Below are 137,500 nucleotides of genomic sequence, written 5' to 3'. Positions count from 1 at the left end.
CTCATTCAACTATCTGCCTTTGCCAGAAACTCAATCCACCAGATTTCTTGCAAAATCCGACCCAGTGTCACACAATGTAAAATGCAGCATAGAGGCTGGCAGAGACTGCCAGTCGTCTTGGCGATCGTGTTGTTTGTTTACAGTAATTACACTAATGACTCGAAAATGTAATGATTTATTGATGTTAAAATGCGACTTGTTAAATATCACTGCTCTCAGCACTGTGAAAGGTTGAAGTTCTGTGGAGGTTTCCCTTCAACAGGAGCTATATGTAATGTCATTCCTACTGTCATGCATATAATCAGTCTGTGACGGGCATGACAGATATGATAATAACTAATAATGGACCAATGAGAGGGTCCCTGTGGCTGGTTGGCTGTCAGCCGTAGAAGTGATATAAAAGGCAGGCAGGAAGCAAGGTGGGCGGCAGGAGAGGCATGAGCTGAAGTCTGACTCAGCCACTGGTTGTATGGAGAGTTGGGGGGTGCTAGCACTGCTCCTGTCATCACCCAGTGTCCATGTGACAAATAGACAAGCAGCCAGTCATGTGGGGAAGGAAAATCCTTCCATGTGATCTTGGGGAAACTCAAAACCGCTATTTGACTGTGACTGTTGTATTGAGCAAGATCGAACACGCTGGTGGGAGAGTCATCATCATCATTGTCATTGTCGTCGTCATTGTTGTCGTCATCACCATCATCAGTTATAGTATTAGTAGTAGCAGAGGTCATAGTAGAAGTAGTAGTAGTGGATTTGTGTTGGTTTTATTTCTTAGTTTTTATGCATTGTCTATAAACTTTTCCTTTTTTAATCAGGCCTTTTTCCTTTTCCCTTTCCTGTGTTGCTTTTAATGACCTTTGCTGTTGGTTAATTTGATCTGTTTTTATGCACCTGTTTTTTACTCTGTAGCACTGTGAGATTTACTTGTAATGAAAAGTGCATTACAAATTAAATGTATTATAAAGATTCTTCAAGCCTCTTGCCTGAGAATATGTGTGTATGTATCTATGTTTTGTATAAACATGGATTCCAGTTGTCTGTTTAAATTGGAGGGAGGGTTCCTTAACTGGTTTGGCAACATTGTCTGACTGACTGCAACCTGACCATTGGCAAACAACTTGTAATTTTTTGCTGTCATAATTCTTGGAGACGGCCAGGCGCGAACACCTCCGAATTCTTATCACTTGTAGTTGGGAATACAAGCCTCTGTCTTGACTTAACACCTATTTGACAATTCTCAGTGGAATCTGAGAACCCCAAACACAAGGCACTTAGCGTGACTGAGGGTAAGACTCAGCAACATGGCTGGGAGATGGGGGTCGCTGGAGTGACTGCTGGGAGGATTGTACAGAACGAGGGGATGGGGGCACAGGGGAGGCGAATTTAAGGGCATTCAGCAGGAATCGTGCCCCAGTACTGCCAAGTCGCATCAGCAATACTGCCACAGCATCATCATCAGAGCTGTGTGCATGTGTGTGTGTGTGTGTGTGTGTGTGTGTGCGCGCGATGGGGGAGGGAGTTTCATACAGTAAGTGGGACAAATTAGGGTTATCTCTATCACCGCAATGGAAAATATTCACCACCTAGTCATTCTGAGTCACTGAATCTTTTGTCCTCGATGCAGGGAATCAGATTATTTGCCGGTTGCAAAACTAAATATTTTATCACACCCCGGTCTCGCACCTCTGAAATGGGGGCAGGTCGCTCTGCTGCTGTGAGGCGGTGAAAAGGAGGACATTGTTTTTATCTGGGTGTGGAAGATCTCCCTCGGCGGTCGTGTAGCGGGAGTTTTACAGTGCCTTGATCTGCACTAAAAGTTTGACGCGGGCTGAGATCCATGTCTGGTACAAGAGATGTAGGAAGAAAAACAGACAGGAGGAAAGGACAGGTGTCTTTAGAGAAGTACAGAATAGTGGGAGGGATGGAGGGGAAGGGATCAACGATGCTACACCAAGGAATATGAGTCAGCGGGAGTGCAGATGGGCATATTAATTGACGCACATCCTCCCCTTCTCTCCATTCTCCATTCTCCCTATCTATCTATCTATCTATCTATCTATCTATCTATCTATCTATCTATCTATCTATCTCACATTCTCTCTTTCTCTGGTTCTCCCTCCCCCTCCTCCTTGCTTCTGCTGCGAATTGATGGGAGCGTGTCCCGGCTCTCAGTAATAAGAGAACTTATATTCATCTCCCACCCATCGATTTGCTGTGGCGGGGGGGCCTGCACGCTTGTCGCAGTCAATCTGTTCTCCCGTTCATTTGACTTCTGACGGAGGGAGACGGGCCCACTGCAGCTGGAAGGGCCAGTCATACTTTAACTGCTGGAAGTATAGACGATTACCCAGCAATGCAACCTGCTATAATGTGAGCCTGTGCCAGTGCATGTGTAGTATAAATTTCTTCTATATTTTATGGTTCATAAATTGCGTTTTAGTGCCACTTCACAGCAACTTCACAGGCATATAAAATGACGTTACACTGTAAAAACATGCTAATTTTAGAATTGACCTGTAAAATAAATGTTTTCTCATGCATTTCTTGTAGTAATCATGAGGTATGATAGATGTACGAACATGAAATCACCCTCTTTGTTCTAATATATAATATGTTCTCATATTTTTGCAGGTCTGCTGGGCAGTGAGCGTTTCAGTGGCTCTTCCCAGAACTACAGCACCCTGCTGCTGGAAGAGGAGGCCGGGCTGCTGTACGTGGGCGGCAGGGGAGCTGTGTACGCGCTCGACACCTCCAACATCTCCACCCCTGGAAACCTCTCGGTGAGTGCCAAGATGCTGCAAGCTTCTTTCACAGTCCGCCACGTAATTGCTCCTGTTGCAAATGAACCAGCGAACCACATTTCATAAGTTTTCTCCTATTCTCCAAGTATTAAAGGAGGACAAACTAATAATAGCCTTAAGCAGATTGAGCAAATCCCATTGTGTTCCTCCAATTTTGTGGATATCGGATTAAATGCACCAGGCATTTATTCAAGGGTTACTGAATAGAGTCAGAACTCAATGACGTGTTTTAGAGCGCAGCCAGAAAATTAAGATGGAAGTGTACTGTCCTCTTGCTCTCCCTCCCTCTCTCTCTTTTTTACTCTGTCTTTCTCTTACTCTCCTCTCTCTTTCTGTCTCTCACACACATAAACACACTTGTTTCTCTGTCTCTCTCTGTCTCTCTCTCTCTCTCTCTCTCTCTCTCTCTGTATCTACCTCCTTTTCCCCTCTTTGTTTGGCTAACTGATGGTCATTACTTCCCCACATTGTTTGCAGATTGATTGGGAAGCTTCCCCTGAACAGAAGAAGCAGTGTCTGAATAAAGGCAAAGACAATCAGGTACAACGCTGCAGCACTGTTTGCACACACACTCAATTTGCCCCGTCTTCTTTTTAGAACACTCATAGTCTTTATTTAAGATTGTTGTGTTCATTACATTTATTTATTAAGTATTGGAAAATGACAATAAAATAGTTCTGCTTTGTGATGTGCAAATTACTTATAATGACAACACAGTGTATAATCTTTTCACTCAATTCTTTTTCCTCTTTCCCTATTACCCAGAAAAATGAAGCTGCAGTTTGAGCGTTGAAACCTTAATTACAGGGGCAGAAATTGCCCCCATTCATTGAATAATTGCATAAAATAGCCTATGTGTCTGAAGTAAATAGGTTGGCCTATGTTCTTTCCTTGCTTATTTTAGGGCTAGAAATACTCTGTTTTGTTCCCTGTTCTCTGCAGACAGAGTGTTACAATCACATCCGCTTCCTGCAGCGGTACAATGAGACTCACCTGTATGTCTGCGGAACAAACGCCTTCAGGCCGCTCTGTGCTTACATAGTAAGAGCTCATTTGTTTTAATTTCAGTAACCATGTATTCAAATTACAGTTCAAGCTAATGAAGTTGAACTGAACTGACCTGAACTGAACTGGACTGGACTGGACTGATTAATTGACTGTTATCCCTCTCTCTGTAAGGATGCAGAGCGGTTCAGCTTCTCATCAGGCTTCGAGGAGGGCAGAGACAGGTGTCCGTATGACCCAGCCAAGGGATACACTGGCCTCCTTGTGGGTAAGGAACCCCAATTTGCATTTAGTCTATCCTTCATCCAGTGGTGCAGTCAAAGCAATATGCAGGCACAGGGAATATGCTCAAGTCTCTCCAGGGGCTGTTTGAGGGGAACTCAGGGCGACAACATCTCTCTTGTTAACATTAAATATGTATGCAATAGAAAACTGAGGAGTGAAATTCTCCCAACATACCCTTAGTTCAATTTGAACAAATTGATCATTTAGCATGCTGGGATCTCATTACCATGTATAAATACTACGACCATGTTGGGTCTCACTTTACTCATCCAACTGCTTTCATTTACATCTGATTCAAACTCAGATTGCCAAGTTTTTCCTTTTCTTCTTCTATCCTCCACTGACACATCGTCTGTTTATTAGATGGCGAGATGTTCACGGCCTCTCAGTACGAGTTCCGCAGCTCTCCAGATGTACGCAGGAACTTCCCCTTCCCCACACTCAGGACGGAGGAGGCCCCCACTAGGTGGCTTCTGGGTAGATATAACACATGACAAAAAGAAGAAAATATGAATGAATTTTCTGCTCTTGTGTTTTGACTCCCTGCAAAATACCTAAATACAGACAGTGCTTTGCATGTTATCACTTAAACTACTCAGTGGACTAAACCTCACTGACATTTTGATCCCATCATATATTTTGCTGTCATACAAAAATAGGTCTATTGACGCTCAAAATCTCTCATGCAATAGTTGAAATCCCATCTCAAAATATAAATTCTATTAAAAAAATGCACTGCAGCTCAAAGTGGCTTAGTTGTGGCCATTCAATTATACTTAAAAGCTCCATCTAGTATCTGGTTTCCTAGGAGACACTTCCTGGGCTGCTAATAGGTCTGTGTGTGTGTGTCAATGTGCATGTGCGTGTGTGTGTGTGTGTGTGTGTGTGTGTGTGTGTGTACAGAGGCAGACTTTGTGGGCTCTGTGCTGCTGAAGGAGAGCATCAACAGCTCCATCGGTGACGATGACAAGATCTACTTCTTCTTTACGGAGAGGAGCCAGGAGCAGATGGCCTACCCCAGCCAGACTAAGGTGTCCAGAGTCGCCCGTGTCTGCAAGGTCAGAGACAGAGACGCTCACACAGGATCAAACCAAAATCATATTAATAGTTTTAGCGGGTCCGCCAGGTTTGGAAAGTACGCTCAAACAGGGCCAAACCAATATAAGTTTAATGGGTTTATACTGCCTGCAAGGTCACAGACGGAAGTAGGGAGGAAAGTTGCTGATTATTGGAGTTACCTAAATGGCTGGATTATCAAGGTTTTAGGACAGTGATACAGAGCCAAACCATTATTGCATAAATGGATTTCTGCTGGTTCTCTGTTCTTCATTTCTCCTTTTAGAGTAATTTCATTGCTGAATGAACTAGCGGTTGGCTGTGTCATTGTGGGTGTCTCCAGTCTTGGTTTCTTTACTGAGGGGCTTTCTGCCATGCCACTGTTGCCAGGCAAACTAGAAGAAGCCCACCAACCCCCACCTCCAATGGCAAACCCCCCTTCTCTCTTTCTTCCCATCTCTCCCTCTTCCACTCCTGCTCCTCCTCCTCTCTTTCCCTCTCACCTCATTTCACTCGCGATCAGCGTCTCCCATCCAGACAGCATGCCCCGCAACCATTCCTGGAGAGCCAGAAGGCTGTTTTCTCTCTCCCTCTCTCCTTCTTCTGTCTTTTTTGTGCATGATGGTGCAATCACCATTACAGTACTCTGTTGTGCTGACATCACCGTTACATTATACGCTCGCAGTCTATCTTCTCTTGATTCTCTCTGAGTCAAGAAGAAGTCATTTTCTGGAAATAAGGTCTGGCCTGTCTGTGCCTTTCTCTAATACAGTGGAGTGGAGTTGTTGGAGAAGTATACAGTGCAATAACTCAGTGTGAAGTAGGCCACAGCAGCACATGCAGATGTCACTCTGGTCCCCAGCTCAGCCCCGTGGCAGCCAGACACCATGGTGGCTGGAGACAGATCCACAGACGGTGAAGGAACTGGCAGTAGCCTCTGGCCAGAAACCACTGGAGATGTGTCATTTTTTAGCCTAACTAGTTGTCCTCTGTTTGTCCACTTCTCAGCCAAACAGCATCTACTTCCCCTACAGTTATGACCCATATTCACAGAGTAGTGTGCAAGTTACAGGAAAATAAGGTCTTTCCAGCAAAGTAAAAAAACAGAAATCAATACCATTCTGAGAAAATATACACTACCAGTCAAAAGTTTGGACACACCTGATTGAATGTTCTATGTTTTTCATTATCTTAAAGCCATTTTGATCTAAAGGCTTATGCTTAAATGTTTGAAATTTGTTTTTTAGACAAATATAAATAGTGAAGTTGGTGCCTGTGTATGAAAGGGCAGCTACTTTAGAGTTTAGATTTGTTTAACACTTTTTTGGTCACTGCATAATCCCATTTGTGTTATTTCATAGTTTTGATGTCTTTACTATTCTAGTAGTCAAGCTATCTGCAGACCTTCAAAGTCTTCTTTGCTCTGATGATGTCTTAAGGCTGAAAGCTCAGCAATAAAGCCCTGTGTATTGCAAGGCAGTGTGCATAGAATTTTTCTGTTCTATTTAGTAATGTCTTTACTATTCTAAAATGTGAAAAATAGTAAAAAATAAAGTCGAAACTTTTGACTGGTCGTGTACATTTGTAATCGCTGACTAGAGTTCATAATCTGCCCATCTTTTATAGATATGGCCATTCTCCTGCACCTGTGTCTGTGTGTCTGTAGCAAGGGTGAATGGCTGTATAGTTTGTGCTGTGCTCTGCTGTTTCTACAGACACTATACTTGTCTGGCAGCAAACTGGCTCAAACAGGTCAGGCCTAGGCTAGTCTCCATCATCTGGGAGATTCCATGGGTTAATTTCCCCATAGGCAAATCCTCTATGCTGGGATTCTTGACTCTTGTTCCCTTAGGGTAACGACATGACAGCATGGTGACCCCGAGTGTGTTTTGATTGACATGAAGTGTGATCTGTCTCCACTGCTATTTAGCTCACTCCTCAATGATAGCCTGAAATCCATCTGTATAAGAGTTGTTGGTGTTATTTTTTATTTTTTTATTCTTTGCCTCCCCAAGCTTTTTGCCAACTCTCTCTGGGTGTTTTGTTCTGCAAAAAGATGAAAACTTCAAGAGCTGATGTGCCTGTAGACTCATTCCCTTTCTTGTTATTGTCTTTATCTTTATCTTATACCAAACAAAAGAGTTGTTATTATTGATGGAACTGTACTTTCCAGATGCAGGCATTTTTGCTTTAGATATTTATGTGTGTTTTGTTGATTAAAACTACTTTGTCTTGTGCGTGGGAGGCTGAGGTGAGGTGGAGAACATACAGAGCTTTTTGATGAATGACAGATGTCCCTGAAAGACATAAACGAAGAGCGATGAGGCGCTGTAATTCAGACAAACAAGAAGAAAAGTAGTCTCAGACTCTTTTTCTCTCTCCTAAATGAGGTGTGCTAAATCACTCTTTTCGGCAGAGGTTGCATGCAGCCTTGCCTCCCAGCGCTACCGAAATGCAATTAGAGCAAATGTGCTAAAGTGGGCACACTCTGAGCCAGTATACTAACGGTGAGCTCCACTCGCATAAAACTCTATCTCCTAACTCCCTCTTTCTTTCTTTATATTTATGTGTACTCTATGATTTGATGCCTATATATAGATCTGTGTGCATTGGTGTGTGTATCTTTGTATTTGTGCATGCGTCCATTCTGCAATTACCATCTATACATAGATGTGTGTCCAGTGGTGTGTATATGAATATCAGAGTGTGTGTGTATATCTGCCAGAGTATATCAGCATTACGTGAGGGACTTTGCTTATCCGTCCACCCTCCATCCATCCATCCATCCATCCATCCATCCATCCATCCATTGTTCCCTGTCTCCTCTGTCCTCAGGGTGACTGGGGAGGCCAGAGAACCCTGCAGAGGAAGTGGACCTCCTTCCTCAAGGCCAGGATGGTGTGTTCTGTCCCGGACTACGAGCTCCACCTCAATATCCTGCGCAGTGTGTTCGTCCTGCAGGGGCACGACGCACACAGCAGCATCTTCTATGGCGTTTTTGGCCTGGAATGGTAAGAGATGACATGGAATTTTGCCTCTACTACTAGACAGGGTGCTTGACTTTAAATGTTGCACTTATTTTATATTACACTCACATTTTAGGCATTTCACTGACACTCTTAGGAGTTCAGTGTCTTTCTCTTGGGAGACATTGACTGTTGTGGAAATCAAACCTGCGACCTTCCAGTTACAGGACAGTCTTTCTAACCAGTAGAGCACCCTGTTAGTGTTGCTCTGCTGTTAAACACCATTGTTCCCCTATCACGGCTCTTTTGGAGACAGCTATTGAGCCAAACAGTGTTCTAGTGGGTCCTCCAGTGTCTAAGTTTAGTCTGATATGATTTTAATTGCACTTCTGGGAGACCAACATCATGATGATATCATGGTCATACATGATATGATTACATTGCGAATGTGCATTCTCTTATCTTAAGATGAACGCGGATCAGTTTCACTGAGAGGTTGAATGAAATAGTTAACTTAGTTAGCAGACGAGAACTAGCCGAGTTGCAGTCGGGGCTGAAGTGACAATGTCGGAGGACGATGGCTGCCAGAAGAATAGCTGGCAGCGACGACAGTGTGTGTTTATGCTGATATGCAGAGTCATGCTGCATAAAACTGTCCCAAGGGTATTTAGATTCAGATGGAGAGGATAGCAGTGCAATGGACCAGTACTACTATCGCTCTCTGTCTCCTTCTCCATTTCTCATCGCCACACTTCCTTTTTATGGATATTTGATCTCAACTTAATTCTGTCTGTCCCCTCACTGCATCATCTGTCTAATTTCTTTCTTTCTTTCTTTCTTTCTTTCTTTCTTTCTTTCTTTCTTTCTTTCTTTCTTTCTTTCTTTCTTTCTTTCTGCCTTTCTTCTCTCTGTCTTGTCTTGTCACACTGTACACTGGTTTCATAAAAAATGTGCACCTGTATGACTAGTAGCCATCACTATGTGTTAGACTGAAGTGTGTGAGAATGAGTAAGCCCTTGAGCAACGCTGCTTGCGAGTTTTGAGGACAGATTCTGGTTTCAGTTCGATCTCATTTTTCTCACTTGAATGGTTTTGAAGACTGAGGTGGGCACACAATGGCCTTAAGTATGTGACTCAGACATTTTCCCCCGTTACTAATCTCACCTTCAGGGTTTAGGATTAAGGGTCACCTGGTTCCCACCTCCCAACTCATGCTGTCGTTATTCAGTTGGACAAAACCTTTCTTTCATAGGCGCTCCACCAAAACCACAAGATGGGTTATTTTATTTATGACTCACAGATAATGGACCTTTCACTACAGAACTTTGAAAAACAAACCATTTCCTCCTGAGTGGCTGACAGGAGTTGCTACCTGAATGCAGGTAACTAGAGATAAGGAGAGAGAATTGCACAACTGTCAGTGACGCCACTCCCAAATTCCATTCAAGACAAATTGATAAGATCCAAGAGGAAAAGATGAGTGTCAAAGCCAAAACGCCACTCCTTCACACCTGCAGTTTTCAGTGAATAACTTACAGACAGTCTCTTAGCTTATTTACTTTTTACCTGTCAGCGGGCACTCATGATGTGTGATGTGTTTGAAATCCGATCTGGGGAGCAGTTGCTCGCCAGATAACATCAACCTCTCTGTGTTTGTACAATGCCGAATTATTAATCCTGCATTCGTCTTCTGTGTGTCTTGGGGGTGGCGGTGGGGGGATTGTCTTTCAGGAAGAATATCAAAGCGTCTGCTATCTGCCAGTACTCCTTCTCAGACGTACAGAAGGCGTTCGAGGGGCCGTACATGGAGGTCCAGGACTCAAAGTGGAGGGAATATACAGGGAAAGTACCAGAGCCGAGACCTGGATCTGTAAGAATCTTTCCCCCTACGATCATGTATTACCTGCTGTGTATCATATTACGGTTTCTCCTTTCACGCTCTTTTCCTCTCTTTCTACCTATATGAGGAACACTGCGATCATATCTCTCTCTCTCTCTCTCCAGTGTATAACAGATATGCATAGGTCCCAGGGCATCAACTCATCTCGAGACCTCCCAGACAATGTCCTCACCTTCGCCAGGAGGCACCCGCTAATGGCCAGCCAGGTCCACCCAATAGGGGCGCGCCCACTCATGTTCAAGAGGAGCATCAACTACGTCAAAATAGCGGTGCACAAGGCGCCGGCACTGGATGGGAAAATTTACACTGTACTGTTTTTGGGAACTGGTGAGTTTGGGGTATATCTTATCATGTTACTACAGTACAGTCAGTACAGTTTATTGAGCAATTAGTCAATCAGTCAGTCAGTCAATCACTTGAACAATGCATTTTAGTTTGCTTTCACAAAAAATAAGCTCTATTCCATACTCATATTGCCGTTCATCATTAATCAAGTCTCTTGGCGTAACACATTATGTTATATCTTTTCCAACAGATGATGGCTGGCTGCACAGAGCAGTAGAGATTGATGGGGAAATGCATATCATAGAGGAGCTGCAACTGTTTGATAAACCCCAGCCCATAGAGAGCATGGTCATATCCTCGGCTCTGGTATGAGTTCATCTAATGCAGACAATCATGGGCTGTTGACAGAAGATTTTCATTTATCAATCCCTGTCAGTTAATGATAACAATTTTGAAATATTTCACTGATTAAAATTGTACAAAATGCATATATACATGTAAGTTAAGTGTGTTTGGGGGAAAGTTAATCTGTTCTCAGCAGTCAAGGGCAATTTCTCCCTGGAGCAGTTAGAACAAATTAATTAGAACCACCAGGTGATGTATGATAATGATAATGAATGACAATTAATCAAAAAAGAATATTACAATGTAATACAATGCAGATTTTAATTTGTCTTGCACAGTCAGCAGCTCATAGGCATTTACATGCAAACAGTATAACATGCAAATACAGTACAAACAGATTGATCATGTGTCTTTTTGTCCGACAGCGGAGAGTGTATGTGGGCTCCCACTCTGGAGTTGTGCAGGTACCGATGTCAGCCTGTGAGAGGTACACCTCCTGTTATGACTGCGTATTCTCCAGGGACCCGTTCTGTGGTTGGGACGGGAAGGTGTGTGTGGACGTTTCCTCACGTCCACAGAGGTGAGGGGACAGTTACTGGAAATGTTACTGCAACACACTCCTGCATGTACACTGACACAGGTACACACAAGGGCACATTCTTATAAGCAAGCAGATACACAGGGAGGCTCACGGTGCATGTAAAGTGGAGAAAGGCATTCTTTCACACACACTCACACACACACATATGTACATGCAGCACACGAGGGGGTGGGGTTGCCAGGGTTTTGTGTTTTTGTGGTACAGGACCTTTTTGGATTTATAAATCTTTCTTTCTACAGGGCCAAACACAAACTGGGCATATTCAGTTATACATCTAGCTTTCCCTTCAAACAACATTTCTATGAAAGCAGGTGTAAAACCATGTAATTGACACGCCTTTTCATCTCAGCTCTGTTCATCTCAGCAGGGCCTAACCCCACTATGGTTTGGTTTGAATCTCCATTGATTAGCCAAAGAACAGCAGGATTAGAAAACACGCTTCTCTTGCAGCTTGAATCAGCATCCAAGGCTAGAGAGAAAACATGGAAACAGATGGGACTGAGAGTTTTATTGTTATTCTTCTCTCAATTGCTTACTTACTTACTGAGATCTTAATTTAATCATGCAAGCTATTCAAATTAAATGCTGTGCAAAACCTTTCCATGATATACAGTAAACAGGCCTTGACAGTGGAGAGGCACATACATGAACAAATACATACACACACACACACACTCACACACGCCGAGTTGTGCTCACAGTGGGGCTGGGGACTATTTGTGCCTCAGTTCATTCACTCTGCATGAGTGAGTAGCAGACATCTTAATCTCCATTACTGCAGCAGACACATCAGCCTCTCTTGTGGATTTGTTTTGTGGTTTGGAGGCAGCATCACTTTCAGAGAAAGCAGCAAAAGTAATAGGATGTTAAATGCATAATGGAACAGAATACACGTCCTTGATTAATGTTGCACAATATCAGTTCAAAAAATCAATTAAAGTGTTAAATTACTTTTGTATCCTATTGTTTACTAAAAGGAGAGTGGACAGTCCTCTCCAGTGTCTTTTTGAACCTTTTGACAGAAATCTGAAACACATTTATTTCAGGTCAAACCTAACCCAGGATATACTGAGAGGGAGCCGGGGCTGTGAGAACAGCACAGGAAACGGTATGTGTTAAAACACACACACACACACACACACACACACACACACACACACACACACACACACACACACACACACACAAACTTACAAGTTCGCATGCATTATGCAACATGTATCCTCTTTATTTTAGGGAAAATTTGAGAGAAATCATCGCTATACTGTACCTCCTGTCCGTCCACCATGTTAAATTTGAGCCATCCCTCACTCACACACACACACACACACACACAGACACACACACACACATACACACACACACACACACACACACACACACACACACACACACACAACGCTCCAGAGAGATTATGACATTAAAATATTCCGTCACTCAGCTCTTCTTAGCTCTGCTTGGAAACTCAACCATTTAAAGGCTATTAAGGGATTTCAGTAGGTATACTTTCCTTACCCGTCCCCCTGTGTACATATTTTAATCAGCTCCTCTCTTGCTGGAGGTCAGGCGGTCATGCTGGCTGCATTGCAGGGCTCGCTACATTTACAGAGGCTTATGAATTGTGATGAGAAGCGATGTTGAAAGGTTTGGCGGTACAGGTTGCTCACCTCCACTTTAAAAATGTAACCTTGGTGACCTGACATCTCTTTCTATATTCATCTCTGTCCCCCTGCATTTCTCTTGTTCCATCCCTCTCCCTCCCCTTTTTTATCTCTATCTCTTTTCATTTATTCATCACTTCTTTTTTAATCTCTCCTTCCCATTTGATACATCTTTACGTTGAATCTGTCTCTTCACCTCTCTCTCCATCTCTTCCCCAGTGGTTCACCGCAGGCGTTCTGTGATGTCGGGCGACGATGTGCTTCTCCAGTGTGAACTGCGCTCCAACCTCGCTACTCCGCGCTGGACGCTAAATGGCCGAGAACTCCAGGGCTACGGCCTCAATTCGGGCTACCGCGTTGGCACAGATGGGCTCCTCATCATCGGGGCGCGTCCCCAGCAGAGCGGATTGTATCGTTGCTTCGCTGTGGAGAACGCCGTCTGGGTCCCGGTTCATCTGTACACAGTCAGGGTCCACACAGACCTGTCCTTCCCTGTGGAGCCCACAGCCACAACTAACCCCACCACAGTTTTCAGCCCAATCGTCTTCTCCACCAGCAGCCCCACTGAGCAGCCGCTGCCCTCGCCCCCTGCCCCGCTGCCTCCGGGGCCAGAGTTCCAGACCTACCGGCACATGGAGGCCATGTACATCTCCCTGGTGGCTGTCTTGGGAGGGCTGTGTCTGGTGTTGACTGTGGTACTGCTCTACGTGAGCTTCTGCACCAGACGGGCCTCTCGGGACCGCAAGTTCTCCCAGCAGGGGCTGCAGATCCTGGGGGCCTCCGAGAGAAAGAGGAGCTCCCATTTTGAACTGAAGACCATCTCCAGCCATTGCAACGGCCGTCAGGGTCGCAGGTCCACCTCGGTGCCCAACATCGATGACATGGACGGCTTCCTCCAGATAGTTCCAGGGGAGGGCCAGATGTCACCCAGTAAGACGCCACCGCCAGCCCCTCCCCTCCCCTTGCCGCCCCCGCTGCCCAACATGGACTACGCCAACGGGTTGTCGGCCACTCTGCCCAGCGTACTGCGGAAGATGAACGGGAACAGCTACGTGCTGCTGAGGCAGGCCGATCCCGAAGGCACCTCGCCGCTCTACCACTCCTTCACCGAGGAGCTCAACAGGATCCTGGAAAAGAGGAAACACACACAGCTGGACCTCCAGCCTGATGAGAGCTCTATCTAGGACCCCCTCTCACTCCCTCTCTCACAGTTATTTATTTTTACCCCAACGGTGACCCATAGTAGTGGGGAGGACTAACTGTTGTATTAAAAGCTGCTGTTATTTACCCAGTGTCAAGAGTACCTGTGGGTTGTGTCCTAACCTGATCTGAAGTGTGCAGCCTCCTGTGATTCCCATGACAAACAGCCCATGAATTTCACTAAATGATGGACAACGCCAATCACAGATCACCATTCGCAAAGAGGAGCTGTGGAAAATTTGGACACCTACTGTACTATTACATTTAGACATTTCGTAATCACCTTAGGTAGAGAGCTTAATGGTCCTACCTGTGTAGAGTCCCTGGAAGCTGGTGAAAGAGGGTTTTCAGATGACACAGAAAAGGTACAATATGGGACATGGGCAAGAGACTAAGTCGGCCTAAACAGAGTCTAGGAGGCGATCACGTATTTTTGAGGCTGGAAGTTTTCACAGAGTTTGTTAGTGCCACACAATATGAGCCCTATAGGGAGATTAAGAAGTCAGTTCTGTTACAGTGCATAATGAGCACAGGTGGTTAGACAAATCATTCATTTCAAACTTCATTTAAACCACTCTTTCCTCATTTTCCTTTGTTCTCATGTAAATAGCAATAATAACATCACTGTTGCAGCTGTTAGTAGCAATGTGTTGTGCCAATGCCAATGGACATAATTGTAGCAAACCCAAAATGGAGTGGGATTTTTTTTCCTAGCCTCTTTCTGTTGTTAGCATCTGTGTGAGAAAAGAGGAACAACGGTATTAAAGACACAAAGGTTTAGCTCAATAGTCTACTGAAGACCATTAAAGGAGCAGTCGGTTTGCGGTCAGATTGATTGTATTCACTGGAGACCACAGAGTAGCTTTGGGGCCCGTGTGGATGAGAGGGAACCACAACGCACGCTAGAAAACAAAGGTAAGAGGGATACTGAAAAGAAAATGTCTACTCGTTGTTTTGTATTCATACTCCCCAATACACTTGATTTGATTGGCTGCTGGGAATAACTGTCCAGCCACACATTGTCTTTGTCAGAATGAGGCTGAGCCCTGTTTTGGGATGGACATGCAACATTAACTTGAGGGTTTTGCTCTCTCAGGGCAAATCACTCATTCACAATTCAACAAAATCATTTCAAAGAGCCTGTCCCCTTGCAGTTCAAAACTGTGGATCCTTTCAAAATGATGAAGATTTTCATCCTAATTTTCAAAAACACGATGAAAGGCAGACTCAGACTCAGACTCATTGATTCAGTCCTAAGTTTATGTTTGTGCTGTGCTGGGTGTCCTTTGCTGTGAGAGGCTGCTGGTGGCAACTTGCCAAATCAGGGTAGAGGACCTTCACATTGAAAAACCTGCGTCACTGTTACCCAGCCCACAATGCACCGGATGTTTACCTGACATTAGTGCAATGCTAAAACAACATGAACTGCAGGTGGAGGACATGCTAAATTGCCATGGCAAGGCAAACAGTGCTATAATTAAATAGTAAATATATAACTTTGAGGGAACTGACTGTGATATATCTCAGAGACGTTTGTAAACCCGTCATGGCCAGTGTTAAATAAAGATCTGTCTTCCCAGTAAAGTGTTGAATCAGCAGCAGCCCTCCCTAGCGACTCGCAGCATGCAGGCCATGTATCTGTCAGAGCGTCGCTGACAGTAACAGCGGTACTTGGCTCGACTCCACCAAGTGCAGACGGGGGCTTGTCGTCTGTTTGCATGTCTGAGGACACAGAACCAGATAGAAAACAATTGACCTGTGTGTCCTGGTTAGCCATGCAGGGAGCTGATGATGATACAACAGGGGAGGCTGGCAGGAGCTCTCCCTTCCCTTCCTCTTCTCGTCTGCCTTTTCAGTACTCCCACCCTCTTTCCCCTTCCCTCACTCCTCCTGATCCTCATCTTCATTCCCTCCCTCCCTCTCCCTGTCCCTGCTGCTGCCTCTTTCATTTCCTTGTCCCATCACCTCTGCTCGGCAGTATCATCTATTACTCTCTCCACTCACATTCTCACTCTCTCTCAAGGACCCTGCTGAGTTTACAAACTGCCATGATGGCCCCTAATCAATTAGAGCAAGCTTTCAGAGAGCCCTTGACCTTGTGTTCGTGAAGGGCCTGGAGAAACAATGAGGTTTTATCCAATGATTCAACATTATAGCAGCAACAGAGCTAAATACAGTTCTCACATTTCTAGCTGATGAGAAAATGTATGCTCTATGACAGGTATTTCATTACACATGCCATTTCCTGGAGGAGCCAGACAGTGTAATTAAATTTAAAAGCCCCTGGATTATTTTGTATTTGTAATGCTCAAAAAGAAAAAGTTCAAAAAGAAGGTTTTCTGATGAAGATGACAATTAATCTTGGATTGGCACAATTTTGTGATTCATGAGAGCATTTTGCAGATGAAAATGTATTTAATCTAAGTCAAAGTTTTAACAAACTCTTTCAATAAGGAGTGCCAGTGCTCATCAGAGGTGAAACAAGACTTGTTTAGCTTGCAGAGAAGAGGTGCTGGTCCACAGAGAGATATATGTGCTTGAAAAGATGATTCATATCTTAAAGGGAGTCTCAATCATCTTTTCAAGCAGCTTTAAAAAACTTTTTTCATTGCATCACATATATTGCAAGTTTCAAAGTGTCAAATGAGTTCAACATCTTACTGCTCTTAACCATGTATTGTTGTTTGATCTCTTTGCATAGATATGAAAGGGCCCAGATCAAGTTGATGAAACATTTGTGGACAATCGATAACATGATGAAAGCTTCATCTGAGTCAGTGACGACTGCTTCACTCTCACTGAAGGACAATCTGTTTACAATGGACACTGGAATTGGACACTGTTATGTATATTGTACTATGGACTTTGGGTAAAATGGCTAACATGTTGGCTACCTGCCCTTCATCTTATTTCTGTACACAAACCCATGGTGAAGCACTTGTTTTCGCAACTTACACAACGCTACTCACATACTGGTGCACCAATATGCAAGACGTAGTCTGTGTTGATAAACTATCTAGAGGTTGGCCAAAGAAACTGCTGTTAAAGAAAGCTCACAATTTGCACTATTCCTACCTGAGTACTTTGTTAAAAAAGCTTGTAACATACCCTTGTTAACTATGACACTTTCCATAAAGTTGGCTGTGTATTGTATTATTATTTTTTGATGTAGATAATGAGCTCATCTGTGTGGTCTACTCAGTATGCGACTGGCTGCAGTGACATCCATAATTCTTGTAATATATTTAAGACACCTGAGCTTTTGATGGAAATGACCTATTTATATTAGATGCCATGTGTTATATTTATTTCCATTCATTTCATTTCCAGTCTTTTGTGCATATGAAATCCATTTTGCATTCAATTCAGCTTGGGAAATAATTTTCTGTGTCAACAGCCCTGAGGGAATGTCAGGAAATTACATGCAAAACATGTTCATACTGAATCCTATTCTCTAGGCACCATGATACTCAGTTGTTTTTGGCTTGTGGCAAGTGGCAAGGAAGGCCACTGTTCTCCACTGGGACTGCATCCCAAAATATCAGGAGTCATTCACATATATGATTCTGACAGACGAGGGGTGCAACACAGGCTTATGCTGTTGGGGGGTAAAAAAAAAGAGACCATTTTCAGTGCAGCGTCCAAGGCAGTAACTTAGCAACAGCAATCTTTATTTAGAGCCTTTAATGTCCTAGTGCGGGTCAAGCTCTGCCAGTTCCCATTGGGGAGCGCGGGTGTGATGTGAGCACAGTCAGGCTCTGATGCCCATAATTGGTGTTAAAGATAAATTAGCTATGAAAATGCTGAAGGCAGGCATTATCTAATCAATACAAATAACAGAATTGTATTTAGAAAATATTTTCACATCAAGGAATGATGTTGTTTATGGCTCTCCAGGCTTTTCTTCAGATCAGGCAAAACAGTTTCTTAAGGCAGCAATGTCCCTATTTTCTTAACCTGCATTCTTGAGTGTATAATTTTACTCACATATGGAAGTAGAAGTTTACAAATCATTCAAACTAATTGCACAAAAGCTCCATGCCACTTTTCTTGGCTATGCAAAAAAGAACTGCAGTCCATATATAATTTGAGGGGAGAAGGCATCCCCACTGTTAAAACAAATGCAACTCCTCCTTCATAACTACAAATATTTGCGAAGGAGTGAGCAAAACCAACAGCAGCATCCCACTGCAGACAGAGCACAGTTCCACTGTCCTGCACTCCCCCATCCTCTCACACTCATCCCCATCCTCTGCAGTCATCTCACGCTCTCACCCATTCTACACCATTTTCAGAAAGAGGGCCTAACCATTTCCTGCGGCTAGAGTTATGTGCCAGCGGACTGGTAGCCATCAATCAACAGAAACTAGGAATCTGTCCTAGGGCACCTTTCACATCACGTCCATGCAAGACTGAACGTATCTGTATTCGTCTGGTGACTAGCAAATCGGTTGTACGTATCTGTACTGTGGTTTGGGAGACACACTGGGGTCATTGGAGGGGGGAAGAGGGTCAGACGGCGTGCCTCTCGCTGTCAAAAATGATGAATTTAGGGTGAGAATTGCAGAGGAAGCAACGAGTTGTTCTGCCACCATCCACGTTGTTAAATTTAAACAAATCACCCATTGGAGTTTATATGTTTTTTCCCCCGCACAGCCAACAGAGAGGACGGCCCCGTGCTGAAGGTTAAGAGTTGTCCCTCAAGCTACCAGGCAGCCATCTGTCATGATCATTTAAGCTTTGGATCATTTAAGTTGTGCAGCGAAGACGACTTCAATCTCTATCAGTGTTAAACTGTAAAACCATGTACTTCTCCCATGTCATACAAATAAAAAAAGGTACGTATCTGCTGTCTGTCTTGTCTGTTAAGTATAACTGCAGTATCAGTCAAACTTAATGATGTCAACAGCACCACTGGAAACATGGACAGTCAGTTTTGCTCTCTTGATCTCCCGCTGCCAAGCCCCGAAACTCAAAAGGAATTCTAAATTTAGAGAAACCGATGACAGCATATGAATCAAGAATATTTCTCAATTTTTTTATTTTATACAAAGTTCCAACTGCTGGGGAGAGCGGCACTTAATACATGAATGATCTAATAACCTTGAGATGAAAAACAGTTATCTGCATTTTAGTATGCCAACTGACAAGCCTCTGGTGTAATCATGTAAAGTCTATTCAAATGTGGCATTCAGAGCCGGTATAGTATGCATTGTTCTGCATGGCTCAGTGGAACCAGACAAGTGGCTTTGCTGCCACCGCCAGACAGAAGGGCGTGGTGATGAAAAACAGTATTCAGTCTCTAGCGGGGTCCCAAGCAAAAACACATTAGTAAATGGTTGAAAATACTAGAACTAGCTGAGCTGTTCCTTCGCAGACACTTCACCAGCTTCAAACATGAGTGACATTTCATTCAAGATCAACAGAAATCAAGCGCTCCTGTGTGGGAATATCCAAAGTGTGTTCGACTTTGATTTTGCCCAGGTCTAGTCCTTATTCAGCCTGTTTGTGTGGCCTGATGGGGCCTATGGAGGGGGGCCGGTTGGTGAAGGGGTGCCACTGGCCCTGGATACTGGGGCTCTCTGTGTGGAAGGGCTTGCGGATGCGGATGATGTCCAGGCCGGACTGATTGGTCAGCTTGTTCACAAGCTCTGAAATCTGCTGAGATGTTTTGCTTGTGACAATCTCTTCCCTCACGTTGCTGTTTACTGCAGGGAAGGAAAAGGGAGATCAGGAGGTATCAGCGAGTTGAGAGGGGACATAGCGGAAACATTTCATACACTTCAAAATGTAACAAAGTCAACAAGAATAACTGATTTCAGTTGACACTATGACTAAGTCATGTGAAATCCCCCATGGCATTTCATTTCTACCAAAACCAAATAGAGGCCTCATGAAATCCTGTATTACAGTGCCCCCTACCTGAGTAGTGACAACAAAACGCCTATGATTCATTAGTATTCACTTCATTTTTCATTGTTAGTTTCTGATCAAGCAATATAATTTTGTCATAATTTTCACCTAAAAAGGTTGATTATAACCCTAGACCTAACCTTAAACTCACTGGAGACCTCATGCCTATGATTGATTGATTGTGAATTTTCAAAGATATAGCATGTCAAAGTATACCCTCTGTTCTGATAATACAGTATGTTTCAAATGTAGGTATACCTTTTAAAAAAATAAATAAGTTATAATAATAATAATAAATTTTTGTTTTTACGTAAATAATTCCACATTCAACAGTCTGTAAATAATAGGTGTACCTATATAAATGTATACCTACCTTTGAAACACCCAGTATAATGAGCATAGAAATGTAGAGTTAGTCAGATGTGTTATGAAGACACCAAGCCGTGAACACTTACAGTATTCTGCAACTATTTTGGGAATCCTGCAGGCCTGGGGAGACACATACACTACAGTCCCAGGGTTTTTCTTGGCATAATCCACCACTCCCTCTTCAATAAAGTCCCTGAAAAAAGAAAAACAAGAGGTTGCAGTCACTGGGTGTTGCTGGGTTTGTAGGCAATACGTTTTTTTTTTGTTTTTTTTTAATGATTTGGTGCAGCAGTGTGGATTTGGTGTTTGGCTCCTATTTTGATATCTATATAACGATATACCTGATTGTGATACTGTGCTTTTTCTCAATATTGAGACTTAACCTATTTGTGGCAGTCAGTAAAATTGTATGTTACCTTTTTGATATGATTGTCATATCATATGCTTTTAGCAACAAGGGCATGTTTCCTGTAGCGGCACGGGAAGCATCCTACAGCAGCAGTAGCACAGCATCCAAAGGCAGTAGGACATCCAAACAGCATCCAAACTATATACAGTAGCATACAAACACAGCGTGCAGCGTGGTCTTACCTGACTCCTAACGAGCTCTGTGCGTTTTTGGAGAAGATGATGGAGATGCGCTTCAGCTGGCAGACATACCGACCAACCCCGTTCTGGAGAACACTTTGAAGGAAGCGGCTTGGCGTCCCTCTGGCAGTCATTTTTCAATCGCCTGCTAACTGTTATCAAGTAATTCATATATTGTTAATGTCGTTGGATAAAAATAAATCCGTTAGTGAGGTTAAAGGACAGCAAAATGCATAGAGGACGACTTGACGGGCATGTACTACACGTGGTCCGACAAGAATAAATTCCGGAGTCAAACATGACGGTGATTCAACACAGTTTAAAAAAAAATATGATGAAACTCAGCTTCGTCAATCAGCAATAAAATATTTAATATCACACATTTAAGTTAATATAACACGCAATGAACGCTTGGAAAATGTTTTGTTCATGTGATATAAAAATGTGCAATGCGGTACCTTTCACGGGTTGGTTCACACGGACTTGTTTTGAAAACGCACCTAAAGCCCGGGCCAGACGCAGCATGGAGGAAAATGTGAGGACAGAGAAGATAGAGAGTAAGCTGAAGTTTATGCGATTTTCTTCGTTGACGTTAATTTATTTCGAATGGCGGTTTGGAGAGACAAATCCGAGCTTGTGTTCCTGTGGTTAATTTATCGAAAATAACTGTTCCTGCTTTACTAGGTATCCTTTGACCTCTTAGTGTGTCCCCCAAATATAGGTTGTGGTATGCAGTATTTTTGTAACTAACCCAGCTATGCACGGCTATATGTTGTAACTTATTTGCATAGGCAGATGTTTATTCATAATCTCGTGTCTGTTGCAGGTTAAACGTCTTAAACAGGTAACCAATGAGGAGGAGCTTGCTGCTGAAGGGCACCACCTGTCTCTTGCAGGTGGCAGCCCGAGGCTCCCCAAGGTTTCTCCACCGAAGACATGTTTCATCCCTCTGTGTGAGGCTCCTAACCCAGAGGCTCACTCACAGGTCGGCTGCGGCTCCATGTTTCCTACACGGACGACTATGGGGTACATACTTGCCACTTAGTGTGGCCAGGATGTACAAAAAGGACGCCAAGTCTACTTTAGACTTCCCTACAAGCCCCGTCACAGTCACAGACATCAAACAGTATCTACGCTCCAAAGACGTTTTATTCCACGACGGTTACAGCTGCCTGCAAGCCCCGAGTATCTTTACAGACTCGGGTTCTAGGAAAGAAGGCTTCTCTATGTTCATTGACAAAACCACCGGCCAGTTCCTGTGCAAAGACACGCTGGTGGAGGGCAGCTGGGAGGACCTCCAGGACTGTCTGGAGGTGTTGCAGAAGGCGGGTCAGGACTTCCTCAGCCCTGATGTGCTGCTGGGATATCCGGAAAGCCTGGAGGAGCAGGAGGAGAGGGAGAGGGAGCTGAGTGAGGTGCAGAGGATCTGGTCCAGCTCTGTGCCTCTCTCTGACCTCCCTGAGGAGGAGGCTCAGCTGATTAAAACCATGTTTCAGGTCCGTGAATGAGTTAGAGATGGACGTGTGGGTGTATCTGAGTAGACATGAGTGATTGAAATTTGTCTTGTTGTTTCAAATTGTTATACATATGTGAATACCTCAAGCATCTTCCCTACAGCATGATAATGAAGTGTATCTATGCCTTGTTTCAGATCACAAAGGTCTCTAATGCCACCCTCAAGCGGTTTGGGGTGAGGGTCTTTAAGCCCACCAAGAGCCTGGTTGTCCCCTGGTTTGGAGGACCTGCCTCCAGCTTGAAAGGGGTCAAGCTACTATCTGCCCAAACTACTGAGACTGGAAAAGTAGCTTATACTGAAGCCATAGTCCCCAAGTTTAACTCCTACTACAACCTGTTTGGCCTGCCCCTGGTGGGCCGTATGGACTCTGAGGTGGTGCTGACGGGTCAGGAGCTGGACACCCTGGCTGTGAGCCAGGCCACGGGGCTCCCTAGCGTTGCTCTTCCTCGCGGGGTGAGCTGCCTTCCACCGATACTGCTGCCCTACCTGGAGCAGTTCAAGCGGGTGACTCTGTGGCTGGGAGACGACATGCGCTCCTGGGAGGCGTCGAAGATCTTTTCTCGCAAGCTGGGGCTGAAGCGCTGCTACCTGGTACGACCGGGCGAGGACCGGCCGTGTCCGGTGGAGGCGCTGGCCCAAGGAATGAACTTAAGCCGCATCATCAAAGCCTCCATTCCAGCGGCCCATAAGTCCATAGTGTCCTTCAGGCAGCTCCGAGAGGATGTGTACGGGGAGCTGGTCAACACGGAGCAGGTGGCCGGAGTGAAGTGGAACGGTTTCAGGAGCTCAACAGGATCCTGAAAGGCCACCGAAAGGGGGAGCTGACGGTCTTCACAGGTATAGGAAGTCATGACGTTTAAAGCATAGAACATAAACAATAAGATGTTCACATATTCAGCATGCCATAGCTTTATTTTGATTAACTAAAATATCCCAAAAACGAATACTTTGGGGGTTTGGAGCATTGTAGTGTGTAGGCAGACTGGCTGTGTACCACATACTCTTTTTGTTTTGGGTTTGAATATGACTTTCATCACTCTACAGTGTGTACTATCAAATAAAGCAGAAATGTCACAAAATAATTAAAAATATGTATGCATTTAGTGTTCTACTCCACAGAAAACAATAGTAACTTACCATGTATATGTGTGTATATTTTTTAAACTTTGTTCGCCAGGTCCTACTGGCAGTGGGAAGACCACCTTTATCAGCGAGCTGGCCCTGGACCTTTGCATGCAGGGCGTCAACACGTTATGGGGCAGCTTTGAGATCAACAACGTGCGTCTGGCTAAGATCATGCTGACCCAGTTTGCCATGCAGAGGCTGGAGGAGAACTTGGAGCAGTACGATTTCTGGGCCGACAAGTTTGAGGAGCTGCCACTCTACTTTATGACTTTCCATGGGCAGCAGAACATCAAGTAAGTCTCATGAATGTCTCAATAATCCAGCTAGTAGTGCCTTCATTGTATGAATGCAACCCCCTGTCCTATTAATCACACCCAGCATTTTGTAATTCTGGATATAAGCAAAGTGTCTCAGGCTAGAACAGAACATTAAGTCATTCAACTGGATTTCCTTAACAGCAGTAGATGGAAGTGGCAGCAGTAGTGAGCTGTAAGAATATGCCAGTGTTTTCTTTAAATTCTTTGATACTGTGCCTCATTTAAACTCCTGGTATGAATTATTTGAAAGTTGTGCTATATCGATGTGCAATCAGAAATTATTGGGACAGTGAGATAGATTCAATCCTTTTGCTGCTGACTCACCTGCAGTGTAATATGGATTTCACATCAAAAAATATTAATGCAAGCCAAGAAGAGCATTTTATTATGGATTGATCTCCACTTTAAACCACATTAAAGCAATGACAACACCAAAAAGACCAAATGTAGCTCATTGTCTCCACACTTGTGTGTTTGAATAGTGGATATGTATATTAGCATGGTCTACTCCGTCTGACTCTTCCTCCAACCTTTTCTGTAGGACAGTGCTTGACACTATGCAGCATGCTGTCTACCTCTATGATATCAACCATGTCATCATCGACAACCTGCAGTTCATGATGGGCCAGGAAAACCTCACTGTAGACAAGTGAGTAAGAGCTACACCTTTGATTATGACAAATGAGAACGTAAACATTCAATTGTTATCCTTAATCTGTGTGTCAATCTGAATAATACTGATACCGAAGGCAGCTCTAGCTCATTTCTTCACTCTATATTGTTTGTTTGATATGACTTTTCCACAGTGTCTGGTTTGTGATAACAATAAAAATTTAATTTGAATCCCTGACAGATGACAGATGGAAATTAATGTCAGTTTTATTGGGCGCATTACTTTTAGTGTGCAATATCCGTGACAAATACACAAATAAATTATGTTTCATATGATCCAGGTTTGCCGTCCAGGACCACATCATCGCGGCATTCAGGAAGTTTGCCACCAACAGCAGCTGCCACGTCACCCTGATCATTCACCCCAGGAAAGAGGAGGATGACAGAGAACTGCAAACAGCATCCATCTTTGGATCTGCGAAGGTGAGATAAGGAAATCTGGTTGAAGGACACTTTCTATTTACAGCAGGTATTGCATATGTATAGTTTTCAGTTCAGTCAACATGGTGTGGAAACTGAAGGGCACAGAGCATTCATTATCAAATATTTCATCATGAATTATGTGCGAACTGTTAGTAATCAATTTTGAATAAAATCCACTTACTGGATTACTTAAATTTAAAATGATTTGACCCCAATCCTGGTTCACACTCCTATTAATTGTAACAAAGGCTAGAAAGTGACAAACTGCTCTTTTGGCCTACCTTCAATTGCAAATGGCAGATTGCCAGACCGGACCTGAACAAATTCACAGCTTCATAGTTGAAAAGCTCACTTAGTATAATTAGTGCGTGTACTTTATTCCGCAACCATGCACTCATGTAATGAATTGAGGATATAATAAAAATAGGTGTCCTGACCCTCTTCACAAAGCTGCAGGTGTTTGACCTAACTAAGATAAATCTTGACCTTTAACCCCCTCCAGGCCAGCCAGGAGGCAGACAACGTCCTCATTCTGCAGGAGAAGAAGCTGGTCACCTGTCCCGGCCGCAGGTCCCTGCAGGTGACCAAGAACCGCTTTGACGGAGACGTGGGCATCTTCCCTCTGGATTTCCTCAAGGCCTCGCTCACCTTCTCGGCTCCCGTCAAGGGCAAGCTCAAGCTGAGGAAGGTCAGCAAGCCAGAAAACGAGGAGGTCAAGGAGGACAAGGTGGCAGTGAAGAAGGAAGAGGCGACTGTTAAGAAAGAGAAAGCAGAGAAAGCAGCCAAAACAACAAAGACTCCACGAGCTGTTAAGACTCCTGCAGCAGGAAAGGAAACCATGGCAAAGTGATGATGTGGAACATTCATGGACACAAGGGTGCATTTTCTGTGTTGATGGTGATCAGAGGTCAGTTTTACCATTTTCATAATAATATTTGAGGGTTAGAAAAGGGGAAGGAAAGCTGATCCCAAGTCAACTTTGCCCTGGAGCCATCAATAATGCTCGTTATATATTATAACATGATACTGTGTGATAATTCTGACATGATGTTTTTTGATATAAAGTCAGAAGGTTTATGTTAATAATACAAGTTTGACTAAAAACTGGAGTTGTATGTTATAATGTGGTAAGGCGTATATATATATATATATATATATGTATATATAAATGTATATGATGGAATATGATATGAAATGACAGCGCTGATAGTCATTCACAATGAAGCATATAGTTAGACCCAAAAAGTTAGAGGTTATTAAAGATTGATTTCATTATGGAATGGAATATGGAAGGAAACCAGAATGTGGAAAGAGACATCTGAAGTGTTAGTAGTTGGTTAAAGTTGAATGGTGTAAATGATGTTGGACTTTTTTACAGTTTCTAAAGCTTTTGTATACAGCCATCACTGTATGTTAAGACTGAATTCTCCGGTGAATTGTTGATGAAATTTAACTTGTTCTTCAATTTGAAAGAATACTGTGATATCAAAAGCTAGTTTTTATACTAGTGTTCAGTATTTCATGGTAAAACACTACTGTTTTGTCTGTGTGTGTCTGCTTGTCAGGATGATATAAGCGCTTACATAGTGTCATAATGTGCTCTCTACTGATTTTTTGTTTTACAGTGATGATTATCATGAATGAAATGCTTGTTTTTGTTAAATAAAATGCTTGTGATAAAGCTTTTCGGCTGCGTTTTCACTTTTGGCCGATAGGGGGCGTTTGTGTCTTACAGATGACAGTTTAGGTCATTCTAGATAAAGGGTGATGGGGCATTAACCTACACAGCAAGTGTCACCGACCCTATTTACACCTGGCATTAAAATCTGACTGTAGACATGTATTTAATTAAGCTTTGTATTTAGACTTCAACATTGACTATTTTAACATTATAAAAAAAATCTATTGTAACTATTGCCTTGGATGTCAGAGTGATTTATAAGTGTAATTAAAGAAAGCATGATAGTGCACAGTCATGCGCAGGAGCTGGCAGAATACCTGTATAGCTGAACAGCTTGCTATATTTGTTCTGCACCTTAGGAAAAACTGCCAACAGTGCAGTTGCTGTACCTCTGTATTGGCAGACATCAATCTGAGCCTCAGGACTGATAACCGTTCATATAAATCTTTCAGTGGGAGTGATTATTTGCATGAGCATCAAAGATCTTCGGCCTCCTTTTTTTTTTTTTTATCTTTCAGGGTTGAGTGTTGGCTCTAATTATAGAAGAAACTGACGTGCCTTTGAACACTGATGAAAAAAGGGGGTCACATTACCCATTACTTGGGTGTTGGGCGGGTGGTAAATAGATGAGGCTTCTATAGGTTTTCTCTCACCTGCCTAATGCTTTCTCCTTATTGGCAGAAGGAGCCATCTCCAGTGTCAGATTGCACAATGAATTATTTAGAGTGAGTGAGTTTTAATAAAAACAAAGTGTGTTGCACAGCTATCTATATACTGCATATGAATATTTCATGGGTAAAAATCCAAGTGTTTCACCTCCACTGGTGCGGGGTTACATGTAGCATCAGCTGCTTTCAGAGTTGACAAAATGTGCATTATAAATTGCTGCAAGATGTATTGATGGTGGAAGCATTGTCCTATTTCCTCACAGTCGCTGCATGTCAGTGAAGCCAAATAAAATTCAGATTCACAAACGGTACGGTTCAGAGTGGGAATATGAGGCTGTCTATGTGTTTTATATTGGGGCCTCATTGATGTTTTTCAACCCTGGCATCCATTTTGAGAAAATCTTGTCTCACCCAGGGAATCAGACTCATTAAAAAATTAAACATCCTAGGACTCTGGAAGACTCATTAAAACATTCTAGGACTCTTGTCATGACCCATCAGAAACAAGCCCACCCCAGGCTTTTAATCGTAACATATGAACATTACATGCCACCCAGATGATAGAGGTAGAGATGCCATTATGATTTTAGTTTCTGAAGTACTGTGTCATATTGTTCCACCCTCCTTTAGTTCACAGAGTGGGGCCTCTCTGTCTCTCTCTGAGATCCTTACTGGCATCATCTTTGATGGAGCGGGCCAGGGACGCTCCTGGCACCGGGCTCAGTTTATATACACATGGCATGCGGACTCCTGAGCGCCTTGGCTAGCTGGAGCTGTAAAATATTGTTCTAAGTTGTGGGAATAATCCCTCGGCAAAAAAAAAAACAATACACTGTTGTCTTTTACCGTACACAGTGAGACGCATGTTGTGTTTGGGGTGAGAAGGAAGGAAAACAGGCTGTAGGAGGTTGTGATGGAGAGGTTTCGTGTGTGTGTGTGTGTGTGTGTGTGTGTTTATGCACGTAAAACACTTTGGATGAGATGGCAGGAGGGAGACAATTTCTGGGAAGATGTGGTGATAGCTGGGTTTACGTTCTATCATTTTCCTCTCATTTCTGAGGCTTACTGTAACACTCTGTTTTCGTGTGAATGTTTTACTGCTGTGTAAGTACACACTGCTTTCCATAATGACTACAGGCTGTGTGCTGGATGGGTCTGGGTGTCCTCTTGACTGTGTGGGTGTGGGATATGGCTGCTGAGGCCAGTGAATGGGGCTCTTTGTGTTTTAAGGCGTTCCTGCACCCAGATGATGGCAGCTCCGTCGCTTGCCAGCTCCTCAGACGGGGGAAAAACACACAAAAACTTGAATGAATATGACGCATATGCATGCAATCACGTGTGCTCGCACTTTTACACAGTATTTTCTCAAATCTTTACAATCTCAGCATCCAGTGATATATGGCATTACTGTTTACTTCATTCAACAAAGCTTTCAAAGATCATACGTCAAATTTTCATTTCTTTTGCGCCGAGTAAACAGAGAACAACAGGTGGTGAATGAAGTGGCCTACTTTGAACATGTAACTAGATTAAATATTGAAATGGCTTTGTTCTTCAAAGTGCAGCACTGGAGGTCTGATTGTTCCCTTTTGTTTTCAATGGTTAGCGCTGATCAGAGCTTCGCATGCTTATTGAAATAGCTGCCATCTGGAGAGGGGAGGAGATGAAACAACTTGAGTTACACAGCTCTTTATCATGAAGGAAACAAACTGTGAAGAAACCAAAGGAATTCCACTTCATCAGAGCGGGGATATGAGAGGTGAAGGGAAATGAGGCAGAAAAAAATATGTTTTTATTGAACTCTGCCACTGATAAACCCCTGTCTTATGCAGAATTTGACCAAACATTCATACTGAAAACATTATGATCAGATGTCATATATTGTATGTATCTAAAACATATTAGAAATAAGTTTAGTCATGACTCCATAAACTGGAAAAAGCATCTCAACAATCAATGAACAACGAACTGGAGGCCCCGGCTACTCCTGATAGTACTGCTGATGGGATGCATGGATACATGACATGCATGCATAGCTCTCCGCCCCATTAGCTGCCCTTCACTAAAGCAACTATTTGACCAAATCTGGAGGCAATTTCAGGACCTTCAATCAAAGTCAATCAGCGAGGGGCTTTGGCACAGCAAAGGGACTTTGCTCAAAGTCCAAGAGGGGATCGTATTCACAGTATTCTCAGCTCTTCTCTCTTGGACGTTGAGAGAAAATAGTATTGTATCGACTGGAGTAAAGCCGGTTCAGAAAACATGATTAGCATTGTTTTTTTTTATATTTCTCCTTTCTGGAAGAACTAGGCACAAAGAAGGAACCTACAGTGGAAAGGTTTCTTGGACACAAACGCAGCCTTTCTTTTGAAGCACAACAACAGCTGCTTGTGCACTTTGTAGTTGCTTGAATGGAAGCTTTATACACAGTCTGAACTGTAGGGAATTGTTCTCTTTGTCTTTGTATTTGATCCTGCAAACAAATTCACTCTCTGAATGATTTCTGATCATGTCTTCAATTCAATTCAATTCAATTCAGTTGTAACGTGAATATTTCAATGAGACATAGGCTGATGTCTTGTGGTGAATAATGCACAACAGCCTAGTCATGTTGCTTTGGTTGTGTTGTACATTCTCAACTTATCTTTACTTCCATAGATATTTTCCTCTTGGTTGATTTGCTCTGTCATGTTTTTTTTAATAGTACACAGGCATTTACATATTTTTTGTGATGAACAGACTTGGGTCCAATAGTCTTTTCGCAGAAAATTCTCTCCATTTGTTTGAGCATGCTTGGTGTTCCAGATGGGTGGGGTTAACTGTGTAAGGGCAGTTCAGATGCCAGGTATGTTGTCACTCACAGTAAAGTATACTTAACTGAATTTCAAATACAGTCTTGTGACTATCTAAACTTTCTGGTCCTGCTTGGCAAACCCCACCCATCTGGCACTTCTAGGAGCTTAAAACAAACAGTGAGAATGCCATTTGACCCAGGTCTGATGTTAGAATAGAGAGCATGAGAGAACTTGTTGAGGAGTATATTGAGAGCATGGAGTAAGTTGAGTAGTACATTGCATTTGTCTGCGTCTGTCACATGACGATTTCCCTTTTCAATGACAACAAAATAACTTCCAAGATGGGAAACTGGGATAGCTTTGGACCCGGCATTCAGAACAATAAAGTTCCTAAAAATACCAAGGAAACATGGCACACTTCTGACATTAGAGACAATGAGGCTACTGATCATGAATGTTCATAAATAATGAACCATCTTTAATCATCATAACTAGTGATGAGACTTTAAGCACCATTCCCACAATAACAATAGCACTGAGTGGGAGGACGTGCATGTCTTGTTCCTCTGTGCGTGCCGACAGACCGTGCAGATGTGACTCAAGCTGCTTTCAGACAGACCAGAGGCTATTTCAGACTCCCAGCTGATTCAAGATGCCCCACCGTCCCCTGAATGTCAGGACGCAAGGGGGCTTCACTTCACTCTGCCTCACCAACTCACGTGCACTCTGCACGTTTGACCCACATTACCCTACCCAATGTCTGCCGCTGCGTATATTAATAACCAAATCCTCCCCTCTGTGTTCCCAGACCAAAGGAAAGGCTCGTGTTTCAGCTCATTATGTGAACTCGATGTTTCTGTTTAAGGGCTGAGTGTGATGATGAGGAGACAAGTTACTGGAAGGAACTGTAGAATGTTCCTGAATTGAGGGTCTCCATTGACATAAGACATTTACACTGCCAGTCAAAAGTTTGGACACACCTGATTGAATGTACTATGTTTTTCATGATCTTAAAGCCATTTTGATCTAAAGGCTTATGTTTCAATGCTTGAAATGTGTTTCTTAGACAAATATAAATAGTGAAGATGCCTGTGTATGAATGTATGAATTTCTTTCGATTTCGTTTTGATTTGAACAGTTTTTTGGTCACTGCATAATTCCATTTATGTTATTTCATAGTTCTGATGTCTTTATTGTTATTCTAAAATGTGAAAAATAGTAAAAAATAAAGAAACTTTTTACTGGTTTGCCTCAGTCAAAGTAAATTTAGCAGCTTTGAACTGTGAGGACCTTGATTCACAGAGGAGGACGGCTCAGTGAACTCAACATGAGCTGGACCCCTCTGAGGACGCCCGCAGTGCTTTGCCTCTCTCTTCCCCTGGCTGGCAGGTAGAGAGGTTCACCTACAGTCATCTAAAGGTCATCTGGCACGTGTTGCTTTTGGACTGCTCTCTCGCTGCGGTCACACAGAGTCTCATCCCAGTTACAGCATCCTCGCCGGTCCCATTACTTTCTGGTATGTGTGTATCCAGGACCTTGGCCCTCCTGATGCTCGGGCTCTTGGAGGACACGCTCGCGTCTCAAATGCTGAGCTGTCGTGTGACATTAGCGATGGGCCTTCAGTGGAGCCGTCCACCCCCGCTGACAGACCCGCACTGTAAACACCTGCTGTCTCGGTGTGCCTGACTGGCCACGCTTTTGCCTTTTGAACATGACAGGGAAAGCTTTTTGAGAGACAGCGCTGGGCCCGGGGCTTATGTAACGCCCAGATCTGGCCAAAGAGAATGCTGAGGGGCTTAATCTGCCCTGGCACCGTCGGTGTGGATGCTGTTCAAGGGCCCCGGGGGGACTGGAGAGGGAGTGAGAGCGTCCTCTCTTACTTAGCAGCTCTGTTTTTTTCAGCGTGCCGGAAAAAATAGGGGAGGTTAAAGGGATTCTATGGTAAAGGGGCAGGTGGGTTGACAATAAGAGGATAATTAGAGTGGTAGGAGATGAGAGCGTTAGGGGATGAGGGTGCTGGTAGAGACAGTAGAGGCTGCGGTGGAGGGAATAAATGAGTACTGGAAACTGTTAAGTGGGGCTTTTAGAAGGAGCCACCTCTGTAAGGCTTTTAGACGAGTGGAGGGCCTCATTCCTCTGAGGAGAGCGGTCAGAATTAGCGTCCTACACACTGGAGGAGTGAGGCTCTTGGCAGGGCTTCAGCACCTCACACCAGACTTCTTTAATTCAGAGAGAGAGAGAGAGAGAGAGAGAGAGAGAGAGAGGGAGAAAGAGAGAGAGAGAGCTATGCTCAGCCAACCAGGAATATTCCAAGGCCAGTCCAAAGAAAATGCCCATTCACTCTCAAATTAGCCGTCTGCATGGCCACCTTCAAAGGAGGCCCCTCTCTACCTAATCTTCTCAGACTAAGTGTGCACACACTGACCGTCTGCTTCATAAAAGCCTGTGTGCAGCAAACCAGAGCCAATGATCGCTCAGTGCAGCAGTTAATTGAAGCATTATCGGCATAAGCTTGGACGCATAAGCTGATTACCTAACGGTGCAGCATCCTTCATAAAGATACATACAAAATATACCAGCATGCAATTTATAAATGCTGAAAATGGGCAATTTCAAGGCCGCTATATGCCATCAATTAAGATACTATGCAAATACTAGCCAGATGTGGATAGAAGAGAATTGAGTGCTTGCACAGAAAAAAAAAAGTGTCGTACTGAATATTCAACTCAAATGCTGCATGAAACAATCGCATATTTTAATTCTGCTCCTCAATTTAAAAAAAAAATGGCCAAAATTTGATAATGGGATCAAAGTAAGTGGACTATTCTCTAAATGACAAAGCAATTCCCTTGGCACTCTGATACCCAGATTAGCTGGCTCAGGGAGTCTTTGGCTGCTGGCTGCTCAAGTCTCTAGCCAATCATAACAAAAGAAATTTTGTTTTGAATTCCTGCAGAAAATAAACATACAGAGCTAATATGGCATCATGCCAAAAATGTTAACGTTCATATCAAGTGACATGTTCTGTTCAGACCTGAAGCTGCATAAATAATTTTACAAAGAAATAAATAACACATAATGCACATGCATAACAACTGAGGCTCAAAGCTTAGTGACAGACAAAAGAAGGGACAAATGTGTAGAATGTTTCTGATTGCTTTGCTGTTACAAAACATATGGAAATCTGATTCATAATCGACTTGTCCTGATTAAGAAAAGCATTAACACCATATGCCCCAGTCACTTGTAGGACAAACTGTTTAATGTGAGTGACATAATGACAATACTCTGGGTGATGACTCAATGGTAATACTGCCTATAGTTCCACACCAGCTGCTGTCCATCACATTTCTCATAGGGAAAATAAATAGGGAAAAACACCTATCAGACATTGTAATTTTCTGCACTCACTCCCATGCTGTGTTATTTTTCAGAGACAGAGCATGTACATTTTCAAATATAGGAACCAAACCATTTTAAACACCGCACTCTAGTTCTGTCTTATGCAAAGTTTTGGAATTGTTTGCTCTCCTTGAAGGCATTCATGTGACACATCAGACAAGCAGCTAGATTATCTATCTGCTCCTACATATGCATATATAGAAAACAGTCTGTCTATTGTCAGGCTAGTTGCATGACGCCTTCAAACCTCTGAACAGGAAATGTAGATGGTGAACGAAACCTTACAGTCATAACATGCCTTTGTTGAGTTGTTTACTCGGAGCGATCTGATCATAGCATTCCTCTACTTTATCAGTTAAAGTCTTTCGGTAATAAATTGAAGGAGCGTCATAAATGTGTGTTTGTAATACCTTTGTGGCTGCGTTTTTCAAAGACGCAGGCCGCACCTCGTCTGGAAAGACAGGACCCATAATTCCTCGTGCACCATATGCTCCTGATCACTTTCACAGACGAGACGGGCAGCAAGGCCACAGGAAACTCCACGGTCCACAGGACACAGCATCCCAGCACACTGATGCAACACACTGTTCAATCCATAGAGAATGAAGGTTATCTTAGATATAGAGCACAGGCCAAGGCTACTGGTCTGTGTAACAAGCAGAGATTAATGGAAGGTAAACCCACAGCAACTCACTTTACCCACCTTTTGATTTATAAAAGCGACTTTACCCTCCTTAACATTCACTTATTCATATGAATTTATAGCATACTGTATATCAATCTCTGTAGTATCAGACTCCACAAAAATAGATCTTTTTATGATATAAAACACAAGTAAATACAGTTATCAAAATGTTTATGAGTTATGAAAGTACTTTTTTTATTTAAATTTACACTGAATGCACAAGATATTAGCGGCACTTACTTTTTTCATGAAGTACAGGGGATGTAGATAAAGAGAAGCAGACAAGTTAGAGAATGTGATGAGATGGGGATTGTACAGCAGGGGCTGCAACTCAATATCAGATGCCCCTAATATTTAGTGCATTCAGTGTATCTTATTTGTTCATCTTATGGTGATTATTGACTGGTGTTCATAGTGTTGCCACCTTTGTATTTAACCACCGCATCACTGGTCACAAGTGTTGTGACCGGACACAAACAATTGAGCCTGGTATGCAGGTCAGAGAGCATGGAGCACATGATATGAGGTTTTGTTTGAGCTCCTGACACTGTGAGCAGCAGATCAAGGTGAACAGGCAGGCTGTGTGGGTTCAGGTGCCAGCAGGTCATTCCCCTTACTCCCCTGACTTGTCATTTATGCATTCTGTTTTTGTTATACCATTTTCCTCCTTGTTGAGCATTGTTTTCATTTAGCTTCATCATTTGTGTTCTTGATTTTGTCTGTGCATTTCCTTGTTTCTTTTGAGGTGAATTGTTTTAGAAGTCCTTTTTTTAGCTCGCCGGCGCTGAATCTGAAATGTTTTCTATTGTTTCAGTGTTTCATCATTTTTATAACCACAAATAACTGCATTAAAAAAAAAAACGCTGAGAGAAGAGCACTGCTGGATAAATAATGGGAAAGGTCAATAATGTGATGAAACAAGTGAGATGTACAAGCAGAGGGAAGTTGGTGTGTGTTTTTCAACAAATATATATCATGTAAAATCAAATGTCAAATGCAAAATAATGGGAAATTAGAAAGAAAGGGTTAGAAGAAAGTACACAAATACAATTCATGGAGTCCTGGTAAAACTTCAAACATGCCTTTCCCTGGCTTCCTCTGCACATGGGAGGGCCTCATATTGTCAAAATGGAAAGCGCTGCAGTTTCAGGTTCAGGAAATGGATTCTCAAATTACTTAGCAGAGATGGAGGGGCCATTTCTGAGTGAAATGAGTTGCACCCTCATTGACCAATTACTTTTCACCAATTATCTCCATCCGGTATGTTTATGAATAAAATGATCTCATGGTGGACACAGAGGAGGTCATTATCAGTCAACACAACATAATTGCAGCCGGGCTGGCTTTGGGCAATGATAGGCATCTTGGGCATGCGCTCCCTGGCTGAGCTGGGAGCGCAGAGCAGCGGGAACACAATGTCTCCATGCTCCAGTGGCAAAGAGCGGATTCAGTGGTTTGGTTAGGGGAGTCATTATCAGCAGACACACTGCATTCAACCCACACACAATTATCAATTACTATAACAACTCTTCTCAAATTCTCTGGCGGCCAGATAAGTATGGGACAATTTCCCCCCCCATTCCCACCGGGCCTGATTGCTGGAGCCTCACCCGCTTCACATAGCGGCCCATTTGTAAATCCAATTTCCTTGCAAATGGATTTCAGCTCTTTTGAAATAAAGGACAATTTAAGAAATCTGTAATGCACACACAAAGTGAATGAGCAGACCTAAGCAAACTGGGAATGGTGTGTGTGTGTATGCTTCTGTATGTGTGCGTGCGTGTGTGTGCGTGTGTGTGTGTGTGTGTGAGTGAGAGTGAGTGAGAGAGAGGGAGGGGGGCGGCACAGAGAGAAACACAGAGAGAGAGAGAGAGAGAGAGAGAGAAAAAAAACACAAGTATGCTCATTTTTGTGTGTTGCGTGTTTGTGTGCATGCAGGAACTGGGATGTTTCAAACGTATGCAATGCAATTTTAATAATAATAATAATAGGCCTAACAGTTATAATTTAATTTATTCATTCATTCATTTTCTCATTTAGTCACTCAATCATCAAATTTCCTGCAATGACTTAAAATTAACCTGGAAAGAGGAAAGATCTTTCATAATTCAGTGAGTAATGTATATAATAACGTGGACCTACTTTTGAAACATGTATGTACAGCAGCCTATATATGTGTGTATGTGGAATTGGCATGGGGATGGAAAGGGAGGGTCACACAGAGTTTAACTCTAAAAATGGCAGTGTATAGCAAGGAAAAGACAAGATGGAGGGATGGGAGGGGTTTGTAATCACTATTATGCTTCTTAATCTCATTTTCTTGTCTATATGTGAAATGACATTCACAGTAGAGAATGAACTTGACTCTGCCCGGGACTGTTCCACTGAGTATAGCCTTGTTTTACTCCACTGATGCATAAAGGCTCGTCTGAGAGGGTTGAGGTTAGTCAGGTATGACCTCCTTTTACATATTTAGAGTACAGAGCAGAGAACCGGTTGTGCTGGAACAGGCTGGGAATCTAGGCTACTTTACAATCTACAAACCATTTTCGGCCTCTGTAATCCCTTCACCATTCAACCACATCGGTTCAATCGGTTTATTCAGCCTCATCGGCATACTGCAGTATTGGACATCACTATAATATTCCTGTAATATTCCTGTGGGGATTTATAATGTGTCTGTCAGTTTATAGTGACCTTATCATACTTTATGGGTTTTTTTTTTTTATCACCTATTGTCTCTCTATGATGAATAGCCTCTAGTGAATAGTTTTGCTGTGATATATTTGTATAGTGTCCTTCTAAAATTAACTATCATAGGATTATCATAGTTCTCATTGGGCTCAGTATCCTGTAGGCTCAGGACAGCCTGTAGTCAAATGTGGGCTGCTACTACTGTTTGTAAAGTAATGGAGATATGGATAGATAGATAGAGATAGGGAGAGAGAGAGAGAGCGAAAGAGAGAGAGAGAGAGAGAGAGAGAGAGAGAGAGAGAGAGAGAGAGAGAGAGAGAGAGAGAGAGAGAGAGAGAGAGAGAGAGAGAGAGAGAGAGAGAGAGGGCAGAGGCGCAACGGGCAGCCCGTCAAGCTGCGTCAGTCAGTAAGAACAATGCCGGAAGTTTATTTCAAGTAAGTTTCAAAATACAGGCATTAAATTTGTCACTCCATTACATATTGGGGTGTAGAGAACAACAATTTATGCATGGAGTGAAACAGGGCATTTCATTGCTGGTTTATAGAGGCCAATACAGGCTTGTTCTGACTGACTCGACACCAGGTGCTGGAGCTCCCACTCTAAGTCTTATTAAAGAGTAAATGTGCCACAGCTAGCTATAGGTTAAAGTGGACTTTCTCAAAACAGTAGTAGGCTACATCCTTATAGGTTATGTGATATATTTTGTGATTTAGTCTTTACTTGTGTATTTTTGCCAGCCCTGTATAAATGACATCTTGCATCAACCTCTCTAACTTTGAATAGGATGTTAAAGCATTTTTTTTAAAAGCATAACAACAACAACAACAACAACAACAAGTGTATTTTCATTAAATACAGTCTCCTCCACAAATATATTGAAAATTTTCACTTTGGTACTTGTATTACTCAAAAAGAAAGAAAAGAAAGGATCAGAAATGAAAAACCTTGTTGCAACTTGTTCGTCAATAGGGATTTTATTTTGAAAGTTGTAAGCGGAAGTTATTTTGTTATTCTGCCTGACTTGACTCTGGTCTGCAAAACACGCAGCAGAGCAGCTCCAGCGGCCGTCCAGCAGCTCTCAGCACAACAACAAACGCGCCTTCCGTGGCAGGACGAGAAGCGACGGACCGAAAGAAAGAAATTAATGCAAATGTAGGCTATATTCGTGTCGCCGGAGACCTTCGGAAAACCAGAAGTTGTGGGTGAGAAGATTTAAAGAGGGCGGAGGAACCTTCGTCTCCACATTTCCAGCGTGCAACATCTTTTTTGAACAGACTTTACAGAGCAGCTGTCTGACTGTCCACTCCACCGTGCATGGTAGGCTTACAGTAACTAACTATGACAATGTAAAGAGTGTATTAAAGGAGTTTTATCGGTATTACAGCTATAGTCGTACACGTATGTTCTGCTACTGCTTAGAAGTTGATAGCTGCCAGTAAGTAAGGTTATAAAAACAACAACATTTGGCACTCTTGTCGCGTCCTCCACAGGTGTGTGAAGGTTATAATCATTCCTGAGGGTTTTCTGAGTTGGTGTGGTTGCTCTTGTTCTCTTTAACCCCATCAGCTGCTCTGTAATTAAGGAGAAAGTTAGCATATTTGTATCAGAAGGTTGTAATGTTGTTTTTCCCTCCTATTGATTACAGTTTGAGTGGAGCAATAGTTTAAGTATCCCACATTCATGAGAAAACGCTTTAACAAGGTGAAATCCCATCCAGAGGCCCCTGAAGTCTATTTTCCCCTCTGATTTTCGCCAAAGCCACAGTTCCCTTTTATCCCTGTGTGCATCAGACATGACGACATGACAGGTGAGTGGGTTTAGACATAACAAAGTGCTCCAGTGCCTCCTACAGTATATCCAGACTCATTTCCTGTTGAGACTTTAGCTTCAGTCCAGATCATCATTCAGCCATTTTCCTTATCATGGGCCCTCAGCATCCTCAGTGTGCCTCCATTGTGTCAAAACAATCTCACTACTTTTATCTTATCGGTGATCTTGGAGGACTGCGGGCCTGTATAATTTATGCTTATACCGGGCTTTGCCAACCCTCTGTTGTTGGGATGCATGTCAGACCTCATGCTGTCTGCTGTCCCTATTGTGCCTATTGTAGGTGTGTGTGTATGTGTGTGTGTGTGAGAGAGAGAGGGAGAGAGAGAAGGGGGTGGGGTGTTACCTGCAGCTTATCATAGTTAGTAAACTAGCAATCCGTTAGGTTACTGTAGGACAAATGTATTGCTTTCTAAGAAGTTGTCTGCACTATCCAGGTATTCCACATGTTTAACACTTTCCCTTTGTATTCATGCCTAATTTGCCAACTCTTCACTTTTTGGCTTTGTGTCTATAACAGCTTTTGGCTTGACACAGACACATTTTTTTTTTAACAGCATTACTGCATTGCCAGCTACGTTGTGTGACCAGAATTCCACAGCTGTTGTTTTACCAACAGAAAAAAACAAGACTATAATTCAACATTTGCGCACAAAAAGTGTGCTTGTTGGCAAGTTAGATTGCTAGTCAGTGGGATTTATGGTGTGTGTGTGTGTGTGTGTGTGTGTGTGTGTGTGTCTGTAGCCCGAAGCAGCACATTGGTTCTGCTCTGGACTCAAATTCCCAGGAGTCCTCTTTTATGTAATTAGTTTAAAGAAGCATCTTCTCATCTATTTTTACATACCGCTGCTATCCTGCTACCTCTGTAAACAAAGACCAAACGCTTGGGAAAAATGCTAATATTTTTTCAAGTGATTCTTTTTTTCCATTTTCCGTGACAAAACAAGAACAAACAAAATCAACAGCGCAGCAACTCTCCCAGATCCGGCCCTCTATCCCGCAGGATGTTAATATTCTAATTTCTCTGATTACACAGCGAGGTCAGATGCTTAGCTAAGCAAACTTGCAGGGGCAGAATGTGGAGCCTTGACAGTAGGAGGCCACAGTTTATTTGCATTGATGATTTCTCAAGTGATTCCCAAGCGCATGGCGAGCTTCCCTCAAAAGTTTTCCAGAGGACTGCTGTGTCAGCATGTCAGGGTGTTAGCGTCTTCATAACTCTTATCAGCATGTTTAGGACGACGTCTGGCCGAGGCGATGGATGTGTGATCCAACAATCACATGTCCCCCGTGGTTTATGCCTTGGACATGAATAACGCCACTCTGCATGCTAAATGTATGATCTCTCCCCCCTCTTTTACCGTCAGCTAGCTATCTATCTATCTTTCCCGACTCTCTTCCTCTCTCTAATGTATTCCCTCCTGTGTTTCTTCATCAGCATTATAGCTTACTGCTGTTCATGCACTTTCATGCTTGTGCTTCAGCCTGCTTTGTTTGTTTATGTATGAGCCAGCGGGTGTGAGATGAGGGTGTACTCTCAGACCGCCCTCCCTCCCTCCACACACACACACACACACACACACACACACACACACACACACACACACACACACACACACACACACACCCACCTATGGCAGTATTCATCAACAGAGGAAACCGTGTGCCCTGTATGCGTCTAATTTATGGTGGCAACGACACCCCTGGCCTCAAGGATTAAAGGCAGCTACAGGCATCACAAGATTTATTGAAGTAGCGCCATACCTTTTCATGTGATAATTAGGTCGGTTTAAGTAAGCCACGCTTTACGAAGTGCAGGTCTTTAAGAAATTGACAGCCTTGAGTTATGTGCCGGCAAATAGTTGTGAGCGTGGGGTAGAGAGCACTGTTTATGATTGGAAAGTATATGCGAGTGTGTGCAAGTGTGTGCCTGTATGCGTTTGTATGTGCTTATCTGTGTGTCGTATCCGTATGTACTGCATGTGCACACATATACATGGATTTTTCTTCATCTTTTGGAGGAACTCATCTTGTTTGTGTTCCAGCTGGACTCCATGGGATGAGGGAGAGAGGTAGGAGGTTACATGTGTATTAGTCTAAAAGGCCCTGTTTCATAGTAGATAATTTGTTTTCTGTAAGTGATACCTCTCTGTCGTGCCGCTGTGAATTTTGCCCTTGAGACGTTTAAACTGAAGGCCAAGTTGTTCCATTTTTCATATGAGGCCAGGAAAACCGTTTTGTTGAAGAACACATAAAAGGAGAGAAACTTGAGGAGAGAAGACAACAATGTGAGCATAGTGGGAGGTGTCTTGCTAACAGGCAACGTGGAGACTGTTTTGTTGTATTTTTAGAGATTTGCTGAGGGCCAATCTTGTGAAATGAAATGCTGGTAGTGTATTCTGTGGGTTGCTTTGTTTATGTATTGTCCTATTGTGTTGAATCCACCCTCCTGTTCCTGGTTGCTTACTGTAATTAGTGATGTTACGCAGCTTCCCATTCACTTCACCATGGTACTTAAAACAGTTTCAAATAACAAGCCTGTGTGGTCTGGGTTCTCGCACAATGAGCCGGGACCCAAGATGGACCGCAGTCTCGCTTCTGTTGAGTCTCCACATGACAAAAGTGGGAATACATCGAGTTTAAGACCTAAATCCTTCATTTAGGTCCTTGGCTGAAATGTTTTTAAAAATGATTCTGCTTTAGGAGAAACTTTGTGTGTTTTTCCTTGGTTTGCGGACTGAGAGGAATGAGGATGAACGGGGAATTTTATATCAGGGTGGAGTGATCGGCACATTCTGGTGGCGCTGGTTGTTAAGGATCTGCTGTGGCACCTCCAGTTGTCACAACAAACGGACTAAGACTCCTGGTACATGCTCAGTTCACAACACATAGGATATGTTCACAAAACAGAGAAGAAAAGTAAGCGTTCTGTGTTTAAGACATTGACCTTCCTCGTCTACCTAACAGGAGTCAAATAGTATTTTCAAACAATATGCTGTTGTTAATTTTAACCTGATTGGAGTACCAGGTAGGTGGGGTTTACTGCCACATGACAGTTCAGAGCAGATCAGTTAAGTCAATCACAGATTTTACCAATTTGACTTGCAAATATTTCCTTGTGGCTGACTAAACTTTGTGCTGCTCATTCTCTTGTCCTATGTGGGACAACCCCATAACATTTTTACAAATACTCTAACCCAGGTCTGCTGGGTAGCTTACATGTGTCTCTAAATAACATTGGGGTGATTTGAGGTAATATAAACAGGGATGGGATCTGCCTTGTCAACACAAATTGATGAATGAATTTACCAAACCATAACGTCAACTATAAATTACATGTAATGTAATATGTGTCATTTGGTGCATGTTTTTATCCAAAGTATCTTAAGGCTCAGTCATGCTGCATGCAGAAACGGAAGCAATGGAGTGCGCGTGGTCAAAACAACGTAATTTGCGGTCAAAACGACTGGGTGCGTTGGCTGCATTTTGGAGTTGCACACAAGGTTACACCCCACCTGAAATTTGCAACAACATGGATGGCACCGCAGTTACATAAACATGCCTCCATCCAGGATTGGCTGAATGAAGAGGAATTGGAACCAGTGTCCGATTTGTGGTGGGGGTTTTTCTTTTTGGGGGTTGTGGATTTTCCTACAGCGCCCAAAAAACAGTACTGGGGATTTTGGCCACACAGTGATCATAAGGAGCAATACTGAGTTACTACTGAGCTACACAGGACCAGCATAGTTCCCCTTTCCTAGAGAGTCTTTCTCACTCCTCGACCTGCATTGCAGACACAGGGCCAGGGACAGTTTCTCCTCCCCAGGCTAGGGTTGGTATTGTTAGCTTCATAGCCGGCACCAGGCTTTGTGAACAGCTGGACTGCACAGCTGTGTGAGGGCACCGGGACACGGGGGCCGAGGTTACAGACACCCTGGATCCCTGAGCCTGGGAAAAGGTCACGACTCCTCTCTCTATGTCTAATTAGGAGCTGAATATCTGACCTGAAGCGGGTTCTGTCTGTGATCATGGATATGTGCTCTCACTCACTTGCAGAATATAGCGGATTGAAAGAGTATTTAGAAGATTTAGTGACAGATGCATGGCACACACACACACACAGACACAGACACAGACACAGACACACACACACACATACACACACACACACACGCACAGACACGTTTACTTGCTTAAGGTCGTCTATCTTGTTCAGTGATGACTTCCTTTTCTGCTTTAGTGCTGAGAGAGTACATAGAGAGCTTAGTGACACACACACACACACACACACACACACACACACACACACACACCCAGGCCTCCCACTCGGCCCTCTGTAGTGGAACTTCATGTGATTTTCGCTTCGCCACAATTTTTAGGTGTTAAGCAGGGGGCCATTAATCTGTAGACAGGATCATCTCTTACTTCCCAAATTGCCATACTTTGTCACCTCCTTTCCTGGCTGCTTGACTAATGGCCCCATTTCAATGCAAATGGCCCATGGTACTAACAAGACACTGTATCCATATTTTAAAACTATCCTCCCAGTGCCACTCCATATTCATATACCTCTTCCCAAACTGTGGCCACAAGTTCTTTTTAGAAAACCCACTGGAAGCATATGCAGAGTATAGTGGTATAGAGGGTATAGTGGTTATGACCCCTGCCTGTGGAAACGTATATAATCTAAAAGTTGAGTTTGGATCAAGTCCCACCAGAACCTTCTCTCTGATTTTCCCCTGTGTTTCCCCTGTGCAGATTCTGTACAGTCCCACAGCACAATCATGGTGATGACATATAAACCTAATTAGTTATTAATTTATTTGAATCTGGTCTCAGCTCTATGGCTCCCTAGTTGATCATATTACATACATACATAGAAATATTGCTTAAACAATGTGTTTTATTATCAAATGCTATGTATGAGTATGTGTTGTCTTATGTTCATCAGCTATATACGTACATCATTGTATCACAGTAGTCCATAAAAACTAATATACAACAAACCCAGAAGTAAGTTCTCGCATCGTGTGATGTTGAAACTCATTTGCATATGAAGATGATTATGGGAGATTAAAATTGCACCTTAAGTGTAGATTTATAGTTCAAATTACATTTTAGCAATGATATGTTAACTTTGTTTTATTAATTAAATACTGCTCAATAAAGAACAGAGTTTATGTCTCCAGAATTACTTTTACTAAATTGTGATCTGGCTCTTAAAGACCACGGCACCGTGGAGAAAATACTAAGGGGAATCAATTGCTCACTGTCCTTAAAACATTCAAGGTTGTTGTACATCTGAACATGAAGGAAAGAGGAAATTATACTACCTAGCTCTTTTCTATTCTACGGAAAGCTATTTCAAAATGTACTGTGTTCACCCCTTGAATACTGATGACTGCCAAATGATAAAGAACTCTTTCCCCTGTAAACTTCTAATATACAGTTTAGAGAAGTACAGATAGGACCACAAGCTCTCTCGTATCTCCTTTACTCAATCAGTGCTCCACCACAGTAACCACATTACAATTTTTTATCTTGCACAAATGTTGGCCCTCTTTCCTCAGAATTGACCTAACCCGCTGCATCCTTCCCACAACCACTTTGAGAACGGGCCCCAAGGACCGGCTGCAGCCGTGATTAGATTTACAGTTTCGTAAACAGCCCTGATAAGATGCCAGAACGGGTGGACTTTGCTGCCTTTCGCATCCTCCGTGTCACCAGCCTCCATCGCCCGGTAACTGAAAAAAAAAAGTGTCCTTGGGGAGGGAAAAAAAACCAACAACTTCTCATCCAGGATAACTTTGAAGGTGGAGAGAGAAGTCATTGAAGCACTCGCACTGCATTATTGATTTCAGTTAGCCAGGACCTCAAGCCGCACGCTGACACTTAGCCGTGTGTGTTTTTTTTTTTTCTCAGAGTGAGAAAATATCCCTCTCAGTGATGGTGGAAAGTAAAGAGAAGTACAGTGTAGCTGGTAGGATTATATGGGCTCAGGCCTCAGGGCTGGTTGGAGGGTGTGGATAGAAGTTTGTTATCTTGGCCGGGTGCCTTAACGTACCTTCTAGTCTAAGCTTTTTTTGTCTTATGTTCCTAAACCAAAAGTAAAAGTCCTTTCAGTATGACATTTTGCACGCCATGCACGTAGTTTGTTGCATCATCTGTTGTCAGTTGTGGATGATTAAGTGCTCTAAAATAGTAAAAATAAAAGTGCTACAGGATGAAAAACGGCATGTCCTGTTCTCATGAGCAGCTGTGATTGGCGGTGGTAGTTAGTGTGATTATGACATTCACAGCTGCTGTGGGAAGGCCCATATGTGCTGATGTACTGTACAGGCCTGGAATCGCTCTTTCTGACTCTTACTTCTGTCCTCTCTTCCAGTCTCGTTCCTTCATCTTCTTCCCCTCACACTCTTTTCTCCCCTCTGGTCACCTCTCATTTCTCCTCTCCCCTTACTCTTCAACTGCCTCAACTGCTTCGTATCTTGCCCTAGGGATCCATCTGACACCATCTGACTGCAGTGTAGCCTGTAGTCTACCTCAGGAACACAAAAAACAGGAAAAAAGAAGAAAAAAGTCCACCCATATAAAATTAATTGGGGTTATATACCCCAAAAACTGAAATCCTAAAAAAAAAACCCTCACATCCCTACACCCCATTTAGCCTCAGCAACCAAGAAAACAGAGTTCAAATATTTTACACCAACCCCCCCTCCCCCTTCTTCCACTCATCTTTTCTTCTCTGTTTCAGTCTCCCCTTCTCACTCTCACCCCTGAAATAAGTGATATTGCACTTTTTTTTGGTTTTGTTTTTAGCTTAACATTCCTCCATAGGAGTTTGTCACCGGTCAAACAACAAAATTGGCCAGTTTCTTACTTCCATTTTGAAAATCATGACCCAGGGTAATATCATTTCATGCTGTGTCCTGGTTCTAATTTTGCAAGAGGTAATTTGACCTCTTTGCCGTTATTGAAATTGAGAACTGGGATATCAGTCCTGAATGCCAGTGCTGACAGCAGATCCCCAGGACAGCTAGTGTTATAGGTCGACTACTCCTGAAATTCTGTGGAGGGCAAATTGAAAAATGATTTACCAATCTTAAAATATCGCTTCTTAGTCCTTTCCCCTTTTCCTCTTCCTTTAGTTTCCCTGCAGTTAGAGGTATTTAGCTGGACTTATGTAAGTGGGACGACCCCTCCCTAAGGTTGTTTGTTTGGTTATTTTTAAATACATTTCTCATCCCTCTCTGTGTGATTTCTGGCCTGATTAGCCTCCTGCCGAGAGGCTGCAAGATAGACGACACACAAACACGCTCTCTGTTAAACACATATGCTCATATGGAGAAATAATTATATCTTACACACACACAAGGTACAAATAAGCAACGTCCATACAGTCATACATGCACACACACATTTCAGTGTGAACAAAAAGAAACGTTGGTCATTTGTAAGAGACTGAATTGCACACTGTACAATTAGCAGTTAGTTGGTGATGAGTACTCTCCATCAAACGCTCCCAACAATGACTGTATTGAACTTAAGGTTTTGGCTTTGAATGGCGAAGTAGAAAGCGTGGTGGGAGGCAGGCGGAGGGTGAGGTGAAGAGGTGGCAGGGGGGGGGAGAGGGTGCGGATCAGAAGCTACGTGGGTGGTGGGCTGCACGGGGGGCAGCGGACGCGTCACAGCGTTGCATAAGGGCTTACGCTGGCAGAGGGGAAGTGGATCTGAAGTAATTAGTCTGGAGAGCTGTCGGTCCTGCCTGCACGCTTTGAGAGGGAGAGAGATGTAGAGCCCTAAGAGTATTCAAACAGCAAAGAAGGTCCACACTCAACATAACATCTAGGTTGGCCTGCTGCTGGCCTTTTCTGTTTTTCTTTTATCCTTTGTTTTTTGTTTTTTTAGTAGGTACATACATAAGTACATACATGCATAAGCAAGCAATCAGACCTTCCCATGCATGCTTCCATATATCCTATAAATAAAGCTAGAATAAGACAAGTAATCTAGATCACTTGTCACTTTACATGACCATATAGATCTCACTATAAGAGACAAACCAGTCTTTTCTCAGCATTTTCTCAGGTACTTTGTAAGTACAGGTTCTGTGCCTTTTCCTCTTATCAGTTTAATACAGTTTAATACATAAGTCAGAGTATACCTACTAATCACCAAAATATATGTTTCACTCCAAACTTTTATCTATTTATCAAAACATTAGTTACATTTACATTGAGTACTTGATAATTCAAAATATCCTCTATAATGCTACAGTTTTGCATGAAAAGGGCTTTGGATACATTAAAGCTTACAACACATGCCATGGTGAGTTTTGCTTTCCTGCTAAGCTTTTTTTTTTCATGGTGGACATCTCAATTTAGAACAAAGTTGTTTATATAGTAATGTGACTGCACACCGTCTCCTCATTTACAACGGGACCACTGCTTCTTCCCTCCTTGTCTCCTCTAATCTCTCTGTCCTCCCTGTATCTCCTGCAACAGGGAGGCGAGCCAAACATTCCTCTCCTTGATCCCTACGTCTGGTCGTGTTTCCTCTTCATCCTCAATCCCTTGCTACTTGGGGTACAGTGGAAATGAACAGAGTTTTCCCTCCAGTAGGGTTTTAAGACGGGGGAATGCTTGAGGTTTGGCCTGACTGATTCTAAATGAGGATGTCTGAGAAAATAAACACAGATTTTGGGCTGTTTATGATGGAACGCGATGCTTTCCATGTGGGCCATCCTCTCTCTGTCCAAACAAGGCAGACATGCCAGTGTTCTCAGCAGATTTGCTTCCCACCCTGTGCTCATTTCATGAATGGCATCCTTTCAAATAAACAGCGGTGCGATTCTCAGGTTTTGGGCATAAAACTCCCCTTCTAATGAGAGAATGATTACTGCTTTTCCTGCATTCATGCTGTTTTTGTCAAAATGAATGACACATTTTCAATTGTTCCAAATAGTATGGTGTGCATAGCAGAGTACAGTAGCGTCAACATGTCTGTTTACATGACATCCACAACCCTACCGCTGCTACATCACTTCCCTATTTTCCTTCTCAATGGCCTTTGGTCAGGGTGTGGTGGTCCCTCCGTCACTTAGTGGGCTGTGTTACTCTTCTGAAACCTTTAGCACAAGGCTGTAGAATAATAAACTTGACTGCTGTGGGGTGGCAGTGTTTGGACACGGAGGAAGTGGGCCACCACCCTGTTCGTTAATAGCCCAATTGTGTGTGTGCGCATGCGTGCATGTATTTACAAGTGCATGTGTGTGTTCCTCTATTACCCTGATCATCCCAACAGGTCACTTGATTTATTTTATGCATCTCAGTCAGTAAGTTAAGTGAGTAAGTTCCTGACTAGCGCAGAAGTGGTCACTAACTGCACCTATATCGGTGTAAACATACTGTATGCTGTGTTGAAATGTGGAGTGATGGTCTACTGTCCATAGATTTTAGACTGTTCGCTTTGTACTATATAATATATGTCCTGTTGTCCTTGTTCCATGTGTTTCAGTATGTGCTGTGAAACTTCAAGTTGTCAAAACAGTATGTGTCTGCAGAATTGTCTCCAAAAATATTCCTGTATTGTATAATTTATCATACTTGGTGATTAAATGATTCCGATTTTGATTAATGACCTACAGCTATTTAGGGATTGTTGAGGTAGACTTAAATCATGCCTGCTTGTTTATTTTGCCTAAAAGTATGGGCTGTATCTTAGTTTTCTCCATGGGGTACTGAGAGCTGAGGCGACATAATCTAACTCCCAGGGTTCTGTTTCCTATTTTTTTGCTCAGATTTAGAGGGAGATTGCTGGCTCTCCTGCCGACAGATTAAGGCTTAATCTGTGTTCTCTTTTTTCTTTCATCTGTCAATCACCGGTGTCAGATTTGAGAAGATATTAACTGTCTTTGGACTGGTATCGGAGACAGAATGTGCTCTGAATGTCCTCCAGCACACGCGCACACACATACAGACACGCCACAGACACACAGGGGCTTATGCAAAAATGTTATAGACTAGCTACTGCATGATATTCAGCCATTTGATGTCCATGATGTTAACACAAAATGGGAACAGTTAATTCTAATGTTTAAGACTGATAAAGCCCTAGAAGGGGCGGCTGCATATCTTGCAATGTGTTCCTTTACCTTCCCTCTCCCTCTTCCCTCTCACTTGTAACACAACACACCAGCACCAGGATTCACAGGATTTTATCATGATAGTGTGCAGCAACTTCACGCAGTTCCATCTTCATACCAGAATACCTACGTTAATTGGAGAAGATCGTATGCTGATGACTTGCACTGAATTCAATTGCTTTTTGGGAAGGAAAAAAAGACACAATTTTCCACCCTACACCAATACAAGGACTTGTCAGATGCACCTCAGTTCCCCTTTCTCTCTTATCTATTTGTCATACTCTATACCCTGAGGTTTCATAGTCCATTAAATGGTTGACAGTAGCGTTTTATGTTCAGAGGCTTGGGAGCGATGCTAGCAATCTATGTTCTGTCAGGGACAGCAGAGAATCTTCTTTGCAATTTCCACTGTGACTGATCAGCTCTATTCATTTGGCACATACCGAGGCCGTGTGAAATGAATGTGAAAGAGCGAGGGCAAGATAGAGACAAGGCAAGAGGGAACAGATTTTATTTGTGGAACGGAGAGATGATAAAGAGATAGATAAAGAAAGCATTTAAATTTAGCCTCTCTTTACACTAAAAGGGCAGTTGGTCAACTGATTGTGCTTAACCAATCACCATCTAAATCAGAAGAGCTTCCTTTTATTATATAAAGTGTTTACTTGTATATTATCTGCTTTGAAGAGCCATGAAAGCGGTTCAAGTATAGTTCAAAGACATTTTCTGAATACCGTAAACAAAATCCATTCAGATCAGCTCTTTCTCTAAATATACAGCCGTAGCCTGCTACTGGAGATGGTCAAGTAACTTGTCTTCTTTACTCCTCCACTTCATTGATTGTGGATTGATTTGCAGGTCAGTAAACAGGTCACAGTGAGGTTCAGTGGTATTGAAGGCTGTCTTTGAAGGTGCCTGTTCAGCATATGAATAATGTAATGAAATGGTAATCACAGTCCACCCTCCTCCACTCTATTTTCACTCCTCCTCCCATCCCTCCTCTAGTCTTCTTATCTTGTTTCTCTCTCTCTCTCTCTCTCTCTCTCTCTCTCTCTCTCTCTCTCTCTCTCTCTCTCTCTCTCTCTCTCTCTCTCTCTCTCACCCCTGGTCTTCCTTTCCGGGACAATAATGAAGATTATCTCCATCGATCCAGAAGAGCAGGTGAGGGGAGTGGCACTCCTTAGCACCTGTCTATGATCTGTGGGCCAATTGTCAGCCTTTAAGACAAACGCCTATTGAGGTATTGCATTACAGGGCTTATACCTTATCCCCAGTATCTCAATTCTACAGTGCAACCATGTACAATACAATATGGTTTGGCACTAGCAGAGTGCGACGTTTATGAAGCCAGCTTATAAAAGCCATCTGGATTGAGCAGCGTTATGTGTGGGTAGCCGCAGTCTCCTCAGCACTTCCATCTGTTTGCAACATATAGTTTGCTCAGTTTAAGTAAAGCCAGCATTACATGACAAACAGTTACAGCAACCCCACAGGCTGTTGGTAATGTAATGTTAGATTTAGCAAACATCCCTGATCCTGCAGATAAACCAGGATGCACATTATACAGCTAGCTACTTCCTACACTCTCCTACACACTGTAATAATTTCAGCTTTGGCTCCGACCACAATTCACCACAGTATAACCATGAGTCCCAACCCACAGACTTCCATTCCAGCACTGCCTTCAGTGCAAGCACAGTCTGGTGTGGGAGGCCCCCACAATTTAATTCAATTTTCGAATGTTCCCACATACTTGAAATGGTTTTATTCTCAGGCTAAAAAAAGAGACAAAAGTCAGATGTGACTCTATGCTTTTAATTATTGTCCAAGATGACAAAATGTAATTTTGAGTCCAAAAAGAAGCTAGCATTAGCTATTGTTATTGCAGAGACACAACGTCACACCTGTCTGTTAGTCTCTATGTATTTGTGTGAATATATACAACCCATGTATTCAGCGGAAATCTGACACTTCAGTGCAACACTGCTGTTTAAATTCCAGTTCTTGGGTTCTGCAGATATGTATGTAATTGAGTTAGCCCTTCTCATGGGGAGGGATGGATTGCGCCCTGAAAAATGAGGCTGGAAAGGGGAGAGTTAAGTATGCCTGAAGAATTTGAGTTGAGGTTTTAGGGCAGTGGCTTAATTTGCATACAGTTGATGCTTTCTGCAAGTTTTTCCAGTTAACACAGGAGTGTGGCACGTGGTGCAGTCTAAAAACACCTGACATGATATTGTTTGCAATGCCAGTGCACTTAAAATTTATATTTTATATGATTTTGTTTTTCTTGCTCTTTAATGCCAATATACCAGTTTAGTGAACTGAAGATGGAGCGTGTGCTTCTTTCCAGATGGTGGCAGTATGTTTCTCACCTCTTGTCTTTGTGGATATCAAGGCACAAGCTGATCCAAGAACTGTCTGGTTTTATTGATGCTTGATTTGTTTCATTACTGCAACAGTAACGAATGCAGTTTTTCACTTGGAAACTCTGTTTGTTGGACTTCTTCTTGTCTTCTTGAGCTTAACCCTCATATGACCCTTAAACACACAAAAGCTTACGGAGAAAACCAGTTTTGCGGAGAGATGAAAGGTTAAGTACTTCATTCACTCGGGGATGTTTTTTTTCTGCAAACTGGGCGCTAGGTTCAGTGTACTCTCATGTTGACATGGAAAATCCCCTCGGCCTCAACCTTCTTCCTTGTGAAGGTCTTGCCATCATGACTCAGATTTTCCTCTTTCTCATTGGTTCTATAAACACACTTGTCACATTTCAGGTTTTCCAACTCTCCACAGTGGTACTAGTTTCACTGTTGCCTTCTGCTGATTCAACAACATGCATTTTTGCTTTTTGTCTCTTTAGTCTGGAAGAATACAGAGACAGGGAGAGAGAGAAGACCCGCTCCCCAATGTGAGTTCCTGGGATGCTCTGCCGACCCGCACCCCTTGCTTTTCTCAGGCCTCCAGAAGCTGAAGACAGGGTGTCAGTGACAGGTAAGCCGAGCCCAGTGGACCAAATGTGGTTTTGATTAGAACAAATGAGAACTCTGCACATTTTGACTGTTCCTGATATGTGAAACAGAGAGCCAGAGCTTTCTGGAAGGACCTTGCATCTTTTTATCTGACCTTGAAGTTTGATTTTATGGAAACGGTCTCAGATTACTGCAGGAATCATCTCTCACAAAGTTGCCATTGAGTCGCACAGCTGCTTTGAATTGTGTTTACTCCCTGATAACCGAAACCAAGCATTTTTTTTTTTCAAGAGTCATTTCTGAGTGAGACAAACTTGTGTCAAAGTTAGGAATGGGCTGCAGCATACCACACACATAGCAGTTATGTCCTACTAAGTGTGGATGTTAACACATTCCTGCTGCGTGGGGTGGCTGCTGTGTGGGAGTTAGCAACAGATCTTAATCATGGATGTTTTTTTTTTGCTGTAATTCCAGAGCTGGAGGCGTAACCCTAATCTCTCTGGCACATTATACAGTAAATCAGAGTGTGTGGCTAAGTCGGGTCTGTGCCAACTCAATACAGCCAGCCCATCTCTGTGGATTTATTACTGGACTTACTAGGAGTAGCTATTTCAATCTACAAAGGTCTCTCTCCCCCTTTCATTTCTGCCTGAGAAAAATGAACCACCCTGTGCCAAGTATTAAACCTCTGTGCTAGTTTTATTTCGGAGGTGTACGCGGATCGCCTTGTGCCATGATGGCTTACTGGGAAGAGATCGGTCCAAAGGGCCGGCTGGTCGAAGCCAGTTTTAGCTGCAGTGCCCAGTGGGAGCGATGTCCCCACGCAGAGGCAGCACGGACACTGATGGATGGCCTAGCTTTCTGTCGATTGCCGGTCCCAGACGTTAGCCGTTGTTATGAAAATATAGAAGGAAGCAGGCTGACGGGGCCACACTGAGATGGCAGCTCTGCCTATGATAGATGACCACTCGCTGGGCGTCCGCTATAGCTAGATAAACTAGAATTATGGCTTCTAAATGACCACTTTCAAGACAAATATATATGTTTAATAGAGATTGTCCCATAGACAGCACTCCCAAATGTTTTGTGTATCTCTCTAGGATAATAAGCCTGAGACTGAGGACAAACCAAAAACCACCAAACCAATGTACCCACCATTACAGGAAAGCCACACTGGAATTATTTGTTTTAACTGGCATTTTACTTTGATTTCCCTCATGGCTTTCCCTTGGCTGTCCTGTAGAGCAGCAGAGAGGGAAGGAGGCCACAGAGTGGTTACTTTACTCTGCTGTTTTGCCCTGTAAATCAACCAGGCTCTTCTAAAGGGGCTGAGTCATGTTAGGCCCCCCTCCTGCTCATAAAGAGGTTGTGTTAATGGTGGCAGTCAGGGGGTGATTTGCAGCCTGCCTCTTTATCCCAGTGCTGGTGGCCTTGGGGTGGCTGATTGATGGTGTTTGTCGTCCAGCCTCGGACACTCGCTGAGAGAGGTTTTTTTTCTTTGGCTGCGGTGGGATGGGACTTTACTTTTGTTACATTTGGTGTTCTCCAGACCCTCACCATTGAGACATGCCCAAGCATGACCTTGAACTCCCACTCCCAAACTCATTTTACCTCCCCTCCCCACTCTTCCACCTCGCTGCCTGAAGGACAAACTCGGTGCTAACCAGCATGACCCAGTTATAGGACCTGGGAAAGAGAGAGACAGAAGCAGGGAGAGAGGGAGACGGAGAGAGAAAGAGAGAGGGAGAGATTTTGTGTTTGTGTGTGTGTGTGTGGTGGTGGCGGCAGGGCATAGCCTACTTCTCGTACCCTACTTTACCCCTCTCGTCATTAGGCAGCTGTGTAGCTGAGCCCTGATTGCACCATTTCTTCCTGTTTTTTTTTTCTTTTTCTTTCAATGATTGTGGCCAGATGGTGGATTACAGGTCAAGGCAAAGGCTGGTTGCTGCCACTGTCACAGGAGAATACTTTTCTGGAAGCTGACCTGCTGGAAACAGCGGCTGGCTAGCTGGGATTGTAGAGACTGTGACTGTGTGTGTTTGGATAGACAGATCAATGACCCAAAATATCCTTGCATAAGACTAGAAGGAAAATGCAGCAGAGGATGTATTAAGAGGTTAATGGGGTTCAAGACTCAAAGTATGACCAGGGCACAATTTAGTTTTTAGGAAAAATGTGAGGAAAACATACATTTATCCATAGAGATGTAAGAAGTTAAGCCCCCACAATTGTATCTGCCCATTATACCCCCTTGTTGAATTTGAACAAACATACAGTGTCATGTTTTGCGCTTTGAAAACCATTAAATTCTCACTACATGTACAGTTTGTCGTACACCCAGCTCTATCTCTCGTCATGTCGTACTTATGATCCTCCCTTGGCTTTGCTTTCAAGGAAAAGCAATGCTGATCTATGATAAGTTCACCCCTTAATTCACCGTGAAGCTTATAAGGCTCTGTAATCAGCTCTCTTTCTTCGGGAAGTTGGTGTGTGCGCGTGACTGCGTGTTTAGATCAAGGGATGAGAAGTGGGACCGCACTGTCTGCTGAGGCTTCATTAAGCTGCTGTTACATACTCTGTCTGATTATAGTTTTCCCTCTCCAGACTCCAGTCTCAAGCTCCCACTTTTTCCAGGCTGTTCCACTCGTACACTTCCACTAAAATGAAAGGGAAATTAGCTTAAGCTGTAAGATGAATCTCGACACCTCCCGAATTTCTTATTCTTTTCACTCACATCTTCTTTAGTGTGTATCTTTTATGCACTTGGATGAAGACTCAGACAGACGAAGTGGCTGAAATCAAGAAAGTGCCTCTGTTGCAAGAGGAACTCTAGCCTTTTTAAAGTAAGACGATATCCTCATGCAATCCCAGTTTCTTTCACTCTCCGTACCTCTCTGCATGAACTGGGCATGGACAGCAGAATGGTCTTTCACTGACAGCTAGCCTCTCCCTGGCTTTCTGTTTCTGTCTCTTTTCTCCCCTTTTTTTTTTTTACAGCTTGACAAAGGCAATAGAAGACTTTGCCGAGTGTAGTTTCTTTGGTCAAAGGAAATGGTAGAGGAGGAGAGAGCAGTGAAAGGAGAGTGGAGCAGGGAGAGAGGAGATGTATCTGTCAGAGAGAGAGGGAAGGCTGTGCTGATTGTGGTGTGTGTGTGTGTGTGTGGGGAGGGGGGGTGGCCAGGAGAGAGGAGAGGAAAGGAAGGGGAGGGGACTGTGCTCCCATTCACATTGGCGGCATTTGGCTTGAAAATGAGCTGCGTTTTTTTTGGGTAGAAGTTTCCCTCAGGAGGGCTGGTCAGAGACAGAGCCAAGCGTCGAGGAGAACGGGAACATACTGAGTGTCTGTCTTGGCTAAACCTGGGACCCCGAAGGAGCCGAGACTGGATAATAAGGAGGAGCTGGCCAGACACAGGCGTAGCTATGCAGGGCTCAACCTGGGGTAAGAAACTCAGAGGGATAAAGTCTGGGGCTCTGGGGATGAGGAACGTTGGAGAAAAGGGAAGTTGACTTTATTGCTTTGAGAGTTAACTGTGACAGAACATCCAAGGCAAGTGCAAACATAGGTGTTATCCATTTCTGTTTATTCAATGTTTGAATTACATGTTCACCACAAAAGACTTATTTGCTTAATGAAAATGTGTGAATAAATTGTCGTTACGGGACTATAGCCTTTATGTCATGCATTGTGCGAGTGTATTGCATGTTAATGTGCAAAAATAGCAGAAATGCCATAGTTGGGAGTTTTGTTTCCATCAGTCGGTTAAAAAACAGAAAGGTAAAGCATCTCAGTAGGAAGCGACATGTTCCAGTCCTCTTCCATAGATCACACTGGGGGGGCTCTTTTCACTCACTGCTCACTGAAACAAAACAAAGACAGTGACAAGCTGGGGAAAGTTTCAGAGAGTGAGAGTGAGAGAGAGAGAGAGAGAGAGAGACAGAGAGAGACTCTTTCAGTGTAGTGTAATCATTGACTATGTCCTGCCTTCTGGGCATCATTTAATCCAGCCTCTAGGCCTTAATGAGAAATACCTATTTATTTAACCATTTCCTTTGTATATGGGTTGCCACTTGTGTACTTGTACTTTGTCCATCATATACCACTTTATAATCAAAGTGGCGTATTCTACACCATGCAACATGTGGTGTACAATCAGTTATTTGCATGTTGGCAGCCTTAGCATTTGGCATGATGACAGTAGTGTCTGTCAGGTCTGTTTAGCAGAATAGGTCTCTGCCCATGGAAAGGTAGGTTGTCTGTGTAACCAAAATAGCTTTGCCACACTTTCCCTTTATGTTCCACTTTCCACATGTCGGTGTCGGGCAGTAGAAACGGAGAGAGAGTGGGGGAAGAGTAAGGAGATGGGAGGAAGGAGGAGGGGGAGAGAGAGTGGGATTCAGAAGATTGGGCAGGGAGAGATGGAGAGTGGAGGAGGGGATTTCCAAACTCGCTTGTTCCCAGTTGCTCATGCAGACGTTCCCCGCTGAAAAGTGAGACACCCTCTCCTTCTTTTCTTCCTCCGTCTCTGTATATGTCTCTCTCCCCCTCTCTCTCCATCTCCCCTGAGTCAGAGGTGGCATTGCTCTCAGCGCTGCAGACTCAAATGAGGGCCAGCATAACAGAGCTTTCCTTTTTTACCAGTCCTGACACATCACCTGGTGTGGGTAGTATTTTTAGACTCTAACCCCAGTGGCTGTGGATGTGTGTTTATGGTGTGGTACTAACAAAGAGGGATTTAGTTCAAGCTCTCTCAGTTTGTCTCAAAGCACGTTTGTGTGACGTTGCAGTCTTATAGCGCTGGGTCAGTAAAATGTGTATACTGTATCTTTGTATTTGTGTGTGTTTGTGTGTGCAGGGGTGTGTATGTATATGCAAATGTATGGGGGTGTGTAGGAGGGTGGGTGGGGGTATGCATGCACATTAGGAATAAGATAACTTATGTAAATGCAAAGGCTTTCATACTGTTTTACTGTTTGTTTCTCTGCTCGTAATACTTTGGGTGCAGTCAGAAGCAAAGTTGCATGCCAGTGTATTTCATGGTCATTTAAGTATCTAGACCTACAGAAGGGCTGTGTGTGTATGTGTGTGTGTGTGTGTGTGTAAGCCTGATGAATACACTGCTGTAATTGGAGTGACCTGACTGTCAGTCTATGAACTCGGCCATCTGAGCAGGGTGGTTAGGAGCAGAATATAGACTTTGTTTCACATTTCATATCCAGTGTGCTCTGATGATCTAGTAGACTGAAATCTCAGCAAGAAATGAAATATGTATTGATCTCAGCATATGGACTTCTCATCTCTATTATGTCTCCCATTTCACCACAGAACAAAATCTATCAAAAGCATTCCTATCAAAATGGAAGAAAGTCTATCAAAAGCTCAGTAAAACATATACTACAATATAAAAAATATCATTAAAACATACATTCTACAAAAATGTGCCATGGTCTGTAATAAACAAAAACAACAAACACAAATGTACAACATATCTGATGTGGAGGCCTATCGTTCGTAGGGTTTCGATCTGTGCAGCTTTATGCAAAAGGATCTAGTTTTTACAGTTGCAGCAATTGTAGATTCCCCCAATGCTTTTTCTCTTGTATGTTCTAATATCTATACGAGTAATTCTATAAATTATCAATGCTGAGAGCCAGGGGATAAAATCCTGAAGGCCGAAGGTCGCAGCAGATCCCCAGAGCAGGTAATGTTGCAGGTTGACTGCTCTTGAGCCTCTGTGGGGGAGGGTGCCAGCTGAAAAGCGAAAATGTTCTACTAAGAAATGAAATATTGCTTTAACTCTCCTCTCCCCAGCCGTGCCATGTGATTGATGAGACATCAGAAAAACAATGGCTTTGAGTCTCCCTGTCCAACAGTGAATGCCAACACTGGTGTTGGGAGTAAATCCACTGACCAGCGGCCTTTCTGTCCGTGTTTAGGCTAAACGCTCATTAGCTTCTGTGCCCGCACATTCCTCCAGCCGGAGGAGTGACTGACCGACTCCGTCTGGCTGCTGCTACACCGAGGGGCATTAAAACCTTCAAGGGCTTTCCCAGACAAAAACAGTCTGCTCACAGAATGCTTTCGCTCACAGCCGCAGTCAGCTGAGACTGCAGAAGTTACAGCCTAATTCAGTTTTAATTTTAGATTACATTATTTGCACATTTGTTATAGATAGGTGTGGTAAAAAACAGATTTTTGATCAAATGGCTATTATTGAATTGTAATTGTATTTTCTTTTTTGGATTTTACTTGCATATCACACTGTAGGAATATTATCTGCCCCACTCCACATAGTGGGCATGGATCATTTCACCAAATACCCTTGCAGTCATTGGTTGCTAATACCCATTTATCTTATACCAGGCCAACCCGGAGCGTATGGGAGATTGTCAGAGCTATAGAAAGGTTGGCTCTCATGTTCTCCATTGGAGTCCAAAGGCTTTAAGATGCTAAGGAGGTGTCCTGCCCTCTCTGTCAGCCCTCTGACCCACACCCCCCCACCTCCACTTTCTTCCAATGGTTGAGGCCCCAATCACCATGACAACAACGGGAAACGGGGACTGCACATACACCAAGGGAGCTTTAAAAAACTGTTTGAGACCCCTCTGCTTTCCCTAGTTAAGTCCCTGCATAGTTTCAGTCATCTTGAGTCCAGAGGGATTAGAGCTTATTCACTTATCTGGAAGTTAGAGGGCAACAACTGGACTCCCCCTGACCAATAACAGAGACTTGAGGAATGCATCTGAAAGGGCAGGACTTCCAAACACTCTGTTAGTGAGAAGGTGTAGGTTGAGATTCACAGAAACTCTTGAATTTATGTGGAAATTTGGGATGAAGAATTCTGATCTGCCACAAAAACCCCATAACTTGAATCCAAAGTTTGTATAGTTCTTTAGGAGCTCAAACCTATTTTTTATGTAAGAAACTATGAATGTTTACATGCAATCCCTAACAAATTACATTTTGAGTATGCAAAGTTTTGTAACAAGGCTTTCTATGTTGAGATGGATCACAAGCTTCCTTGAACCTTGTATGTTTCTAGTTTGATATAGGGTTGAAAATATGTGATAAAAAATTAACCAAGGGCTCTTAGCTTAGTGTAATAAACATTATCATGGATTAATTACCTTTTCTCAGTGCCTAGAGAAATCACTTAAGATTCATCCTACCGGCTCTGTTCATCTGGATTGTGATTAATTCTGCCTGTCAAGGTTGACTTTTGCTTCATTCAGCCGTACTGACCCGTATTTCAAACTCCATTTCAAACTACAATAATTGAACGAGTTGAGAAGACAGAGAATTTCATGTCTTAATGTCAGTCTATGCCACAACACAGTGAGAAAATCTAACTGATATAATATTCTCAGTGTTGTGTTTGACTTTGTCATTAGGAGCTCAAGGTAGCTAGATTCTCTGAAGTCGGTGCAGGAATACACCAGAGTGTTTTGTTGCGCTGAATTATTTAATTCTGTAGTTAAAACTCTACTACCTTTATGACAGAAAGCATACTGTTTAAAAAAAGTAACACCATAAAAGTAACACCATATAGAAAGAGACAGATTACTGTCCAGTTAAACTTTATAATTGCTTGATGCAATATAGATTATGACCAAAATGTCCTTTTGTATGTGATAGAATACATGTCAATTTCTTTTGCTTGTGTTTTCACACCGTTTAGAGCATATCATATTAACATATTGTAGTACCAGATTTTTCTGTCTTTGTGGGTTATTATGAGTCTATAAGTAGGGATCAGACTGATTTTGAGTGTGCTAATTAAAGTCTGGTAATCACCGCTACATCTCAGTAGTAGCCTAGTAGGCTGTCAGTCCACTTGGCACGTTGGCAAATGACTTGGCATGGCCGCTGTCCTACTGGTGCCAGGCTGGTGGAGACTCGTAATGAGGCTGGCCAGCAGGCCCACTACCGGCCATTCTTTCACTTTATTCATCACCTTCGATAGTGGACAGCCCATTTCCCCCAAGTTTTCTATCTTTATTGTGACAACAGGACGGTTGACAGGGTTACAAAGTAGGTGAAATGCACAAAAGGGAAAGTCCTAGTTGGATTTGATCCCACACAGCAGGGTTGCACCAACAAAACTGCAAATTTGCATTGCCTATACTGCATTATTGATCCTGTGTACACCTAGTAGGAATTGCAGACTTGGAACGCTTTGCCTGACTCCTTCACTCATATAACTTTGAGACTTGCTAGAGAATCTGAAACTCTCAGAAACAGGACACACCCGTCACTCGGATATCCTCATGTTCTGTGACTCACCATGATGATGCATTTAAGCACTGCTGGCTCTAATGTCCTGTTGTTGTCAGCACACCGTGACCTCATCATCATGCGTCCTGTTTGCCATTGTTCTCCACTCAACACTGAACAATTCACCATCCATGGGACAAATAGATGATATCATAGTCTGTTTATGGCTAACTATAGGATACTATTATGGTTTTGTGGATTCCTGTGTGTGTGTGTGTGTGTGTGTGTGAGTGAGTTCTTGTGCCATCTACATTGCTATATTATACATTTTCTCACAGCTATACATTTGTTTATTGTTAAATTTAGTCAGCAACATTTTAATGGTAGCTGTTACAGTATTACACCAGTGAGAGGTGAACCTGGCCCTTTTCTGTGTGTTTCTCTTTTGAGGTATTTTCCACAGTTGTTAACTTAATGGTTACTCCTGAGGCTGATTAGATGTATGGAGACAGTAGCCTTTGTTGCTGTCAGGAAAAAAGCCAGCATGTCAGGAGCCATTTTACATCTCTCAGATGAAAAGAGACCCTTTGCTTCTGCTGCCTCATGCCTTGCAAGCAGAAAGCCTCAAGCCCAGTTTGTGCTGCTTGAATGGGCTCAATGAATGGCCTGTCCTCGTTCACTCTGTGTGTGGGCTGTGCTGGTCTTGTAGGATATCGGTATGCTTCAATCTACTGTATGTCATCTCTGTTTTGCCTCTTGTTATTGAGTCTTGGGCTTGGAAAATTCCTGGAAAGCACCCTCTGGTGGAGATTGTAATACCACCTATCAAAAGTCTTATCAAGAGTGAACCTGACCTTGCCAGCATCAGGAAGCATAACATGCCATTTCTAGCAATATTTTTACTCGCTAGACATGATGAAAATGAAATAAATGTACATGTTTTTTAACATGTGTTAAACATAGTCTTTCTGACACTGTTTTTTCCTTTTCTCTGTCAGAGCGAGTGGCCCCACTGAGCTGCCGCCATGGCCCTGGTTCAGGCTCTGCCCGTGTCTGCTGAGCACCACAACCCAGGCCTCGGTGGAGGAGCCCGCGGGCGACACCCCTCTGGCCCTCGCTCTCCCGCCGCCACCACAACGTCCTCCTCTCTGGACCCCATGGGCTCCGTTAGCAGCCTCATCGCCACCCGCCCCAGTGCCTACCAGGACCACCACTCTGGCGTTGAACTGGGAGCCAGGATCCGACGGCCCACACAAGGCACCACCTGCCTGGGCTCCGATTCACCCCTGGACCCCCTCCTGCAGAGCCACACTCCAGTCAAGAGGCAGACCACCGCAACCTCCAGCAGGACCATGGAGAAGGAGAGTGGGAATGGAAACTATACCTATCTGAATGAGGACTATGTAGGTGACTGGAATGACAACCATGTGACACCTACCAGCCCAGGGAGTGATGCAGACGAGACTAAAGAAGCATTGGGGTTGAATGGAAACATGGGAGGACCCCCTCCCAAACTGGTCCCTGTGTCAGGGAAACTTGAGAAGGTGAGTCTTTGAATCAATTATTTCAAATTTAGTGTAATTAAATGTGTGTTAAACAAATACCCCAGGAACTTAAAACGGTGAATATGACTTTAAATATGACCTTTCCATTTTGAGTGAATCATCATTTTTAGCTGTGGGGCACAATTAGCCGGCCAGTGCGACCTAGTAAATCATTCTGTCATTGTCATTTTGAAGTGACATCAACTCTCTGGCACATTAATGCTTTGAGTGAACATGAATCAAATCGTCTGTCACATCTACTTGTTGAATATCCATGACTTCCTGCCTCTCATCCTCTATCCTCCCTCCAGAACATGGAGAAAACAGTGCTGCGGCCCACTGCCTTCAAACCTGTCATTCCCAAGAGCCGGACCTCCATGCATTATCTGTCCCCTCGCCATGGCGCCAGCCTATCAGAAAGCCAAAACAACCTGAACCTGCTCAGCCCCACCCACAGAGAGGCGTCGCCCTCCTGCTCCGAGAAACGCAGCTCCTACAGTGGGGGGCGTAACGGTGGCAGTAGCAGCCAGTCCTGCTCCCTGTCCGACTCCGGCCGTAACTCTCTATCCAGCCTGCCGCCCTACAGCAACGCGGGCTACGGCCTGGCGTCAGCAGAGGCCTCCGGTGGCCACCTGGAGCCCATGAAGAGCGCTCCGCCGGTCAACGGGCACGTACACTCCAACTCAGACAGCGGCCGCTCGTCTTCCAGTAAGAGTACGGGCTCTGGGTCGCTGGGCGGGCGAGGGCAGCCGCTGTCAGATAGCGGGTCCAGCGGGCGCTCCCCTGCCCCTGTGGAGGGCTATGAGGGGGTGGTGAGGGACTTGGAGGACAAGCTGAGGGAGAGAGAGATGGAGCTGCAGCAACTCAGAGACAACCTGGATGATAATGAAGCCGCAATTTGTCAGGTTGGTGGATAGCACAGACTGACTCCAGCTACAATCAAAGCTTCACATACTGTTAATACGTGTATCAAGCTCTGTCCTAGAATTTGAGAATGAAAATGTTTCCAAACTCATGTTTCAGTGACAGCACTATCGTTTTCTATATTTATCTGATCCCAGATTGGAGCTTTGACCTCTTTGCCTCCTCTCCCCTTGCAGGTTTACGAAGAGAAGCAGAAGCGCTGTGAGCTGGAGCTGGAGGAGCTGAGGCAGAGCTGTGCCACCAGGATGCAGACAGCCTCACAGAAGGCCCAGCGCGCCCAGCAGGTGCTTCAACTGCAGGTCAGAGACACTGACAAAGAGTTTGGTCAGGTTGTATTATGTGCGCCATGTTTCTGCCCTTTCTCTACAACTAATAAGCCTCCCAGAATATACTGGTCATCAGTCTTGCAAACAATGCATCAATGCATTAAAACTGAATGAAACAAACCCTGCCACAAAAGAGAATTAAAAAAAAGCTCTCTGTCATGTATTGCTAACAAACAGGAGCAATCCAAGCAGTAGAGTTATAGTATATTTGCATAATCAGTTTCAAGGCTTTTGCGCCAGTACTTTTATCTATGGCAACAAGATAAACATGTCAGTGTGCTCTACTACATGCAACGTCAGCTTTTGGTGATATACTTGTGATGTTTTAGTTATTTTAATGATATGATATTATTATTATTTATTTCTATAAATATTAACCCTTTTTGGTCATTCCGCAATGTTTTTTCCTGGAGACCGGCCTTTATTTACGCATACACGCGATGGAAGTTTCTCTTTAAGTTAACATGGCTGTCACTGTCTGTACATCTGTCTCATGGCTGCAGGTGTATCAGCTCCAGCAGGAGAAGAAGAAGCTGCAGGAGGACTTTGCCCAGCTCCTGCAGGAGAGGGAGCAGCTAGAGGAGCGCTGCACCTCCTATGAGCATGAGAAGATCCAGCTCGGGCCCCGCCTGGAGGAGACCAAGTGGGAGGTGAGCAGCACAAGATACTAACGCAGGGCAGAAGAGGTATTCAGTCAGAGGCCCTTTACTCATGACATTTTATTCTGCAAAAGATACTAATGGCCACAAAGGAAGGACACTGTGATGTAATTATGGGCGGTTTACCAAACATTTATGACCAACAGCATCTTTTTGTTTTGTATCTTTTAGCCCAAAGTGCCATTCATATTGATTCTGACTCATTTGCCATTTCCTATCCCTTCCTAAAGAAATATCACTCATCTACACTGCCTCAGGAGCAGCTTATATTATACCATAGCCTTAATGGAGGGCAGAACATAATGTTGAGTAACATTTGTCAAGCTGACTTTGACGGAAGTAGGTCCATAATATATTTATTAATAATACGTTTTTTCTTAATTAAAAGGAAATGTATCTGGAAAATTATGATTAATGGTTTTTTTTTACAATTCATCTCACATTGATGCAACAGTGAGATAGGGAAGCATTGACTGACAGAATGTAACCTTAGTCTATCTAGGTGTCTTGTGGATTGTGTTGCATTGTGGGTACAGTGTGGTGTTAATAAGTTCAGAGGCTTCTCTTTGAGCTGTAGCCCTCACCACAGTATGACAGGCAATCTATGTGTGGATTGTTTGTACGATGGCAGGTGTGCAGCCAGGAAAACAAGCTCAGGATGAGATGTTGCCCCAGGCATGGTACGTGCAGGCAAGAGTCTGGCACAACCTGGCAGTGTCATCAGTCACGTAGAACAAAGGAATGAGCTGGCTGCCTGCCTCTGTGTCTTTGTAATGTCCAGACACAGATCAGTAATGAAATGGATCCCCCCCACTCTTTGGAACAATATTTAATTTTCTTACCACAGAGGAAATTGATTCTACAAGTTTAAAGAAACTGCACATCAGTCAGAAAGTTTTGATCCCACTGAGATGACTGTTGTTGTCCTTTCATAGGCCACAGGGCATGATATGTGGGTTGTGTCACTTCACACCTCCTTCAGTCATCTGTCTGCTGTCACAGGCTCCTGCTGACAAGCAAAAACAACATGCAAACCCCTTCCATAACAGAACTGAATTGTGAGAACTCAAATACAATCAAATTGTTCAGTTGCAGTTTTTAACTACTCCTAAACCTCAAATATTTTTTTAAATGTATTTTACTTCTATTATTTATGAACCTGTGCACCAAAAACGTGTCTATCTTTATAGACAATAAAGGTTTTGAATTAATTGAACTGAATATGCATCCTGAATGTGACTGTTCCTCCCCCCACCCAGGTGTGTCAGAAGTCAGGGGAAATCTCCCTGCTGAAGCAGCAGCTGAAGGATGTGCAGGGAGAGTTAGCCCAGCGTGTGGGAGAGATCGTTTCCCTGCGGGGCCAACTGAGAGAGGCTCGTGGCGAGCTGACAAACACCCAGGTTCTGCTCCAGGAGGCCCACGGCACGAGCCGTACGCGCACCCTGGAGCTGGAGGTGTGCGAGAACGAGCTCCAGCGCCGCAAGAGCGAAGCGGAGCTCCTACGAGAGAAGGTGGGACGCCTGGAGGAAGAGTTGTCCCATCTCAGGGAAGCTTTGACCAGTCAGGGCCCGGGAAACCGACAGTGTCAGGTGTTCCAGGAAGCGGAGGAGCACCTGCTTGCCTACGAGAGCGATGAGGCGAAGGCCCAGCGGCAGGGTGGCAGCGAGGCCCTGCAGAACATGAGGCTGCAGATGGACAGGATGAGGGCCGAGCTGGCCTTCGAGCGGCAGCGGGCCGAGGAGCAAACGGGTAGCTTTGAGGAGGAGCGCAGGGTGTGGCAGGAGGAGAAGGACAAGGTTATCCACTACCAGAAGCAGCTGCAGCAGAACTATGTGCAGATGTACCGCAGGAACCGAGAGCTGGAGCAGCTTCTGCGGGAGCTCAGTCAGGAACTGGAGAGCAGGGAGGAGGATGAGGGCAGCGGCAACGAGATCAACTTTGATGAGATCGCCGCCACTGAAATTTGACCCTTTTATCTCTCCATCTGTGGATTTGCACTTCTGTCAGCTAAAATCTGATTTTTTTTTTCACCTACGTGGCACAGATCTGATCTATTAACTGCTGTCTAAATGGAAACACCTGAGTCTGTGTTTTATTCATGTTGAAACGGCAAATGATCAGATTGATATCACGAATGTGGAGCAAAATAAGCAGATCTGCAGTGTAAATTCAGCCACACTTTGGTTCTGCCTCTGCCTTGGTCTAGTCTCCTAGGAGCTCCACTTGGAAGCCAGTGACCTCTATTAGTCGTTAGTAGGTCATCTCAGCTCTGTACCCCTCCATTAATGTGTCTATTAGTGTTCGCTCCCTCTAGCACTAAGGGATCAGCTTCCCAGCCCCCTTTCCCAAGCTTAGGCATCAGTGGGAGAATTGTTATTTACAACTTCACCGAACTACTCGGTATCCTTCTTCTGTGTTTGTAATGGCTCCACCTTCCCTGCTGGGTTTAGCACTGTACTCCCACTCTGTCTCAGCAATCAGCTCTCATTAGTACAGCTGACTGAGCCTACAGTGTTGTCAATTTACAGTAGATGTGGAACATCACACATACACCATGGTAAGAGGGAATGAATCGGAGTGGTAATGACGTGGTTGGGCTGTGGGTGTTGAGGAGAGAATTGTGTTCATGCTGTTTTCTCAGAATTACTCAAGCTTATGTGTAAATTACTTAATGGCCAACAAGTAAACAGTAGGGGGCTCTTATATTCCCAAGGAATTTGTACTTCCTCATTCATTATGGGCAGTCCTGTAGTTCTGACAAGAATAGCCTGACAAAACTTAGAAGTTGTGTGGCATATCATTACCTAAAATACCAGATTCATTGGCAAAGAGGAATGAGGGTTGGATTTACAGAGGTGCAAAAAAATCAAATTTTCTGATTATATATGGCACAGATTTGATTTCACTTTGTGAACAGATAGAATCATATGTTTTCTGGAATCAGATTTCTATGCACCTGAAGTCTGATACGAATCTGGTGTTGTAATCCAATTTTTAACCTTAGAAGGGAAAAATAATGTGGAAAGTTTAGTCAGTGGAAACACATATCCATTTGCCTAAAGTAATAGTGCTTTCATTTCATTGTGATCACTTTTATGGCACAATTAAACTGAAAACAAGTCAGCATCATGAACACCAAGGGGGTATTTTATGAATGCACCAGCTGACATCCAGTGCACATGCAAGCCATTTCAACATGCCTCTTTCTGGACACAGAAATGATCCATGCCACATATAGAACGGTGTGTGTGAACAACCATGTATGATCAGAAATGGAAATACACTGACATATAACCCAAAGTCTTACACCTTGTCATCAGTGTGTGCTCAATACTTGCATTCAATATCTTTCTTTTTCCAGCTAAACAGAAATTGTACATACAATAAAATAAAAATGTTAAAGCACACCTATACTGGCTCTTCTATCTGATAATAGAGACAATACTTTTCTACTACCCTCACTAAGAGGTGGTGCAGCATGGATTGCTGTATATGGGTTTTGTGTTACTAAGATTTGCATTCCACAATGTCATAGAAGTGCTTTTTGTAAAGCTATAAGAGGGAGATCATGCACTGAATGATGGCTGTTTTGACATTTTTGTAAAGTCAAATTAATTTGACCATGACATGACTGTTGTTTCTGTCAACCTTTATAGTATAGGAATTCGCTTCATGTGTATTTACTTCCCTGTACAGTACAAAGGCACACCCATTTCCAAAAGAAGACACTTTATGTTCCTCTATTGCTGGTGATTACGTAATGTTAATCATTCATTGTAGATATCCCTACTGAAAAATAATACATGGTGAAGTATAACAGATTTCTTCCAGAGATGTTATCCATCTCAAAAAAAAACATAGCCACTGTGAATAGACCAAAGCAATGTCGCACATTGTATTTTGCTCCTACAGTACAATGCCTGTATATTAATGTATGTGTGAATGCTTGTCCTGGTTCCCCAGTATAATTTTATAATCCACAGTATTTGTATGAAGACATTAAATGTATATTTTCATGCTGTAAATTTCTTGAACCAACTTACTATGTTTTTAATAAAAACAAAGATAAATTAATAACTGTGTGATTTTCTAACCACTGTTCCACCTCCATACAAATTAGTTCCCTAGTTAACAAGTCTTGTAATGATTGTATTTTCTCCCTTAATTGAATTATTGCACCAAATTGTATACACTTCGGTGCTTTCTCATGTTATTTTGGCTTTGGGACATTGAGCTGTTGCAAAAATAAGAATGAGTTGCACTTTATTTTTGTCAGATACACCTTGTTTAAGTGAAAATAACACACACCCTCCAGCCAATCTGAATCTAGTATTCACCCAGGCCATGGTGTAACAGTTTTATCTGGGCTGGCTGGTCATTCTCTCCCATGGCAACTTGGACAGTTTATTCTACAGTACTTATCGCACTTACAGCAGGTGATATTTTCAGTTCTATGGTGCGCTTTGACATACAAGGCTGTAAAAAAGGGCAAAGTCATGTCAAGAAGTTAATATGCCTCATTAGTTGCGGATTGCAGAAGTGTGTCTAAACAGCTAAAGTCTGCCCTCTTCAGGTCGAAAAATCCTTGTTTTCAAGTCACCTTGCCACATGGCGTCAGACTAGTTTATATGTTCAGTCTACAGGGGTTTCGAAGGCACTCAGGTTACAGTTTGCAGTTTGTCAGCCTGCACATTAAAAAATTCAGGAGCAGTAGGATGCACTGCTGATCCATGAAATATCTACATAATGTATTTTGTATTATTGAGCGTGTTAAACATGGATGTTAGTACTACATAAAATGTAAAAAGAAAATGATGAGCTTAACAAGCATTGGCTCTTCGGTCGTGATACAGTGAAACATCAGGGTAAGCATCAGCCTTTTTTTCAGGATTTCAGACACGTTTCAGAACACATTTCCTTTAGTTGGAGTGTGTTTTACCTCTAGTATATTCACCGTCTTCATTTGCTCGATCCTCCTGGAGTCACCCATATAGTATGACTCCACATCTCATGTCTGTGTGGGATATACAGCCCTATAGGGAAGAGTAATGGCCTTTAAGCCAACTTCGTTTTCCAACCAGATCAATGCCCGATCAATGGTCAGCATCGCCTTCTGCTGTGCTCTTTAGCACAAAAGTTGCTCTTGAGCACTGAATAGTGACCAGCTTCCTTGTCTCCCTTCTATTCTCCATTCCTAACATTAATGGCAAAATTACTCAACCGACCCCAGAACAGAACAGAGTCTGCTGCTCCACTCTCTGGTGTCTGGTGTCCTGTTGCTGTCTCTGTGTTAATCCCAGCGGCTGCTAAACTTTGGGAATTCATCCAAATTCATACTGAGCTTCTCAGTTTCCATTAGCTACTAAAGGTTCAGTCTCCTTTCAAGGGTTTTTGGGGACTTTGACCATGAACACCATGGGGTCTTTGGCCTTGTTGCTGAAGGCTTTTCGGATGATGTCAACAGCATGCGGATGGGTTACTCCTTGCAGGGACACGCCGTCCACAGACACCAGTTCAAATCCAGCCTGGGGGTGCAGAGCGAGAGGGAAGGGTTGGAAGTCAGTTGAAGTACAAACACACATAAATAGACAAAAAAGAACATGCAAATATGTCCATGTGTCTGTGCATGCAAACACATACACAAGGACATGGACACGTGCACACAAAAATGCACATGCAGGATTATTTCTAGCCCTGTTTCTCAACATATTGTGTGTGTAAAGGTCAATGGTTGTCATGTTACCTTGAGGACTTCACAGGTGGAGGCGGCTCCTCCAGGAAAGATCTTCTCTATCTTCACCACTGGCTGAATCTTGGACTCCATCCCACCAGATATACTGATGCCTGGAGCGTCAAAACAACAAGATTGGCTTGTTTGAGTGGGAGTGGGCAGTCTAACATATTTGTGTACATACTGTGTCAGAGATTAAAATTTTACTTGCCTACTTGAATGAAGTATCAAACACATCCACCCATTTAAGTATTGATTTTAGGCAAAATACAAAATAAAACTACAATTTGCATGCCCACCATTCCCTTTGTTAAATGTGAAAAAATAGCCCATTGTGCATTGTTTGTATGACTTTTGACTGCTCATTAAGACACAATCAAACACATTTACCTAGAGACTGTTTGGTCTTGGAGATGCTGACAGTTTTGAGCTCATACTCCTGGACCGGGTCAGTGCCATTGAGTCCATTCACAGAGGAAGCCTGATGGCCGTTCATCTGCTCACTCCCCACTTGCCGGTTTGACCTCGAACCAAACACCTGCGACAACAAGGGTCGACTCCTGCGAGGGCCACTCTGCAGCGTGAACACACTGTCTTTATTCCTCTCCCCGCTCTTCTCCTTTTTGCTTTTGGAGTGCCCATTTTTAAACGGGGACCTTCCCCTTTCTGAGGTCGTGTCTCCCTTGTCCGAAGCCGAGCGCAGTGAAACCTCGTCAAAGTGGACGGAGCGGATCGTGCCGATGTCCGTTCGAAGAGGAGCGCGCGAGTCGGCGTGGTGGGCCAGCAGCCAGTTGGGCAGCATGGGGCTGGCAGAGGAGGGTCTGAGGTCTCTGGATGCGGTGTTGTATCCGTCCACCGGTATGTCCAGCAGGGGGGTGAAGGCTCTGGAGGTGTGGGGCCTCTCTCCGGTCGACCGCGGCCCAGACAGACGGAGCTTCTCCAGCTCCTCCAGTAGGTGGCTCTCCTTCTCCACCTCCTCAGTGTGGTGGAGCTCAAAGCCTCCCCTGTAGTCTGGATAGGGCACACATGTTGTATTAGTACCTTTTTTGATGCACTGTACATAAAACTTAGACTTAGGCAAAATATTTGAGAAACAACAATTTAAAAGCATATCAATCTCCGTTTAGTAACAAACTGCCAGCCTCTTGGGCTCAGAAAACTTCAGATCAGCAACAAATTCCATATCAAAGCAAGCTGTATAATTTCAAACTACAGCAGAATAAAGCAGTTTTGTAGTGGAGGTGGAAGCTGCCAACCTGACCTGGGATGGGAGTGATGAGGTGTCGTTTGGGTGCTCGTCCAGACGTGGGAGAGCGAAGAAGAGGAGTACTGACTAAAATACAGAGATGAGAAGAATATTGAAACAAATTCACCATGTGCAGTATAAAACATGCCCACTTTGATGAGGCTTGGATGCTCTACACATTCAGAATTTATCATACGTACGTGAACGATACTTGAGGATATCGTAAGCCTCCACTTCAAAAGAGGTCACCATGTCGTTGAATGCACTCAGGTCAGAAGGAGGAACAAGCATTCTGAGGAACGAGACAACAGAATGAAACAGTGACTCATTTCCTCATTGTGATTAGGTTACAGCACTTTTCTTAACTAGTCCTAAATGTCTTATCATGGAATATTTGGATTTGAGGTGATTATCCTGACAAATCCTTAATCCCGTACTGGCCAGTATTTGTAATGCCACTGTTTCCCCACAACCAGCTGCCCCTTTCACACACAACTCAAACTGGATTTACACATGCCCCCCCGAAAAACATTGTTTTATTTGCTTTATTGCATCCACTAAGGGGCCATTTCTCTTTTCTCCCTCTGGTTGGGGTGCAGGTCAGCCAGGTTACAGCAGCCGTGGAGAAAGTAGGTTAAGTATCTTGCTCAAGGATACCTTGACAGGTATGCTGGGATTGGCCCCTCCGGTTTTTCACTGCTGTCCAATCTTTTGAGAGAAACTAGTTTGCTGATAACTCAATAGGATAAAGTGATGTTTGAGGTGCAAAAGGTGCAGGGTTCAGCTCCTTGCTCCCACCAAACATTACATTGTGTGAGTAGAAGTGAAGGGTAAACAGAGCACCCTGCAGCTCCATCCCTCATCTACAGGGTAAACATTGAAGTGAAGGGTAAACATACCTCCATTTGCCCACATTTTTATTTGCTGAATAGAGTTTACCCACTTTTTCAGGATGACATACAGTAAATCTTTATAATGTAAATTAACAGTATGTATCATAGTAAGTAGGACCAAATTGATGTAAGCTACAGTATGTTAAAAGATGTATTTAAGGAAAACTTATAAATTCATGCTTTTCTGAAAATATGATTGGTTTTTGTTTACATTTGTGGTTGCTTGCCTTATGATGATGAATTGGAGGTCATGATTTTCCCAGCTTTGTATTCACCACTACATCAGTCTTTGTATCAAGGCAGGCCTTTGAAAGCCCCACTTGGCCTGGCTGTGGGTAAGTAGCTAATAACCGTCCTCCCCTTTGCTTTTCCTCCCGGTCCTTACCTGACCTCCCTCAGCAGCAGAAGCTTCTCTGGTCTGTCCAGCACAGACAGCAGCTGGCGCACCAAGTTCTCCACTGAACGCTCTGCCACATACTGCAGGAGCAAGTATAATGGCATGAAGGAATTGTATATTACAAAAAAGAGGGTAGGAAAACATGTTCAATTATTAGAAAAAAAAAAAAAAAAGATAAGATTACCATAAGATTACCAGCAGCTGGTACATAAATTTAAGTAGAAACAGCCATGAAATAGGACTGCATTGCTGCATCTGAAAACTACAATGTCCAAACTGAGTCTCTCTTCAGCTGCGGGCCAAGCTGCTTACCCTCCGGCAGGTCTTCATCACAGCAGCCACCTCCTCCTCAGTCAGCAGCCTGCGGGCCATGCCCTCCACCACACCAAGCATCTCTGGATCTGGCATCATGCTGGGCCGCCTTCCGCCTTCTGGCAACATTAGGGGGGAGTCAGTGCTGGGTCATATGATGTATGTCTACTGGACTATAGTTACAATACAATACAGTCAAGCCGTAATAATGAAAGCCATAGTTTCAATGGTGTAATTGCCCAGAATAGAGCTAACCCTTTAACTTGCTGTCACAACCCTCATCTACAGGAATTTTGCATCCCTCCAATAAAGAGTTTGGCTTAATTAATTTGAGGATGCAAAAAACGCACTACCTCTGCTAGCCTCCAGTCTGGACAGGGACTTGGAGCGCCCCCTGGAGGTGCCCCTCTTGAACAGAGAGCTGACAAAGGTCTTGGAGCGCTGCAGGGTGCTCTTCTCCTCTGTGTCCTTCTCTTTCTGCTGCTTCTTCTCTTTCTTCTGATTGATCTCTACAGTGGGATAAGAACAGCAGGTCATTTGTCAAACTTTTACAAAGGGTGAACACCTACATTTTCCCTAAAATTAATGGCAAATACCCTCTAAATAACCCTTGGATAGAAGATGAAAGATTTTCTTCAATCTCATTATACAATGCATTGAGACTGTAAAGATGATTTTATTTAATATGTAGCAAGGTTTTCATGCCTTACACATATCTGGTATACCTGTTAACTGTCAATAACTTTGACAGTGGCTTGCAGTTAACACCAGACCTGGGTCAAACTGCATTTGCAACACTTTTTATGTATTTATTTATACATAGGTTTCAGATGGGTGTGGTTGTCATACAGAATAATACAATGAGTGCAGAATGTTTAGACAATCAGAGGATAATATTGAAGATCACATTAGCCTGCAAGGTTCAACCATTCCATCCTCCTCTTACGAATTTTTGGTTTCCCTCACCTGCTACAGTGACTTGGCTCTGTGACCTGCTGATGGGTCGGCTGGGCCTGCTGAGAGCCAGCAGCATGGCGGTCTTGGGGGACTCTCTCCTTCCCCTGCCCTCCTCCCCACGGATCACAGTGTCTTTGAGCAGAGTGACGGCTCCCAGGCTGCGGCTGGTGTCTGTCTGGATGGCAGTCTCAGTACGCTCTGACTCATACCTGGGAAAAAAAATATACATATATACATATATATATATATATAATGAGGTTTTTGTGGGAGCTTTTCCCTGTCCTCAGTTGAGGGTCTAAGGTTGAGGGATATCGTTTGAAACTGTAACAGTGATCAAGTCAGGTCAAGTCAAATAAACTTGACTTCAAGAGTTTTTAAAGACAAAATAAACTCTAAATTATGGCAAAACAAGAACTCACAGACATGGATTAAGTTTAGTCCAAGACTACATTTACATCTTCACTGACCTTTTATTGTAAGATCAAGTGTCATCCTTGTCTTTGAAACCAGCTCCTTAGGAAAAATACTAAACTAACAAAAGACCATGAGAACAAATAAACGTCCTTTGAAATTTTTTTTTTAAAGAGCAGCAGCATTTTCCCTCAAATACCCACACTACAACTTTAGTGAACTATGAGCAGGTCTGCGCTAATCTCTTATACCTGTTACCTCTGATAAATTATATAAACTCTATGTATGCCTGAACACAACTTGTTGGACACAAATTGGTGTTGGCAACAATTAAAAAACTTGAATCAAGTAAAACTGTATTATTTTCTCCAGGTCGGGTCTCGGTTACTACTGCTGCAAGATGGATTGCCTACATGTGGGAAAATAAAAGTGAACTGAACTGATGCTGACCTTTGGTCCTCAGTGGAGATGCAGACATCCACCATGTCTGAGCCGAACGGCAGGCTGGGGGGGAACATGACCTGGGACAGGCCGCTCAGAGAGCTGACCGGAGTCCCAGACGACAGAGAGGAGGCTGAGGAGTCTGAACCCTGGGAGGAAGATTTCTGAGTACCATTGGACACTGAGGAAGGACACATACTGTACTATTAGAAGAGATAATCATCTATATATATCACTGAGTACCATGTAAGTTCACACATAGAGGCTTACCTATGCATGCATACATTCAAACCTTCACACATGGAAATATATACGTACACACACGTACAGAAACACACTTAAACACACACACTTCAATCTAAAATAACTGCAGGCTTGCAGCTTTCTAGATAATGAAACACTGGTGTTGACACCTGAGACAAAAAGCAGATACATACGCTTATTGAGCCATCTGTATTCTGCCACCATCTCCTTATAGGCAGGGTATCGTCCTGCTTCCTGCAAAGATATGGCCACAGATATGCAAATGTGTTACAGTAGACCTTGAAACTTTTATGGGATCGCTATATTTGATAAAGAGTAACCCTAGAACCACAGAGCGACCCAAAACCATACGCCTCTTCTTCTTCCTCCTCACTGAGAAATGAAATTCTCTTCTTGACTTTCTGTGTAACGTCTTACCTTTGATAGTTTGGGTGCTTTCTAGTTCTACTACACGTCTCAGTTTCAGTGTTTCCCTTTCCGTAGGGGAAGGAGGGCAAAGTGAAGGATCCAAGAACAAAACTCGCACAAAACACGGCTGCTATGCTTTGATCAGCACCTGATCCCAGCTGCCTGGTGAATAATGCACACGGCCTGGCTATTTTTCACAGCGCGAAACCCAAGCTCCGACAAGTAAAGTGAGCGAGGAATATTACGACTGCATGCCAGCTGTCTGCCCTGCCACACAAGTGTTACTCTCCCGAGTGTGTAGCAGCGCGGCAGATGTGAAGTTGTATGCGTTTGTATTTGGTCTATGTGTGTGAGAAAGAGAAAGAAAGAGAGAGAAAAAAGCAGGTCAGTAAGTTGATGCATGTAAGATCACTTAACTGAAGCAGTAATGAAAGCACAAACATGCTTTCTTATAACAGCGCGGACCAAATACAAAGGGTCATTATGGAATGTGATACACCCTCTTCAGCCCATCATTAACACTGAATCCAACACCAGACATCTCCACACTCAACTCAGACAGCTCAACCTATAGTAATAATGTTGTATAAGATGAAGGCTCCCTTGTTAGTCATAACAAAATGGAAAACTATTGTTTATTACACTTTGTTGTCTAGTTCTCCTTATCATAATGTCACCTAGTTAACAATGGATGAATATTTTCTGATATTTCATATCAAAATCCCATTACCTTTACTTACTGGAAAACAGTGTATTTTTAGTGGTTAGGTAGTGGCTTACCAGTAGACATACATAAAAATTCCTACCAATAATATCATCACAGCTTTTTAAACAACCCCCCTTCTGCCTCTCCCATCATATAAAACCTACAACGTCACAGCTTTCAAAGTGATACCAGTGGCAACATGGTGCGATGGTGCATTTTGGGGGGTTCACCCCTGAAAACCCTGTTTCCTTTTCTAAGACATCATGGTTTTAGAATTTGCGACAATCCAAGATTATGCACAAAGCATTTTGGAACTTCTGAACACTTTTGAATGGTCCCTTTCCATATGATATCCTGCCCCAACATCCTGTTTCAACCAGAAATATGCTGAATTACAGAAGCAAGACACCATCGAAACGCAGTTTCCTTGCGACTTTAAAAGTCTGTTCAGTCTGGTGATTTTGGTTAAAAGAAATAAGATGTTTGTCTTGGAGCGTCTCTTTTCAAGGCAATGCATAAGATGGAGAGTGTTAAAACCCAGACTGCTTTGACCTGATATTACAGACATAGAAAACAAGAGTATGGTTATGCACTTTAAGTATGTGGGGTTTTATTTTTGGTTCATTTCTATGGTGTCTCTTATCTTTTATGGTATCTGTCATGAATTCATAATGAACAGACATCGCGTGCTGCAGTGCAGGATATGGAAGCTCAAAGGCTGCACATCACCCTCCTCACCTTGATGGTCAGCATGACGTGTGTGTGGCTCTTCAGCACCTCCACTGCATTGCTGTGGCTGATATCCTCAAAGCTCACTCCATTGGCAGCCAGGATCTGGTCCCCCATCTTGATTCCATTCTGTTCCGCCAGACCGCCAGGATCCAGTCTGACACAATGAAACAGGAGACAAGATTAACAGCAGGGAGGATTTAGAGGCTGAATGTTTTTCCTGGGGTTGGGCCAGTAACAAATGTAACAGCGTTTTTACATGTATATCCCACAGACATTCCATATTATTTATCATGCCTCTTACTTTCTACAGAAGTACCTACTTGGAGACATAGATGCCCAGACCAAACTCCTTGCCCCCGCGGATGTTGAAGCCCAGGCAGTAGTCGTCTGAGGTGGTGTAGAGGTGGACGATCCTTTGGAGAGCGCTGCCTGAGCTCGTCTCCGAGGGCGTCCGGCCGCTCTCCTCCACCACCATGCGTCTGTGTATCAGGTCCACCCTGAAAAACAAACAGCGCAGATTATTGAATATCGTGTTAAAACTGTAAACGGTGACGTAGGGGATTATTCCAATTGTCTAATCAAATGTCGATCACATTCGGTTAATTGGTGTAATTTGAATGTATAAAATTCTGCATGCATTTCCATTTCTGCACAAGTATACAGGAAGACGTATGCACATTGCAGAAAAAAAAAAGTTAATCAAATATATATGAATTCAAATTTGCAATGTGATACAACTCAACTAATTTCAATAAGGCTTGTTCTGTCTCACCAGGTGGTCTTCTCCTTGGAGTAGCGGATGCCGGGAACTTTGCCGACACGCCTCACCACCATCCTCAGCCTGTTGTTCCCTGTCAGGACCTTAACAGCACTGCTCATGGTGATGCTCTCCAGGCTTATGCCATTCACCTCCACCAGCTTATCACCCACAAGCAGGCCTGCTTGCTCTGTAAGCACACACACACACACACACACACACACACACACACACACAGACAAACATAGAAAAGTTGTAGAGTGATCACATCTCATATCATACCATCAAGTAGTTTAAAAAAAATTGTAACAATAGAAAAGATATTGTAACAATGCCTTATAAAGCGCTTACCTGCTGTACTGTCATCCTCCACCTTACTGACAAAGATACTAAGGCCGTGTTCAGAGCCTCCACGCACGCTGAAGCCCAGCCTTCCATCCACACTCTTATCCACTGTGATCGTATGGATGTCCTCACTGTCATCTCCACCTGACACGACCAGGGTAGGTGAACTAACATTCAGTTTAAATGTATCTAATAATGTCACATGGTTTGTATGTCAGACAATAAGGCATAACAGGTTGCTTATCTCGGGGGGAATTCCTGTGCCATAATTAGCAAGTGATGTCTGATTCTTCCACCTTACTGAAGGAAAAGACAATTGCCTCCTTGGATGAGGATACTACAAATGCTGATGAATTTGATTCTCTGCTATATTTGACAGTTTAGAACAAATGCGCATGATAGGGCAATATTGATGTATGATGTCAGAGCATCCTACTTAATTTGTCTTAACTTGCCTGTACCTTCTTTACCTAACGAGTCTAGCTCTAAACTGTAAAAGGGGATACACATAATGCGTTGTTTGCCAGACGATATGAAAAACAAAGCAGTCTTTAGGTCACAGTGGATTGCCACATGCTCTGTACAAGCCACCATCCCAACTCCTCCTTACCATCCACAGGAGAGTTGATGAGGATGACCCTGCCCATGGGTGAGGAGGATCGGATTCCGCGCCGCCGCTGCTCCTTCTTCCGTAAGAGGTTGCGTGTAGCCGTGTGTGACCCCTGGGTCCCGGGGGTCGTCTCCCTGCGGGACGGGTCTGACGAGTGAGCCATGGCCGCTGGCAGGGTCCCCTTTCACACACACTCCACCAGGGGCTCAACGCCGGATGGAGGAGCCTACAGTAGCAAACAGCAGAATGAAGGGGATCCTAAGACTTTTTCTCAGCTGGCAAAAGTGGACAAAACTGAGTAATCACAATGCAATTAAAAAGCACATGCATTGTAAGTGCCAGTACAAATCTGGTATTTGGAGCAGTTTGTACTCTTGTCTCTTCCGGTGAAAAAGGCAAGATAATCTAACTCACCGGTGCAGATTGCTTTGTGACATGATGGCTGACTCTCTGCCTCTTTGGAGTCACACTTTGGTCCATTCCTGCCCATGTTGCATCTCACTCACCTGTCTAGATCTCAAAGGACAATAAACATATCAAGTTCTGTCCCAGTGTGTGAGTAAGGCACATCCAGTAAAACAATATAGCGAGGCTTTAGCACAAAAGGCTCTCATTAGGAAGTTTTAAGGGTGCAGATCTACTATTCTAAATCATCTACAAAGCAATTCACATTCAAGAATATTAGTAGAAAGGTTACTAAACGTGTTTGTTACTGTAGATAGGTTGAGCGAGAAGGACTTAATAGGTTTTAATTAGCTGACCCACTTAGTCAGGATGTCACATGGCTCGGATGCCATGGATACCTGTCACTAAACTTAAGCCGTGATAACAGTGTGCCCTCATGTCGTCACCTTGGGGTTCCCCCCGTGCGTCCTGAGGCTTTTCAGGACCCTGGACAGCGACGCCGACAGCTTGGAAAATTTAGATAACATCGATCGACGAATTCTCATTTGCAGCAAAATATTATCGAGGCCAAGATCCGCATTAATTAAGTTTACTTGCGCCTTAATTTAATACGCAGCTCTATTTTACCCTTTTTCACATTGCTCTGCATGCGCAGTTTCAGCTTCAGGCAGAATATTTTATACCGTCTCGGGCAACAAGTGCAGCCTTTCTTATACAGTCAGTGACAATCAAAGATATTGGTGCCTATGATAACAAACAAAATACATAACAGATCACACACATTTTAACTTTCCGAGACAACTGTAGGTAATATTGGGCAGCTCTTTCATCGGCTGGTTTAATGCTGTCAGACGGCGGATAAGTGAAAGGCGACACTAACACCTGTGACCTCGATAGATAATCGTAAGACAGACCAAATTCTGTAAACTAACAAAATCAAGTTGGGTAGTTAGCCTACCTGAGTCCATGTTGTGCAAAATGACCCAACTCAACTGGGACATTTCTGTCACTAGCAAAGGTCCGCCCATGCGCCACGCCGATTGGCTGGATTGTTGGAAATTGAGACAGTTTGAGTGGGTGCCAATTATGCCAATCATTCCTCCGCGTGGGTGAATTTTCTTTATTTTACAATAGAAAATGAGTCCTCATCAGATATTTGACATAAAACTTTTGCAAGAATTCATACTATTTTACTACTACTTTAAGTGTAAACAAATGTTTACAGAAAGCCTACAAATGCAACATCCACGACACATTACATTATATGTATGACTGTTTGATTAAGGACAGTTGACTCCAATAATTACACTTTATTGACAGCAAATATTATTCGGTACATCTTCTTTCATTATTAATGCTGTGGTCTGAGTTGGTGTTAAGCATCAGGTCTGCCTCCTCAGTAGTTTAGACACAGACTATCATGGACACACCAACAGGCACAACACTAACAACACAACAAAACAACAAACAAAATATAGTCTCATCTGATCACTATATAGCTGAATGTTCAGATGCAATTGCAGATTACAAGAAGGGGGCATTTCCTTGTCTGATAAACATTATTTTTCCCCTCACAAAATCAATTAAAAGTGCAAATATCTAAAATGCTACACTAACGAAATGTCCAGTTACCATGCAATACTCTATAGCCTTGACATCACTTCTACCTCCAAGATATTCTGACTAATCTATAGGCTTTTAACAATTTTCTTTGCTGCCTCCAGGATGGAAGTAAGGTCCGCTGTGTCTCCAAACTCCTTCTCCCTGTGCTCCAGTAGAATACCCTGAGTAAGAGAGAAGCAATCAGCAATGCTAGTTCACACAATGAAAGACAGTACAGAAAAAAAAAATTCTGACACTGAGACAACAAAATTTGATTAATAATATCACAAAAGATATGAATTATAAATCATGAAAAATGTATAGAAAGTGAGCAAATACAAAGTATCATGAATTACCTGTTTCCCTGCACCAATCACGTACAAGCCACCAAGAATGAAACCCTCTCCATTTTTGTTACCCTGGTAACCTTTATTCTGAGCATGGACCAAGTTACGCAGCACGCCCAGACGAGCAAGGCCCAGACCCAGACCCATTCTCCTCAGCTTAGGCCCATAGAAAATTTGCTGCAAATTAGGAAAAGTAAGGAAGGAAGCAAGGAAGGAAGGAAGGAAGGAAGGAAATACGGAAGGGAGGACAGAAGAAAGAAAGTGAAAACTAATGTGGAAATGAAATGAAAACAAAGAAAGAAGATAACTGAAGATACTTAATAATTGAAGAGATTTTTCTCCTAATCACTATTTGCAGGCAATGAGTGCTAGTGAAATCCTGTATAAAAAATACCTTGCGATCCACAAAGATCTCCCCCTTGAAGTAGGCTCTGAAGTTCTGGACCTCTGTGCCGATGTCCTCCTTCACCACGGCGTACAGAGGGACCCCAAGCTCATCCAGCTGGGGCTTCACAGAGGACAGCTCTGCAGCCTCCTGGGGGAGGGGGATGGACACAAACAGAGGCTGATTTGCTGATATTCAAAGGTGCTACGTGTAGCATTTTTAAATGCGTATCAATGTCAAATTAATCATGACACTTTGGTATAATTACCTTAAACAAATGAGACCGTGGTCAAGATGATTGGTAGCCTCTATCTCACGCCAGTGGTATTGTTAGTGCTAGTGTTTCTTAACATTAAGACCACGTTTCCCATAAATCATGTTGCTTCCTCTCACAAAGAGAATGTTACTTCTCCAATTAAGAGTTTTCTCCTTGCTTTACTGAACAGGATAAACGTGTTGGAAATAATTTTTCCATAGACCTTTCACCATTGCGAGAGTCTTTAGTTTGAACTGGAGGAACAGCGCCCTGTTCCTGTTTTGTGCCATGAAGCAATATGCTGTAAAGCAATCCAGCACCTATCCCATGAAATCTGACACAATGTAAAATGCAGTGTCAAGGTCGGTAGGGGCTACTATTCCGGCAATTCTCGGCAATGGTCTTGTTTGTTTACAGTAATGACACTTACAATTTATTGATGTTAAAATGCTACATGTAGCACCTTTAACACACATAAAAATCATAAAATGACATAAAAATCTACAGTTGACAGGGTCGATTACATTTAACAATTTGCAGTAACAACAGGGTCAGAGTTAGGGTACCGAGCATCAAACAAGACACAATGATACACCCCTTCTTTTCCTCCACACAATAACACACAAAAATGTACGCCTACAAAACCGGTGATCTCATTCAAATCTGCCTGCCACCACTGTAGATACAGTATAATCAGTTTGTTCCAGTAAAGGCTGTGTGGTGTTGAGCGGAGAACAATGGCAGAGAGGACCCATGGGGATAAGGTCACTGTGTCATGTTGGTGGACAGAGGTTTACAGTTGGAACTAATTATACTTATGAATCACATGGATATCCAAGTGACAGATGCGTCCTGTTTCTCAGTTTTAGCTTCTCTACTAAGACAACAAATACAACACAGTGATATATTACGCCATGTGGTGGACGGTTTACTCCAAAGAACCTTACTTACAAATAAAAGTGCATACTATTTTCATCTTGGCAACCCCAGCGGGAAATACTGAATATGTCTTTAAGTTCAAAGTATGTACATGTTCTCTCTCTCTCTCTCTCTCATGTACACACAGACAGACAGAGTACCTCTCTGCACAAGGATCATCCAGGGCGCCTCACAACCATGACCACTGCTCCATTCCTCTCCCACAGAGTTCGGCCTTTCACTGTCTTCCCATCTGCAGAATCACACAACCCATATGAATTGAATATGATTTCAGGTCAAAATCAACAGCAGTTTGCATCCCTCTCTGGTGGTGTTAGGCGGTCAGAGCTACATTTAATCAGAAAACATTAATTCCTACTGAGAATAACACAGTCTTCATTCAATATTCAAAGTATTGTGTTAAAAAATGTTTTCCTCTACAACTAACACTCTATCAGCCATAAGCAGTGTAAACATTCTTCGTTGGAAAAACAATTTTCTTTCCATCACCTCCTGTTGTTGTATTGAGGTCTGTGTTTTCCAGTTGCTCCAGAGAGGCCAGGACTGACTTGGTCAGGAATAAGTCAGTGTTGGCTAGAGCCAGGGCGATCAGCACTGTAGCCACAACTGCCAGACCCACATACCACACACTGAACAGCTCCCCCTCCAGGATGGAGGAAAGCACTAAAAACAAGGAATATTAATATTCATTAGTTGCACAAAAGGTGTTTGCATAGAACACTTATTTGGTTTAATACACAAAAAGCTGAAGCGATTGAGGATGGTTCATATTCAACGTTGATTAAAGTTGACTAAAATTATAGTGTAAATTCTGTTTAAACTAAATCATAATTTGTGCTCTGTAGTGTTGCATGTCCAAAACCTCCTCTGCCTGTGCATGTCTGTATCCCTGTGTGTTCTTCTGTTACAGCAAAAAATCTATTATTTCTCTCGGCAAAGCCTCTCCTGAAGATGATCTTAGTAGGGCTTTTCACTCAAAACCATTCAAGGAAACACTGTCTAACCATGCAGAACACAATGACTCAGTTCCCTTGATAAAAACTGTTTGTTTCACTTTAAACTATATACTGTCGTTTCCGAGGTCGTCACTGGAATGTCTGATAAGGTTCTGGCACCCGGGCATTTAACATATTACCAAGTTGTTCTGAGGGAGGATAACATAAGGACAGATATCTGAAGGACCACACCCTTAGTCTGTGCCACCAAGTTTGTATATCAGCCATGGCTGCCCTTCTCCACAAAAACATTGTTTCTCCCGGGATTGTTTCAGTCTCTTTCCTCAGTTGGTTCATGCAGATGCACAGACATAAGCATGCTGTGTAATAAACAGGATTAGAGCATGATAGATTACATTTAAGTACTGCCCATTAATTAAGCACAGACTTGATACCAAGCTGGCACAAAACTTATTAGTGACATGCCGCTGGCAGTTTCTTCTTGACTTCACAGAGCTCCAGAATGTATTAAGTATCATAAGCAACATCATGCACTCATTGTCCTGTAGAAGCCAATAAAAGCATGTTTGCTTAAAATATCTAATGTCATACTTAATGCCCCTCATTAGAGGCCCTGAACTTAATTCTGTATTATATTGTACTATGAAACAATTTTATAAAAAAAAAAGTTAAATGAATAATACCAACTTGCTGCTGTAGACGTTTCAAATCCACAAACAAGAGTCCAGTAAGATCTGTAGTCTACTCCTCCCCAGCTTCAGCCTCTACTGTACGAACAGCTTCAAAATGCTGCACACATTTCTGGTCACCACTTATTGCAATGTCATCTTGAGTGGGAGTGCACCAAAAGTGAGTAAGAGCTATATGGCATTAGAGTTTGGCCAATCCCAGCTCCCAAACTTTTGATATAATGGAAACTTTCACAGGAAATCAGACTGACCTCATAAGATGTTTGTGTTGGAACAAGTTGGCTACAGTAACTCCAAAATTGGAGTCTTTCCCAAACGGAATTCAGCTGACATATCTTCTCAGGGAGAGGTTATTTGAAGAATAAAAATAAAACCCAGATGTACAGCACATGGTGACATTTTTATTGTTCAAAAGGTCATGGTCTCTTGGCTCCCGAGATAACCTAGCTGCAAGAGAGTAATAAAGGGGAACTGAGTGTTTGACATCAGGCCTGCTCCCTCTATGGAGTTTAGAAACAGACCATCATTAACACACTCAGAGACCTTTATAACACATTCATACCCTGCAGGCCAGGCTTCCCAGAACTCCAATGAGACCACTGCACCAACAAACTCAAAAGTCCTCTGTACACTTTTCAGACATGTACATATATATACACACATCCCCCTCTCCAGCTACATAAGCTTTCACATTGCAACTGTCACACGAAAACCTCTAAACCCCAATTTAAGTGTTTTTCAACTATAATAGTTTGCATTAATGTGGGTCAGGACCTTATTGTCTGATAGAAAGGCCTACATTCTAAAGTTTCTAAAGTTTAATTTCAAAGATATGATTGTAAAGCTGTTTAACTACTTAACAGGATTTAAGGATATGACTTTTATCTGATAGTGGTAATATCATAGAGCATTATTTCTTCTCTAGAGGCACAAGTTCCTGTGGCATTCTCCTGGCCGCTCGGATGACATCCAGAATGTTGACCTTGTCCCCAAACTCAATCTCTCTGTGCTCCAGCATTATTCCCTGGAAGAGAATAAACACAATGGGTGCAATGAGAAATAGTTTGACTTTTATGCAAATCAAGGGAAGGCTCTTGACATCAAGTCATAAAAAAGGAAAGCCTGAAAGTTATAAGTAAAGTAGTAAAAAGTAAAAAGTCCACCCCAAAACACAATCTATTTAAACTATCTACAGCTCAAAAGTTAATCAGGTTTTGGTGTCAGTCCCTCAGAATCAACGAGCGAGGGCTTCTTTCTAGACTCACTGTTTTGCACCGATGTTCAACAATCATACTGTGAGAAATCCATCGTAAAAGAGGCAGAGAGACAAATTTCTGACAATAGCCTCTGTAGACCACAATGCAATGCAGCCACAAGAGGTGTTGTATTTTGAGTAAAGGACGCCTTTTCTCAACTGGAAAAACTTGCTCTCTTGCTGTTATTATGCTTTCGCTATCACCATCACTCTCTCCACCTAAACGTACTGAATACCAATCAAAAGATATTTGTGCCTATGATAACAAAAAAATACTTAACAGATCACACACATTTTAACTTTCCAACCAAGACAACTGTAGGCATACTGGGCTCTTTCAGTGGCTTGTTTAATGCTGTCAATAATAGATATGGAAGAAGACAGCAAAGTGAAAGGCGACATGAACACCAGTGGCCTCAACAGAAAATAATTTTCTTTAAAAGACAGACCAAATTCTGTGAACTAACAAAATCAAGTTGGGTAGCCAATTGAGGATGACTCGTATTAAACATTGTTGATTAAAGCTGACTAAAATTATTGTGTAAATTTTGTTTAAACTAAATCATAATTCATTCTCTGTAGTGCCACACCCTGCTGGCCTAGGGGTAAGGCCTAGGACTGAAGCCCACCAAAACCTCCTTGTTTCAGCAAAAGATCAAAAATACTTTGGGAGTTGCCTTACTGACTCCAGCAGAGCTGTTATTTCTGTCTCCTGCTGATGATCTTAGTAGGGCTTTTCGCTCAAGAGTGATTCAAGGCAACACTGTCTAAACATGCAGAACACAATGACTCAGCTCCCTTGATAAAAAAAAAAAAATCCCACTGTTTTTATTTCACTTTAAACGATTGTCAGTTGTTTCAGAGGTCATTACTGGAATGTCTGATAAGGTTCTGGCACTCTTGGCAGTTTTTATTTTTAACTTGTTATGAGAGAGGGTAACATAAGGACAGATATCTTAAGGGCTACACAGTTGTAGGTTACCCATTTTGTCAGCCAATAGAAACAAAGATCAACCAATCACAGATTACAAAAGCATGCTTTTTAACTAGTAGACTACTAGTCTAGACTAGTAGAGTCGAACCTGAAAAGGTAGTCTGTGGTCGAAGGGTGTGCTGGCTTGCCTCTTCTATAATTAGTATCACTAGTAAAACATTTCATCATTATGTAATTGATTGTGTAATGATGATTGTTGTTGGATTATGTCTGTGCCAACTGTTGAAGTTTTACCTGCTGTCCTGGTCCAATGACGAACACGCCACCAAGGACAAAGCCCTCCCCGAAAATGTTTCCCATGAAGCCGTTCTTGAAGGCCCTCAGACCGTTCATCCACACCCCCACACGGAGGAACGCAAGGAGACCCATCTTCCGCTCACGGGGCCCATAAAAACGTCTCTGCAAGCAAGCAAACAAAAGGACTTCCAATGTTTCAGCAAGGCCTAAATTGATTCCCACAGATCTTGAATGACTTCAGTGTATTCAGAAAGTATTGGTGCTGGAACTGGCTCAGTCCCCAGTTACCATGACTGGTAGCATGATCAGTGGTCCTCGTATGAAAGAGGACCGCTGTAGCAGAGAAAGCTGACTAGACAATAAACCAGTTCATTACAGAAATAAGCTGCACCTTTTCATCCAAGAAGACCTCGCCCTTGAAGTAGGGTCTGAAGTTCTGGACCTCTGTGCCGACATCCTCCTTCACCACGGCATACAGAGGGACCCCAAGCTCATCCAGCTGGGGCTTCAGAGAGGACAGCTCTGCAGCCTCCTGCAGCCAATGATCAGTGAACAAAAAAAATTCTGAAAACCTCTGACAGGGTTTTGTTCATTGCCATAGTATAATAGTACTGCAATACCTACAAAAACTACTACTGCTGTTGTAAATATTCTCGAATATTGTAGTGATAGGGGATTTTAAAAAAGGAGGATAAGGTCACTAAATTCACAATTGAGTATCATCAGATACAGTGTGTCCTAATAAGAATATTAGCGATTCCTCATTAAGGCATTACTTTTCCTGGGGGGAAACACATTTGACACTTATGAACCTGGATCCAGCTGAGGCACTGAACATAAACAAATTGAGTAAAACATCATCACACTGATGGGACAGGATCTTACTAACATATTACCTCTCTGCACAAAAATCATCCAGGCCGCCTTACAGCCATGATTACAGCCCCAGACTTGTCCCATAGAGATTTGGCTCTGAAAGTCTTTGTTTCTGGGTGAAGAAATGAGGTGAAAGGGGAATTAGGCAATACAATAGACTGAATGCAGAGCAACAGTAATTTCACAGTGCTTTAAGATACAATGAAATCAATAAACGATTATAACAAAAATGAAAAACAATGACCAGCTTCATTAGCATTAGTATTATTATCAAACAATGGAATAACCAGTCACAGAAAACAAGACATTAGTGCAGACATTTGAAGAGTGAAAACAAGCAGTGCTAGGAAATTCGCAGTTGTTGAGCTGTATTGTCTTACCTCCTTTCAAAGTTTTAAGGTCAGTCTCCTCCAAATGTTTGAGAGTGGCCTTCAGCGGTGGTGTCAGGAACATATCAGTGAAAAAATTCATAATACCAGCAACGAATGCGCCGACGGCCGCCACGGCGCGTGCTACGACGTCCATCGTCTGCTGCCTTGAATCTGCCATGAAGAGCAATAAACTCTGCAAATATTCCTCTTCCTCAGTCCATTTTAGTGAATCTTGCTGACTAATCGCTCGGCTCACCACTTGTGACTCAACCGCGGCTAAAGCACGTTTGAATTCCAGCTAAATATAATCCACTCAGATTTTTTCCAAACTGAACCCTTTCTCAATCGACATGGACCTTGATACTGATCAAACACGGCTTGATTAGATGCAGACCATGCAGCTGTGATCAATCAGTGAGGCTGCAATCAAGTCTGCTGGTGATCCAGCAAATGCCAAAATGAAGAAAGAAAAAAAATAAGTCGCATTAATCACTTTTTGCCCACATGCCCAAAGGGGACTGAATCAGATTTGAAAACATGTGGGCTTTAATATCAGATATGGCGAGACTGGGAATGTTGCAAGATCATGTTGTTACAGATTCTGCAACGCAATCTGTGTCATTCTTCCCAAACGGAGTGGATAATGACCTTACATAAGAGCTGAATGAAAAGACTCTTAGGAAACAAGTCACATGAAACATGAATCATCACAGCAAACTTTACCCTCTTCCTCTTGCCTGTGTAAACACGGTTCAATAAATCTCAGATACTGCAATAAACTGCAATAAACTGAATAGATAAAAAAATAATTTAATGATTTATTATTCATTTATTCAAACTGCATATTTACACACACATACAGATCCATCATTCACACGTCCTGCTAATAGACTTGAGCAGGTATTAGGTCAGTGACAGTATTATATAAACTCATTTAAATCTATCTAAAGTATGACGTGGATCAATGAGAAAACAACAGTGAGTAGTTCATGTCTGTTCTGCTTCGTTTTCTTCCTCCTGAAAAGCAAAACAAGGCTCAGTTAGAAAATATTCATCAGTGATATGATACATACTGCAAGAACACTAAAATATAGGCACAGAGACTGAGAACAGTTTAGGCCTCTTCACTGATGGGCACATTTATTCACTTTAGCATTTGAAACAGACACGCATAAATCATCATAAATCATAAGTTGTTCCCTGTTGACCTGCAGAGTCGAGATGATAGCTGATTTGTTCTTTTAACAACCCTCTACCTTCTCCTGGGCGTCTTCCTTGTCAGGAGGAGAGTTTTCAGGTTCCCCTTGCGGCATCGCTGGCCCCTCGCCCACCGGTGTCCCATCTTCCATTACATCACTGTCAGCTGCAGCCGTGGTATCAGTGGTCCCACTTGTCTGGTGCCTGTCCTGAGATGAGGTAGTTAGAACAGTACTGGTTAAACATTAAACCGATGTGTCTTGCATTTCTTTTTCTAGGTTTCCATCCTCAGTGCTGAACAGCATCTCCCCTGACTGCACTGCCTCCAAGACCTGCTAGGACTCATAAGCTTCATACTGCTGCCTCCTCTGGACGCATTTTCCTTTAGTGTCTCAATCTCTAGACATGACTTTTGGGAAGGATAATGAATGTATGGACGTATGGACATGCTCAATAGAGACAGTATATAACGACCACCTTTTCCTGGTCCTGATGAGAAGGAGAAGTTGGTTTGTGAGTCTCCTGTTCCCTTTCCTTCGTCTCTTTTTCCACAGAAGGTGTCTCTTCTGGCTTGAGACCTTCATTCTGTGGGTCAGAGGCTGACTCTGCTTGGATGGAATCAGCAGGTTCACTCGTTTCAGGTTTATCAGTCTTCTGGTAAAACGGTTCGATGTGGGAAAAGGAGTAAATTAGACTCTGGACAACATAGCAAGCAATGCAATCCTATCCTTCTGCCTCTGCTCAGCCTGACTCCTGTTTTGTTTTCACCTGGACATCCAAGACTTTTTTGGGGAGTGAATGTTCAAAATGTTCCTCTATTCTTCTCAGCTGTGGTTTTCTTGTTCCATCTGACTCTCTTTCCCTTCATCTGGCCTTTTGAATTTAACCTGTCTTCAGCTCATCATAAACTTTTTAACCACTCTGTCCATCTATCCATTGTCTTTCCTTGATCTTTTATCCTGGGTCTGTTGCATCCTCAGTCTGAATACACGAGAACATGAATCCTCATTCTGGGTACATCAAAATCAATCTCAGACAGCATTCATTCACATTGTGTATTTCAGCAGCATCACCTTCTCTTCGTCTTGAAGGTCAAGGGAACGAGGATTTTCTTTCTCATGTAGCTCTTCTGTTTTGTTTGATTTGAAATCCTCAGCATCTTGGCTAGAAGCTGACTGTAATGGATCAGTGAGCTCCGGTTCAGCAGTCTCAGCTTGATCAGCCACCTGCTGAGCAGTTTGTGAGACAGGACAATATGTGATTCATCCACTTACCTTTTCATTTGTTATTAGGGATATAATATGTTACAATATAAAGCATTCAGGTAGTTAGTCTACACGACAGGTCTAAAATACAATAGGATGATATTTGGTCACAAAAATTGGCTCATCACCTTATCCTCATCTTGGACAGCCTCTTTCTCTTCTACTTGATCATTGCTTGGCTCCGCCTCAGTTTTTCCTGCAGGCATTTCTTTAGACTCATCTTTGACTGGAGTGCTGAGGACCTCAGAAGGGGAAGTTCTTACCTCCACAGGTTCTCCCACAGTGCTTACATCATCTGTAACCTTCACCTGGCAGACACACCACCTCCTTAAACCATTTGAAGCCAGTCATTTCACAATCACTCCCACACCATACGAGCAAAGCCATGATGCAAGCCATGCACAGAATGTACATAGGAGTAAACCTGCCACCCTCCAGCCTCCAAAAAGACTTCAGCAGCGCACACACCTCAAAACCAAAGTGGAAAAAAGAATAGCTCCTTAAGATGCTTAAAAGGTTATCAAAGAAGTGATTGCAGTGATTCAGGGAGGCACCACCACCAGAAGCACACAGACAACGTTGAGATCAGCTTTATCACCTCCTGTTCAGTGTTATTTTCCTGAGTTTTGACTTGGTGTTCCTCTGTGCCCTGCTGGTTTTCTGAATCAGCGGTGATTGGTTCCTCTACTTGCAGAGTTTTATGGTCCTCAGCAGCTCCTGCTGTGGCCGGTGGGGTCGTATCAGACCCTGGATGCTCCTTCTGAGGGATCTGCTGATGTGTTGATGAAATTCTTGTGGGCTTTTGCTCAAAATGTCATGTAAGGGGTTAATACATTTACTCCATGGGAGCACAGGTGTGTGAAATATATTACTGTGATGATGTTCCTTTTCTGAACCTCGCCTCTCTTCATTTGCTGTTCCTGCTGGTTCTTAATTTCAAAATAGGGGTCCTTTACCTCTTATAGTCTGAACTATGACTAAGATTAATTATGAACACTAGATCAACCCTCACAATTAAACTAAGCCAGAAAATGACAAAACAAGACAGCACAGCCTCAAGAATCTAAAGAAAGGAAAACAAATCTTACATCATCTCCCTCAGGCAGTGCAGCGAGACTCGGTTGGTAGGAGTCTTTGGATTGTTTGAACATAGGAGTAGGAGTAGATGGAGGAGATGAAACGTTTGGTTCAGATACCTTCAAAGATTAACATGTTGTGATTACTGGCTGAGGAAAAACACACACAAACCCATTATCAAGGGGATTTTGTCACTCAACATACTTTCTTAGACTCCTCCAAGGCCTCACTGATGTTTTGCTCCTCCTCTCTCAGCTTTTGCTGGTGCAATGCCTCTTCTCTGGCTGTGAGCTGCTCCTGCTCCAGCAGTGCCAAGTTGATCTTTTGCTGAAATTATAAAAAATAGTAGCATGAAGAATATTTTTATAGGTTTTTATTTCATACGTATATGGGTTCAATGGTCTAAAAGGCTCATTATGGATGAAGGAAACTCTGAACTGAAATTGTTTATGTGCCAGCATGGTATTGCCTTTCATTGCTACACCAGTGATACATCTGTCAGTAAAACCCAATGACTTAAGTAAATTGGTTGTATTACATTACTGCTGATGTTCAAGACTGGATGTCTCAGAACTTTCTTCATTACACTTTGATAAAAATGAAGTTGGTTTACTAAATTGTTCCTGAATGAATTTCAAGACAAATTCAGCAGTCTTTGGTGCTTTAACAGATAATATCCAGGCTGTATCTATAAATGAAGGCATTGTCTTTGATCCAAGTTTAAATCTTGAACAATGTTCCAAAAAGCTAGTCCAGTCTTCTCCAACTCAGGGATTATGCCAACCATAGATTGGTCCTGTCTCATTGACAAAGAGAGAGTTCTATATTATATGATATATATAATATATCCTTGACCGCCTCTCAGTGGAATACAATTTGGAGGTCAGCTCTGAGCTCTTCTAAATGTGTGAGATTTAGGATTATACAATACAAGATTCTGAGTAGAGCATATATGCAATCCCTGTTAGATTATCCAAGATGGACGACAAACACCAAGATTTATGCTGGCACAATTGTGGCAATCGAGGTTCATTACTCCACCTGCTTTGGGCTGTCCAGTTATTAAAACACTCTGGTTAGAAGTAATATCCCTAATGTCAGAGTTTTTTAATGTTAATTTCCCTGTATGTCCCATAGCATGCCTGCTGGGCCTAAAACCAGACAATAGTGTTGGAGTTATTGTTGACCGGCTCTGGACATTGGGTTGCTTGTCTACTAAAAGACTAATTCTTTTAAACTGGAAGGAACGTAAGCCAGCCTGCTTCTCTAGGGATTCGTGGCTGGAGGAATACCTGGACTTGCTGAATATGGAATGGGCATCCTGCCTGTTAAAAGACTTTGATAAGGGCCTGGAGGACCACTGGGACACTGTCCGCAAGTTCCTTGTTTCGCCCTAGCAATTAAGTCAATTAAGTGTGGCCTGTAGGAAAATCCTTGCTTATTCTCTGACCACTTTCTTGTAGGCTTGTATAAAGAATGTATAAGAAAGTAAAACCTGTCGAATGTTGTTGCGGGCTCTGGGTGTCACCCTTGCATCTCCCCCCCCTTCCCCTGTGTTATTTCTGTTTTGTTGTTGTTGTTTTTGTTTTTGTTGCTTTGTTTTGTTTTGTTTTGTTTTACTTTGTTTTGTTTTTTTGTTTTTTTTTATGCAGTGTTGTCTTTTGAATTCCCTTGTCTATTGTGTGTTTTGTATAATGGTAAAAATGAACAATAAAACTCTTAATATAAAAAAAAGACAAAGAGAGCGTTATACATGCTTTCATGTCTTCTTCTCTTGATTATCGTAACCCTTTATTTATCTGTCTTGACCAACAAGCTGTTGCATGGCTTCAGATTGTGCAAAATGCTGTAGCAAGGCTTTTGACTATGACTAAGAGAAGGGACCACATTGCTCCCCTTTTAGCACCCTTACATTGGTTGTCTGTTTTAGAATAAGATTTTACTGGCAATGTTTAAGGCTTGACAAGACCTTGCCCCTACTACATCTCTGACCTCTTAACCCCTCATGAGCCTGTGTGCAGCCGTAGATCCTCAGACAGCTCCCAAGTCTAGGCTAAAGACAAAAGGTGACTGGGCTTTAGCTGTCACAGCCATCACGGCCAGTGGCTTTGAAATGCCCTGCCTGAGGAGCTTAGACTGGCTAAACCGGTGTCATCCTTTAAAGCACCTCTCAATTTGTACACAAAGGCCTTACATAATTTCACCTGCATGTTCATCCTGCATTTTTTTCCCTTCTTTCTCATTGCTACTGTTTTTTCAGTTATATTTCTTTTTGATTGCCTGTTTGTTAAGCAGGTTGTAACTTTTGTTTTTAGGTTTAATATTATTATTATTTGAATCATCATTATTACTCGTAGTTGTAGTAGTAGTAGCAATAGTAGTAGTAGTAGTAGTAGTAGTAACGTTTTTCCTACAGGCGTGCAAGGCAACCGTAAGCCCAGGTACACAGTAGCCTATGTTGTGTAATACCGCCCCTTACTGACAAGAAAACAAAACAACAACATACCTCCGCCTCATATTGAATGTTGTCGTTGTATTTGTAAAGCCAGTGCGCCAGATATTCGACGGGGTCCACCGGCTGCTGCTCCACCACCTCGGCGAGTCCTTCAGCGAGACACTTTCCCAGATGTTTCTTTACATACTCCGAGTCCATTTTTCTCTCTGGGAAGTTGAAATATAAACTTAATAACGGGAGAGTGGGTACATTATTTCAAACAGTTAACCTCACTGCACTGCCAGCCAACGTTAGCTTAGGGAACTAACGTTACCGCTACTAACGTTATCTTAGCTAGAAACCTCTTCAGTGATGCAAAATCGATCAGGTTTGAAATGAACGAGCACTTGTCTAGAAAATAAATACATCTTTGCTCATTGCATTTTTACTATTTACATTACAGAGTGTACTATTTTGACACAATGTATAACTGCTATTGTTACTAAAATATCACAACTTATTTTAGCATCCAAAACAACTTAAACAAACCTTCCTTTCGTTGAGCGTCCGGATATGTGTTGTGTCTCCATGGTAACAGTGTCACTTCCTTAATCCTCCCTCCAACCCTGATAGAACAGTTCCTAGTTAAATGAACATGTGACAATTATTGGTGCTGAGATGTTTTGTTCGTTTTTTTGTTTGTTTGTTAGTTATTAATAATCAACCGCAATATGGTGCTTTTTCATCTTTTTCATACTTGATAATGGGACAGAGGCTGCCGTCTGGGCTACTCATAGGCCTACTGTCTGGCTAGTGTTGTATCTGCTGGGACACACACACACACACACACACACACACACACACACACACACATACTTTTCAATGCATTCTAGCAAGGACACTTTGATTCATTCATAAACCAGTGCGACACCTGCTTTTTTTTGGCCTGTAAATTTCTCAGGTTCTGACTTCCAGGCAACTAGATCATAGACTGCAGAGCCAGGTCACACATCAGGGGAGAACCACTACTGACCGGCTGGAATCGGAATGCGCTGAGATATACCGGGATGGACGACACACTCGCAGCTGCCACATTCCCTAGAACTGCTGGAGGGGAAACAGGATCTTAGCACATTCCTCGTCTCACAGTGCCACTGCTCAGCAGCCACCAACACCTGACCCTGACACATAGGATGCACACGGTAGTCCCCTCCTCCAACACACACACTCACACTTGCAAACATTTAGTGTTGTGGAGTCCTGTGATTCCTTATTGTCAGCAGAAATACTGCGTAAACAGTATTACACATACTTCGCAAGGGTAAATGCTATATGTATGCTGCACTACCTGTTGTCAAATTAAACTGCCTGTGGTCTATGTTGATTAATAGCTTTAAAGTAAAACAAAATACTCTGGGTTTTTTGCTCAGGTCTGACTTGAACTTGGATGACCTTTGCTCTTTGCCTGTCATGGTCCCTGCACTACAGAAATGGGTGCAAATCTTACCGGGGGACCTCTTGTATCCTAAAGTTTCATCATCTCTTCATGATGTTTGTCATGTCCTGTCTTTATCAGTTCATATCAGTGCAAATAAACTGTGCAGTACACTAAGTGGTGAATATGGCAACTCTGTGTACACAGCCATAGACATCCCTACGGGGAACACAGGGGCCCCTGGCTACAAAGAGACAAAGACTAGGCATGAGGAGTGGGTGGAAGAGCTTCAAAGTAACCCTTTGATGAAATGAGCGACTACTGGAATGTCTAGCACCGGGGATTTGATTTTGATTGGTCCAGCGGCTGACATGGCTGTGACAAAATGAGAATGTTCGGCACACAAGGAGTTAAAAAAAGTTTCTCCAGGAAAAAATTTAATCCCTCCCTCGCTTTTCGCCCCTCTGAATGGTCTAGCCCGCCGGTTCACATGGCCCCCTCCCCCTGTGAGTGTGAGCGTGTGTGTGTGTGTGTGTGTGTGCATGTTGTCTTTGCCTTATATAGTGCAGAGTTGTCCGGGTGCAGTGCCTTAGGACTGCGAGATTAGACTGCATTTCTTTTTGCAAAGGAGCAGCCAAAGTCTCCCACGCATTCTGTCTATCATCATTATCCTGTCTTGATAAGAATACAGGGACACATCAACTGCCAGCCTCCCAGCTCCATACTTGACATCTCTGTTTTCTCTATCTAGTTTCTTCCTTGTCAAACCACTCGTAGGGGGACAGAATGAATGGCTCAGTGGATGGGAAGTATGACCTGTCTCACCATGATGGGTCCTTCATGTTCACTTCTGAGTCTGTGGGAGAGGGACATCCTGGTGAGTAGAGGACCTGATGTTTTGTAGCCCCTCAGATGTATTCCCTTCATGCAGCATGCTGCAGAGCGCAGTATTGAAATGTAGAGGCATGCGTTGCACATAGGTCTACAACAAACTACGACTAATAGGTAGTAGTGGTTGTCCTGTGTTACAGCTTTTTTTTATGTTTCTGTGATCGTTTGTGACTTTGTGGAATGTGTGGATCCCTGAATGGAGACTATCGGGTGCAGGGAAACAGCCACACTGCATGGAGGCATGCATGTGATTGCACCATGCTAGAAAGCAGTTTTGATGGTCCACACACCACTGACTTCCAATGCCACTGTAATTTTCTGACGTAATTGTATAGCATGGAATATGGACAGTATAGATGTGAGTGGATTGACCCATTTCTCAACTTAATACATGCATAGAGAGAAAACTAGTAGCTGCACGCAATGTTTCAGAATGTAGTATAACTGCAAGAAAGTTGCACTCTGTAACTGAAAATTTAATAAAGGACAATCTTGGGGACAATGTGTTGTGTTGACTTGCCTCTTACTTGAGAGCAGTTGCTTTCTGTAATGGTGATAATAGACATGCGGCACATGCGGGTTCAGTTTTATGTATTTGACTTTTGTGGAAGTATTTAAATTGTCACTGAACACTACATGGGGTCACTAATCTTCAACAGATTAGCGCATTGCCAGCTTTTCTGCTGCACGGTGGGTATAATCATAAGCAGTGCTGATGCCCCAAGTCTCCCACTCACACTGGACTTCACTGCATACAGTACTACGCTATGTTACACGTGTGTTGCTGACACCTCTCCACTGATGCTGACACACATAGCACATGGCACTGTTACACGAAATACAGGCACTCACACTTCTCCCAGGTGACCCGGTAACTGAAACTTGTTGTACAGGCTGATGTACTACTGCCATATACAGTATCACTATGCACTACATTCTTCCTTTTAACAGTAATGCAATATGTGGTATTCCCTTCTAAATGGATTAAATAATGCACTTATATACATATGAGTTGAATGCAAACAAGGAATCTTTGATGTGTTACAGTGTAGTAGCTAATGATAACGTGGCAGCACTTTAATGCTGTGCTGCCATACCATGCAGTGTAGCACGACACATTGGCATGCATCCACGAAACCAAGGCTATTCTTAGGGCCATAGCTCCTAATAGCCCCTTTTCCACTAAGGAACTTAAGCCCATGCAAGAACTTAAGCCCAGGAATTTAAGCTTAGGACTTTTTTGTTTGTATGAGCCAGGAGTAGTACTCTAATGGAAGGGTTGAAATTTGATATTGAGGCATCTGACGTGTGCAGTGAAAGGTCAGACAAGGAAACAACTCAGTATAATCAATTGAGATATTTGTACACCATTCCATTTTGTGATACCCAACCTAGTACTGCACATTTTGAAACAGTCAAGTGGTTTTCTTGTTTTCTAGATAAGATATGTGACCAGATCAGTGATGCTGTGCTGGACGCTCACCTGAAGCAAGACCCTGATGCTAAGGTGGCTTGTGGTGAGTAACAATGAGTTTCTCTCCAGCAGAGGGTAGCAGAACACAAATAAGGCACATTGTCTGGCCTCAGCAGACCTGAGTCAAATAATATTTGCAAGTACAGCTTGATCCAGGTCTGGTTCAAGTCTTCCTTTAAACCATGATAGTGCTATTGGGTAAGCACATTTTGAAATTTTCAAAAAGTAATGTTGTCTATGTACTGAAACAGAGACGGTGTGTAAGACCGGCATGGTGCTGCTCTGTGGTGAGATCACATCACGGGCCAATGTGGACTACCAGAAGGTGGTGAGGGATACCATTCGACATATCGGCTATGACAACTCAGACAAAGGTATGTAGAGCCTGAACTGTACAAACAGTCTTTTACATCCATATGCATCTGCTGCCCATTTGTTGCAGCCATTTTGTATCCCTTCCTGGAAGCATTCTGCTCAATCCATATGCGGGTGCATGAATGAACCCACTGCAACCCACTGGATTCATTGAATATGATTTGAGTCAGCACCAGCACTCTCTTTTGTGTGAAATTAGTTGATTCTGGTTCTCTCTCTCTCTCTCTCTCTCTCTCTCTGTCTCCCTCTCTCTGTCCAGGCTTTGATTATAAGACCTGTAACGTGCTGGTGGCTCTGGAACAGCAGTCCCCTGATATTGCACAGGGAGTTCATATCGACCGAGTGGAGAGTGACATTGGAGCTGGAGACCAGGTCATCTCAGACACCAATACAACTCGCCAACAAATACCCTCTTTTTCTTAACTTGGGCCATCCCATTTGGATTCTGGAGACTTGTAGTCATGTTATTATCTAAGGAAATGCCACTGATGAATGACAGGGGAGATTAGAGACCACAGTGCAAAGTCAGTGAGATGAAAGTCAGTGAAAAAATGTATTACACATACCACATCGGTGGTACAGATTGACATTGATGTCATAGTCTATCCAGTCAAATCCCTAACAGCTCTGAAATGGAGCACTGGATTTTTATTGATATCTGCATTTTCTGTGTACATGAGGGTAAAGCAATCTTAAGTGCTACAAAGAGAATAGAACACTGTAATGATAAAATCGAGGTTTAATTCTGCTCCTTCTCTGTGCACAGGGTCTGATGTTTGGATATGCCACAGATGAGACAGAAGAGTGCATGCCCCTCACCATCGTCCTCGCCCACAAACTCAACGCTAAGATGGCCGAACTGAGACGGAACGGGACGGTCCCCTGGCTCCGCCCTGACTCCAAGACACAGGTGTGGTATTACTGTATAATACTACAGTATACACAGAATCTAATTGTCTATAAATGGCCATAAACATGCCAATACATACTCTATATTTCATATGCTGTAAACCATAAAGGAATGCCCAATTTGCAGATATTCCCCAAATTATTTCTTCAAATAGAATAATACCATCCTTTGAGTGAAAGTACCTGCTAGTATTTATTCCTGTGTTTACATTGAGCACTCCAGTCGCTAGTATTGCTGTACAACATGAGGATAGCGGCTAATAGAGATATGCTTACCCGCAGAGACCAGAGCATGCCGGTATGCATGGTCTCTGGTTTTACCCCACTGCTGAGGGAAGCCTTTTCAGTGATCCTTCAACAGTCTCTGCCCCCCATGATCCCATGGACAAGCCTTATTGGTCCCTTGAGCCCCAATACACACCTGTCACTCACAAGCCTCGAACCCTTTGCAAAAGCTCAGATGTGAAAAGGGATGTCTCTCTATGGATGTGGATCAAGAAGCTATTTGGAGTTCCTTCTGTTGAGAAGCAGCCAAACGAAGCGTCACATGTCCATATCCCTAAACTAGCGTGTGTGGCTTACAGTTGAAAATTGATATTGCTTTGCATGTCTAAACACAGACGTAATGACCCAATTTTGACAGAACTCAATGTACCTACAGTCTGTGACCAAAAACTCTGTTCTGAAAGCTCCCTCATTGCAACTGAAGAATTTCACTCGAAAATAAGATTTGAAAAACCCTTACTAACTTATTGATGGCACATGAGTTAAATGGGTTGTGGAACTTTTTTAAGGATCCTAGGTTCTGAAGTCCTTGATTGATAAAATGATAACAGTCTAAATATTCGAGATATTGAATGCTGAACCTCATCAATGGATTTTGGAATAGACCTCTTCAATTTTTCTCCCTCTGTCACTGTCTGTTTTACTGTCCATCTGCCTTCGTCTCTGCCTGTCTCCCTTGCTCTTTCTTTATATAATATCTACTTCCTTCCTAGGTGACAGTTCATTACGCCCAGGAGAACGGTGCCGTGATCCCCAAGAGGGTGCACACCGTGGTCATCTCGGTGCAGCATGACGACTTTGTGAGCCTGGAGGAGCAGAAGGAGATCCTGAAGGAGAAGGTCATCAAGGCTGTGGTGCCATCCAAGTACCTGGACGAGAACACCATCTATCACCTGCAGCCCAGTGGACGCTTCGTGATTGGTGGGCCCCAGGTAAAGTTCTTAAGGCGGGATGGTTGCCTAGTGCTTACAGTGAACCATAACCATAAGGTGACAGGTTTGATCAGCATACTAACCTGATCTGTGGATTCTGCTCCTGGTGAAACGCTTATATGTCTGTCAAATTCAAGATTAAACTGTGCATAATATGGCAATTGAGCGCTCTAAATTCCTTTAAAATAATTCTATGTCCATGTTGATCCTGTTCCTAGGAAAAAGGCAGCACATATCCGTTCCAGCACATATCCGTTCTTAATTGCACAACACTTAACTGAGTCTATTATGTTAAAGCGTCTATGTATTACTATGTAGTTGCGTTTAAAATCCACAATTCCTGCATAATGGTTGCAAGAATCTGCCTTTTTTAAGAGATTTTTGCCTTTATTTGACAGTTCAAAGTAGAGACAGACAGGAAAGATTGGGGATGATGACATGCGACAAAGGCTCTGGGCCGGATTCGAACACATAAGGTCACGTTTACATGATACAAGCCTTAGACCACGTTTGTGTGCAGTACAACAGTAAAGCTTAGTTTTTTCTCTGGCAGGGTGATGCTGGCGTGACTGGCAGGAAGATCATTGTTGACACATACGGCGGTTGGGGAGCCCACGGCGGCGGGGCCTTCTCTGGGAAGGACTACACCAAGGTGGACCGCTCAGCTGCGTACGCTGCCCGCTGGGTGGCCAAGTCCCTGGTCAAGGCCAAACTGTGCAGGAGAGTGCTGGTGCAGGTGAGACGTCTATCCACCAAATCCATAAGGAATCTGCCAAATATACAAGGAATGTTGGTATCTTTATGTGAAGTTTGATGTTTTCCCTGAGAATCAACTATGAGCTAAGATGAAAAGGAATGGAATTCTAAATTTTTGGGCCAGCAACTTACCTTGTAATCTCAGACCACTAATACACAGGGCTTGAGTTGCAGGATATACAGACCTTATGGTGTAAATGCATTTTTTCAGTCATTTGCTAAGGTGCTTTGTAAACAGTCCGAATGTCAAATTGTATTTGCAAATGCCTTTCATGTTTCTTAGCCTACCTACAGTACGTTGACACCAGATGGGTGGGGCTTATCTCATAGGATGACAGCATGAGTGACAGAAAAGTTAGCGAAATCACAGGGAGGTATTTAAAAGTTGATTTAACATACCTCTCTGTGATTAACATCTTACCTGACACTATTCAATTGCCCTAATGAAATAAATCTCACCCATATTGTATTCAAGATATTCAAGAAATATTAATTCCAACCACTGTTTTAGTAGAACCTTAATGCCAACCCTAACCAAGGTCTGAAATACAGATCAATTGTGTAAATGACTATATTCCTCCTAAGTTGGAAGTCATAAGTCATGGATGGGTCATAAGTAATGCATTACTATGTCTCCCATGCCTGTGTTTCCAGGTGGCTTATGCCATTGGAGTGGCCCATCCACTGTCCATCTCCCTGTTCACCTATGGCTCCTCTCAGAGGAATGAGAAGGAGCTGCTACAGATTGTCAATAAGAACTTTGATCTCAGGCCCGGCGTCATTGTCAGGTGAGCATTGCGCAGAGATTGCATCTTCTTGGTTGTTACATATGCAGTGTGATGTATCAAACACAGCCATAGGTTTTGTTATATCTTGAATAGACCTTTCTTGTTTTGATTGTTTTACAGAGACCTGGACCTGAAGAGGCCAATCTACCAAAAGACAGCCTGCTACGGCCACTTTGGCAGAAAGGACTTTCCCTGGGAGATCCCCAAGAACCTCAACTTCTAATGTGCGTGTGTATATGTGTGTGTGTATGTTTGTGTATCTATGTGCCAGCGTGTGTTTATATAAATGTGAGTGTCAGGCTATAGCTACGTACATGTGTAGCTGTTTTGGTGTGTGTCTGTGTGTGTGTGTGTGTGTGTGTGTGTGTGTGTGTGTGTGTGTGTGTGTGTGTGTGTGTGTGTGTGTGTGAGATGAGCGTCAGACAAGCTACATAGATAGCTGTCCTCATGCTCCTGTAACCCAGTAGGAGGGCAGCTGTCACAAGACAGGGGAGGGGCAGGGAGGATGGGCAGGGGGGTGCTCAGTCCCTGGTCATTGGATGGGGGTACAGTGGGTTTGGGGGAAAGGGGCGTCATCTGTAATTTATGATGTCATAACCCCCTCAATGGTAACCAGAGATATGGGTGAGCTGTTTGGTATTTTTATCACATGGATACAGTATACAGACTCATGCTTGCAGACACACACATTCTATTTTTCAGTGCAAGTGGTTTCAAAAGAGATTTAGCAGGTTGAGAAGGTTGTAGATTGATGCCACTGTTGGACTTTCATCTGTTACAACAGGCTTACACAAATAGGTGAATGACCAAATGTAAGGTAGAATAGCCATACATTTGTTTGCAGAGACATTTCAGAGCCAGTGTCTTATCTAACATCACCGAGCTACATTTGTCTCTATTTGTTTGGTCTTAAAACATCTTGAATTTAATTTGCTGAGACTTGTAGACACTCTGTGGCTGATTTCCAAAGAACGGCGTAAGGTGAGGTGTAACATTAGTAAGGAGATACAGTATAGCTGCCCCAAACCAGTTTCAACTGTCCTCTGACTCTGCAACCTTGTGAACCGCTGTCACCTTTGTGTCATCTTTCTCTTTTCTAAAAGCTGACCATATCAGATTCTTCACACACATTTTGTCAATAGAGCTGGAAAATTATGTAAATATGATTTTTGAACAATAAAACCTTTTAACAAGAAGCTATCTTTTTAATTTTCTCATAAAGCTCCATATACTCACTCACTGTTGCTGGATCATGGAAAACATGAAATGAAGAAATGTTGTTTTTTAAATTTTCTTTTATTTTTTGGTTTTTATTTTTATTTCTGCATACATTAATTAACTATATTTCTTGGAAACATATTGATATATATGATCAAATACAGCATGGTGATTCTCTCCTCTAGTTTGGTCCCATTAAAGCTGGAGGGAGTCTTCATCACTGAGAGCAATGATACAACTGGCAACTTTTTTGGCAAGGAGAGACACAGGGCAAAATATACAACAGAACTTACCTGGGCAATATGAGACATCTACTTGGGCAATATTTCCCAAAAGTGTTGCCCAAAAAGTTGCCTGGAGTATCACAGCCTGAACTTGTCTGACAACACAAACCTTGAGCGCCCCCCAATGGATGTAAAACTGTCAACATCAGAGAACTGTTCAACATGACACAGGGACAAACGTGTCCCACCATAGAATTTAGGGTAACAACACAAATCCTTTTACAAAGTACAACAATTAAACCTCTTTATATGAAACAAATAATTATTGGCACACAATAACAATCCCTCTGTGGTCAGGTTTTGAATTATTTTCCCTTACTTTTGAGGCAATGAGTGAAAGCTGATAATGTAACAGAACTTCCTGAGAAGAAACAATACAGAGTTCGGTGTCTGAACTTCCAAACACAAAAACACGCCAATACCGACCCGCGACATTCTGCTCTGTAAGCAAAGACATCTAAGGCACTTACAGGATACTGGACCTGATGAAAGGCAACTGCAGGCAACAATTCAGAGAGCGATTGAAAGATTAAAGCAAAGATCAAGGATTGTGCGTGTGTGTGTGTGTGTATCTTCACAATCGTTTACTGGCGTTTGATTGTATTCCAAAAGGCACTTGTAACATACAATGTTGTGCAATGTTTTGCATTGTGAATCCCTTCTGGCTGCACTTTCACAAAGCAGTATAAAAGTTTATAGTCTGTCAGTCTTTGGTCATTGCTGGGTAGAACAGCTTTGGAGCCACGGCTATATGCGATATGCAGGATGCAGGGTCCAGGCTCCTCCAGATTGTTCCTTGGTCCATCAGTCACCCTTCAGCCTACATGTGAATGGTCAGCGGCGCTGTGGCATGCTGTAGTTAGGTTACAGCATAGATAGATTCTCTGGCTGGTGGTGGTTGGGCCTTCCTGCCTCTGTCTTATGGTCAGTGGAGGAGAAGTTGTGGCCCCCCCCTCCTCTGGACAGGACCATCAGGGTGTCTCCCGACATGCCTCCAAACTCAAACGCAAACGTCCCGTAGAATAGCATGATGAGCATGCAGAACATCCACTCAAAAATGGCAGAGGCATGCTGCAAGGTAAAGCTCTCCTGGCAAAAGAAAACCCCACCTGGTGAATGGAGGTTAAGGAGAACAATAGCTGCACAGCAGGAGTGTGGAGCAAGCGAGGGTAAGTAAACACACACAGAGACACAGTGACACACACACACACACACACAAAGGGATGTGACACTCTTCTTTCTCCAGCAGGGGGCCATGCAACACTCTATAAAATAACCTGCCAACAAAGTGGAGGGAAAACCAAATGGTCAAAGAACTCACTCTCACAGTCAAGATGATGCAAGTGAACACAACACATTCGTCCAGACAGTTGCCATTTAAAAAGCAGTGCAATTTGGTGACATCATAGGGTTGCATTTTCCTGGATGTTACAACTCCAAGAAAAAATACCTTGAGGGATTTTAGGAACATGTCTACTTTTGCAGCGCAACATGCTAAAAGCTAAAATTTCAGTGGAATCCCCCTCAGCAACAGTGAAACTTTACATCTGCAGCATGTTGGAAGGATACTGAGCACCAGGGCGATGAGTGCCAGCAGGGACATCCCCACACGCAAGTGTCCCATCCGATACTCCTCCTGGGTCTTGGCCAGTCTGTAGGTCAGAGCCGACTGGAGACACACAAACAGCATGCTGGTGGGGAAAGCCACTCCAGCTCCAACGTAGTGGAGGACTTTGGCATAATCCACCTAAGAGGAAAACAGCCAGACAGATAAGCACACACACACACACACGGAAACACACACAGAGGCACACACATACATAAACACAAAACAGTGTTATTACACAATTCTCTTGACAGACAATCTCTTAACCATATCCATAACCCTCAAAACTATGTGTCAACTCAAGTCTAACTCTAATTCTGTAAATCAAATTCTAACCCTCAACCCTGTAAGTGTCCTCTTTCCTAATGGGCTCCGGAAAACGGTCCTTTGCACATGACCATCAGCTCTTCCATCAGGTTTTCTCGTGGGAACATTTGGACATAACACAAAGTCAGTAAAAAACACAGATTACACACAAACACTAACAAACACATATGCACGCACATACACACACGCACAAGGTCATCGTGACCCTACATCATCACTCTCGGTAATCATTGTTACAATATCATCTGACACAGAACGCCACGTACAAGGCTCTCACCGGCTCTAACAGGACAAGGAAAATACAAGATGAAAATGGAGCAGGGAAAACTGTAATGATGCTGCATTACAAAGTCAACGAGCTTGTCTCCGTTATTATCTCTCATGCTGAAAGAGACTGGTTAGTGTCAAGTTGATCTCAACAGCTCATAAGTTGCATATTGAGTTAACCTGTTTTTTGGGTACATCGTAACCATCTAATTTTATTTCTTTGAACCCTTACCATGTTAGTCCTGTTGAGGTCAAGAAACTCTTTCACAAGGGAGACATGAAAATGGCTATGAATGCCTTGGAGGTAAATCTGTTAATGTTCGTTTAGTCAAGATAATCACAAATGCCCAATCAGAACATGAGTCTGACCCTGAGATAGTTTTTCCTAACCTATGAGTAATCACAGCAATGTAGAACAAAATACAGTCAGCAATTGTAGAGAGAGCAGACTCTTAGGATTTTACAAACAATTCCTCTTGGGGTTGGAGCAACAGCGCAGAAGTGAAGTAAGCATTACTGGGTTAAAGCGGTATACGCTTCACTTGACTTAGGCTTATACAGATGTGTGCTAGGAGAGCAAGACCAATATAAGTTAGTTATATCCTTTGCTACAAATGTGCAAGCCACACGCACGCACATACCCACACACATATATTTTCAAACGCAACAGCTGGTACAATGATGACAGTTCAGCCCAGTACATGCAGTTAAGCGGATGACAGAGGTGTACTGTGGGAGACCCTCAGACAGCTGTTGAGTCTCCATAATTACAGGGAGGGGACATACGGGACAAGTAAATGGACGTCCTGCTTGGTTTAAGTGTATGCTCTTTGCTCTACGCAAACCGCCTGAAAGTTCCTCATTCATCCACATAGGAGGGAAAATGAATGGCAGCTGCTCTGCAGTGAGAGGATTGGCATTCCTTTAATAGCACAAATTATAAAATGCCTCACACTTTTTTAACGATGGAATTTAGGGGGGAAAGGGATGGGAAACAATACATTTACCCTTCCACCATTTCCCTGGTTACATTGGGTTATGAAATGGTCTCAGATCAGCCATCCTATTCTAAGATACTTGATACATACATAGTATGCAGGCCCAGGTCTAATGTAATAATATTACATGGTCTCCTTTCTGCAGCCATTCTTTCACCATCTCATTCATGACTTCCCGAAAGGCTGATTCAACATCAACACTCCGACTCTGAGACGTAAACAGCGGCCCTCGTTGTGTGTAGCTGTTTATTGCATCAACGAAACACTCGCTTGGCAGATGCAGTGACGAGGCATATTTATATACATTACAAGCTCAAAGACTCCTGCCATGTTTATTCCCGGACAAACAGTGAGGTTCATTCTGTAAGAGGGACGGCGGTACGGAGGCCTCTTCCTACAGCACATACAGGGAGGAGGGCCCGGCAGCCAATCAGGGGCCAGAAGGAAGAGGCGGACAGAGGTGGGTGCTGGGTTTTGAAGGCTCTGGGGGTGGAGTTTCTCTGGCGTGCTAAGTAGCGATCAGCTTCCCCACCTCCAAATCCTTAACTGCTAGTGGGTGAATTGCATGACGGACCCCCAGAACTGAATTCCCCTCCCGTCTAAAACATAGTTGATGGGACCCAGGCGTGTGCAGACAGACCAAGAGGAATCTGAGCCGGCGCGCTTCACACAGACAGGAAAGGGCCTCCCTGCAACATCAACCTCTGACATGCTCACGTGCATCTGCACACACCAGCACATGTGCACGTGCACACCCGCCACCACAGCTCTCTCTGCCCCCCAGATGCCTGCTAAGTGGAGTCTTATATCCTGACAACCGCACACATACTGTAGATACACACATGTCCAAACAAATAAATGTCACTGTGTTTCAAATACTGAACACATACTACATTCCTGGCAAAAACCCACAGTTACGTGTTCACTGTCATAATACAGACGTAACACAGAATTGGATCACCTAGGGCAGTGTGAATTCTCTCACCAGGAGCGGTGTATATGTGTGTGTGTGCTAGTGCCATATGTATGCATGCATGTACGTACATGTGCTGCTGCTCTCTGTCTGTATAGCTGTCTCTCTATCCCAACTATGTATTGTTATTTTGGCCTGCTGGAAGGGAGCAGAGACAGGGATCAAAAGAAAATGTGTGTGTTTCTTCCTTGTTAAGTTTTGTTGTCGTTTAGTCTCTGTTATCCAGTTGCGCTGTGTTTTTGTCGTCATCTTTTTGATTTCTTTTGTTTGTCTAATGGGCATGCACAAATATTGTCTGTGATGGCTGTTACAAATCGCCACACGAGCTGACATGGGTGACACTCACACTGCGTTGTTTTTTAGAGCAGGTGGGGAGAGGAGAGGTAAGGACAGGACTCATCATGAGAGTACGTCCTTAAACTGAACCTCTATTGAGTGTACTGAGGGCAGGAACACAGACACCAAGCCAGCGAGCCAAAACCTCTTGTTTTTAAGATCATACTACCACAGAGAAGCTGCCGGACGATTTCCAAACAGAACATCAAAAGAGATTTGCTTGGAAGGCCTACAAAGTGCTGAGAGCCTGCGGGGGGGATCAGAAACGCTCAGCAGCCACACCGCAGCAGACCACTATTCAACCAGAAGCATCACATATAGGGCTGAGAAGTTTGCTTTAAAGACAGTTATTCACTGACATAATCCTACTGATTATTCCAACTAAGTAACATAATCTTTACTTTTAGATTGGATTCCAAATGGTTATGGAGTTGCAAAGGACAATGTATTACAGTGTAAAAACACTGCTTTTAATAGTGTTGTTAATGTGGTTTTCTTCCTTTAAAATGTGTTACTAAGTAATCAAATAATCACAATAAATCACAGTTTTGGCAGTGGTACAAATTCACATAGCAGCAGATATGGCACGGCCGGGGCGCTGCAGATGGGGGGAACCTTTTCTTCTCTCTTTCACTCTGCATTCTTACACTCAGTTAAGATGATTTAGTGGTGCAAATCTCTGACCTGCACCACAGATCTCGGCGTTCAGCTCAAGGTATCTGTGTGTTAGTTAAAGAGACGCAGCATGGTCGGTGCTCCTTAGTCGCCCACCTCCAACGTTAACCCCTGTATTGTTTATATTACACTGAGGCCAAAGAGACCCTCTGCTTTTAGTTGCCATGGCACCAACCCATAAAACCCTACAAGGTGATTCCACAACAGCAAGCTCATAATGCTACAGTCTATGTGTAGGATGAAGCATGTAAGCTCTTTATGGGAGACAGACAAATGTCTTTTACCTCCTGCTAAATTCCAGCAGGTAGACTAAACTATGTGAAATGGGACTGGTATTGAGTGAGTCTATTAAAAATTCTACTTACAGTATCAAGGCCACGTGTTACAGTGCTGCAACAATAACAAAAGCCCCGCTTACTGTTACTAGACCACACCTGGGAAACCTCCAACCCACTAGCAAAGATCAAACGTCCAACTCAACTTCAGCGAGGCGATTGTGATTTACAATAGCCGGAGGTAGTGAAAATCACCAGCAGTGAGATAGCAATCAAACTTTGTGAATATTGTTTGGAATTTATGTAACAATTTATGCAACATAGGTATGTTTTTAGACTTTTTCTGCAGGGTGCCATGCTGTAAAAAAGATTTTTTTCAGTGAGCAAGAGCTGATTTTACAAGCTATGGTAGGTTGATTTTCCTATTTTTAGTGGGTAGTTTAAGCTGGGTAGCAAAATGTCCTCTGTTATAAGTAGCTAATCTACTATCCCACTACATTTTATTCAGTCAACCTTACATTACATTTTCTTTAGGACACTTTGGTAGCTAGCTAGTAACCACATATACCAATTTCGTATTATTCTGCCTGAAATCCACCTTTGGATCCCAACCCATGGAAACTAGTGTAATGGACCACTAACACAATCTGGATATATAAAATGGTAATTAAGCTTTCTTACATAAATTTCCACATAATACAATGCTAAACTGGCTGAGTAGTTAAACTTTATTATAAGCTTTAGTATTAGACAATATCTATCAACAGGTGCCAATATCGATATGGACCAAAAATCTATTATTTAAGTAAAATGTTACTATGGAGCCTGAAGGAGGAAGAATATGTTGCTATCTTGTGCCTTTATCATCCTTGATTGACTTAAACTGAAAGATTACACAGAGAGACACAAAATGGCTGCAAGATGGGAGCTGTGACATCAAATGCAAGTAATATGTGTGTAATATGTGTAATATGTCTATCTATCTATGTAAGTGTTGTTCTTGTGCCATGTGTGTCAGCATATGTACTGTGAAGCTGTGTAAGCCGTCAATATGCCTCTAAACCAGTGTCACCAAGACAAATTCCTGTACTGTTACTGTTCTTGCTGATTCTGATTCAGACTGTGATTACCTGGAAGTTTCCCACCATGATGAGTCCAGCAGCACAGATCCAGCCGGTGGAGAGGCCTGCCGTGTTGAGAACGCAGTTCTGGTGCTTCTCTATTACGTGGGCATAGCGCAACAGGCCAATCAGCATCACTGGAAGAACAGATGAAAGGAGGGGGAAATGAGAAATGGAGAGGAGAGAAAGATAGCGAAAGAGGTGAGAAAGGGAGACAGAATAGCATATTCCATCATATGGGTGGTCAACCACATTAGCCAAAGTGAGCTCTCTCAGAGTGCCCGCACTATGAACTGCTCTTGAAATGTTTATAGTTTGGGTCTTTTCCCAGTTTTCCCTCATGTTTAACACTTCCTGGGTTAAATGCCATTTTCTTGTTCTAAATAGAAGGATTTTTTCAACAACAGCGATTGCAGTGATGTCTCAAGATGGCCTGTTATTTCCAGAAACACACATTGGGTTCAGGAGTTACCTTTATGCCAATTTATTGTGAATAATTGCTCACTGTTATCACTAACTATGTGAATATAAACTCTATAAACATACTCAACATTACTGAACTGTGCTGCCCTCTAAATTTCAAGGTGGAACAGCAGATTGAGAGAACAGAGCGTGGAGCCGGGGCCAAAACGTAGAGAGATGATGTTGCTAGGAACTGAAACCTCTATATGAGCCGATTCCTAATGTCTGTTTACAAAACTACTCCATCACAGCTTCACAGCAGTTTCACAACATTTCCAAAGGCAGCACACTGCTCTCCCACAATTCCATCTGATGCTCATGCCGTCATCTGGCCATCTGGCGTCCATCACACTGCCAACTACCGAGAACCTGTGTTTTGATGTTCATACTGTCAGTTTCTGATGATCAAGTGTACATCGCAATAAGACTCCCTGTTTTGCTACTGAGTTTTCTGCGCGTTTCACTGGCTGCGGCACAGCGAAAGAGCTACTTTCTGGTCTGTGGGGTTCCAACCATTACCATTCTTCTCATCTCAGCTAACACCACACCTTGGAGTTAAACAAACTGTTTCACAAACATAAACTGAGTATTGTTTATGAGGGTGGAATAGAAGACGGGAAAGCTTTTGATGTCGGTGAAAATTTCCCGAAGTGTGTGCGTGCGCTCCCGAACACTGAAGCTTTCATTTCAAGAACTGAGGTGAAGTAAATGTGGCCTTGTGCTTTACGCTTTGACACCTGACCTTTGACCTTCCCGGGTCAGTGACAGATCTCCCAGGAGTTGATGACATCACTGCCTGTCCCTGCCACATGGCTTTTTGTTTATCCTGCTATAAGTCATTCAAAGCCTTGTACATTTCAACAGGTTACACTGCTGGGCTGTGGGGGGCAAAGAGGAAAGTTTGCCAAATTATTTTCCAACTACAAGTAATGAGGTGGACACAATACGGGCTGACAGGAAGATAAAATGTTGTTTCACAAAGATGGAGTTCCTAATGTATGATCTATTTTACACTATAATGTAAATATCAAACCTCGGGTCTGTGAGAAAAATGCCTCGGTTACGAGAAGCCATAAAGACTGGCAACACACTCACTGGGTGTTAACAGCCAAGTTGTAAGATAAACAGCACACGCAGAAAAAAACTCAGCAGAGAAAGGTTAACGGCCCTGTTAAACGTTCCCAAATTCCAGCGTTTTCTAAGAAAATCTATAAGAAACAGGTGTGCCCTGGTGAGACATACTGTGCTCTGGAGATGGAGTGATTGACGAGAATACAAATACACTATGTGCACCGTACCATGTACATTAGTTCATATTTTCAGCAGCAGTTCAAAGGCAAGCTCTTATCCTCACTTCTGCAGGGGAAAATGCCCACAGCAAAAAAAAAAAATGGTGTGATTGAGATTATAAGTGATTTTACTATTTTCTACAGCATTCAGTGTATTGCACTTTCCTTGGTTTCCATGGTTAATGTCAGTGGTATGTTGTGTTGGGGTGGGACTACGTGATCAGCAGCACTACACGCATCCCCCAACCCCAGTTCCTCCTAACTACTACGTCAATAAGACACAAAGTGCTGCTCAAACATAGGAGGAATTACTCCATAATACTGGTATTTAATGATCACTTCAATGCTGCCCCTTTTCTGACTCTGGCTGGGTAAATGTTTAACTGTAAGTGCTTAAAAAAACCAAAGACAAGCTGGTCTTATGAATCTGAGAATCTATACAAAGCCAACAGTATATGAGGTTTTCATCCGGGTGCAAAATGTTCCAGTAAGAGAGCCAGATATCCATTCACATACACTAAGCCTTCTATATTTAGTCAAACCTACTGTGCTTAGTCACAAAACTGAATTTGAGTGGGGTCCATTTGAACATCTCAATAGACTAATGATTGGTTGGCATACCATATATGGTAAATTCCTAAATTCTTAGAATCCTGGCAGAGTTTTATAAAGCAAATACTAAAGAAAAAAACTTCCATATCCGCCCTACACACTAGGCAATGAACCATGGGTAAACTAACCAAAATAGATGTTTTAAAGTAGTTTTGGCACAGTCTACATCTCCTTAGAGAGGGTCAGTTCCACAGTAGTTGCCCTCGTGGTCAGAAGGCGGCTGCTATCAGATCATGGGAGGCACATAGAAGGGGCACATTAAAAATGCACCTTTCAGGGCAGGGAGTAACTTTCCCCTACAGAGAGGGGGTAAAGGAGGGGCCTGGCAGTGGATTGTGGAACAGAGACTTGGCTGGAGCCACCACTACAGCTGGAAAAACAAGCCTAAAGTCTTGAGTGCATAGAGCCCCATTCAACCAACAACAGCAAATAGGGTGAGACATATGGGATAAGGTAGAAAAGTACTAGAGCTAAGGTCTCTGTATAGATGTAACTACTTTTTTAAGTCCCACTGTTCATGTTTCAAAACTGTACTGTGTATATTCATGCATTTCTAAACATCTGAATGAATACTTTTAAACCTAAACCTACGTCTTTATTGATACTTACCCATAAAGGAACCAGTGCTGCATATGAGACTGAAGAAGCAGCTTTCGGGTGGCAGGGTTCCACATTTACTGTAATGGAAACAGAGAGGAGGGAATAGTTAATATGGTTTGCCCTTCAGACTCACTGGGCTAAAGTGCATGCTAAGGTCTTGCATCGCTGCAGGTTCAAATCAGGTCCATGACCTCATAACCCCTGTTGTTGTTTTTACTTTTTTTGCTGTTTTTACTGTGCAGTATAAACTAGAGCAGAAGTTTTTCCTAGGAGAGGGGTTTGGCAGAGACTCCACCTTAGATAGATAGATAGATAGATAGATATATAGATAGTGAGGATTGTCTTGTAGGGAGGCTGAGGCAAGCTTGACACACCCCACTCAAGTCTTTATCCATGGATCCAAAGCCATATAAAAACTATTCAAAAACCAAAACATGAGTAAATTTAACCTGCTTGTAACACTAGTATTGTCCCACAGTCAAGACACAGTGACGACATCTTGCTGGGGCAAACCCATAGACACGTCCACAGTGACATAAACCTCTATGATTACGAATAGCTCTTCCAATAGAACACCCAGTTCATTATTCTGGGTTTTTTTGTATTGGGGGGGGGAAGCAGTTCTTACATTCTGTGACTCAGTGTGGTGATGTTTCAAAGAGCAGTAAAGGATCCACTATTCACAACAAAAGCCCTTCTTCCTGTCGAGGTGAAGAGGTCTCATCCCCCCCCCCCCTGACTGAGAGCTCCAGTTGGACAAGTGTGGGCTTATCTCACATGGCTAAAACACACTCTGAGCTCACCAACTGTACTGACATCAGATCTGGCTCAAGTAGTATTTGCCGTGGGGAAGGTTACTTTCAGAGGAATTTAGATAGTGCCAGGTAAGTTGGCAATACAAAAAAGCATACTACACTACCTTTTCTTCACATGTGGCATCTGACTGCATACTGTACATTTTGTGACACTCATTGTTTGTCTATGTGGGTCACATGGCAAAAAACTTGGGAGTATGTTTTTAATCAATGCGTTGACCAATGCAAAAATGTAAAATCATTGGTAAATTAGTTTATTCCACATATAAATGATGAATAACAATTTTGTATTGGTTAAGATTCTGTAGCTGCAGCTACTTTCATGTCATTTATTTCACATCCTTACAGTCCTGGCGTGCATTTTCCCCAAGTTTTCCCACAACATGACATGGTTAACACAAACCCAGGCACACATATTCTTGTTTTTCTATTGCTCTTTGGGCTGAGTTTGTGGTCAACCGAAGAAAAGAGAATTGAAAGGAGGAACAGATATAATGTGACTAGATCGAAGACACCCAAAACCAAACATAGCATAGAATATATTAAAATGACTGGCCGCAACCACAGACCAGACCAGAGTCAGCTCGGCAAGTTGCTATTCTCATCATAGGTTATCTGTGGTCACATCATGCGTACAATGCGTTCTGTTCTGTTTAAATGATACTATTGTGAGAATGGGACTAAGAGAGAGGCTCCTCAGTCAATTTCATCATTGATTTACCACTGTGGTTTCAAACAACCTCACCAATGGCAGCAACTCCATGATAAAAATGTACCACTGTTTACGTCTTTGAAGTTAACACACTGGGACTACACTACTGTCACTGTTGTATGTAACAATAGCTTCACAGGCTAACACACTAGTGGTAGTGTTGCAATGCTACTCCAATACTCCTGTAATACTTACAGATGGCAAAAAAAACATTTGAGTTTGACACAAACCTGATGAGTGGTATGTTGTCCAGAGTGCAGCACAACACTGGACCCCTCTGTAATGGAAGCTGCTCCTCACATGACTCGTTATAAAGCCTGCAAACACACACACACACACACACAAACACACACACACACACACACACATGCACACAGCTACTTCAGGCTACAGACAACACAGATGGATATGGATATACTGCTATTGGGTTTTCAAAGGCTGAAGGTTCAGGGTATATTAACTGTAAAGCAGGTTACAGTGTGAGATATCCAAACTCAAACTCTTTAAAACAGGAGTTATGGGGCAAGCTAGCTCCTGTGACGCATGCAGGACTCATGGACACACACATCTGTAAGCTCAAAGTGGTATGAAGTTCACAAAATGATCCTCATTTGATGTCAAACTTTTACTTTTACACACTAAGTGCCCACTCAATGGAGCATGATGACTCTCTTTAACTTTAGGATGACTAAAGCAAGCAAACTTGTTAAGACTCTGTTAATGGGTCACATCAAGCCTCATACGTCACACAGATGACAGTAGAAAATTAACCTGAAATATTTTTAGGTAAAAGGTCTCATGAATAATACAGCCTAGATTCACTGCGTGTGTTGTTTTGATTAAAAAACTGTCTATGAGATTTATCACAGTGTGATAAATACGCTTTGACACCAAGTGCTGCAGGTATACAGCTATGTATTTAGGATATACTAATCCACACATAAATATGCATTTATACAATACTGCCATCAACAAACATAAAACTTAGAAACTGTAGCTGTATTATGAGGATTTTGCAATGGAAATCAATTGGATGGGAATAGATAATTTTGAATGAAAGGCATACCATTACCATTAAGTAACAAAAAAGGCATCAAATATAGTACAATACAATAGTGTCAAATATCACTGTGCCAGTAAAAAATGAGATTGCCCAGCCCTTTTAGAATTGTATGAAGATAACAAAAAGGCCTCATCTAGTCTTACTGCACCTGATGAATAAAAAATATGGGGGCAATGTTTCGATTTAGTTGCTAATATCATAGTATAAACTTCCAAATAAGAGCTGTTTTAATGAGCAGGGGCGTTAAGCCGGCCTGAGACTGGACCAAGAACCCAAATTCACCAACTCATCCCTACTACAGAAAAGCACAGATTCCCTCAGACTGTGAGCAGGTGTTTTGGCGCTGCAGACGCCTTCTGATAAGCTTCTGCTGATAGAGATTTTACAAATTCCTTGTGTACGGACGTTCCTTGAAATGAGACAGCCCAAACTATTATAAATGGATTTTGGCTTGCTTATTTGTTTTCTGTACCAGGCTGATCTGTTGATGGGAAGAGACTTGTATTAATGGGACAGGCAGGTGATTTTAATCCCTGTTTACTCTTCACATACCACAGAAGTCGCTGCTTTCCCTGAGAGAATGTGGCTGCCACCCTTGCAGACGTTGCTACTCCTTTCATTTGCACCACTTTGTTTGCATTCCTCGCCATTGCTAAAACTTCAATTTACAGTATCCCAAATGTCTCTCTCTCTCTCTCTCTCTCTCTCTCTCTCTCACCCACATATACTCTTTCTTTCTCTCTTAGTCTTTCTCCCTTCACGTCAACATGTGTAATACCCCCCCATTTCCCCTCATGGCACTTTATTTTCTTTGTGCCTACTCCCCATCTTCTTCTTCTCTCCATTCCTCCCTCGCCCCTCTCTCCATCTCGTGCCTCACTATGTTTGAATTAAGACTGGGAGACTGCCCAGGAAGTGGGGAGTGGGGCCTTGTTGATATAGCCTGAGAAAAGATGGACTATTTCTTCTTGCAAAATAAGCCCGCCATGAATTACCTTCTCCCAAATCACTGTTGAATAAACACACCAGTTGAGAAAGTGGTGTTTTTCTGCCTTTTTACAGTTTTCACAGTGGGCATCTGTGTGGGGATGAGTAATCATTTGTAATTAGTTTGGGAGTTGCTGGGTTTTGTGGCACATCAGAGTTTAAGATGGAACAAGCTGGGTGATGAATTCATTGAAATCCCTTTGATTGGCTTGGCTGCTGCGGTCTTAGTCAAAGAGACGCTAACTTCATCACACCTTTCAGGTTTGAGCTGAGTAAGACGTCCACATTTTCTGATTAAGATTGGTTATTACTGCTAGAAAAACTCATTTAAAATCATTCTCTGAAATTACAGAGTCAGTCTCTTACTAATTATCATAAGAATATCTCAAGGTTGTTCATATTGATGGCATCGCTGATTAGAGTCTTGGCTTATATTACAGCTATGGGAGAGAGTTGTTTGGGTTTAGAACTGATCTATCCTAGGTCAGAGGAATAGTATAATGTGAACTACTGAAGTAGTATTACCCTCTAACTCTCTAACATACAGTACACAAATCTGCATAATAATATCAATGATTATAAGTGATGAAGAGCAGAAACAGGTGTGTGTAGAGTACTGTACCAGTTATTCACAGGGCAGACATGCTGGTTGTACAGGGCCATCGCGTATCTGCAAAGTTGACAGAGAGAATCCTTGGTAAAAGAACTGAACAATCAGTTGAACAACAAGATAGAAAATAAAAAAAAAACATACTGTTAATTTGATTGGTATAACTTTGATAAGGCCTGGACATTGCACGCAATACGCTCCTGAAAGTATGACTGTCATACATTCCCTCTATACTGTTTATTAATGTTCAACAAAACATTCTTATGATTAAATAAGCAGACTGGGACAGTGGTACTGTTTCACCTGCTGAAATGGACTGTTTGACTTGACTTGAGGTATTCATGTTTAGCATGATTTATCCCAGTCCAGGGTCTCTTTAACTTCCAAAATGCATGTCCCATGAATGAACATGCTGTTGCTTCCACAGACTGTGACCCCTCGTCTACGTCATAAATATAGAGACTCTGCTGGCAGCGTCTGCTAGCTTTATTTTAACCTGCATTCTGACGCCAGCGGAGCTGTTCTTCCTCTTTCCCTTAAGGCTAAATCTGTCAACCACACACTAACCACCTCCACAAACACACAGCCTGGCCACAAATCTGAGATTCGTTCGATTGAGTTCGTTGTATGCATGATTACACATAGAGTTACATTTTAGGCATTTTGCTGACACTCTCATCCAGAGCAGCTTACAATGAGAGAGCAGATAAGGGTTCAGTGTCTTGCTGAAGAACAACAAGAAACATGCCAGTCGCTGGTATCAAACTTGTGATCTTTTGATTAAAGGACAGTGTTTCTAACCACTAACACCCTGCCACCACATGCCAACAATATGTTATCTTAGTGTTAAATATACCAAGTGAAAAGATAACAGAGATTCAACCACTGCAGATCTGGTGCACATAATGACAACAGACTGACGCTAACATCAGTTACTTTCCAAAGTCCCAAAAGACACATTGCCTCACTGCATGAAGACTGTGGGTTTTGCAGAGCCTGATAAGATCCTCACAGGAATTATCAAAAGAAGTCACATGTTAATGTGAACAAAAGTTCAAAATTAGACATGTGATGGTTGCAGAGCCCTTAGTTTCAAGAGAAAATGTAACTGAAAATGTAAGCAATTCTGTAGTGTTTGACGTAGATGATGCAATCTATAACTAAACTGCAATCCCTCTTTACAGACTTTACTGTTTGTGAGGTAAAAAGTTGTTCTTCCAGTGCACTGGTTAAAATGTACAAACAAAGATTGTCAGTTCTACAGCCATTTCACCTCAGGACAATTTTTTCCTATGGAAACCTCACAAGATGGCTAAGCTATATGTATTACAGATACATCTCTGGGTTATATCATTATAGAATTTAATTTTATGGGGTTATTAGTTAAAAAGTGAAACTAACAACAGCCTCTCATTTCTACAACCATTTCCCCTCATTCTTTTCCTTGAAAACCTCACAAGGAGGCCAAACTACTGTATATTTTCTATGACTATGTCTCTGGGTCATACAAACAGGACGCGGAGCATGTGAAGGCACAAGCAGACAGGTGTTATGTGTCTATGAAACACCAGGTCTGGCCATGCTGGTCAGAGGAGAGCCAGCCAGTGGATTATAGACTCTGTCTCAGACAGGCAAAGCTTTTGAGGCCCGGTGTGAAAAATTCTACCGTCCACTTTCCGAAGGTGCGAAAGGTTACTTAGTGCTAAAAGGTACAGAGTGGAGAGAGAGATGGAGAGAGATGGAACAAGTGGGACAGAGAGAGAGAGAGGGAGAGAGAGAGAGAGAGAGAGCGAGAGAGAGAGCAGAGAATAGCTAAAAGAGAAATGGCCTGAAAAGTTTGAATACAGGTTCAAAGTATAATTTGAGATTTCGGTAAATCAAAAGGTGAAAATATAAAATTAGGTCTTTCAAGTCAGCATCTCAACTGTATTGAGAAACAGAAACAGTCCTCTGAATGAACCCACATGTGTAGTAGTTGTCTGTGGGCAAGTGTTGGCAATATTATCTACTGTCCGTTGACTAGCGTGCAGCCTGTGAACCCTGGGTTTATCTGGGGATTTAGCCCAGTGTATATAGGCTCCCTCTCTCATTAACAATGACCTCTGCAAAGCAAACACTTGGCCCCGGATTTGTGGTCTGTAGTGCTTCTGTGAAATTCCCTGCATGTTAATTACCTGAAACAATAACACTGTCCTGAGGGGGAACGCCCAAGGGATTTTTTAAATCTATTGATATTGATGCATGAATGAAAACTGAGGTGTAATGCATTCGTTTTTTACTATTATTATTGTTATGACCTTCCCACTATAATGTAAACAGAGGAGTTAAGAGGATAGATGAGTGAGGCAGTGCGAGAGGGGAGGACACACAGCGCTGGCCATGAGCTGGACCCAAACCCACAACACCACCCACAAGCCAAATAGAAATAGATTCTATCACTACCTCTGTTCTCTGGGGGGGGGGGAGTGTGATGCAAACACTCTCTCACTCAGCACTCTTCCAGGTGAGAAGAGCCATATCTCTTATCTCCTGCGAGACAACCAGATGAGGAGAGAAATCCAAACACACACTATCTCCTCTATGGTTTGTGTTGTTCAAGATTAAGGGAGACAACAATCTTGAATCAACACACTATACTCAACCTAGGTGCACTGAGCTGTAGATACTGGCAAACTATTGAGCCGCACAGTTCTTTGTGCTGCGATGACCCAACACCAGCCTGCACTCAGAGGCACAATCCAAGTTTCAATTTTCAACCTTCTTAACAATTTTCCCAAAAGAATAGATAAAGTTTGGGGCATTAAAAATGGCTGACTTTCAAAAGTGGCTAAGACCCACAACTCTGGTACCACATGCGAAGCCCCACTGGCCCAGGACTGAATCCTGCCATAGCTTCCTCCTGTTCTGTCTCTCATACTTCTTCCCCACTGTCAAAATAAAATAATAATAAAGAATAAACAAATATTCTAAAAACGTGACGTGTGAGTTCTGTCACTAAGTTAACTTAAAGTACATATGCTGTGTCAGATCATCTCCTCTGTGTAAACACCAGCAAATGGCAGCTGAGGAAGACAGGTGAGATGGTGTGACATCAGTTTTACTAACTGTACCTCTCTCTCTCTCTCTCTCTCTCTCTCTCTCCCTCTCTCTGTCTCTCTCGCTCTCTATTAATTTTTTCCTCATTGTCCTTTATTGCCCTTCTTGATCTATCTTGTTACCCCCCTTTCATTGCTAGAAGAATTGGTAGCACTTTACAGTGGCCTTATTCCAAAGTATTAACCTGTGTATTAACCTATGGGAAAGTATTATAAGCACACAATATTACTGTGTAGGTACTTGATGAAAATCTCCCTAATACATAATGTACTTACAACAGTGTAACACACCATTCAAACTGCTTCATTAAAACTGTGTTGTTATACACTGTAGTAAGTACATTACAGTAGGAAGATTTTCATCAAGTACCTACACAGTAATATTGTGTACTTACAATACTTTTCCATAAAGCCATCGTAAAGTAAAGTGTTACCGAGCAGTTTTAAAAGTGCAAGCTCTATGGGTGGTGATGTCAAATTTAACCTAAAATGCTGCATGTCACATTTAACTTGAACACAGAGGGTTTCTGCAGATGCCATGTAAGATTCCCCCTATATGACACTACAGCAGGTTCCACCACCTGTTGACTCCTGCTGGTAAACTGACAGATGCTGAATGGCTCTCACCAGAACAGCCCTGTTAGCTCATTTCCACCATAAAAGCAGCCTTTATTGCGTGGTGTTGTCATGTAAAGAGCTACAGATGTTATTGTTGTGTGTGGGCAAGTGACAGAGCCAAAGAGCCGGATGAGAGGCCACACACACAAGACTAGCCAGGAAGAATTTAAGGTTTGACTGTACTCCTGCACAACAAAAACAGCATTCCTTTACTCTTTCCTCTCCAAAAAAGAAAAGGCTTTACATACATGAACTTTGTACAGCCAGTTAAGTTCATCGTGGTCACTGCTAGGCTAATAGGTAGCCTGTCTAACCAGGTGAATGTACAGGCAGCTGTTCTCTGGAGCTGTAACACTTTCTTTGCAGTCTGCCAACAAAACGTTAGAAAAACATGTGCAATGAGATCCAACATGACAGCAAATATATATCTTTTCATCACTCAGAGGTACTTACACAACCCATATTCCAGTGATGGTGAAGACAGGTAGACTGACAGGGAGAATCATCCACAAGGACATGTTGACCACCTGTAGATCTCCAGGCCGCTACGAAGAGCAACACAAATGTTCACAAAGACTTCAAGGACTGCAGTTATTCAGATCCAGTTCATAAAACCAGAATCACTTTAAATGCACAGGAGTTTGTCTTGCAGAGACATACTGAATGTACAGTTTACCCTGAACAAAAAAAGCTAGAGTAATAATGATTTTTTTCAGAGATTACTGTCCAAACATCACAACAAATGTAAGCTAAGTCACTATAGGAGTATAATAGGAAGATTATAGTGACACCACAGGAAAAAAACAAAAAACAAAATACACTTACTATTGAGTACTACAGACACACTGTAGGTCCCTATAGGAATATTATAGTGATTTTTCATAAGCAAGTGGACAGTGCAAGCATATCATTCAGTGACTGTATAGCACTCAACATACTCTACAGAATATGTGTTCAATATACCAATAATGTTCAGTGTATATTTTCGTATAACTTGTTCTAATAAGCTCAAATAATAAATATCTTATTACACAGGCTACTTTACAAAACATGATGATCTATTTATGAGACGATTTATATGCTTCATAATGTTACAAATAAATCATCCATGGTGTTTTATGGCAATGCTCTCTGTAACAGAATAGAAGCGGCTATTATTCTGTGAATTCATCCACAATTTTCCATCTATTTAAACCTTTATTCAACCAAGTAAGCTTATAACCCCACTGTGCTCAAATAAATGTCTTAATTTAAAATCATGATCAGCCTTCATCAAACTATGTGCAGTGTTCACCATGCGTGAACATGATCTTAAATGCCACATCAACCCTAACGAAAAATCACCACCATATTCCTGTAATATTCAGTTAGAAACTTATAGACTAGTGTTTCAATAGTGAGTGTATAGTGACCTTAAAATAGCCTAGTTTATGGTATTTCTTAATCTCCTATGGTATTACTGTAGGATTTTCTGGGGAATCATTTTTTACCTGTAGCTCTGCGTGATGTCTGTTTTTACTGGGATATTTTTGTATTGTACAATTTTAGGTATTGGTACAGGATTATTATGTGTATTTTCCATTAGGAAATGTTGCACAATAAGGTACAGTGCAAGGAATTAAAAGTGTCCATCATACCTCTTGTTTGTAAAACGAAAAGCCTCAAGCTCTGCGCCTCATCTCACTTCATCCAAACCCGAGAAAAAGTTGTCAAAAGGTGCTACAAGTCCAAGCTCCTTTACCAGCACAGCAACACGTTTTTTCATTGTAAAATGCGTCTATAGGCCAATTTAGACTTTCCACATGAGGTGAAATGGAGGTGATGTTCCCGCTTTTCATTCATCGCCGACTCTACTTTCTCATCTGCAGCGTGTTTGTTATGACCCGACCTGGAGAGAGCCAGCTGTAGCACGTAACTCCTCCCAGTAGGCTACACACTGCTGCTTTCTGTGGGAGAAGAAACTGTTGTTGTCTGTCTGAAGTGCAAAAATCCATTGTACTTTCACAACAAAAGAGCAGCCTACTTCCTAGTGTCGGGAAGTTTATTTTTTTTGGCCTGTAAACTACCATTGGGAGCTTAATAGCAAATTGGACTGTGTGTGTGTGTGTGTGTGTGTGTGTGAGAGAGAGAGAGAGAGAGAGAGAGAGAGAGAGAGAGAGAGAAAATAGCTAAAATCATACTGCAGGATGAGAACGTCTATGCATATGGAAACATCAGTGTAGCCTATTTCTGCTTTAACTCAAGTGAACCCAGACGGCTCGTGCTGAAGTTCAGACGCTGTGACTGAACTGTTTTGGACCAACTAGACTGTGGTTGTGTTTTCGATCAGTGGGGACGTTTTGTTCTCCGTGTAGTTCCTGGAAACAGATTTCACAACTTAATCACTGAAACGTTTAAAAAAAGACGTGGTCACTCTAGAGTATTGAATTTCATCTTTTTTTCTCAATGAACATAGAGTATTTTGTAGAGTAGATGCTGCCTTCAAGTGCCCTCCGTAAGCTTCTGCTTTCGAGTAGAAAAGTCACTACAAAGTAAATACAATTTGTCGAGTGTTGTGGTTTTGGCCGCAAAATAACAAACAAACAAAATATACGTTTTGGTGACTGCTCTTGAATTTTAGAAAACAAGCGATATAGTGTTAAGTTAGGCTACTTAACGCGACAGTGCCTCTTTGAGAAGGAGAAAATGTGGCCCAGGAATGCGATTTATTTAACTAATTTGCCAGACGACGACTAAACGTTAAACAAAGAATGAAAATGAAACATACAGACACACACCAACACGATTAATATACAATGTCAAATAATAATATCCAATAATAAAATAGGCTACATCACTTTTATCGTCAATTTGGCCTATAACCTATGTCTTATTTGGTCTCCGTCCTCTAAACGTCACATCTTGGCAACTGGGGTAGGCTATCGGATGCTACCTTATTAATTAAGAAACATGGTAATAAAACAGACACCAAAAAAATATTTTGTTACATGACTATTTTGTTATTTCTGAGCAAAAGCAACTGAGCGTGCAATGACGACTTCCAAGCTTGTAAGTAATAGTTTACAAGCAGCACCTTAGCAAGAGAAAATTCCCAATTTCCCCCATTTATCACTGTTGACTCCTTCGTGTGTGTTCATTCCATAATTACTGTCTTTTTGACAGCACCTGAAGGCAACATGAGTGGGCTCACGTGGCACCTCGTGTGTATCATGGTGAAGGCTCCCGCAGCTGCATCCAATTAAGTGTGTTTAGATTGGAAATAAATGGCGACTCTCCAGTTAGTTTACAGTATTACTGAGGCTGGCGGTGCCAAAGCCCGGCTACATTCAGTCCCTGCCAGGTTAAACTCTGGGAACCCCTCGCATTTCTACCGCATGGGGGCAGTACAGCCCAACTTTAATGACACCTTGAGTCTGACGCTTACCATAAATGATGCATGCAGGACCGTTTCTAGCTTGTTGGGGGCCCTATGCAAAATCTTGTTTGCCCCCCCAGCTATTTCAAGCACTCATGAATACACATCAAATCTGCATCGACACAAATTCCATATGCATATAAATCAGACCGAATGCTGCATTTTTCACATTTTCACAATTCTTCTTTTAATTTCAGGAACTTAGTTGCATTGTTAAGACATCAAAATCAAAACAAACATGCAAATTGTAAATACTGAACAAATAAAATGATTTTTTTCAAAAACAGAATGCTTTGAATAAATTATAAACTTATGAACAAGAATACACATAAAATTAAGTACTATAAAATGACACTATGACAAATAACAAATAACAATCCAATAATATATAGCCTATATTATGCAAAATAATTTCACAAATCAGACAAGAGCTACTTGCATCTGGTGTTTGTGGGTCTGCTGAGGAAGATTATGATGGACCTTGTGCGCACAAGATAATAACTTGTTCCCACAAGATAATTAACTTATGCGCACAAGATAATAACTTGTTCCCACAAGATAATTAACTTGTGCGCACAAGTTAAAAAAAATATCACCTTTCAGGACTTTAGGGGCTCCGTAGCAAAGAGCTCTCGAAAGAATAGCTGCTTTTTGATCTATCTAGCATACAATAAATGCATTTTATTTTCGCCATTATGTGCTTATAATGTATGTGTTTTTGAACAGCACATGAGGACACTTGGTTACCAAAAGTGGCCATTAATATTCAAGGAGGACAAAAATACGGTGGCGCAACGGGGTCCCCTAGCGGTCGCGGGGGCCCTACGCAGCTGCGTAGTCTGCGTATAGCAAGAAACGGCTCTGCTTATATGTAGTTAAATTGCATCAAAATCTATCATCACTTTTCACTCTAATGCTTTGGAGAGCCAGAATTAGGCTATTTGTACAGTCTTGACCTTAGCCAGACACATATTCTTCGTGTCATTATCAGCAGTTATTAACATCACTGTATTCTACCAATAAAATGAAGTCAAATTAAGCTTCTTCTTAGTGCTTTTATAAACACTGAAGTGGCTTTGCAGTGAACCGCAGGGATGATGCAAGGTGTGAGAATGTTATGAAAGCCTTCAGTGAGAGCTTTCTCAGTCTCAGTGTGTCAGGAAAAGGAAAACACATTTCATCCACAACAAGTTATTTGAGGTGGGAGAATTAGACTAGATTGAAAACATTCACTGTGTGGCAACTGGACTAGACTGTTACCAAGACCAGTTTCATAGTGTGCAAAATATTTCAGTATTCTGGTAATTAAAAAACCCTCCACTAACATCTTTACATTTACCTTAGGAGGTTGTAAGAATATTAAATAGCACGATAATATATCAAATTATGAGCCTAATTAAATCCTACACTTGTGACCATGGACTTTTATGAGATGCAGAGTATTCCTCGCTCTCGGCTCCTCGGAGGGAGTGTGTGTCCTCGGTGTCCCTTCATGTCACCACCCACAGCTACAAGACTAATGAGCTGAGCAGGCAGTGCTTTGTCTAGCGGTCAGCGTCCTCCACCAACCTGCAGTCTCCCAGCAGCCCGTACCTCACCCCGACACTTACGGGACAGGTTTTGCGATGGCACATTAGCGGACGTGAGCAGGTGAAGGGGTTGCTCGGCATAACACTGGGGGGGTCTTATGGGGTTTTACCATTGTCACCAAGACAAATCCCTGTGCTTATATTGTACTTGGGGGATTAAAGTGAATCTGATTCTGGAGGACAGTGGTTACTAGAGAGATTTATGAATCTCTAGATTTGCTGTGTTGCCCTAAATCAATTATTCATCAAAAGAGCAGACACTTCAGGGAGCAGTGGTTTGTATTGAAATATAATGATGTCAAAATTTTTGCCAAAATATTCGAAAATATGAAATATGAGACAAGCACACTAACACTACTATTTGTCACCAGGGTTAAACCGTTTTTGTCCAAAGCCTCAAGTATGTACCAAGTGTTGTAGTAAATAAAAAATGTTTAAACTATGAACTCCATTCAGTGAGCACCATAAAACAAACAACAAATATTGTATAACTCCTGTTTTCATCGCCCTGGTACCACTTACCATGTGTATTTTATCCTAGCTTATTTCATATATATATATACAGTATATGTTAACTTGAAATGGTGGGTAAACGATTTCATAGATCAAAAGGAGTTCGGTGTGTATACCCTCCACCACATCTCTGTGTGGACTGTGCTGTGCTGTATCTTTATTTAAAATATGACTAAACTCCAATGACACTATGTAACATGAGAACAAAGTATCATTTAAAAACTCAGACAGATGAAGCACCACTAGACATTTAAAACCAGAATGAATTTATTGTAACAACAGTTGAACATTGAAACATCAAAGCCCTTGAACAGTTTTTTTCCTTCCATTGCAGTTGACAGTAGAATCCACAGGGGGTTTACTCAGCATGTGTTTTGACATTTTACAACAGCAAACATAATGCACAAACCAACACAAGTGTGCTCACATCTACCTATAAAAGAAAATAGCAGAAGCATTGTTTGGCACACAAATGACTCATCATTGTTTCAAGTTTAACAGTGTACAACAAGTAGGCCTATCGGCCCTCAAATCAAGACCAGGATCTTAGTCATTAGTGACGTAAGCTAACATTTCTGAAAGTTTTCCCTCGGTGCCATCTTAAAAGTATTTCCAAGCACTGCTAGTCTAAAGGAACTATTCTGCTATGACAATACAGAGTGATCCTGTAATAGTAGTTATACAGTAAATGACAGGTTGTGTATTACCGTCATTAAAATAATGTAAGGTACAAAAAAGTACAACCAGTACTGAAACAACAGCGACTTTCAGGGCTCCACTGGCAACTTGTTGGTGGTAGAAATCAAAGAGTTCTTAGAAAAGGGACATTTCAAGTTACAGCTGGGAAAATTACAGCTACTGCCTTTTATCAAAATTGTGTTCCTTTTCAAAAGTGTAAGTCGCACTTGCAGCAAGAAGGCAAGTTTGAGACAGATTTGTCAGTTGGCAGCTACCCTTCAAAAAGTCCTAGGAGCAACTAAAACTACCTCACTGACACAAACACAGTAATGTACACATGCTCACACAACTACGGCTCTGACAGGACGGTAGGGAGAGTGATAGCACAGTAAGCAGTTGCTCCTCCACAACATAAAGTCACCAAGAAGCTGCCAAGGATCAAACATATAATTATAGAGGTTAGACAAGATGGCAGAACAAAACAAATGTGTGTGGAATGTATTGCTAGCCAAAGTCCCTTTCAATGTACACACATAAGCTGCTACGTGCTCACACAATTTATCCAATGTACACTGGTTTCACTATAAAGCATCAGCTATGAATGCACACGTTTCTGAAACCTAATCTACTGGAGAAGCATCTTCCAAAGAAATGTTAAATCTATACTATCGAGGGAATGTACATAACAAAAGAATGTATAAGCATGCAATGTGATTCACCTTTTACCGAAAGTTATGTAAAGATGTGCACAAGGACGTAATTCATGGGATGTGAAGAAAAGAGGATGGGTATGAAATTATGCTACACGTACCACAAATTAAGTAAATTACTTACAGATCATTTGCATGTGGAGTATTACAGGCTATATGAGTAAGGCAGACTCAAACCTTACAGACAGTTATCCTTTATCACTTTCCATTTGAGAGGCAAAAATGGTGCGAGATCAGTTCATCAGCGGACGTACAGAATGTGGAAACCCATAAAAACATTACAGTGCATTTGGACAGAAAATGGACCAAAATGAAGCATAAAAAAAGCAGACAACTCTGCACAATTTAAGACAAACAGACCCTTAGTCTTACATTTACCAGGTACACTTCAGAACTGCTGGAGACTATTACATATTAAGAAAATAAATAGATTCTTAAGATATTATTTACAATGGACACGTTGTTCACTCTGTTAAGTGCGCTCCTCTCCAACCCTTTAATTCCCTTGTATCTCCATTCTTAGCAGCTCTTTGAGTGCAGCACAAAGAAATCATCACAGCGACCCTGTCCTCTTCCCTGTTTAAGCATATCATTTCAGAAACAGCACCTCAGGGAGTGTCATGCATATTCATGTAAAACTTCCTTCCAATGCATCACTGAAACTCTAGGCGTTTTACTGCCCGTGTTTTTTACTATGACGTACAATATAAATCACATTATATTGCAGAAATTACCATATCACCTGATTCATCTCATGGGAATCTATGCTGGGTTGGATGTATCCAGATAACCTGTGCTACAGCACATGAGGAAAGCAGGGATTTCCACATGACTAAGAGGAATGGGCAAATGTTGCTTACAAGTAGCAGAGAAAGAGTATGATATACACTGAGAATACAAAATATTAGGGCAACCTGCTCTTTCCATGAGACAGACCAGAGTCTATACAGGTGCAAGCTATGACACCTTATTGATTTCACCGATTAAAATCCACTTCAATCATGATAGAGAGATGTATGGGGGCATGTTCAGTGTATGTTCTCTGTTGAGGTGAAGAAGGCAGAATATGCTCAGTGCATAACATGATTTCACAACTGAAAAAGGTAAAGGGACAAGGGAGCAAAAGGAGTTCAGCCTTCATGGTTCTCTATATGCAAATATCACACTATCCTTTCCCTGTCCAAAGGTTGAAGAGTGACAGCTGCTGTCAATTGAGGAATGTTTCTGTCTTATTGAATTCCACGAGTCACTCAGAGATTGTATCACTTGACAAGGTGCTTGTTAAGTGCAACAGCACAGACAAAGACCTTAATTGCGTTTGGAAAGGCAAGTCTGAAGTCTGTAACAATCACAACACAGTGTATATTTGTTAAAACGATTTATGTTGTTTTTTGTTAATACACCTAATGACTGTGTATTAACATGTTTACAGCAGCCACAGACAGCTTTATAAAAAGATGATGCTCAGTGATTTATTATGAGCAGTACTATGGGAGAATGACATGCTGAAGCCTCTATCAGGTCTCTGATCTGCAAGATGACAGTAGAAGTGAACACACTGTTTGCACTGCACAGTTTCAGACTTGCATGTTTCAAATTGTATGTGTGCCTGATGCATGTGTGGCAATTGCTAAGACTAAATATGAGAAAATACCCTTCATTCATGCAGTGCATTGTGAATTCTTAATTCCCTTTTTTTATAATCATAGAATTATTAAAGTGGGGATCACAGTTGTGCTAGAGCTAAAAACAGTGACACAATTCTTCAAAAATATCAGTTATTTCCTTCCAAGTTCAGAGCTTTCCTGTATGCATCAAGTTCTGTAACTCCCTTCTTCATTAAAACATGCAGACAAACGTTTGTTAACTGACCTTGCCAAAACTCTGGCCTTCATATGGCTGTTTTTCACAAAGCTTTGATACTGGTCAAGAGTCTGAGAAACAAAGGCAATAAATTAAATGAAGTAAGTACTATGTTAGTCATACACAAACATGGCATTCGTCTATCACCTTCATTTAACCTTTTCTGTACTGTACTCCCTATTATTCACAAGATCACATATTAAAGTGTGCTGACCATGCACTGGTTCCCCAGTCCCCTCTTTCCTAATGTTCTATATTGTGTGTTTTGTAAATCCATGGTCATATCTTTCTTTTGAGCTACAGATGCCTATAAAAAGTCAAGTGAAAATATCACAATTAGAGGTGGACCCAGCAACCAGCAAGCCAGTTGTGACTCACATTCATTCCTCAACACTGTTGGTCATCTCTACTTATGGCACACTTTAATATGACTGCCCAGCACAGTACAGACTTGCCCCCTGCCAAAGCAGCCTACTCTGCCTTGGATCCCTTTTCCCCGGAGGAGCCCTTGAGGTAGGTCTTGTAGAAGAACGAGGCGAAGAGGACCAAGTAGCTGAGGTACATGAGAGATCCCCACGCAATGTTGTCCACGTAAGACGGACAGCGCACCTCGTGCATCCAGCGGTACACCAGGCCCAGGACAGCCAGCCCCATCACCATCTGCAGGATCTGGGTAGCCGTGATGACCATGGCAAAGGGACGGGGCACCCGCAGGCCGGCTGCCCGGGCGGCATAGTAGGTATACATGAGGGCGTGCACCAGGTAGTTCATGGTCATGAACCAGCCTCCGCCTGCCACCTGGTCCTTGTAGGAGTACCAGGAGTACAGCAGCACAGTGATGTGGTGGTACCAGTGCAGGAAGATGAGGCGCTGCTTACGGAGCACGATGAACACTGTGTCGCCTGGGAGAGGGGTGGAGGAGAAATAATTTCCAGTCATATTTGTGCATTCATGGGGATAACTGCACTATCAGCATAAATTCCTGGGAATTGTGGGAAATAAGCCTTTCTGCCCCTGCCTCTTAGACTTAAAAATCTGATTTATAGGGCTTACTTGCACAAATAAGAATGCCCACCCCTATAAACAGGTCTAGTACAGTATATTGCAAGCCTGCCCTGTTGTAAAATAATGGCCCAGCCAGTGGAAGGACTAGGATGTCCTTCCTGTCTGCAGCTGAGGAAACATTCTGTATATCAATCATACACTAATGGATTTTTTTGCCACCTCAGCATCTACCTCCATTTACCAGGGCAATCGAGCCTCTGACAGAGAGCATGAAGAGAGTAGATTACTGTGTAGACAGGGAGACAGCATCACGATCCACAGGCACGCCTCTTTAGCTAATAGTTTGCTGATCAATATAAATCCACTAGAAAGTTTAAGTGCTCCAAGAGAAATGCATAAAGAGAAAAATGACTTGGTCACTCAAGGTTAATTTTTATGTCTGTCCTTTGCATGTCTCTAGCCTGTTACAATCCATGACATCACTGCTACTCTCATGTGTGAACACTAATCTAAGCTTTTCAGTTTAAATTAGGTCATTTTGGATAAACAATTCATGCTTGAAAGGAAGTTTCTTCACCAGTTTCATCATGACCTGCTGGTGACAGATGTACAAATTTCACTTAAACTGTAAGACCACTCTGCCCAGTGACTGTTTTTCATTTCAACTTTTCTTTGTAGATATCTTTATGTTATGCAAGTTAACAACGATCTGCTGGCACTTCTTGATGCCGGCACAGAGGACTGTGAGGAGAGATCACAGGAAGCCTTACCCAGCTCTGGGGCCTTGCTGAGAACAAAGGCATAGGCCCAGAACTTGCTGACGGGGGCGCTGTAGAAGCTGATGTCACACACTGACTGTCTGAAGCCGCTGGTGGTGAGGACGTGCATCATGTACCAGCCAGTCCTGATCGCTCCGATGATACTGAGGAAAGAACCCATCGCATACGAACACATTAGCAAACAAGTTAACAGTATCATAGACCATCGGCAAAGTGGACACTGCAGGGTCATAACACATCAACTGTCCATTTGTACTGCATAAGTATGTAAAATCTCTCATTTGAGAGACATTTTATAGGCTACTTATCACTGTTTTCAATAGAAATGATACAATTCTTATTATAAGAATCATTCTCTTAATGCTGGAAACAGATGAGACATCCCATATTTCAAGGGACTCAGTGTTTCCTGAGTCACAAACTTTAGCCTTTTAAAAGCATAATTCTTACAAAGACAAGGCATTGTTTCTCACAAAAGCAATGCTGAACAAGAATTCGCATTCCACTGTACACTGTTTCAGCCAACCATAAAGACTCAACATTACTCATCACTTTAAACCGTAAAACCTCAAAGAACCCTGCTATTATACTACAATCATATATTGACCCAGTGAGATTCCAGGAAGTAATTTCACTAGCCGTGTAACTTAACGCTTTTGAGTGGCGGAAACAACACACAGACATAACTTGTATACTAATACTACTGTCCTTAATTTTACGAGCACTTAAAATTGTACAGTCTCGGATGGTAATAGGTTATCCCCATTGACTAACATCTCTAAAATGCTCATTTAACTGAAAATTCACTCCACTATTCTGCAGAGAGCATCACACTAAAACCTCAACAATAAACGAGAGCCAAGTCAGAGATTCTCTATTTTATTTTCATTGTTGACACCTCTATCAGCGATTTGAATTTGAGAAATGTTTTCATTGGCAAATCTCTACAAGCCACTCCATGGAGCTGCTGTGCTGCAGTCATGGCTGTATGGATTACACAGTGGGTGTTTCCCCTCATGGGCATGCTGTCTTTTGTCATAGGGATTATTTTTTATGGTTTTCTGCTTTACAAGGTAGTGTAGAGGTTGTTGTGTGACAGGAAAGAGAGTGAGGATGACGTGACATGCGACAAAGGGCGTGAGCTGGATTCAAACACACGTCTAGATGGTATGCACCTAACTAAGCCCATTGAGCCACCAGGACACCCAAAAGCCACGCTGCTCCGCCCCGCATGCAGCCCGCTAAGGGATGGAGCGCTCAGGTCATGCCCACTGCTGTGGGATTAGGATTAGAGGGAGGGCTCAGTGGGTTCTAGACAGATCCACTGATGATGGACCTCTGTGCACACTGCAGAGCTCGGGACACCGGCCCTGCCTGTTGGCACCTGCCAAGTGGGTCACTATGTAGACAAACTCTTCTCCGATTCTGGCTCCGCTTACATAGCAGGCACTGTCTCTCTGGTGCTGTAGACTCTTATTTCAGTAGCGGGTATAGAAAGAAAACTCAACATAATAACACTTACATTCACGTTTAGTAGCAGATGCTGTAAATATTAAAGGAATGGCTTTCATATGGTAATTGGATTTCAAGAGGAACATCATCTAAATTGCATAATTTTCCAGGGTATTACTATAATCTAGGTTCTCTCAGCTAATGGCATGTAAATAAAATGCAGCCATCTAATTCCAAAGGGCTGAAGTAAATGCAGCGTAAAGAGAGGATTTCTAGCGACACAGCACTCAGCAAAACAGCAGAAATAACATGAATCAAAAAATTTTAATTACATAGCCTACAGATGCAAGCTTCATGGAAGCACTTTGTTTTAGTGCATCCTTGTTGTACTGCTGCCATGCTGTTGGGAAAATTCATACCATTTTGTTCTACTCTTTAACATTCAAGCAATTTTTGTCTTAAGGTAATGCAAGTATAGACACAGGAGAGGGGATTGGCTAATACTGTGTAAGCATCATTACATTTACATTCTGCAGAATCTGACATGAATGCTGGCCTTTCCTTTGAGTGCACAACACTGCTGTGAACCCTGTTTGGAATGTTGTTCTGACGTAGATGCATTTCTTAGAGCACATTCCCCTTTACATTCATTCAGCACCGGTGCCCTCCCATAGCCAGGCAAATGCAATAATGATCATCTGAGCTTCCTGTTTAACAGCCATGGCAATCATAGTGCAATTACATTTAGTTTTTGTTGACATAAGTGCTGTATCTAGGAGACATTTTAAAGGACAAAAGCAACCGATACTGGGACTGAGACTGCCAGTAGGTGAGCACACCCACTGCTAACCCACAAACATTGATATTGAAAACACTGTGACTCTGGGCCGGAAGTTAAAAACCAAAACATCCTATTGAGGTTTTTAATATTGCAATAAGAATTGCAATACAGGACTTCTCTACATTATTCATTATTTATTTTTCAGTGCTTATAAAATAACATAACATATGCCATTTGGTTGATGCTTTTATCCAAAGTGTCTTACAATGCTATGGGGGGCCCCAGTGGGACGTGAACCCCTAACCCTCGCAGTGTTAGTGCCACTGAGCCACAGAACCACAAAATGTTCAAAAATGCATTGGATTTGGACAATTTGAATAAAATGATTTTCTCCAGCACACAACCTGATTTTCTAGGCTAGGGATTAAGCACAGCATCAGAATACCTTTTTTAAAAAGCTCTTTGTAATACATTTCCCAAAAATTGCAGCCTTTTGCAAAATGGAGATCGCATAGTGAATATTGTGATTTAAATATTTTTTTATGAAGATGTCCCTACTTCTCAAAACATCCCAAAAGGAATCTTCAGAATATCTGTCTCACCATTATGGTTATGATCTTAGATGGCTTAAACAGTTCCCAAAATAATTATGCTGGTTACAGTATGATAAGGTTCCTGTTAGAGAAAACCACTTCTGCTTATAAATACAGACCACTCTCCCCTCAGAGGACTAACCACTAACTAAGCTCTTTTTCCAGCATGCCATCCACACCTCCACATTTTATGCTCCAATAAAAAAGGGGGAGAAAACGATACTTTGGCCTCTAAGGGTTTGTTTTATCTTCACTGTTACACCATGTCTTATTTCGTCAGAGCTTCACTCCTATTACACAAGCTGGCTGAAAGCTGTGCGCTCCACCTGTCACTCACCTGAAGATGGCCAGGCTGAGTGACCACAGCACCAGCGGGCGACGCAGGTTCAGCTTTGGCCTTTCCCTCATGAAGTGCTGACCCCCGAATACGAGCGCAGCATACAGGCCACAGAACATGAAGGACTTGCTCCTGTGGAGGGGAGAGACACACCGTGGCACACAAATTAGCACTGCATCGATCCCCAGTCGTCGCTGCGAGTATACATGTGCACAGGGCTGCGTTATTAGAATAGAACAGAATAGAATAGAATAAAATAGAATAGAATAAAATAGAATAGAATAGAATCAACCTTATTATCTGACCAAACTGGAAAATTGTCTTTGTCCTCACCTCAGCCTGATAATAACATGATTCATCAGACTATAATAGCTCAGTATCTAGAGACAGAAAGACAATATATAGCTTTATTGTCAATGCTGATGGTGGTAGAAACAAAGGTGGACTATTCTTCTGGTCACCAACATGGATATTAAATTTAAGGCATCAAAAGGTATAAGAGCTCTCCAAAGTTTTCTACTAACATATGGGGATTTCAATGGAAAAAAAATGTTGAGCTTGGTTTGATCCTATTTTATGGCAATAGTACTTACAAATGGCACAGAGAAAATAAATTATCTTATATAATGTGAAGCATAGGGCAAGCAGTATCGAATTTCAAGTATCAGAGCATCAAAAATACTCCAACAATACCCAACCCTAAAATCTCCACAATACATATGGTTATAACCGCACACTCAAGGCCCAGGACTATGAATTGAATACAAAAAAGGTTCCCATCATGAGCGACACGTTTCGCATACAGCTTCATCAGGCCCTACGTACTTCAAGCTGCATCAAGCTACAAAAAAAGGAAGAAGACGACTTCCACAGCCAAACAACCCTGCTAAACCCTGAATCACCTCAGTCAAACACTGAAACACTAAATCATTATACAGATATGATGCTGTTACATAGGAATATTACACAATTAGGGTGACTGGGAGTGGACCAGACTGCTACGCTCAAACAAATATGACATCTGATAGGCTGTGAGGCTCACTGCAGCCATTTGTCTAGTGAATATATTATGTACTGTTAATCTGCATGTATGTGGAAATTGTAAATTTATAATGTTATTTAAACTATGAATTTAAAAATGTCAGTGTTTTTTTAAACCCCCTGGCTTCATTTAATGTACCACTGGGTCCCTGGAAATCAGTATTTTCTACTGCTAAATGGGGTTATCCTGATAATTAAAGTTAAATGAAGTGAGCTTGGCAAACTTCTAGTGACCTCTACTCCACCCTTGGTAGCATCCTCATGTTATGGTCTTCATTTATAATTACAGAAAAGGATTAGCAGAGATTAGTATTTGACACACTGACCATTTAGTATGCCAGTCCAGGGTGATGAGGCAATTTGACTGGGTGCTGTCCACCTGGCAACGACTACTGATACTATTTCAATAACAGCCGGGAGCAAAATGTGACGACACAGCAGCGTAGTCAAGAATGTTGGAAAAGGTCAACTCATGAATTCAGGAAAAAACTGCTGAACTGAATAGCAAATAGTGTAGAAAAAGTGTGAATGTGGGTACATAATGTGTGTGTGTGCTACAAATAAGAATTTACTTTAATTGCCCTGTCTGATTAAAAGAAAAATCCTGTCTTTGCAAAAATAAGCGTGAGGAAGTGTGTGTGGCTGTGCATGTGTCTGGAGGGGTTTGGGAATGGACCAGATGACTAATCCAGATTGGCAGAATACATATTAGGCGGAGGAGATGCTGCTGCTTGACCCAGTTAAGGCTACAGGGGCTTGTGATGGTCGTTCCCAGTCCGTCCCTGTGACACGCAGGAAAAAAAACCTGCACTAAGACAAAGCCCTTGCAGACACCTAAGTGGGAACCAGTAGCCTTTTAAAGGGGAATACCGCTGAATTTCAGAATGCTATTTCTCTCTCTCTCATACACAAACACACATACATACACGTAAAAAAAAGCTCCCAGCAGTGAGATGTTGTGTGTGGCTTGCTGTAAGGTAATTTGTATGCTATCGGAGTGTGTGTGTGTGTGTGTGTGTGTGTGTGTGTGTGTGTGTGAAAGAGAGGGGAAGAGGGAGAGACCTATTGCTGCCAGGTAAATGTGTGTGATTAATTAATACTGCCTGACAATGACAGCTGATATGGCAGAGGACGCCTCCCTCTCTGTAAACTGTAGTGGCCCACTGTAATGCAATGCCTGATACCTTTAATTACTCCCTCAAACTATGTGTGTGTGCATGCATACGCACACAAGTGTACATCTCCTGCAAGTAAAGAAAGAAAGAAGAATAAAGTTATGGTGGATGACAATGAAGTGGAGGAGGAGGAGCAGGAGAGTGAGGAGGAGGACAGATATGTGATGTGACACACACAAAAAGGAAGTCAAGCGGAGGGAGGAGGTCAAGAAGAAGAGCAGACTGCTAAAATAAGTGGATCACTGGACGCTCATCTCTCTTTCACTCTCATCGCATTTCCTCTTGTCTTACAGCCCCCCTTACTCCCTTACATCCAGCAGAGAGACTCGTGAGAGAAACTGATATGTGAAGGAGTAAATGCTGCCTGAAAGCAAAGCCCTGGGCCTTTAAGGACACATTATTTGACTAATCAGCAGAAGGAATGCTGAAGCAGGTCTAGTCCATTAATCACAACCTCCGAGGCCTTCGGAGACGTCAAATACCAGCAGAGCATCACTGGCATTCTTCACTTGTTACTTTTGTAGATTTTCCAAGCTGTACACACACAGAGTGCAGCTTCATCTCAGACTTGTTTAGAAGCGAAATGGGATGAGTTTGGCTGGCGCTGCACATTTTATAGGCTTTAGAGTCTAAATGTGACAGCTTGCTTGCTTCTGGAAGAGAGACATAGCAGTATTAAGTTTCTGTCCCGCATAATGCCACTAAGTGAGTAACTAAGTGAGCCTCAGTACAAAAAATGTGGTCTTACTAGGTTGCCTTAGTGTGTTGACTGAGGAATCACTCCCTCTCCATTTTATTGGATGACAGAGAAAGTACTTGAATGAGCTGAGTGATTTGACATTTCTGGTCTCAGTCTGCTTCCTCTTTTTTATGTAAGAATGTGTAATTAATCCTTTAGTAAATGTAGCCCAAGCCCACAGTATTTCTCATGTATTCAGTATAGTAATTGTAGATTACTGTAGTTATCCATTTAAAAACTGGTTGTGAATAGAAAGCCTGCTTTTGCAAAGAATAGCATAGGTTATGACAATTGCAGGGTATTTTTGTTCATGCAGTTGTCAGTTTTCATCAGACCAAGCCTGGCCTATGGGAGCAGAGATGAAGTTCAAGCGGTCGTATCATGCATCCTCAAGGACATTTGAATAGAGGCGGGTAAAGTGGGCTTTCCCAATTTCTTATACCACCATTGGAGTTACAACATAAACACCGACACGTTACATTGTATCAGCTTGGCGGAGGGAGATGTAACAAGTTAAACAAATGTGACAAATTGGTTAAACAATGTGAGGAACGGTCCCGCATGGCGTGCAGCCCTGACTGGACGTGATGGACCGGACGGAGCCCACCACCGTCGGCCGAGGAAGGGATTTTTTTTTTTTTTTTGCATATCAAGTTAGTTTTCTTCCGGGTGTGACTTACCAGTTTTCTTGCATCCATTCCAGAGCCTCCCTTTCGTCGAAACGTCGCTCGAAATCGTACTCTTCTAGCGGGGAATTGAGCTCACTCTCGTTCATTTTCACAACGATATCTCTTTTCTTCCGCCAAACTCGGGGCCTGGGGGTTCCCAGCGATTTACAGGAAAAAATAATAAATTTCACTGCGCTAAATAAACCCCACGAGAGACTACGCTTTCCCTACTGTTCGTCTATCCGGCTGATATTAACTGGATTGTCACCGGTTGGGGTCCGAGGGAGGATGCGGTGCCAGATGCACTTCCCCACTGTCAC

At 42.6% G+C, this 137,500-nt stretch overlaps 10 protein-coding genes, 1 long non-coding RNA gene and 1 pseudogene across 13 annotated transcripts in view; 4 read left to right on the top strand and 8 right to left on the bottom strand.

Annotated features, from left to right (window-relative positions):
- The window catches only part of sema4gb (sema domain, immunoglobulin domain (Ig), transmembrane domain (TM) and short cytoplasmic domain, (semaphorin) 4Gb), a 24,294-nt gene extending 7,351 nt beyond the window's left edge, over window positions 1-16,943 (top strand). Inside the window, exons 2-15 of one of the 2 annotated variants that reach the window (XR_011695506.1) lie at window positions 2,632-2,780; window positions 3,279-3,341; window positions 3,744-3,842; window positions 3,981-4,074; window positions 4,455-4,568; window positions 4,995-5,149; window positions 7,983-8,158; window positions 9,845-9,983; window positions 10,118-10,340; window positions 10,549-10,664; window positions 11,069-11,223; window positions 12,291-12,352; window positions 13,125-15,020; window positions 16,807-16,943. Coding sequence is in view for 1 of the 2 variants with exons in the window: in XM_071522964.1 (XP_071379065.1) it covers window positions 2,632-2,780; window positions 3,279-3,341; window positions 3,744-3,842; window positions 3,981-4,074; window positions 4,455-4,568; window positions 4,995-5,149; window positions 7,983-8,158; window positions 9,845-9,983; window positions 10,118-10,340; window positions 10,549-10,664; window positions 11,069-11,223; window positions 12,291-12,352; window positions 13,125-14,089 (2,510 nt within the window). In the remaining variant the exon portion in view is untranslated. Of the gene's footprint in view, window positions 1-2,631; window positions 2,781-3,278; window positions 3,342-3,743; window positions 3,843-3,980; window positions 4,075-4,454; window positions 4,569-4,994; window positions 5,150-7,982; window positions 8,159-9,844; window positions 9,984-10,117; window positions 10,341-10,548; window positions 10,665-11,068; window positions 11,224-12,290; window positions 12,353-13,124; window positions 15,255-16,806 lie in introns of those variants that run through there. The other variant, XM_071522964.1, reaches the window with a different exon arrangement.
- Window positions 16,944-19,161: 2,218 nt separating this feature from the next.
- Window positions 19,162-21,239, bottom strand: mrpl43 (mitochondrial ribosomal protein L43). The gene is made up of 3 exons (XM_071522965.1): window positions 20,979-21,239; window positions 20,474-20,580; window positions 19,162-19,813 (listed from the first exon to the last, which is right to left on the bottom strand). Exons 1-3 carry the CDS (start codon window positions 21,107-21,109, stop codon window positions 19,599-19,601), a joined length of 453 nt encoding a protein of 150 aa, XP_071379066.1. The 5' UTR covers window positions 21,110-21,239; the 3' UTR covers window positions 19,162-19,598.
- Window positions 21,240-21,402: 163 nt separating this feature from the next.
- On the top strand, window positions 21,403-26,648 carry twnk (twinkle mtDNA helicase). Its single transcript, XM_071522972.1, is given in 8 exon segments — window positions 21,403-21,532; window positions 21,802-22,471; window positions 22,627-23,260; window positions 23,263-23,328; window positions 23,669-23,909; window positions 24,475-24,582; window positions 24,887-25,028; window positions 25,531-26,648. Coding segments are annotated over 7 exon segments (2,184 nt in total). The 5' UTR covers window positions 21,403-21,532; window positions 21,802-21,826; the 3' UTR covers window positions 25,879-26,648.
- An 11,418-nt stretch (window positions 26,649-38,066) lies between these two features.
- LOC139647115 (leucine zipper putative tumor suppressor 2 homolog) lies at window positions 38,067-67,621 on the top strand. The gene is made up of 7 exons (XM_071522963.1): window positions 38,067-38,271; window positions 51,786-51,916; window positions 61,105-61,650; window positions 61,962-62,555; window positions 62,751-62,873; window positions 63,404-63,550; window positions 64,819-67,621. Exons 3-7 carry the CDS (start codon window positions 61,132-61,134, stop codon window positions 65,524-65,526), a joined length of 2,091 nt encoding a protein of 696 aa, XP_071379064.1. The 5' UTR covers window positions 38,067-38,271; window positions 51,786-51,916; window positions 61,105-61,131; the 3' UTR covers window positions 65,527-67,621.
- A 115-nt stretch (window positions 67,622-67,736) lies between these two features.
- Window positions 67,737-77,932, bottom strand: LOC139647113 (PDZ domain-containing protein 7-like). The gene is made up of 16 exons (XM_071522962.1): window positions 77,770-77,932; window positions 77,166-77,303; window positions 76,830-77,004; window positions 76,378-76,554; window positions 76,064-76,211; window positions 74,385-74,445; window positions 73,957-74,128; window positions 73,105-73,304; window positions 72,492-72,647; window positions 72,139-72,254; window positions 71,815-71,906; window positions 70,737-70,828; window positions 70,552-70,623; window positions 69,681-70,301; window positions 69,303-69,403; window positions 67,737-69,084 (listed from the first exon to the last, which is right to left on the bottom strand). Exons 1-16 carry the CDS (start codon window positions 77,930-77,932, stop codon window positions 68,941-68,943), a joined length of 2,628 nt encoding a protein of 875 aa, XP_071379063.1. The 3' UTR covers window positions 67,737-68,940.
- Window positions 77,933-79,321: 1,389 nt separating this feature from the next.
- Window positions 79,322-83,481, bottom strand: LOC139647114 (peroxiredoxin-like 2A; annotated as a pseudogene).
- Window positions 83,482-83,739: 258 nt separating this feature from the next.
- LOC139647121 (peroxiredoxin-like 2A) lies at window positions 83,740-87,365 on the bottom strand. Its single transcript, XM_071522970.1, has 5 exons — window positions 87,091-87,365; window positions 86,731-86,822; window positions 86,226-86,366; window positions 85,832-85,996; window positions 83,740-84,372 (listed from the first exon to the last, which is right to left on the bottom strand). The coding sequence occupies exons 1-5, from the start codon at window positions 87,257-87,259 to the stop codon at window positions 84,259-84,261; spliced, it is 681 nt and encodes a 226-aa protein (XP_071379071.1). The 5' UTR covers window positions 87,260-87,365; the 3' UTR covers window positions 83,740-84,258.
- A 645-nt stretch (window positions 87,366-88,010) lies between these two features.
- LOC139647111 (uncharacterized) lies at window positions 88,011-88,842 on the bottom strand. Its single transcript, XR_011695505.1, has 3 exons — window positions 88,756-88,842; window positions 88,338-88,487; window positions 88,011-88,098 (listed from the first exon to the last, which is right to left on the bottom strand). It is a non-coding gene; the product is annotated as an uncharacterized lncRNA (long non-coding RNA).
- A 1,973-nt stretch (window positions 88,843-90,815) lies between these two features.
- Window positions 90,816-93,273, bottom strand: dydc2 (DPY30 domain containing 2). The gene is made up of 2 exons (XM_071522973.1): window positions 93,127-93,273; window positions 90,816-90,947 (listed from the first exon to the last, which is right to left on the bottom strand). Exons 1-2 carry the CDS (start codon window positions 93,271-93,273, stop codon window positions 90,816-90,818), a joined length of 279 nt encoding a protein of 92 aa, XP_071379074.1.
- A 1,961-nt stretch (window positions 93,274-95,234) lies between these two features.
- Window positions 95,235-101,122, top strand: LOC139647118 (S-adenosylmethionine synthase-like). Its single transcript, XM_071522966.1, has 9 exons — window positions 95,235-95,366; window positions 96,820-96,897; window positions 97,106-97,228; window positions 97,489-97,601; window positions 97,996-98,139; window positions 99,137-99,355; window positions 99,909-100,091; window positions 100,766-100,899; window positions 101,020-101,122. The coding sequence occupies exons 1-9, from the start codon at window positions 95,276-95,278 to the stop codon at window positions 101,120-101,122; spliced, it is 1,188 nt and encodes a 395-aa protein (XP_071379067.1). The 5' UTR covers window positions 95,235-95,275.
- Window positions 101,123-102,207: 1,085 nt separating this feature from the next.
- On the bottom strand, window positions 102,208-121,679 carry LOC139647122 (transmembrane protein 150A-like). Its single transcript, XM_071522971.1, has 8 exons — window positions 121,480-121,679; window positions 120,296-120,387; window positions 116,142-116,189; window positions 113,700-113,786; window positions 111,952-112,019; window positions 108,989-109,116; window positions 103,971-104,148; window positions 102,208-103,510 (listed from the first exon to the last, which is right to left on the bottom strand). Exons 2-8 carry the CDS (start codon window positions 120,358-120,360, stop codon window positions 103,266-103,268), a joined length of 819 nt encoding a protein of 272 aa, XP_071379072.1. The 5' UTR covers window positions 120,361-120,387; window positions 121,480-121,679; the 3' UTR covers window positions 102,208-103,265.
- Window positions 121,680-125,620: 3,941 nt separating this feature from the next.
- Window positions 125,621-137,434, bottom strand: LOC139647112 (very long chain fatty acid elongase 6-like). 2 transcript variants are annotated; one of them, XM_071522959.1, is made up of 4 exons: window positions 137,193-137,434; window positions 133,558-133,689; window positions 130,386-130,537; window positions 125,621-129,512 (listed from the first exon to the last, which is right to left on the bottom strand). In XM_071522959.1, exons 1-4 carry the CDS (start codon window positions 137,285-137,287, stop codon window positions 129,082-129,084), a joined length of 810 nt encoding a protein of 269 aa, XP_071379060.1. In that variant the 5' UTR covers window positions 137,288-137,434; the 3' UTR covers window positions 125,621-129,081. The 2 variants fall into 2 exon arrangements, with proteins under 2 accessions (XP_071379060.1, XP_071379061.1); XM_071522960.1 differs by lacking the exon at window positions 133,558-133,689.
- Between the last annotated feature and the right edge of the window lie 66 nt (window positions 137,435-137,500).

Source organism: Centroberyx affinis, unplaced genomic scaffold (genome assembly GCF_046629955.1).
Source record: "Centroberyx affinis isolate AG114_WGS23_722 - 3 ecotype Tasmania unplaced genomic scaffold, CSIRO-AGI_Caff_v1 ptg001049l_1, whole genome shotgun sequence".
In the NCBI taxonomy this organism is placed as follows: Eukaryota; Metazoa; Chordata; class Actinopteri; order Beryciformes; family Berycidae; genus Centroberyx; species Centroberyx affinis.
This window is presented reverse-complemented; position numbering and strand designations above follow the sequence as displayed.

Coding starts and splice junctions, on each gene's coding strand:
- LOC139647113 (XM_071522962.1), bottom strand. CDS start 77,932: ATGGCTCACTCGTCAGACCCGTCCCGCAGGGAGACGACCCCCGGGACC. Junction 72,648..73,104: donor GAGCCAAGTCACTGTAGCAG/GTGAGGGAAACC, acceptor ATCCCACTGTAG/AGATCAATCAGAAGAAAGAG. Junction 69,085..69,302: donor CCACCTGTGAAGTCCTCAAG/GTAACATGACAA, acceptor CTGCACCCCCAG/GCTGGATTTGAACTGGTGTC.
- mrpl43 (XM_071522965.1), bottom strand. CDS start 21,109: ATGACTGCCAGAGGGACGCCAAGCCGCTTCCTTCAAAGTGTTCTCCAG. Junction 20,581..20,978: donor CAGAGCTCGTTAGGAGTCAG/GTAAGACCACGC, acceptor TTCTTTTTTCAG/GGACTTTATTGAAGAGGGAG. Junction 19,814..20,473: donor CAAAATAGTTGCAGAATACT/GTAAGTGTTCAC, acceptor CCTTCCCTGCAG/TAAACAGCAACGTGAGGGAA.
- dydc2 (XM_071522973.1), bottom strand. CDS start 93,273: ATGGACTCGGAGTATGTAAAGAAACATCTGGGAAAGTGTCTCGCTGAA. Junction 90,948..93,126: donor ACATTCAATATGAGGCGGAG/GTATGTTGTTGT, acceptor TTATAATTTCAG/CAAAAGATCAACTTGGCACT.
- LOC139647122 (XM_071522971.1), bottom strand. CDS start 120,360: ATGTCCTTGTGGATGATTCTCCCTGTCAGTCTACCTGTCTTCACCATC. Junction 112,020..113,699: donor GACAACATACCACTCATCAG/GTTTGTGTCAAA, acceptor TTTCCATTACAG/TAAATGTGGAACCCTGCCAC. Junction 103,511..103,970: donor ACTCATCGCCCTGGTGCTCA/GTATCCTTCCAA, acceptor TCCATTCACCAG/GTGGGGTTTTCTTTTGCCAG.
- LOC139647118 (XM_071522966.1), top strand. CDS start 95,276: ATGAATGGCTCAGTGGATGGGAAGTATGACCTGTCTCACCATGATGGG. Junction 97,229..97,488: donor CTATGACAACTCAGACAAAG/GTATGTAGAGCC, acceptor CTCTCTGTCCAG/GCTTTGATTATAAGACCTGT. Junction 97,602..97,995: donor ACATTGGAGCTGGAGACCAG/GTCATCTCAGAC, acceptor CTCTGTGCACAG/GGTCTGATGTTTGGATATGC.
- LOC139647115 (XM_071522963.1), top strand. CDS start 61,132: ATGGCCCTGGTTCAGGCTCTGCCCGTGTCTGCTGAGCACCACAACCCA. Junction 61,651..61,961: donor TGTCAGGGAAACTTGAGAAG/GTGAGTCTTTGA, acceptor TCCTCCCTCCAG/AACATGGAGAAAACAGTGCT. Junction 63,551..64,818: donor TGGAGGAGACCAAGTGGGAG/GTGAGCAGCACA, acceptor CCCCCCACCCAG/GTGTGTCAGAAGTCAGGGGA.
- LOC139647112 (XM_071522959.1), bottom strand. CDS start 137,287: ATGAACGAGAGTGAGCTCAATTCCCCGCTAGAAGAGTACGATTTCGAG. Junction 130,538..133,557: donor CTCAGCCTGGCCATCTTCAG/GTGAGTGACAGG, acceptor TTCTTTCCTCAG/TATCATCGGAGCGATCAGGA. Junction 129,513..130,385: donor CAGCAAGGCCCCAGAGCTGG/GTAAGGCTTCCT, acceptor CCCCTCTCCCAG/GCGACACAGTGTTCATCGTG.